The 105,973-nt window shown below is 26.4% G+C and overlaps 3 protein-coding genes across 4 annotated transcripts; 1 reads left to right on the top strand and 2 right to left on the bottom strand.

Annotated features, from left to right (window-relative positions):
• Positions 1–2,904: 2,904 nt before the first annotated feature.
• LOC145831238 (putative phospholipid-transporting ATPase IIA) lies at positions 2,905–57,644 on the bottom strand. 2 transcript variants are annotated; one of them, XM_082938393.1, is made up of 25 exons: positions 57,513–57,644; positions 46,924–47,052; positions 46,329–46,455; positions 40,622–40,735; positions 40,092–40,235; positions 37,839–37,917; positions 32,982–33,157; positions 27,542–27,706; positions 26,395–26,484; positions 25,897–26,051; positions 25,357–25,495; positions 24,467–24,668; positions 22,615–22,817; positions 22,062–22,202; positions 21,670–21,753; positions 19,738–19,908; positions 18,723–18,821; positions 17,846–18,018; positions 11,140–11,228; positions 10,689–10,909; positions 9,332–9,396; positions 8,743–8,851; positions 7,343–7,400; positions 4,208–4,411; positions 2,905–3,636 (listed from the first exon to the last, which is right to left on the bottom strand). In XM_082938393.1, exons 1-25 carry the CDS (start codon positions 57,572–57,574, stop codon positions 3,500–3,502), a joined length of 3,336 nt encoding a protein of 1,111 aa, XP_082794519.1. In that variant the 5' UTR covers positions 57,575–57,644; the 3' UTR covers positions 2,905–3,499. The 2 variants fall into 2 exon arrangements, with proteins under 2 accessions (XP_082794519.1, XP_082794520.1); XM_082938394.1 differs by having other exon boundaries at positions 57,509–57,638.
• A 394-nt stretch (positions 57,645–58,038) lies between these two features.
• LOC145831391 (regulation of nuclear pre-mRNA domain-containing protein 1B-like) lies at positions 58,039–60,255 on the bottom strand. The gene has a single exon (XM_082938643.1). It carries the CDS (start codon positions 60,243–60,245, stop codon positions 59,121–59,123), a length of 1,125 nt encoding a protein of 374 aa, XP_082794769.1. The 5' UTR covers positions 60,246–60,255; the 3' UTR covers positions 58,039–59,120.
• A 25,144-nt stretch (positions 60,256–85,399) lies between these two features.
• On the top strand, positions 85,400–94,195 carry LOC145831287 (polyglutamylase complex subunit TTLL1-like). The gene is made up of 9 exons (XM_082938478.1): positions 85,400–85,525; positions 88,348–88,430; positions 88,522–88,651; positions 89,261–89,392; positions 90,393–90,562; positions 90,915–91,106; positions 91,590–91,779; positions 92,574–92,939; positions 93,468–94,195. The coding sequence occupies exons 1-8, from the start codon at positions 85,442–85,444 to the stop codon at positions 92,898–92,900; spliced, it is 1,308 nt and encodes a 435-aa protein (XP_082794604.1). The 5' UTR covers positions 85,400–85,441; the 3' UTR covers positions 92,901–92,939; positions 93,468–94,195.
• Positions 94,196–105,973: the final 11,778 nt, after the last annotated feature.

Here is a 105,973-nt window from a genome sequence, read left to right as displayed (position 1 = left end):
AAAACTTTAAGGCTTAAAATTAGGCTTAAACTACATAATAAAACCAAGATGTTTTTTTTTTGATACAGTTATCTTTTATTCAAAATTTTTAAACTAGTTAGTTAGATTTCAAATAGGTCTTTTTTATAAAACAAGTTTCTAAACTTTTTTTTACAACTCAGCTTATAAAACTTCAGAGCCTAAACTAATTCATAACGTTTTTAATGCATATTAAATGTAGTTAATAAAACATGATAAAGAGTTATTTTTAAGTTCAAGTTTGTTTTTTGCTAATAATTTTGGTTTATAAATTACTAAATACCAATAAAAGTAAAATATTTATTTTTAAAATTACTATTTTTAAGTTGAAAATTAGATATTTAAAATTATTTAAACGTAAATCATCATTATTTAGTTGTTTTTTGATTATGTACTAAATGCTTAGAAACACTGTATAAAAGTTTAAACTACATTTTGTTTAGAAATTGTGCCTTAACAAATAAAATTTCAAATTTATTTTAAACAGAAACTTTATATCCGAGTTAAAGCATGAAGTTGTAGTAAGTTTTGATTACGAAAAATTAAAAGTAGAAGTTCTTAACTCAACATCATGTGAAAAATAGAAGCAAAGCAACTGAAATATACTTTTAGCTTTAAAACTAATAAATTTGTATAAAAATAAAATACAAATTTGTATAAAACATACTTTAATTTATTAAGTTTATAGTTTTTAAATATCAAACTTATTTTTAGAAGTTTTGGAATTAGATTAAGCTCGAAACAATTATAAAAACAAAAACAATATTAAATAAAAAATATTGATTAGTTAAACAAAAACTATTAACCAAATAAAAACTATATATAAAATACTAAAAGTTTTATACTAACGTGAAAAACCTTTTGCTCAGTTCTCTTTTCTTAATTACATGATAACGTAAAAGATAAACTCAATAAAATTTAATAAACACTTGATCACTGCTATTTTGTTCAAATTTCACTGATTATTCTTTAGTAGAATTTTTACACTGATTTTAGTTATAGCTGAACAGACCTTTAGGGCGAAATATTCTTTTTTAATTAGAATATGTTTTAATAAAAACACGATTATTTGTCTTCTAGTATTTATATAATTTGAGAATATTTTTTACTACTTAAAAAAAAAATCATTGTACCCCAAAGTTCGGACCAAAATGGAACTTATGCCACTAAGTGAAATTTTAAATAAATCTGTAAAATGATAACTAAACAAATTTTTTTTTGTCAATTGTATTTAACTTGGCTGAAAATAAAAAGTGTTAAATCATATGTATAACTTTAAACATTGGTCATTTATTTAAAACTCATGTAATGAAAATTATTTTTGAATAATATATGACTTAAAAGGTTTTTAAATTATTAACGTTAGAGCCCGCGAACTACAGGATAAAGGTTAAATCTAACATTAATTTCTCTTATGCAGCTATATATATTCAAAGTCTAGTTAATTTAGTTAAAACTATTTCATAAATTAATATTTTGCAATAACCAAAAACTATTTTTTCAATGTGTAAAATTCAATTTTAACTGTTAACAACTAAATAAAAGTGCTTTTTCAACTCAAGTAGTATTTTTATTTAACAAACTTCATTAACATATTATTAAACTAACTCCGTCTGTTTCACCACATATTAATTAAGGGCATAGAAGGGGCTGGATTTAGAAGAAATTTTTTTTACAAAATTTAGTATTGATTCTTACATTGTATAAAAAATAAGTCAGTTTTGTATAAGTAGTTTTTTTTAAAATAACTTTTGAGGTATAGACATTTAAAAAAAGGGTACAAATGGGTAAAGGTATAGACCGAGTATTTAGTAAAATTAAGGCTATAACAACCAATTTATTGATAACTTAAAAGAAAATCAATACTTAATTGTCCACTCAAAATAACAGATTCTCTATTTTTTTGAAATTTTCAAGCATTTGAACTATCAAAAACTGATATTTTGCCAATTAAAAAATAAACAAGTAATTAAGCCTGACGCGTATAAACCCCAATTTTATTATAAAGCATATTAAAATGGTCTTATAAAACGATTTTAGGAATAACAGTAAAACTAAATTATTTATCATATTTGAACTTCATTTATCAAATTATAATTTTTTTCAATATTAGTTAGATGACTACTTCGAACGGTATACTATCAAAATCCACCCGATTTTTTTTTATATTTTTGGGTTTTTTATTTTTCACTATAACTGTTACCCCTAACCCTCGATCGGTAGGCGGTTCTCGAATTTGACGTTCTATCAGTAACTGATAAAACGAGCGTGAAGAGTAAAATCTCACATTAAGCTGACAATGTCTAAGACGTTGGGATGTGAAGATTTGCCTGCATCAATTTTTCGGATTTTACCCACAAACGGTCGCTTAAGTGCTTCGTACTTAAGCCCGCTTGGTTAGATCACAACAGCGGTTTCTCGCGACTATTCCTGCCTGATGAGTCATAATAAGGACGAAACCGGTCGTAGGATTGTCTCGGATGCTGTTGTTGTTGATCGTACGGTGAAGTTCATTGTTTATATTCGATGGCATAAAACATCTTAACTTGTTGACGATGGCCGAAATAAATACTGGCTTATTTAAATAGAAAACTTATTTTGTTTTAATTTTTATGCAGCCATAATAATATGATACACAAAGTATTCTGACAAGCTGAGCTTTATTGCTTTGTACTTCTGTTCTTTATGTTCTCTAATAAACTATTGTCGAAAATACGCTGCGTATAGCTATTAAAAAACAAAAAGCATTCTTTGTTAGCTAAACTTTATAAATAGTAATGTGCATATAAAAAATCTTTTATATATTTATTATAGTATCTTTTCACTTAGCTTCAAAATTTTTTTTATTAAATTTACATACAACAAAATTTTGGCCAATATTTAACAACAGTATTAAACTTACAAAAAAATTGCAAATCAAGATTAATAAAAATGAAAATACTAAAACGGGCTTAACTCAAATATATTTTTAATATCTTTTTCGTTATAATAATGAACTATTACGAATTTTAAGGCTTAATTTCTAAACTAACAGCTATAGATTATGAAAATAAATGCTAATAGTATCATAAGCTGGTCTAAACTAAAATAACTCCAATTACAAAGTACTTTGTTAATATATAACAGAACAATAAGTACAGTGGAAAAAAAATTAAGTCTATAAACTATATTTAAATAATAAAAAACAAAAATAAAAGTTTGAAGAATCGTTTGTGAAAGAAAATACTAAAAAAACAGAAACAGTAAATTGCATAATTCTATAACTTTGTGTTGTTTTCTATATAAATTAAACGTGACGCTTTGTAAAATAAACAACTACTTTTGTATCATAATAGTATCAGAGAAATGGTTAATAAAAAAAGTTAACATAAAATAAAACTTTTTTGAGCTTTACAAAATTTAACTAGTTTGTGTAACTAAAAAAGCGTATAATAAATCATATATTAAAAACACACTATGTTGAAATGTTTACAGAAGAAATTTATTCGTCAAGTTTTGTGTAAATTGGAGGGGAAAATCTTTTTCTAGCGTATTTAAGAACAGCTAAGGGTAAACAACTTATAGCAGTGATGACAAGCGTTTTCCATAAAAACTGATATGACGCTAAAAACTCCAAATCTGTAAAAATATAGGTAAAGCTACCATTTACCTTGCAACATTATGAGTAAAAGTATTTGACTAATTTTATAAAAACAAAATTAATAATTTTTATACACTACAGTTAATTGCACATTTTCTTGTTATTATTTAGAAAAATTGCACAAAGTATTTTCGACTACTTTCAAAAACATGATTAAATTCATAACGTCAAAAAAGCAATTTATTAGCTGCAGCTACCAAAATTGTAGAGTTTCCCTTTCAAAATAAGTCGGAAAACAAAAAAGAAATTTTTATTGAGTAAAAAAGGTTTTTTTAAATAGTTCAAATCTACTTTTTGCAACTTAAAAATACTAGTTTTTATTTTATTTGTAAATAGATAACAGATAATAGCGAAAGCGGATAAGTGTCAAATATGCACGAAGGGACACTTTTGCACTAAGATAATTTTGCACGAAGGGTCACTTTTAATTTGAGCTATTATTATGGGTTTTTTTACTGACAAAAAGTACTTATTGTTATTACACTAAAATGTATACTTAAAGTTTTCAACAACTTTATAAAACAATATGATTATGAAAAATAGTCTTACCAAAATAATCATGTAGAAAAAAAATGCTCAGTATAAAAACCAATATGGACAGAGCCTCACTGATGTACATTAACCAGTGCCACGTTCTGATAGTCAGTGCCACCATCATAAGTTGTGTTATTATGAGAGACGTAAAACTTATTGAAACAATGTGCGTGAAATCACGGTCAAACAAAAGAAGAGCTCCGTACATAATTGCTCCACCTTAAAATTACAAAATAAATTAAGTTTACGTAGATAAAGGCTATAATTTTAAAATTTGCTACAAATTTACAATTATTCTAAATTTGTTAAAAAACTTAATAAAATAAAACTTTTGAAAATTCTTAGGTTTTATTGAAACTTAAAGTTTTTTTTAATGCGAAACTTTATTAAGACGGGTATTTAAAAAATATAAATACAAGCTTTTTAAATATCAGTATGTATTAGTTTAAAATGCTAATTACTTAAAGTTTTGATAGTCTTAAAAAAAAACGCTTGGTTATGAGATATTGTAGCTGTAATACTTTCATCAAAATAAAAGCTTAAATTTTTTGAAGATCAACAAATTTGTTGTGGCAACAAATACCTGATTACGATATATGCTCTTTAACATTCCCTAGATTAAAAAAATTAATTCCATTTGTAGATTAACAAAATTAAATAATCTTAAACAACAATTTAACAATTTCTAACTAGTTTAAACAATATTACTCATTAATTTAAACGAATTCTTTAGTAAAATAAAGAAACGTACTGCGATTGCATAAAACTTAAAAAAAGTATAGAAAGTGATTAGCTAATAATATCTACAAAGTTAAGTCACCAACAGTATGTACTAATTACCACGATATAAAAAAACTTAAACAAAAATTTATTGGATTTGATAGAATATAAATTTGATCAGCTTGATAATTGATTTAAATAAGGGTTCACCAAAGTGCGCGTATCACTTCCCTGGGGGTTGACATTTTGGTTATCAGGATGGAATAGCTAGTAAGGGGTAAAAAAATAATTGATTTTTGTCAAGTGGGTGATCATTCAAAAAGTTTGGGAAATCTTGGTTAAAATGGATATAAAACGGTCGGGAAATATTTTTATTGAAACAAATCGATCGGATGGGAAACAATTCAGACGAAAACTAACAGTAATGATTTACTATTTAGAAAATTAACCTTGTTTGTGAGTAAAAGTAAATTGCTATTTTAGCTAGATCAATGGATCATTTTTCTCCCTTAATAATAAAAACTGAGTTAAAATAAAATTATTGACCTAGCTATATTTATATGAAATGTAGAATTGGGCTAATTGATGCATAAACTTTTTTTTAATAACTTTTAAACATTTACTATTTTTGTAAACAAATTAAATGTATAAAAATCAGCTGCTTAAAATTAATACCTGATTTTTTATTCAAATTATAGTAGGGATATTGACAGGGTAAGCACATAAAGGGGTACACACACGCGTTAAGTACACATTGAATTTCAAATATAAGCTTTAAAAAATTTAAAACATTAAGGCCATAGGGGGGGGGGGGGGGGGGGTCCACTTTGTTTTTTACAACTTGATCTTATTTTGTAGAATTTAATCTGAGCTATCAGACACTTTTAACCGCTTAAAAAAACTCAAAGTAACTTTCGAGATATAAGCGATCAAATAAAGGGCGTTCAATAGGTTCCTTATGGAAGGCGAAAACTAAAAATGCGAAAAAAGACTATTTCACTAAAAATCTATCTCCTCCTTCATTTTTTGAGTAATCTTTCTCAAATTTTTACAGAATGTGTATCATTAAACTTTAAATTTTGAGTAAAAAAAAAATATTGACAAAAAATCACCCTTTTTTTTTTAGTTTTTTGTGGATAAAATTTTTATTTTTCAAAATTTCAAAAATTCCAACATTCAGATTCTTCAAAATATTAAAAGGAACATTTCCTGAAAATTTGAAGTCTCTAGGTCAAAAAATGAAGGAGGAGATAGGTTTTTAGTAAATTTTAAAATTTCCGAGAAAATTGACCCCGAAAAATTTGCGGTCCATACGTTTATATTGGAAAATTTTTACAAAAAGTTAAATATCTCAAAAGTTAAATGATATTTTTGAATTCTATAAAAACTGGCTTATAGTTTGTACTTTAAGCTTTCATATAAAATCCGAAGTTAATTTTAGTCAAAAAAAATGTTGGACCCCCCCCCCCCCTATGGCCTTAAACTACATGATATTTTATTATACAAAAAGTACAACAGAAGTACTAAAGAAATAGTAGCTATAAAACAAACTCGAACAAACAAGTATACAAAAGCTAATATTCAGTGTGAATAAGGCAAAATTTGACTCATCACTGTACTTGCACCTTTTTCATATAAGCTATTATTTTTTTGCCAGGTTGCCAAGACGCGTATTTTATCGATGTGTCTTTTTTATGTACATTGCTTGAGAAGTTTATTTTAAACTAGTTTTACTCAATTTTTTTATGGTGTTTATTACCTTAAATTAAAGATTGAGAAAAACTACTGTCACATCTTATTTAAAATGACTACTTAGCTACAATGACTACTTTCGATATTACAACTCTCTTTGCAACTGAAGATGCTGCTTGTTACAGATTTGTCAAATGTTTTTTTTAATTTCTTCAAGGTTTTTTAAAGTACAAGTTTATATGTCATGTCCATTTTTAGTATGAAGTTAAATTTAAGGTCAAAAATTGTCTAAAATAGTATCAAAATATTGTAAAGATACTGTAATGCGACTTTAAAAGTGTTTTATAACGAAAAATAAAAATGATAACAAAATAAATTATTGTATATGGTATATTTTTCGTACCTTATAAAAATTTCATTACTTGACAACTAAAAATTGTTTAAAATCTAAGGTTTTTTAGGTTTTTTTTTGCCTAATTTGTAAAATTGAAGAATTTAAGATTTTTTGGCAACCCTGTTAAATAAACGCAAATTAAATTTTTACAAAACCTCTGTACACTTTCATAATTTCAATATATGTGTGGTTTATTAACTTTTTAAAGTATTTTTTTATATTTTTTTTCTTAAATACAAAAATGTATAGTTGACATTATGTACAGCATGTGTAAAGTATAATAAAAAAATAAACGCAAATTGAAACAATTTTATCCAAGAAAATTAAATCTAAAACAGTCTTACCTTGGTAAATACTAATTAGGATCCACAAAAGAAAAGTTTTGAAAGAAAGTGATCGACCCTGCAACAAATATCAATTTAAAAAAAAAGGCTAATTTTAAACTGCGTATTCGTTTTTAAGATTTTTCCCTTTAAATTTTTTTTATAAACCATTAGTAATAGGTTTTATTAATTCAGTTTAATTGTAAAACGGCTAATTACTGACATATCTTAAAAGGTAAGGTTATCACAAACTACTGGTGTTTAAAGAGCTTTATGAATTTTAAAATTCAAATACAAACAATTAATATCTAAAGTTTCAGTAACTGTTTTTAATTAAATAATAAATTTATTTTATATTTTTATGTTGCAAAAAAAAACTTAAATCCCAATAAATTTATTTGATATTGACATTTTATTTTCATTAAATACTATACAAAAAATTCTTTACTTTAGTGAAGAGTCTATTACAAATAAAATGAAATTAAACATTTATTCTCAATATCTACAAATAAAGTTTAGAATACTCTTGTTTTTCTTACAAAAGTTATTTAAGTTATAGTGTAAGGTATTCCTATAGTAGTAAAACTAAAACTATTATAACTTAGAACATAACCATATATATATATATAATTTTTAATAATATTATAAATTTTATAAAAAACATTTTAATCGTTTATTTAACAAACTTAAACATTTAAACGTAATTGTTGACTATTATTAATACGTATCAATTTTTTTTTGATTAACTAGACAAGACATAGATAATTATTTAACATATTAATAAAAAAACACTAACTTGAATTAAATATTTAAACTGTCAAAACAACTATTTCTATAAAAAAAAATATGCAAGTAAGTTATAAAAGTTTTAACACTAGATTAGTATGCACTCAGTAAAAAAAGTTTATTCGTGTTATAACTATTTGATAATACGTATCAACATTTATGTTTTTAATAATCCTCTAAACCAGTGGTTCTAAACAATTTAGAAAATTTGCAAAGTAAATTATGGGAAAATAAATCATGTGTACATTAAGTTATAAAAGACACTTGTTATTACAAAACACTATTTTTTTTATGTTTTGGGTGTTATAATATATAAGTATTGTGTTGAGAACTGTTTATTTAGGTTATAATTAGCCAAAAAGACACAGTAAACATCATACATTTTTTACTTTACTAAGTTTTTTGAGCACAGTATAATAGTTTATATGCTCACGATCGCGCAAAAGGCACATGTGCAGTGTGCACATCATGAGAACAAACTACCAAAATAAAAGAATTTTAATTAAAATAAGATACTGTATGAATACTATTTCATAATCTTCTGTCACAACAATAATTTCAATGATTAATAAAGTGTCTATTATAAGCTCGTTTTAGGAAAGAACAACAAAACTAAAATGATTATAAACACTAACTTTTCTAAGGTCCCGGTATAGCTCAGGAAATCTAAGAGCGACATCACTTTTTACATCTTGATCCAAAACTAACGAAAATACAGGAAGCATTGTGTATATTGTAGTATAACTGAAAATTAATATTGTCTATGAAAATAAATAGTCCAAAGAATTTTTCAAGACTAGTAAACTTGTTGAACGTAAAAAAATATATAAAACATACAAATTGATCATAAAGTTACATAACAGTATAAAACTTGAGATAGTTGTGATACCAAATAAAGCAAAAGTAAATTAAAACTAAAACTACAAATGTTTATTCCAGCTAGTTTACACTATGGTGTTAGACTAAATTAGATTTAAAAATTAAAATTATTTTCAATAGTAAATTCAAAAAACTCGTTGCGTAATGTACTGCATAAAATTTAAACTAACAACGTAATAATTTAATTATTATAAAATTAAGAAGATACACTTCACAATACCAAAACTAAAAAAAAAAAAATTTGCAGCATTTATTAAATATCAAATTTAGCTCTTTTAGCAATTCTAAATTATTTTAATGCAAAGTTTCCTAACAAATTAATAAAAGAAAGTTTAAACCACTAACCCAATCATTAAAAAACCTTGGTATAAGGATACTGAAGAAAAATAAAACACAGAAGAAAATATTGCCTGTTGAAAAAATATTAGAATTGAAAAACAGCGTTTAGGATCTAATATAAAAAGATCTCTACAATTTGAGAGCTCTAAAAACCACGCTGTTATAAAGTATAATTGTGTTAAATCACAAAAACAAAATAAAAATTAAAAAATACTTCGTCTACTTTACTCATTTCATAGCACGGGTAGGTAGCTTAAATTGTGCTATACACATTAAAAAAAAAATTTTGCGGGCAACAGTACATTTGAAAATTTTTTAAATATATATATGATATAAAGAAAAAAAAAATGAAGAAATAAACATGAAATAGACAGCACAGTTTACCCAGGATCAAGAAAATCTTATTTGTAAATTACTATTAGAAAAAATCATAAACATACCTAATATTTGTCGTTTTTTAGATAAAAACAGGCCTGAACTTTTTGTCGACTCTTACTATATTGAATAATATTGTGTATAATAAAGCTAAAGCTTAGCTAAAAATAACTTTTAGGTATACAACAACAAAGAATAACTGAAGTCAAACTTTGATTTAAAAAGAACGGCTTAAAAGAAAATAAGATTTTTAGTAAAAGTAGCTTAGTTGGAAATAAAACAAACTTGACTTTTGCCAAGCTCCGTACTGGAAATCACAAGGTCCGTGCTGTCTATAGTTAAAAACTATTTAAAAAATTTGTGTACACTAAACAACTTTGTATATATTTGTTTTAATTTAAAAACAACCCTATTGTTATATTTTTATTTCCTTTGCAACTTGTTTAACTGTGCAACTTTAAAGCAATTTATGAACTATTAAATAATTATTTTAACTGTTCGACAAAATTTCTTTGCACATAAAACTGCATGAAACGACTATGCTTTTATTTCACGTTCGCACTTTTTAGAATAGCATTAGAATAGAGCTTGTTTACCATAAAAATTACCCACAACTAAGTTTAATAGTCACTCATTTATTGGTCTTATCATGTTTGTTAATTAATGTATTTAATTAATATTTAATAAGATGTTGTCTTCCATAAGCGGGAGAATATTTGATCAGATGAACACATACTTCAAAATATTAACTAATCAACTATTTTTAATTTCATCAAAAAAAGTTGTCAGCTTAATTTCGTTTGAAATAAGTTATTTTATAATTTGTTCATTCTGTTAATGTTATTTACTTTTCAAAACTGATTAGAAATTTTAGGTTCTCGTATTATATAGTACAACTAATTAAATTAATTTTATTAATACATAGCAATTTTAAAGCAGTCAATGAATAAAATATTTTTTTAGTATGTAGATGGATAAATTTGTAAACCTGTATGACTGAAATAATAAGGCCTCTGTGTATAATAAATTGACTGAGAGCAGCGGATCTTTTGTATGAATCTCTGCCGTGACACATAAGCAGACGTTGAATGTGTGAAAATTGTGTTATTGAAAAATCGGACGCGAGCGAGGCCTGCCTTCCCTCTTTACCTTCTATTCCGATGCCACAATGAGCCGCCTGAATCATGGAAACATCGTTTCCTCCATCACCTGTTGACGTGTCGTTGTAAGTTCATGTTTTCAAAATGTATTTAGTGGCTGAAACTTTACGAATAATAAAAATTCCTTAAGTCAAATAAAATCAATAGATTTTAATTAAAAAAAGGTAAATAATTAATCTGATTGATCTCAGACTTCTTTCAAAACTAATGATAAGCCATTGTTGTACAAAAGATACAATTTATTTACAACTAATCCTTCAACTTTTATAAAAAACTAACCTATAGCGCACACTCTTTGCATTCCTCCGGGTAGTTTCGTGCTGTTTCGCAATAGTCTAACAATATGAGCCTTTTGTGTTGGACTGCATCTACAAATGTATATATAAACTTTTTTGAAAACTGAATTCTGATTGACAGGGTTGCCAAAGGGTTTTTTGAAAAAAAATCTAGGTTTTCCGAGTTTCTTCCAGGTTTTTGAAAGTACAAGTTTTTTACTTTTATTTAAGTCTGAAATTAAATTTAAAGTAAAAAAACACTGTTTTAAATATAAAAAATTTTGATAAGATATTGTGATGCTTTAAATGTGTTTTTAAACAAAAATAAAATTCTAAATATACAATAAAATTGCATTTGATAGATTTTTTGTATCTAATCTAAATTTCATAGTTTCAAATTCAAAAATTGTTTAAAATTCAAGGTTTTTTTTTCTTTAATTTTCAGATTACAATTTTTTGTGCCTAAATTGTCAAATTCAAGGTATTTACAGGTTTCTTGGCAGGGAACGGGTCTAAATTGCGCGAAGACAAAATTGCACGAGTGTACAAAATTGCACGAAGATACTTTTGCACGAAGACTAGTTTGCACGCGGGCATAAAATTGCACGAGGGGACAAAACTGCACAAAGACTATTTTGCACGAGTTACAATTTTGCACGGAAGGTCAATTTTGCACGACAAACAGTTTTGCACGGAGGGTCAACTTTGCACAAAAACATTAATTAAAAATAAATAAATAAAGAATATATTAAAACCTTTATATTTTGTTTAAAAAAATAAGCATGTATTAGTGTAATTAATTTTAATTTAATTAAGTTTATATTAATTTTATTTATTTCCCTTGTTTTTAATTGAAACTAAATTATTATGTTTAAAAACTAATATAAATTTAAAAAGTTTTTAATAAAAATAAAACTCGAATTTTATTTTAATAAAAATATCCCTTATTTAAAAATAAACATGTATTGATGTAAACTAAAATTAAATTAAAATTATACTAAACTTTATTATGAAATAAAACAAGATTAAAAATTTTGACACGAAGATACTTATTGGGACAAAATTGCACGAAGATACTTTTGCACAGAAAAAAACGAACATGCAAGATAGTGAGACAATAAAATAAATTTAGATAGGAGAAAATCCGTCTGATGAAATTTTTATTGTGCATTGTACAGAAAGTTCTGTTATGGCTGTGTACTTCCATAAATTATACTTAAAATTGTTTTTTTTTTAATTATATACAATTTTAAACATAATTTATGTATCATTATTCTTTATTTGTCTAAACTTTATCTTAGTTGCATCATTATTTGCACGCATTTTACTCTAATTAGCTCTTAAGTTTCTCCTGCTCTGTTTTTTTTTTCTTTATCTAACCCACACTTGCGAAAAAGCACTCTCAGAAGCAATTTTCTTCTTACTTTTTTAGAAGAAAAAGGAGATACAAGCTTTTGAATTAAATAAAACAAACAAAATAATACAACAGCTACAATTAATTAAATTCTATTTTTAACAAAAAACAATTTATTAATATAAACAAAACTCTTTTTGGTAATTATATTTTAATAACGGTTAGAATCTAATTTTAGAATTTAGTTTTTATTTTTATTTATATAACTTTTTTTTGATTGATTTTGGTTTATTATTTATTTTGTTCATTTTGACTTTTTTAGGTATTATTATTTATTATGATATTGATAATTACTATTAAATTTATTTAATTATTTATTTCATTTATTTTGACTTTTTTTTAATTAATTTTATCAACTTTTGTTTTGGACTTTTATTTAATGTATTTATTATTTAATTTACTAATTACTTAATCTTTATAAACCTTATTTATTTTTTGATCTAAAAAAAAAAATATTTAGTTATTTGATTTTTTAAATTCTGACTTTTTTTATTATTTATTTTAATCTATTTAACATTTAATTTTTTTTATTTAGTTGTTATTATTATTTTTTCATTATTTGCTTTGTTATTTTACACTTAATATTTACTTTATTTATTTATTTTTTAAATTGATTTGTTATTTTTTACTTATAATTTTTTACTTAATTTTTTTTTTGTTATTTAGTTATTAAATTCATGATTCAGATTTTTTATTTTATTAAATATTATATAATTTTTTTTTGTATTTTCCTATTATTTTCTTATTAAATATTTCAAGTATGATTTTATTACTTTTTTGAATATTATATAAATTTTTCGTGCAAAAAGGTCTTCTCGTACAATTTTGTCTTCTCGTGCAAAAATGTCTACGCGCAATTTTGACTCGTCTCTGGGAAGGAAACAAAACTCCTGCAAAATTGACCCTCTGTGCTAAATTGTCACTCGTGCAAAAATGACCCTTTGTGCAAAAGTGTCTGCGTGCAAAATTGTCTGCGTGCAAAATTGTCTGCTCGTGCAAAAATATACCCTCGTGCAAAAGTGAACCTTCGTGCAATTTCGCCTACGTGCAATTTTGTGCTCTCGTGCAAATAAGTCTTCGTGGAATTTTGTGTTTTCGTGCATTTTTGTCCCCTCGTGCAATTTTGTACGCTCGCGCAATTTAGACAGCTACCCTTCTTGGCAACCCAGTAAAAACTTTGAGAACAATAAGTTAGGTGAAATAGGATAAATAGATTAATGAATATCTTATTTGAATTTCTTTAAGAATAAAACTTAAGTTATTCTAGGCAATTTCAAAAAAAAAAAATAATGAAACTGTTTTCAGCCAGAATAAATTAAAAAGGGTGTAAAAACATAAGGCTAATAATATGCTTTTAAATAAGTATTTTGTTAAAGGCATAGGGGGGAGGGGGTCCAACATTTTTTATATTAAGAATAACATTGAATTTTATATGAAAGCTTGAAGTACAAACTACAAGCCAGCTTTTATAGAACTAAAAAATCTTATTTAACTTTTGTAATATTGAAATTTTATAAAAAGTTTCAGATACAAACATATAAATCGCTAATTTTTTGGGGCCAATTTTCTTGGAAATTCTAAAAATCACTAAATATTTATCTTCTTCTTCATTTTTTGAGCTAGAGACCTCAAACTTTCAGGAAACTTTCCTTTTATAGTTTAAAAGACTTTGAATGTTGGAATTTTAAAAATATTAAAAAATAAAACTTTAGATTATGTTTAGATAAAAGTGTTTTTTTTTTATAAAAATTTTATTTTTCAAAATAAAAAAAAATCCTGCGTTCAATCTTTTCAAAATTTAATAATTCACTTTCTGTGAAAATTTGAAGAAAATTGCTTAAAAAATGAAGGATAGATTTTTAATAAAATGTTTTTCTTTTGCGTTTTTTGTTTGCGCCTTCCATTAGGAACCTATTGAGGTCACCGACTTCATATCTCAAAAATTACTTAGAATTTTTTCAAGCGAAAAAAATGTCTGATAGCTCAGATAAAACTCTATAAAATAATATCAACTTATAAAATTAAGGTGGACCCCCTATGCCCTTAACTTAAACTCTTAAAACCTACAGTAGTTGCTCTTATATCTTGTTACCAAGGCCATAGGGTAGGGGTAAGAAACGCACGGTCAACTACGCAAATTGTGGCCTGCAAGATTAATATTACTTTAAAAATACTTGTTCAAAACAAACAGAATTGGATTTTTTTTAACTTTTTTAAATATGCCTTAAATTTCATTTCAGTACACAGTAATAGGTGGTACACAAGGTTTATTAAATAAGGATTTTATCAGAATTCGCTTTTATTAATTTATTCATAATTTTTTCACAATTAAGCAACCTGCTGACTAGAAACGTAACTCATCTCTACTGTAATGTGTAATAACTGTTTTTTAAGTTGACCTTGTTTTGAAAATTTTTAACTAAACCAGGGGTCGGCAGGCATTTGGTGTTCAAAGGCCAAGTTTTGTAAATAAAAATACTCGCAGGTCGCAGTCGTAGCTTCATTTTTTGCTCTTTACTTCGAACTTCAGGATATCAAGTGTAAGTTTTGATTCTTTAGTAAATTTTACCTAAAACCTTTTTTGCTCTTCACCTCGAAACCCAGAATATCTAGTGAAGTATTTGTTCGCGGGCCACATTTACGTGCTTGTGGGCCGCGTGTAGTAATTTTCATTGACTGCATCCTTAAGTAAAAAAACACTCTTGGGTCGCACTTTTACACTTTATGGGCCGCATATTGCCGAACCCTGAACTAAACTATTAGTTGCTTTTAAACGTTTCTAAATTATAAATAATTACAAGATATAAGAGTAAAACGTTGGTGAGCTCAATAGGTTTATTGTAGAAGGAGATTATTTAAACATAAACAAATTTTTTGAAGAAGTTTTATTATAAAGCACAATTTAGAAAACTAATTACTACACACTCAAGCTGCTTTGATATTGCAGTCTAGTTGAAAGATTTTTTGATAAACTCAGGACAATTTTTTGTTAAAACTCAATTGTGACTGAGTTGATTTGATTCTTAATATTTGTAGTTTTTCAATTAACTTAGGCTTTGTCATCTATTTTTTGATTGTTTTATAGTGTTGAATTTAAGTAGTGGGTAAACTTTTTTTTTGCGCCTAGCTTTACTTTAATTCAGGGCTCGGCAGCCTTTAGTAACTCGCGGGCCAATTTTCATAGAACAAATTGCTCGCGGGACGCACTATTTAGAAAAAAGTCTTCGAGGGTCGCACTTATTTTGAAACAATTGTAATAATCACTACAAAAGTGTTGTTTTAAACAAAAAATATACAAAATAAACAATAGTAAAGCACTAGCAAAGAGTTTTTATTGAACTGAGAGCCTAATTTTAAGTTTTTATTACAAAAACTTTGATTTTATTGTTTTAAAAAAGTATGTTTTAAGCTAATAAGTACCTCGCGGGCCGCAGATTTTTGCTTTGAGGGCCGCATTTGGCCCACGGGCCGCAGTTTGCCGACCCCTGCTTTAATTTGACATTTGAGACTTATTTAATTAAAGCATTCAAGATTCATGATGATGAATTTAACATTTTTGATAAAAGAAATAGTGCTAGTGTTATTGTAGCATATCATTTTTATATTTAGTTTATTACACATAAGTTTAACTGTATTGTAGTTGTATTTAATAAATGGTTTTAGTTTGTACACTCAATTTTTTAAATTAAGTACTGTTGTATAATGATAACAAGTATATCTGTTTTATATTTAAAGACTTTAAAAGTTTTATAAAAAATATTTAATAACGTTTTGGCAATATAAGAGTAGAACATATATTTACAGTTATAAAATTGTTTTTCTTTTTATTCCACAATCAAATAGAACAATATAGAAGTATAATAAAAAAGCAAAGTACGCCGGCAAAATAACATACTTAAAGCTTTTATTTCAGGCTAGTTAGTATTTTTACAGAGTGGCAACCTTGTTACTATAGATAGAACAAAGTACTTTATATTTGTTTACGTGAAAGTTATTTTCAAACTGTTGCCAAAATTATTTTCAGTTCGGATATATGATAGCAAAATATTTTTTTTAAATATATCTGCCAGAATTTTTTTTCAATGAATTATAAAAGGCTGCTGTAATAACTTGCAAAATTCATATAATAATCATACAAAAGTTAATAATATTGTAACTATGCATTTGTAAGCTTGATGTTACGTCAGGTTAAAAGTTGCATTAGAAGTTTAATTTTCACGAATTTTAAAAATCCAAAAGTCGCTCGAGTCTTTATACTTGTACAACTTTGCAATCATAGAAATAAAATCTACGTTTACTGGACATAACTCCATGATTTTTGGGTGAAATGCTAAACTGTACTGATGAGACACTAGTAACTTCCAGAGTTTGAAAAGAAACAACAAAAAGATTGAACTTCTTATGAGTGAAGATACACCTAAACATAAAAAGTTAGTTTTGATGTTCACTCGACGTCCGATACTTGACTGTGCAAAGGTAAAAGAATAATTGAATGAGTTTGAGTGGAAGGTATTTATTCAAAAAACCACAGTCAAAGAAAGCAAAAACGAAGGTTCTAATAGAATTGGATCTGTTGATGTTGAAAGCTCGGTTACTATGGTTGATGTTTCTGCTCCGTGGTCTAAAATAAAAGAAGGAAAAATATGAAAGTGAAAGAGACGACTGAACCGAGCAAGACTTGTGCAAGCAAAACACAAAAGAAACGAGATGTAACTTTCTTGAAACCGAGTACAACTGAATTAGCAAACAGCAGTGTTTCTAAAAAAGAAGAAACCTTTATTTGTAGTGGGTCAAAAGACTTCTTCTTCGAAGAAACCAAAAAAAAGTTTTACAAGCTACAAGGCTGGTTTAAAAAAATTAAGAAGTGGCAGACGTACAAAACTAAATCAGACAAACAAAGACACACAAAAGGAAGCCGCTATTTGTAGTCGGTCAAAAAGTGCTCAATTATTAGAATATCTAAGAACCATTACTTTCTTAAAAATAATAAAATGTCTTAGCTTTTTTCAAGGTTTTCTAAATTTATTCCAGGTCTTTAAAAGTACATGTTTTTTTCAAACGATATGATACTGAGTTTGAAAAAAAAATATTGCATAAAATTCAAATTTTAATGAATAATTTACTCATCAACATTAATTTATGATTATTAACAAAGAACAAGCCTAAAAACAATCTAGACTAAGTAAATATTGTAGTATGAACTTAAAACAGACATTGAAAGAAAAAACTAGATGTTCCTAGATAAAAATTCAACCAACATTTTCATAAAGATTTTAGTTCAAACATTTTAAAATACCTGCATATAACTACTGCGGAAGCTTGGCATGCGAGCTCTACAAACTCGTTCGAGTAAAACTGAAGGACTTGGGTGAGCGACGAACCTTTTATAATGAGCGCCGCATCAATGTGAGCTGCTCGTTTCCGCCTGAACGCGTTCAACTCTAAATGGGCACTGTGGCGATCTGTGACCTGAACCAGTACAAAATTCAGTACAAAAATATTTTAGTTTTTTAAATTGATAAGCTGTACACGGAAAGAATACTTAAAGGTCAGTCTGATTTTCATACTTGCTGAATCAGTAATATTTTTAAGGCTTTTTTTTTTATTTATACAATTATTTCAAACCCATTTTACCTAAATATATTAAAAATTAGTCAAAGAAGAAAAGTTTTAATAATTAAAATCAAAAATAACATGAAAAAATACTTTTGATAACTCAACAAATTTGCAAACTAGACTGATCTTTAAATATACTAGCTAATGTAAACTATCAAAAGAGATCTTTGTAACAATAACTACGAAAAACAGAAGATTTTAAAAACTTATTTAAGAAATATGGTTATTAATATTTTTAAGTTTAAAAAACTACTACGAGAAAAACTATGAACACAAAAATAAAAACAGAAAAATAAATTTAACCTGGTTTAATCTATCGTTTTGTAGGTCGGTAAAAACTAAAATAGGACGAAAACTAACTAATTTTATAATATACATTTCGGGAGACAAAGTAGTACAGTAGCATATTAACAAGTACTTTTTATTAATTAACTACTTTCGAACTAGTTTAAAAACTATATATTCTCCCTGTATGTTAAGTTAAGAAATAATATTTTAATTCTTTATTAATTTTATACTAAATCAATAACAAAAAAAAACTATTTTAATAAACTAACATCAGCAAATATATGAATTTCTTGGTCTCTTTGAACAAGTTTTGCGCTTTTAGCAATACATATAGAAGTTTCTAATTTATCTCCAGTAAGCATCCAAATCTGTTTCATTTTACAACTTATAAGCTTTATTTTACTTAAGGCAATACAACTTTTAATTCTATAGTTAAGAACTAAATATTTCATGTGTAAACTAAATAATAATATCTCAGAGTATTTGTAATTCAATACTTAATTTTGGATCACTTTGATTATTTAACTAAACCATAACATTGATGAATCAGTTTAATAATGCTTTTAAACTTAAATATTTAATAAAATATGTTATAATGAGTATCAAAAACTTTAGTGTATCTAACTCACAAAGTTTTTAAAAATATTTCAAACTCTTTATCTTACAAAATTAAGCAAACCCATGATTCGTAAATTAATAATCTCTTTTTATCAACATGTAAATTGATGTAGATGTAACATTTTCTAAGTTCGGGTTAAAGAAAACATTAATTTTTAATTTACCACTTTTTTTTTACTATCTCTGCACTATATAGGGCAGCAGCGACCTAATTAATTGCATACTGTCTGTTACGTTTAATGTAAAATTAAATAGACTTACTCGTTAAAATGTTAATGTATAAATACTTTTAACTAAGAAATTTTCGTAAAACATATTGTTTGTTTTAAATATGCACGTATATAAGCCAAGTTTTCAGCGAGCGACCAGACAACTTATTTTGTATAGAACAAATTTTAAATATTCATATTGCAATAAGTCATGCAACATTCAGCTATCAAATTTAGCTTTCTGAAATTTAACAAAAGTTATTTAAAAAAAGTGTTTAGGTAAACTTTTTACAACATATTAACTTGTAACAGAATTAATAATAATAAAAAATTATAAAAAAAAAAATTGGAAAACCATTGAACAGTTATTATTTATTTTTAGATGAGAAAAATAAAAAATATGTACATAATTAGAATTAACTTTTCACCAACAACAAAATTAATAAAATGTATTAACTTTAATTCCAGCATTACTGAGCATTTCAAGTGTCGGTTTAACATGAGCTTGCAGTTTATCTTCAACACCTGTCAAACACAGAAGTTCCATATTATGCTCTAATGATTCTACTTCGACTTTTACTTTCGATTGTCTTGATATCATTTCACACTTAGCTTTGTTGTATCGCACCTATACAAAAACATTATGTTACTTAAGGTTAAAGTATTAATAAACAGACTTTTTACAATTCAGAAATTTTACTGCAATGTCCTAAACTCTCGTTATATCACCTTTATAACTTACTTAAACTTAATAAGAAGTAAAAAAGTAGTTATAACGTTATGTAGCTCGTTTTATCGTACTTTATTAACTACTATTATTATCTTAAGAGATCTTCAAGGTTCGTGCGCAATTTTTTTTCAAATTTAGTCTGACATTTATCAATTTAGACTGATTAGACTAACATTTTCCCAAAGTGGACAATATTTTTCTTTAGGGGCTTATTGGCTATCAGGTGGTGTTAATTAGTAAGGCCGAGAGAAGTAAATTGGTAATTAACTTGTAATAACTTGATGCCGACCAACAATATCTAGAAATATTGTTGGTCGGCATCAAGTTATTTTTAAAATCAGATGAAGCAACATAACTTTTTAGATAAATTGTAGCTGTGTAGCTTATAAATAATAGAAGTTTCAAGTACATTTTTTATTTTTAAATTTTAGATTTTAAAAAAAGATATGGCCCTGAAATTTTCACAAAAGTTTCAGTTTTTGAAACTTTAATTGTTGTGCAACTTCAACAGACTTATTTAAATATTTTACTATCAAAGTGCTAGCTCAATCGTTTTTAATTCTTTAAATAACTTTAACTATATCAACACTAATACACTCACTATATGATACTTCCCTCTTGCTAATAAATATACTCAGCTTTTTGAAAATAATCATTTTGCCTCAAAAATTAAAGGTTTATTTAGAAAGATATTCACATCTTAATATAGTGTACCAAGACAAAATAAAAACTACTTTCAAGTTTTATTTCAAATTCAGAAATTTCCAAGCATTTATACTGGCATTTTTTTCAACAAAAACCAAGTGTTTATTAAAAAATAGTTTCACACTTTAGTAATCTACTTAAAACAAGAGGAAAAATTTTTTAAAGTATCTTAAAGAAATTCAATAACTCTGAAATATTTGTTAAGACATTTTACCATCAAAGTTCAAATGCTTGTTTAGAAAGAAAGCCACGGTTAAACAATCTTCTCAAAAAAAAATAATAATTTTCAACATTTGAACTGACAAAAAGTGACAGTCAGAAATTTTTTTCTAAAAAAAAAAATAATTTAGCCTGACGCGCACCAACCCTGGATCTTTTATTAGTTAAAACTAAATAAGCAGTTATTCTTTAGGTAGCACTCAGTCTTCAAACATAACCAATAAATAAGTATGAAACTGCAGTATTTTGGCATAGTAGAAATATGCTATTCTACAGCTGTAAAACATTCAATAAATTGTACACAAAAGTAAGAGGCAGATCAACATAGTCAAAACAACACTTTTTTGAAAGTCTTCATAACTAAAATTAGGACTTGTATATTTACTAATAAGTAACTTAAAATATTATAGTTAGATCATCAAACCACAAAATCTCAGTCGACTGACGTCTACATGTAAATAGATAATAATAGACTTTTCGGTTACAAATGTTTAGTGAAATGCCATTATAATAACAACATGGACTGCTTATATAGGGTAAACAAGAATTATTCATCTCTTAAAAACATTCAAAATTGGAATTAAGACATCTAAGCATAGATAACGTATTTTTTCAAGAAAATTATGAAAACAAAAATGAAACTTAAATATTTGTTATAGAAGCGCTTACAAAGTACAAGTTTTTTCAAGATAATAAACACTTGCAACTACGAAACTAATCACATCTAATATTAACCTCAAAGTCTTCATACTGAGCTCTTGTTAATTCTTTTTGGGCAACAACTAAAGTTCTCAGTCCATCTCTTGCCATATTGTCACACTAACAAAGTATATCAATAACTGAATTTTAGTTATTTAATATATTTAAAATATCTATTAAAGATTTAACACTTATACTTAGCTAAATAAAAGCTTTAGTAATATATAAAAAAAGATTTAGTAAAGGTACTGTAATTTATAATTTAAATATGTTTAATAGAGTTTACTAGTACTTTTACTATCTTAAGCTAAAAACGATAATTTAAAAAAAAAAATTTAAGCTACTTAAAATTTTAAGTACCTATAAGATAAATTTAGTACAAATTTTATATTGGATTATTCTAGAAGCTATACACATCTAAAACTAACTTCTTCGTTTAGCCAATCATTGTACTGTACTATTGATTGCATCACTGAATCTGCGCCTTTCACGTAAAATGTAATCTTACCGGTCTCTATACTTTCAACAATTATTCCCATACGTTTGCTATCTGATGTAAAAGGAAACACCTGTTTAGATATTTATCTAAATATAATTGAAGGTATAGTTAGAAAAATACGGTGGACATTTAAAAATGAATATAAATTTTACCAGATTTACCAGAAAAAGTCTCTCTCACAGGTCGGAGTGGTAAGAATAATTTTTGAGATTTGTGAAACTTTTAAAATCTATAAAACTCTATTAAATCAAATTTGTAATGAAATAATTGTTTATACAAACTACCTTGTACTATAATTCATTTAATAAAACATTTAAAAGTACTAAAATAAAATAAAAAAGTCTTTTAGAGGTTGTTTTAAATTAAAAAACACGTCGCAGGCAAAATATTTCTGCATGGCGGGCCGGATCCGCAAATTTAATGTATACAAACATATAAAACATTTAATTAAAAGAAACTTAATAAGAAAAGGTTAGACTAACTTGCAAAATTTTGTAATTAAATTCATCACCAAAGCAATTAGTTAGAGTCATATAGTCAATTGTTCTTTTAGTTAAACAAAGTCCGACTTGTTCAGACCATTTAACTAAAGCAATTTCATCTGGACTACTTGCTTGATAAGACATCTTGCTTAAAGGTGTTTGATTATATGGAGAATTAGATTCAAATTTAGAAACACCGTCATCTGTAATTTGATTAGCTTAAGTTAATTTTCTACGCAACAAAAGTTTTGTTACAAATTTTTAAACAACAAACTATGATTGTTTTTGTCTCATTTTTTATAAAGTTGATCATTTTTTAAATGTTCAACAAAATCTCGCAGCCAAAACTGTTATACAAATAACAGTCTTTCAAACTTCAGTTAAAACTAATGAGAAGGATTGCCACAGATCAAGCTGAGAAAAATTTCTTGAGTTTTCCTGACTTTTTACTAAATTTTCCATACTTTTCTAATTCAAACTCTTAATTTTAACTCATTTTGAAATACATAATCAAACACTTAAAACTATATAAAGCGTTCAATCTTATTTTTATATAGTTTAAAACAACAGTTTTCTTTTTGCTGAATTCAATCATCCAATTTCCATTACATCACTTGAACCATCTGTGTACGATTGATGTATTTACAATAAACAGATCTTATCAGCAAAATACTTGTATTTTATAACTTATAAACACAACTTGTCTGAAAAAAGAAACGATGTTTTAGCATTTCCTAACATAAATGTATATAAATAAACAAAACGACATGTAAGGAACTTTTACAATTGAAATCGTAAAACAATAACGAACTTTTACAATTAAAACCTTACTTGAAAAAAATTATAAAGAGGTAAAGTATAAACATTAACGTGATACACAAAATACTAAACTTAGTGCTTAATTATAAAGAAATTAATTATCTACTTAAAGAAAAAATACTTTGATTCTAAAAATATGCTAGATAAACTTTTGTGTATACATCACAGTCTCACTATGGTAGTGTCCTTGCCACAGATCATCAATACTAAAAAGCATACAAAAACTGCTTGTTCAAGTAGGGTAGTTGTTTAATAAGTTCATAGAAAAGTTTTGCAATTTCTAAAGGATATTTTATTAAATTTTACCAGATGAAGGCATTGGAAATTAAGTAATGTTGTAAATTTTTAGGAAAATCTAGGAATTTTAGTCTGACTTTAAAGAATTTTTAATCAATTTCTTACCATTTGAAGGCTTTGGAAAATAAGGAATTTTGTAAATTGAAACTGACAAATCTGAAGTTTTTTCAAATTTTGTCAAATTTCCTGATTTTTTTTCAAAAACCCCCTTTTTTTTTTTTTGAATTTTTTTTGTTTTTTTTTTTAGTTTTTCCTGACTTTACCTGTCCTTGTGGCAGCCCTGAATAAGCGAAACTCGATACTTTGTTAAAAATTAAAAGTAAAAATTTCTACTGTTTCTCAATTAAATTTGTACATGATCTAAGGAACAATTTTTTATAACATGTGTGTAGAAACTTGGTTAAAGGCTTCTAATGTCACAGAAAACAAAACCAAGGAAATTAGTAAATACTTAAAAAATATGATGATTGAAAAGTATTATTAACTAAATAAATAAAACTAAAAGTTTTAGCTCATCTACAATGTACTTAAAAACGTATATCTATCAATGAACAACTTGAAACTTCCTTTAGGTATCTTGTTAAAGATAAGTTAAAATATTTAATCTTGATTTCAACTTATTTATAACATGTATTAACCTCGTAAATTTATTACAATAAGTAATTTCTTTTAAATTGGGATAAATTAATAATATAAACTTATTTTTAGTTTGTTTTTACAATTTCACAAAACAAACCTGTTGAAATAGTGACTCTGTCAAACTCATCGTCGGAAACATCGACCGGATCATCATCTAGAACGGGTGTTACATTGTGACATATCGCTATTGCCTTTACACTTTTTAATGTTCGTGCATAACGTTTATTTTTGTAATCAGAAGCTTTAAACGATGAATCCTTTTTTGATAACATAAATGCTTGCTTTAAAGATTCTTTTACCTGTATTTCATCTTTATGTTATATAACTTTTTTTATTTTATACTGATATAACTTTTTTTTGTTTTTGTTATAAGATTTATATTATTACATTTTTAAAACTTTGTTACGAAAGTATTTTCTAAATATTGCAAGGAACACTTCCTAAAAGTTTGAGGTAAATATCTCGAAAAACGTAGGAGGCGATAGATTTTTAGTAAAATAGTCTTTTTTTGGCCTTCCATAAGGAACTTATTGTAGTCTTCGAATTTGACCAGCTATATCTCAAAAATCATTTAGAATTTTCAAAAACAGTTATAAGCAACTTGTAGCTTAGTTAAAATTCAACAAAATAGGATCAAATTGTGAAAAAAAAAGATTTAACCCCTTATTCCCTTAAATGTTATAAAAGATAAGGAGTTTAGATATATTTTTAACTTAATAAAAAGATGTTTTTACAAGTTAATTTATTTATTATTATCATCTTTATATTATGTAATGGCTATAGTATACACAACTTATAGTCGCTCACAAATAAAACCAATCACTATTTTCTAAATAACTTCTTATCTCTTGAATAAACTTTATGATTTTGAAAATTTGTTAGTGCTAAAACTAATAAAATAAAATAGAACATTTGACTTTTTTTTTACACTTTTTAAAAATGACAAACTTAACAATACTATTTAAGATTAAAATAAAATATACCAACTTCAACCATGGAATCAGTAGAGTACGCAATATTTCCCATATGCAATCGTTTAAAAATCATAACATTTTGTGTCAGTGTACCAGTTTTATCACACAGCAAGTAATTAATACGTCCCAGTTCTTCAGCTAAAGTGCTTGTTCTGATGATTTAAGAAAAAAATTATGATGATACTTTAAAGGTTGCCGTTTTTAATAAAAATGATTTAATTTTAAAAATTTCTATAGAAATTTTGTAAAAAACATTAATTGTTTTTTTTTATAAAAATCTGGCTAATAATTTAAATAAGAATACATAATATACTTGAATCATCATAAACTTTAAAAAATAAACTTTACTTAACCAATTGCAAGTTAAGTTTATTAGCTGGAAGTTTTTTAATTCAATTCTAAAATTCGAAAATGTTAATTATGTTTGTGCGTAACATTAAATGTTTTACAGAAGTATCTACTTTTACTCAAGTTAAAACATCCTATTAAATAACATAAAAATTATCAGTTACAAACATACACATTAAGTCAATAATACAAAAAACTAAACAACCTCACAAGAGTACCAGGAACTTTTTTATCTCTTTGTATCATGTAAGTGAACACTGCTTTACCCATGTCTAAATTTACTCGCAAGCTTATTGGTATTATGTAAGAAAACAAAATTATAAACCTAAACATGTATCTGTACCATGGGCCGTCAAATCCCTAAAAGTTATAATTTGATGTACAAAAATAATCTAAGATTTAAACATTTTTTGTTTTTTTTTAATTAAAAAAAAACCTTTATTACATCAAGTAAACAAAACATATATTTTACTGTAAAACTTAATATTCTTAGAAGTATGAAACTAAGCAACATATTGATTACTATTGACTAAATTTAAAAGTGATGAAAAAGATCTATATAAATGTAAATTTATTGATTGGTTCCTATCTTTTATGTAAAATCTAAGAAACTTTAAAGTTAAAAAGTTCGAATTCAAAAGTTTTCGGTAACCTTTAATAACTATTAAACTACTTTGATATTGATTTTCATTATAAAACTCACTTTAACGGCAACCAAAATAAAAGACAACATTACAACTGCTACAAAAAGTATTTTTGTTAAAGTATTTATTTCATCATCTAGTAGACCTGTCTGAAAAAACATAAAAGTTAGTAAAAATAAACATAATAATTAATACATATTTTAGAATTAGATGCTTATAACAGGGTTCATACGCGTCAGGCTTTTTTTTTTGAAAATACTGGCAAAATTTCAGCTTTTGACAGTTTAAATGTTAGAAAAAAATTAATTTCTAAAAAAAAGGAAAATTGTTTTTTAAATATATAATTAATTTGTAAACTTTTTCTAAATTAAATATTGGTTTATATGAAACAAAGTAAATTTAGTACAAATAAGACTATAACGCAAAATATAAGGGTTATTAAGTAATAATGATTTAAAATTTTTGAGACTCAAAAATAATTTGAGAATCTAATTTTTTAATCTACATAAAAAAAAATTATTGGAACAAAAGTTATAAGACTTAACGCAGTACCTTTCTAAAGCTGTTTTGTTTCATGTTTTTTTAATATTAAAAATAAATTATTTTTAAATTTAAAATGTTGCTGGAGCTTAAGTTATTTCAAAAAATCAAGATTGAGTGAGCTACATTTCTGAAAGTAAAGTGTTAATCATGTCTGTAGCGGTTACATGACAATTTATATCGAATAACTCAAATTCTTATGATATTTCCAATGATATCTAACAAAATAATCAAAAATTGAGATTATAAAATATTACTAAAAAAATTCTTATATTAATAGGTTGTGCCGTTACAACTAAATTAATAAGCTATGTCTTTTCATCTGATTATAAGCCTAAGTGGGCGCCCATAAACAAAAGTTAAGAAAAATATCAGTCTAAAATTACAAAACTTTGCGTACGAACCCTATTATAACCTAACTTGAAAACACATTTTATTTGAAACTTTATACATCTGTAAAGATTAAAAAGAGTAAAAACAAACAGAGAAGTTAAATTGAGGAAGCACACAATACATTTTAAAACTATTCTGAATTTAAATTAGTTTTATTATTATTTTTTAATTGAAGTCCATAGTGTTACTAATTTATTTCGTTTTTAAAAGTCTAAATTTTAAAATTATAATCTTCTATGTATAAGATGGACAACAAAAAAACTTTTGGCAAACTTTAGTGGATGGAATGGACGTGTTCATTGAAGTTTTTGTATGAATTCCAGTATAAATAGTCACTCCAACAATTGAACCACTGGCTATAACAGTGTTGCACCAAATTGTATTCTCTATATTTAAAGATTCTTCGGTGAAACGCACATTTGACGAGTCATTTTCTTTCTGTCAGTCAAAATTTTTTTTATTAACTAAAATTTTATAAAATCAGTAATTAATTTTTGATGTATTTCATTTAAATGTTACATTTTTCGCATTTTTATAGATAACCGATAATACATAAATTTCAGCTGGATACTTACTATTTCGCGAATATTATTTTTTGATATTTAAATAATAATTTTTAAACATCATCAAAGTAGTTTGAAAAAAATGCGCTTTATTTGAAAAATTTGGCCTTGTAATGTGCGCAAGACCTTCAGTCAGTTTATTAACAAAACTGTAAGCATTGCGCCTGCTTCGCACTGCTTTTGTGAAGAGAAGAGAAACCTTTTTTCTTCGAGAAGCAGACTGCATAAAAATAGACGTCGCAAGAAGGGCGTGGGCTTTTGATTATACACTTAGTGAAGAGACATTCTTATTTCGCAGTCAGCGAAGGCTTTTAGTTTTGACTCACTTAACGAATACATTCGGCATAAGGCTTTTGATAATAACACTCAACGAAGAGACATTTTACTTACACAAATAAGCTTAGGCATTTTATGTTTACAGCCAACGAAGGTTTTTTCGTATTAGGCGTTTGTTATCACTTAGAGAGGGCTTTGTTTGATTACACTTTAAGCGTAGAGGCTTATTTTTCACGTAGCCAGTCCGCAAAAACGTTTGATCGAGAGATTGAGTTTCAACCCGAAACGAATACCGGCGTTAGAAACCAGCTCGAGACGTCTTGTAGTAGTCAGCCCAGTGATTTGTTGTGGTAATTTAGTTCCTGAGCTTTTGTCCTGCACGAGTGTGAGTGTCTTTTTTTGTATCGTAATATTAGTTTTCTGGTGTAAAATAAACTTTGTGTTAACAATTCTCTATCTAACAGTTTAATTTAACTAACTAATTTTACAATTATCTAAGTTAGAATATAGTAAGTTAACGGTAGATTACGAAAGTAGCATTTGTTAAGTATTTTTTTAATTTTTAATTGACTACGGTGAGTGGTCATTATTACACTAAGTCGAGCCTCGACTAGCTATTCCCCGTTTCCAGTTCGCATTACTGAGCTCATTCTCGGTTAAGTGCGGTGAAAAATCAACAGATCGCATTACTGAGTTCCAACTTGGTTAATTGCATAAGAATTCGCACCAATTCGCATTACTGAGTGTTGACTTGGTTAATTGCGGAGAATTCTTATCTGTTTGCATTTCTGAGTTCTATCTCGGCTAATTGCAATTGATTTCTTCACGGAAACTCTGCGGTTAGCTTTTTCCTGGAAGAATGAGTTCCAAAAATAAGAATCCCAAGGCCATGTCAACAACCCACATCACTGGCATGGTCAAGAAGCACACAAAGCGTGCACACTCGGCCGATAAAGCGTCAAGCTTTAAGAGGCGAGACCAACAAAGTAACTCCGAGCTGTTAGCAGATTCTCACTTTCCAACATCAATATCTAATACTGCTCAAACTGCAACTACAAATCAGGAAACATTCAAAGCAGAACCTAACAATATACAAAATACCCAAACAAACAAAGATGAAAACAGAGAATCAACAGCAGAGGGTTATAAAACTGATAATAACAAAAATAAGTGCTTTTCAAAAAAAAGAGTAAAATTACCAACTTAAAAAATTGTGTTGTTGTTAAAATATATATGAAATTACCTTTAAAACTTATGGAATTTTAATTATATTATGTATATTGTACTTGATATAAAATTAATTCAAAATTAATTATTGTAGAGTCTGCTAATCTTAGCTGGTTATATTGTTTTAAATAAACTAATGAAGGAAAAACTTAATTTTAGTTGTTGTTATTTACATTTTCTTAATAAACTCAATTTAAGAAACGAAGTTCAATAAATAAAATAAGAATAATCTATACAAACTTATTGCTAAATTTAAACAAAAGTTTTTGTAAGCATTTACTTTGTCTAACTAACATTGCTTAGTTACCTATGAAGTATACAAAAATCTATAGTCTGTAAAGTTTGTCCTAAACTGATATAACAAAATCGGGTGGGTGTCACTTTTGCACGAGCGTCACTTTTTCACGAGAGTCACTTTTGCACGAGGGGACACTTTTTCACGAGAGTCACTTTTGCACGAGGGGACACTTTTGCACGCAGGGTCACTTTAGCACGAAGGGGACACTTTTGCACGGTCGTCACTTTAGAACGAGGGGACACTTTTGTACCGCGACTCTTTTGCACGGAGAGTCACTTTTGCACGGCGACTCTTTTGCACGGGGGTCACTTTTGAACGAGGAGACACTTTTGCACGGTCGTAACTTTTATACGCAGGGTCATTTTTGCACGAGGAGACACTTTTGCACGGTGACATTTTTTCACTATGACAATTTTTTACTGCAGCATTGTTGCACAACGATACTTTTGCATAACGTATAGAATAAGTAGTACGTTTAATAAAATACAAAGGAATATTATCTGGTGTTCGTACTATTTTATTTTTCAATTTATTGATAGATTATTTATTTCATCATTGCTTATAAAAAAATTTGCACTTCTAGACTGCTTTTATCAATAAGTTTAAAAATTTAGTTTTGATTAATTTATCAAATTCGTTTGGAAAGGCCGTGTATAAAAATAACGCTTAATCATAATCAGATATTATTGTAAATTGTTTTCGTTATGCAATACTGAAAATGCTTTTGATACTTTTGATGAACATAAGTTCAAACTTCCAAATGTTACTTTCTCATTGGCTTATCATGATCATGCAACATTACAATATAGTTATGAAATAGTCAAATAAGTTTAAATCATGAAAAATGAGCTAATTTATTGCCCTTTTTATTCTCAAGATAAAATAAAAAAATAACATCATGTAATATCTGAAATATTTTTACACTTCATAAATTAAGTAATTTTTTTTTTCTTTAATTTGACAATTGTTTAAAATTAAAATAAATTTAAAATATTTTTTTAAAAACTATATAATGCTAATTTTAACATCAAGAGAATATCAGTAAAAAATAATACTAAAGATTCGTGTTTTAAAGCCTTACTAAATTAAGTTTAACTTTCTGCTTAAAAAATAACAAAACTCAGATTGATTTTATTTGAAGTATTCAAAATTGTTTATTTTAAAATTATTAAGTGTGTATTCATCTAGTTTATTTAAATTAAGATTATAAATACAAATTTATGAGTTGTGGTACGTTATTACATTGTTCTACGTAAAACTTCAAATAAAAACTTTACATTAAAATTTCATTAAAAAACTACCACATTTTATTCATTCAAAACAACTTGCGTCTAAAAGCTAATATTATTTAAGTTGACAAAAAAAAATATTTAAATTTTTATTTGAAAAAATAAAAACTAGAAGCGTGCAAAAGTGAAGCTCCGTTCAAAATTGACTGATTTTTAAAAATTTTCGCAGTTCATAAGTATACCCGTGAAAATATTACGCCGTGTTAAAAAGACGCTTTGCAAAAATGTTGCAATGTAAATGTAACGTCGTGCAAAAGTTTTGACGTATAAAAATGTCGCCGTGCAAAAGTGTCTCCTTGTGCATAAGTGTCCCCGGTGCAAAAAAGTCGCCGTGCAAAAGTGTTCTTTCGTGAAAAATAGTCACCGTGCAAAAGTGTCCCTTCGTGCAAAAGTGACTCTCGTGCAAAAGAGTCCCCTCGTGCAAAAGTGACGCTCGTGCAAAAGTGATCCGTGATCCCAACAAAATCATGCAAAGAAAAACTATGTGCAATGTTAATGGATATATCAATCTTTCAATATACTAGTGATCTACCGGATCCACTAATCAGGATCCGGACATTTTTTTAAATTTCAGATCCGGCAGGATTCGGATAATAAATATTTCAAGTTATATAGTGTCAACTTCATAATGAGCTTATTTTCTAGGAAAAGAACTATCAAAGTTGAAAAAATCAATAAATTTCTTACAGAAGAAGCGAACTAAATAAGCAAAAAAATACTTTTTAATCTAATTTAATCTTCTCCTACATTTTTCAAGCAATAATTTTTAAACATTAGCGTTTAGCTTTTGTTTAATAATAAATAGTTTAGCTGTTTAGCTTATATTTACTTTCTACAACCTCATTCTGACGATATGCTAAATGAAATTAATCAATAAACTTCCGAACTTTTTAAAAATAAGTGATTTATGTATAAACTTTTTAATAAGTTATATGTGTGTAGCTAATTTTTTAAGATCATTTTTATGATAAATATTCAATATTCAAAGCTAATCGTTTGTTGATAAAAATCCTAACGAAGCAAGTTCGCTAAAATATATAATAAAAATAATTTGCGCAGTACTCTTTCGTTATTGAATTGACATATTTTGCTGTGTGATAAGCGAGTTAATGAACGGAAAGATATTTCAGTTTAATAAAATAAGTACTGCGCAAATTGTTTTTTTATTATTTTTATGCTATAATTCTTTTTCACTGCTGCTACATAATCATTTACTTTTAATATTAAGTAAAACTATTAAATTCCTTAACTTGAGCTTTCACCGAGAAAAAAACACAATTTTAATAATTCGATATAATCTTATTAATATTTTTTGTACTGTTTATATAGATGAGGGTTTGCCAAACTGGGCCAAGTGACCCCCTTAAGGGTCATTACATAAATTTAGGGGGCCATGAGCAATAAGGGGCCAAAGGGGCTATGATATCATAAATTAAAACTTACACTAGATATCCTGGAGTTAATGATTAAAAGCAAAAAAAGGTCTTAGGCAGTTTTAATGGTAATTTTTTGAGAAATCTTGTTGGAGTGGGCCATAGCTTTTTTAATTATTTTAAAGGGGGACTTTTGAAATAAAGTTTGGGAAACTCTGTTATAGATTGGCTATCATTAGAGCGCTTCATGCAACTTCTTGCTGCAAAGTTAAATATAGATTCTACTTCAAAAAAATCAAAAACGAAAAAATTAAAATACTTATACATTTACACCTTTAAAAATGACAACTAAAACAGTTTTGTATAACACGTCATGATGAGTATATTTGAAAAATTGTATAATTTCACTCAATAAACTCTATTTTATTTTTCTTTGACAGATTGTGCAAGCTGCACTGAATCAATTTTAATCAAATTCAAAAAATATTTTCTGTTATTAATTCTTAAATACATATTTATTGGTTTCAAACACTAGCTAGCATGAGATGGTAATGACAAAAAAAAAAACTTTTCAAACCACTTAACTAATATGACATATAAAAAGTACGTTACTAAATACTTACATTAAAAACAAAATTTGTGTAGAAAAAATTTTAATATCAACTTTTGTGACAAATGATAACTCACTTTTACAAAGGTGCCAATAAACTGGTGAATATCATTGTGAGGCTTTTCAGCAAAAACTTTGCAGTTGCTCCTCATAATGTCAACGTTGTCTTGCATCTGTTGCATGCACGACACAGCAACTCGTAACTTCCAGTCAGTTTCCCCGTCCATCTGATCAGTTCGTATGAAACATGTACCTTAACACAACTTTTATCAGCATTTGCTAACAAATGTGTGCAATTAAAGTAAACAGAAAGTTAAAGTTTAAAACACTAGTGTTGCAACTATTTGAAGCGAAAAAACCTTGTCAGTATGAGTTTAATAATAAAGTTTCTTTTTAACTTATGTGAAATCTTACGTGCTTATTATATGTATATAAACCCTTAAAAAAACTAAATACAACTGTAATTCACTTTGTTTAGAATAAAAGTATGTGATTATATTTGCAAACCAATAAGAAAACTTAATTTACTTTTGTTGATTACTAATTTGTAGTATCAAAATAAAGTTTTGAAATTACATTGAAAAAATAAAATTATAGAGTTGTAACCGCCTTTATTTATCACCTTTTCAATAGTACAACTTCTTTTAACTATGTGTTAAATATTTTTTTTTACTAAGTTTAAAATACAGAGCACAGCATTACTTCGTGTAGCCAATAACTATTTGTTTGTGTTTAGTAAACTGTGTACAATTTTGACATATTTAATTAATTTACCATTTTACAGAAAAATTTTTTAATTACACCAAGTATTTAATTAAGGAGTGGGTATCTGTTCAAATAAAATTCTAGGCAGATAAAAACTACTTTATTTTTGTATGTTTGTACAAAAAAAAATGCTGCTACAACTGAATTGATATTCAAGAACCTATCATCAATAATTAATTACAATTAAGTTAAATCATATATGTGAACTTTTGTAAGGAATTCTTCTTAAACTTAGGTTGTTTTTTTAGTTCTTCTAACTTATAAGGTTAAGGGCGGGATCTGCCTGCGGGTCATATATTGCCTACCTCTAATTTCACTAACGGTGACTGCAAAGTAAATACATAGCATGCCTAAAAATATCACAAAGCTGCATAAGTTTTAGAAACATATACACTTATTGAAGTTTTCACCTCAAATAATCACAATAACTTCATAAATTTAAAAAATAATATTTAGGATTTTTTTTAATTCTATTAGTATCTTTAAGAATTTTTTTGTAAAATGGTAAAACAAATAAACCTGTCAAAATACACATACTGGGTACAATTATGATCTTATTAAATAATATTTATACTACATTTTCGCTTTTGAGAATCGTTTAAAAAACTTTATTTTGAAAACAATGGTAGCCTGCAAATATTTTTTCTAAGATATTCGGCTAGTATTTAAAAAAATAAACCTGGCCAGCTACTTATAAAAGGCTGTCAGCCCCTTATATATAAATGAAACTTTACCATATTTTTAATTTTTTACTAAAAAAATTACAGTAGTCAATTAAGAACATTGTAATCAATTTCTAAATTGAACACTAAAATGTTCTCAACTTATATACATATATACACATAAATTTTCATTAATAAATTCATCAGATTTCCGAAACAATACAATTTTTTACTCAAGTTCGTGATCACTCAAGTTCGTTAGAGATCGTCAGTTGTTAATTATATTTGAAAAAATATTTAAACAAACAAATGGAAAATATTGTAAATCAAAAAAATAAAACAAAAATCATTAATACTGCAAGTATAAACAAATCAAAAATTACTTTAATTAGTTTCTATCTAGTAAGTAATAACTAAAATTTATAATTATTGAAGCTATTACAAATTGAGTGTATAATAATAAATAGTTTAAACTATTTGTATATTCTTTATAGTATGTATAAATTTAGAATACACAAAAAGTTAAAAAACAAAAATTTAAAAGTAGGCTAAAAATCTTATGGGTTATAATCAAATATTTTAAATACGGAGCATATATAATCAAAATTTTAAATTATAATGAAAACGCCTAAAATTGTCGAATTGATGGTTACTATAAATTATATCATAAAATAAATTATAACTTTATTCGAAATTAAATTTTCAAAGCAACTTAGCTTAAGATTTCTAAACAAACTTCTAAGTTTATTTTTAGTTACATATTTTTAAAGCAGTTACATTGAAATGTTTAAACCGTAGATATGCTTGTTTAACAAAAACCAAAAATTTAGAGTCATATAACCCTTAACTTTTCGCTCATCTTTTCTTTTAATGATCTTATTTATTTTTACTAAATTAATTATTAAACTTTTACCTTTAAATAATAACTTGTTATAATTTATATTGTAGAGTTTTGTTTTTTTTTCTCTCAATAATTTAACTAATTTCGGTTTTTCCATACCTTTGAATATTCTTTTTGATAAACTTTTAGTTTGTTTTAAACACTGACGAGCTTTTTTGGCGAAAATTAGTTTGCCAAATAAACTTTTGACAAAATAAGAAGTATAAATTGTAACTTAAGTTAGGCTTTATAAAATCGAAAGCTTATAAAAACGAACTACTTGATTTTACAAACTTATATGAAAACTTAAATAAAATAAAACCAGTATAAATGCATTTTAAACTTTAATTGCACATGTTTTATTTGGTTTACCTAATAAATATTTATGCCTAAAGTTATTAAATTGAATCACATGTAAAAAATGCTCAATAAATTTTGCCTTATTAACGATTTTTGTAATGAAAAGTTAAGTACTTGGAAAATTATAACTTAGTTTTAATTAGTATGAGGTAATTGTTTTACGGTCTAAATTAGTATAATTTAGTATTAAATGAAGTCGTTTTAATTATGATTAAGTGTTGTTTTATATTAATAAGTTTTTGAAGTATTGAATTATTGTAAAAGTTTTCTTTATTCAAAGATGAAAGCTTATTTTTACTATAAAACGAGTTTTCAGAAGTAAATTTAACATTTACAATTCCAAATAAATTACCATACAAACTAACTATTATCATTCAAGTTTTGATTTTTTTTTGAAAGGAGTACAATTTAGTAATAATTCATACCTGTTGTTCAAGCTTTTTTGTATCTATATTTATGCATACTTTAAAGCAATGGTTGGCACGCTATTTCGAATCCGTAAACCCTATATCACAAAATTAAAATTCTGTGCACCACAATTTGCACGTTTTAGCGCCGCTAGTGTTTAAGAATATGTAAACACCTTTAATCGTTTTTTTTTTACTAATAATTCGGTAACACCCAGTTAACTTTTACACGCTAACTTTAAGTTTACCAGTTTACCCTATCCATTTCAATAAACTTTTAATATCGATGATCTAATTTTTACAACAATATTTTACTTGTATCACTCAGGTCTAATATAGTAACTAGATTAATTTATTACATTTAAGAGTTTTAGTATTAAAAATTTAACAAGTAAGTTTGACACTATTACATGTTAACCACTTTTTGAGTCAGAAAATAATCCTGAGTGACTAAAGACTAGACTTTGTACACAAGCTAGCCTTAAAGAGTGGTATATATAAGCAAAAAACTAATTTAAATTACAATGAAAATCTTGAATTGATCTAGAATTTTTTAGATATTTATAATTAATTATAAATTAAAAAATTTCAAGTAAAGCAACCATTGAAGATTTTTAAAAGATATCAAAATAAACCCAAGATTTTCAATAAATTTATAACTAGTCTCAGTCAAACTGAGTTTTTATAAATATATTAAAACTAGCCTCAGTTGGTCTAGGTTTTTCATGATTTAAAACTAGACTTAATCATTCTTAAATAGCTAAGTATGTGACAGCCCTGATGTTATTGACCCTTCCTATACTTTAATTTTATTATAAGTAAAACATAGTTGAACTTTTTTGGCCTAACTAATTTTTTGTCAAATATCAGTTGATTAAGCTGATTATTATAGTGATATTTAATGTAGCAAAACGCTTTTAAACAATAGAAGTTAATAAAACTAAACATTAATAGAATACTAACTGTTTTATTTTGTTTTAAGAACCTGTGAGATTTGCTCACTTCGGTTTTTCTTTGGGCGGCTAAGGGTGGAAGAATTTTTACATAATGTAACAGAATAGAACTAGGAGAGTACAAAAATGGTTGTTTTATTAACAACAATATGGTCAATTAGATATCAAGGTTGAATATGTCTTAAATGTAGAAAGATTTAAAAAAAATAATAATTTAGAGTCTGCGCGAAAAAAAAAAGTTCATGTACCCCAAAATAAGTTACATGTACCCAAAAAGTCTCGTGCACCCTAAAAAAATTTTTACGTACACTAGTGTGCACCAGTGTACACCGTGCCGACCACTGCTTTAAAGTATATAGAATTCGTGTGTACAATACTTTAGTATATACTCAGTTTATATCACCATCATAACTTATAAATTTTTGTTATTAGATACAAACCAATTCAAGTAATTTTTGATTTGTTTTTACCAAGTATATAATTTTTTTAGGTTTGTTATAACTTCTACTTATTTGTTTAAATACTTTATTTATCCAAAATTTAATCCGATTTAATTAATAACTGACGATCTCTAGAGAACTTAAATCGAAACACTATTTAGTTTTGAAAATCTGTTGAACAAAGTCTTGATAATTTGTTTGCATGTATGTATATAAGTTGAGATCTTATAATTTAGTTTACATAACAAAAGTTGTTTACAATTGTTATAAAATTGATAATTTAGAAAACAAGATCTTATTAATGATAATTAAAACTTTTAAAAATATTATTTTGATGCAAACTAAGCAGAGCAAACTAATCATTCAAAAAATTCAAAATTATTGAAAATATAAATTGTTTTGTTTTTGACTTTTTTTTAAAGCTTTATACTTGTAAGCTGGTTTAACAATTGAGTAAAAAAACAAACCATTTTTTTCACTAGTTCGTAACAGCACCAAATCAGCAGGGACCCGTTCATTTTTTTCTACTATTATAACATCACCTACCTGTTTTTACACAATTACATTCATTTAAATTACTACCAACACTAAATATACTTTTCTTAAAGTTTGTGTTTATAAATAAAGAAAACTTTCGTTAATGTTTTTAACTTATAAATAAAAATATACAAGCTATTTTCGTTTCTTTACGACTAGTTTCAGAAGTTAAATTGTTCGATTTAGATAGTTCAATCTTAAATCTGTGATAAATGTATGCGTTTGAGCAAAAATGAAAAACAGAAAAACTAAAAACAACTAAAAACTTTTTTTTTTCAAATGAACAAATAAATAGCTTTTATGTTGAACACAATTTTCTAACTTCCTTTTCAAAAATTATTAGTTTAAAAGTTATTCCTTGACTTTTTAAATGATTTTTTGATTTTTTAACTTACTATCCTTTGTAATAGTCAGAAAAAGAAGATAAATCAAGCAACTTAACTTTAAATACATGACATCAACAATCTTATCTTAAGTATAAACGTACCATGATTTAAGTGCTTTCATTCTTTACTTAACTTATTAAGTACTTAACACAGTAGGCTGAAAACGGGGTTCAAGCGGCCATTGACTATGAAAAAATAATTTTGCAGAATAGAAAATCAAACTAAGTGGTAACATGGGTAGGTGTCAAATATGCATGAAGTAACATTTTTTCACTGCGTCAATTTTTCACGAGGGGTCACTTTTGCACGAAGGGTCGCTTTTGTACCGGTTAATATACTTTTTAATTAATTTAATTCTTTACTATCATTTTATTTTTATACTATCACTGTTACCCCTAACCCTTAATCTCGGTTGGTAACATTTTTTCTTCTTTTTTGATTTTTTGCAAATTTTTTATTTTTACTTTTATCAACGATTCCTATAAGTTTTTTTTTTGTTATATCACTGGTACCCCTAACATTATTCCTCGGTCAGTAACTTTTCTTTTTCTTCTCTTTTAATTATTTTTTTTCTAGTCGTGTGCAAAAGTGTGTTCGTGCAAAATAGACCCCTCGTACAAAAGTGTCTTCGTGCAAAAGTATCTTTGTATATATTTGACCCGTCCCCATTAAACATAGTCAAATAGAACTTGTTTCAAATTTGTTTTGATACTTTTCTGCTTCAAGTATTTAAAAAGTTATGTAAGTTTAAATCCAACCAGTTTTTGCCTTTTACCAGTGTAAAAATTACTGAAAATTCTCAGTTTTTGTCAAAAAAATTTTTGCAGAAAATTACTTTTTTTATTATTCTAAATTGATAATTTTTTCAAAAAAAAAAGGTAAATATGCATCAAAATATTGTTTTTATAAACCTGAAAAATAGTTATATGCTTATCTTAAAACTTGTATTTAGAATCGTTGTCAAGTTTGCTATAACACTATTTAAAAAAAGATATTTCTGTGATAGTAAATTGAGATATTTATGTCGTAAAAATACCCTATATTGCCTTAAAAACACCAATGAATTTTCGGAGAGAATGGCAGTATTTTAAAAGAAAAATAATAAACCTTTCTTTTTAAGTATTCAAAGAATTTTGATTTTTTTAATTAACACTAAACTAAAAAATAAAATATACATAAAAAAATACTTGTATAAAGGCTTTTAAGGTATTTTTAGCTGTTACTGTAGGCCTTAGTTTTGACATAAATTTTAGGTTTTTTTTGACTGACTTTTCAACTTCAAAATAAAAAAACTAAGCTTAAATTTAAGCTTAAAAAACTAAGCTTACATAATAAATTTTAATATACTTAAAGCAGAATAGAACCAAACCTAGTTTATAAAAGAAGAGGCCAGCTCTAAAAAATTAAACTAAACTCTTGGTTAATTTTTTTAGTCACAAAAATGGTCAATGGCCACTTGCCAGCCCACTGTGCATAATCGCTTAAAACTACTAGTACATAAACCTAAAAGTTATGAATTAACAAAATGCATTATACTTATATACTAAACTTTATTTTTATTTTATATTAACAGTATTATTTCCTTATTATCAATTTTCTAATACAAATTTAATTACTTACAGATTACAATAAAATCAAAAGTACTACACATATATATGACAACTTAACACCTTAAAACTAAAACATTGAACTATAATATTGGTATAAAGCTGAAAAATAACTGAATTAAATTTGCAACTATATAAAAAAGATGTTTTTTATATTTTAATTAAGAATTACAAAATTCTTAAAAATTACTTTTATGTCAGAACTGGAAACAAGTTTTAAACTTCCATCGCTTTTTATTTTTTTGTATTTGCTCTGGTTAATTTCTTTATCCCGGTTATGGCATTTAAATTCGTCATAACCTTCCCTCAATAAAGTTATTGTTAGAACAAATGCCTGTACAATAAAAACTCATTTCAATTTAACAAATTATTTAGATATAAACAAATTAATAAAAACTTAGAAGAGATATTCTTCGTATCAAAATGAATATTTCAAGGATGTAACGTGTGATAAATTTCGTTATTTTTTAATTAACTTTAACTTTTACACTTTTTTGGATCAAATTAAAAATTATTTAATTATCATGGCAATGCAATTTTAAAATGCATTAAAACAAATATATAAAAATTTAAGAATAAAATAACAAAAAATACGAAAAAAGTGTCAAGGTTAACAAAAACTCATAAAAATATTATGTTATAAGTTCAAATAAAATTCGTAAAAGTTTATAGGACAAGTTAAAAAATTCATTTGAGCTATAAGTACAAAAATTAACTAACTAATGGAAACCAATAGGTGTACAAATAGCCTATTTTCAGAGACGGTACAAACTGTGAACAAGCCAAAATGAGAAAGTAAAGATTAAGAAAGAACTTGAACTGGTTGTATAGGACCTAAATATTTATTATTATTTTGAAATAATTATATTAATTAGTTAAACTATATATTGTAGGTATGAATATTTAAGAGTCTTATTTTTCATTTATATTAACTCGTTAATAAAAATTTTAAACAGAAATTCTAAATACCAAAAGAAGGATTAAAGAAAATTTTGGCAAAATTCAACATTGTAATTTGTTCTTTAATAATCAGGGTTGTCAAAGGTTTTTTTGTTAATTTCTTTCAGGCTTTAAAAAAAAAATTGATCAATTTTTTATATAAAATAGAATTTAAAGTAAAAAAAAAACTGTCTTAAATAGTATAACGACATTGAAAAGATAATGATGGAAATTTTTTAACCTTTAGGATAGATTTTTTATTTAATCGAAATTTTGATATTTTGAAATTTTAAAATAGTTTAAAATTTAAAATAGTTTAAAATTTAAAATAGTTTAAAATTTCAAGGTTTTTCCAGGTTTTTTAGTAATTTTTGTTCAAAATTTCATGTTTTTTTTTTTAATTTCTCAAAATCTAGGTTTTTTCGCAACCCTGTAGAATATTCTTTTAATACAACAACAATTATAACTAATTTCTATCATAATGTGTGTTATTCAAAAAGTCTTTTTTACTATTTATATGTTTTAACTATTATTTTTACCAATACTTTAAACTTTACTAAAAATATCTTTATTTATTTTTTCAAGCGAGGGACTTTAACCAAATTGGTTATTTTAATGGTGTTTATGTTTTATGTCTTAACTACGTGGTCTCCAGTAACTAACTGACTGCTATACTTACGAGAAGTAAATAATATACAAACAGTATAAGTTACAAAACTATTTCCTAAGTTATGAATAAAACACACTTTGAATAAATGCAATTTACTTTATTTTCAATAATAATTCTTAGTTCTGAAGAAAGAAACTATTAAATCACGACACAAATAAAATCTATAAAAAGTATCAACAAACGTAAAGTTACATAAATACTAACATCAACTCCGCGATGTAGACGTTTTCTTGTACTCGAAACTTGAAGTAAAACGTTTACTTTAATCGTAACTTGATCGTAACGCAGAGCGACTTTGCAGCTAACTTTAACGCGTATTTAAAAGACAAAACGCCGATATATACTCGTCGAAATGAAATTAACTCCTTGAAATAATAAAAATGTTTGTTTTTTTATAAAAATATGTTTGTTTTTTTAATACTAGAAGCACGTCACAAAGTCTGCGTAGACAGTTTACAACATCCGCTTTAAAATACGAAAATGAGATGTTAATATCATTACATTGTTTCTTTTTTAATTTTTAATTTTAACGTTTAAAGCATGGGTTTAAAATAATTTAAATCCTTAAAATCCTACTTAACTTTAAACTTTTTTATCGATATTAAAAGTTCGGAGTAAAAAAAGTAAGAAAAAGAAACTATTACTTATTATCTCAAAAACTACATAATTTACAAAAACTTAGATAAAACACAACATAAAGACAAAGTAAGTAACAATGATAGTCATTTAGTTGTCCTCAGGCTTCTTATCCTTGGGGTTCTTGTCATTGTGCCTGTTGTCCTCGGGCATCTTCTATTCCGGCGTTTCTCTTCCGATTTCTTCTTCTACGGTGGTTTATTTAGCAGGAACGAATTGTTTTAATTCGCTTGTTCTTCTCTAAACTTCAAATTCAAAAATTCGTCGAAGTCACTTGCTGACATAGGAAAAATTCATCTTTTCATTGTCCAACATTGTAGTATTCATTTCAAAAATACGCGGCTCAAAAAAAAAGTTGAGATATTCTTTCAAGAAAGTTTAGTAAAAACTTCTATGTTATTATGCCACAAGACAATAACGAAACTGTCAGTATTTACTTTCAAACCCATTATGTTATACAAAACAAAAAAAAATTAAGCATTTAAAGATGCATTGAATAGAAATTTAATATTTTAAAAATCATGAAAAATTTTAATTTTGTTTTTAACTTAGAAAAACATATGTTCTTAATATTCAACTCGCAAACTTTAATAAACTAAACAGAAAATATTTTCTTTAAAATATTTTACAAAACAATAAGCAGTATTTTCATGCACAAACTTTTATAGGATTCAAGTATAAAGTATTTCTTTTTAATGTGACACAAAACTTATGTATTGTAGAAATTAATAAAGAAAAAAATTTAGCGAGTGCTATTTTCGATCGTTAACAGTCAAAACTAAATGGGAGTTGAAAGTAATTTAAAATTTATAGGAAAAATTTATCACGAGTCGAATTGAAAGCTTTAAACTTGAACTTGATTATTTTACGAGCAAAAAATCTGATAAATCAGTTTTGTTTTAAAGTTAGAGTGAAATGTAGTTACTAAAATCTCAATATAAAAATAGGCTTATAAAACTTTTTTATAATATAATTGTTATGTCTTAGCTTTTAATTAATTAGTACCAAGCTGTAATTTATAATATAAAAAACTTCATAACACATCATTAAAAGTAAAAAAGCTATAAACTTTACAATTCAGAAATTTTATCAAAAAAGAATACAAAATTAATACACGTAATAGTTTCTTTCATTTTAACTTCTTAAAAAAATTACCTGAGTTTAGAAAATATTTAAATAGATTTTCATGTTAATAAAAAATTACAATTTTTTACCTTTATTAAAATCCGTTTCGTTAGTTTTGTGAAAATACTTATATTTTATCTTCAAAAGGCTTTATGATAAATGTTAAAAGTTTTAGACCTGCTATTAGTAATTCTGACTCTTTTTTATTCTGTGTTATAATTTCTTTTTTGTCAAAGGAATTAAGTACCGTCAAATTGTTTTTCTCTTTAGCTAATATGTTGCTTGATACGCTAGTTTGTGATTTTGTTTTTGAAGAATTGTAATAGCCTGAGTCTTGTTTATAACTTTTAAGCTGCACTGTTGGCACTTGATATTTTGGCTTGCTATCATACTTTTTATTGTAACTGCTATTTTTCTGATGTTGTTTCTGATGTTTTTCTTTGCTAAGTTTACCTTGTTTTGCTGTAAAAGCAACAGCTTGCTTATAAGCTCTATTAGCTTTTATTTTCTGCTGTTGGAGGTTACGAGAATGATGGTTTGCGTTAAATATATTTTGTTGAAGTTTTTGATTGTAGTTTGAATTTTTATCTACAGCATACTTAGACCCTTGAACTGTTTTACCATTAGGACCTGTCACGTTTGCGACTTCTGGCATGTTGTTTTTACCTACGACAATATCAAACTGGACTTTCTCTCCTTGTGCAAGAGACCTTAAGAATTTGTTCGGGTTGTTTTTTATGATAGCTGTATAATGAACAAAAATATCGCTGTTCTGATCATCACGATGAATAAAACCGTAACCTTTGCGAACATTAAACCATACTACTTGACCAGTTACTCTAATTGCTATAGTGTTTTTGGTTACTTGAGTTTTTTCTTCGGCTGGTTGTGACGCCTTAGTTATGTTAAATGTTTTTGTAGGTAAGTATTGATGACATGACAAACACTGTGCTATATTAACATTATTACTACTATTCCCATTGTATGATTTTCTTAGTTTAAAACTATCTCTATCTTGGTTATGTTGACGATAATTGTAATTATGATTAATACCATTATCTCTTAAATGAAAATTTTGTTGATTATTAGCACGAACTCGCTTATGGTAATTTATTTTAGACCTATGCTGACTTTGCTCATACTGCTGTAGTCTATTGTAATTAACTTGCTTAGGTATTAATGCGTTTTCTTTATAAGCATTCCATATGGCTTGTCCTTTTCTTTTAAAAACTTCTAAGCTTTCATCAAAATAATCCCTAATCTTATCTTTAATCGAAAAGGGCATTAAGTATGCAAGAAAAAACTTAATTCTGTCCTGCTCTGGACATTTGGCCCAACTCACGGCTGTAGCAAATATTTTATTAAAGTTCGTACAATCATTCCAAATTGGGATTTTATCTAAAATTTCAGCTAATTGATTGTCCCTATTAATAAAAAAGTTTCTTAAAGAACTGTAGTTTCTTTCACCTCGTTCTGTCATTTTATAATAGTCTGACAACTCTTCTCTTGGCCAAAACCCAGTTAAAAATTTATACTTTTCTGTATTACTAGAAATATTTTCATTTAACATTTCCTCCTCGAAAAAACTAATAATATCACGAGGGTTTCTTACAAAGTCTAACCTTTTAAACTTTTTACTTAGTCTTTGCGCCTTAAATGTGTCGCTAAAAATGTTTAGATTATTTTGATTACTTTGTTTGTAATCATCGTAAAAAGGTTCGCGTTTTTCTAGCATCGCACGTTCGTAATGTGGTGATCTAGACTGCTTTAATCTATTATTTAGTTTTTTTATTTGCATTTGCAAAACTCTTAACTCTTCTTCATTTGTTAGCTGCTTAACTTCGCTTGATTTTCTAAATTGTTGTTGAATGCTGTTTGACGGATAAAATTCAGCATTATCATTCATCATCTCTGCTTGATGAGAATTATTAAGATTGATATCATCATTGTTGTTTGTGTGCATTTATGTTGTTGACTGCTTAAAGATTCCTACCAGAAGAAACAAGGTTCTTAAAAGACACTGCGTGGTTTCCACTTTAACCAAATTGGTCTTTAATTTCGAGATAGTTTAATATAGTTACAAACTTATTCCTAAGTTATGAATAAAACACACTTTGAATAAATGCAATTTACTTTATTTTCAATAATAATTCTTAGTTCTGAAGAAAGAAACTATTAAATCACGACACAAATAAAATCTATAAAAAGTATCAACAAACGTAAAGTTACATAAATACTAACATCAACTCCGCGATGTAGACGTTTTCTTGTACTCGAAACTTGAAGTAAAACGTTTACTTTAATCGTAACTTGATCGTAACGCAGAGCGACTTTGCAGCTAACTTTAACGCGTATTTAAAAGACAAAACGCCGATATATACTCGTCGAAATGAAATTAACTCCTTGAAATAATAAAAATGTTTGTTTTTTTATAAAAATATGTTTGTTTTTTTAATACTAGAAGCACGTCACAAAGTCTGCGTAGACAGTTTACAACATCCGCTTTAAAATACGAAAATGAGATGTTAATATCATTACAGGACTATAACTTTTTTTGCATCACCCTTATATAAATAAAAAAAAAAACGATTAATAAAATAGAATAATATAAATTAAATTTAGTTTTTTTCAAAGCCTTTTGAAACACATAAACAATTTTAAACTTAGTGAAGAACGAACTGTCACAAATTTTCAAGAGGTTAAATTTATAAAGTCAATTAAACTCATTGATAATACCATTCTATTTTATAATATATAACACTTTGAGTTGTAGCCAGTAATAAATGCAATAAACAACACAAAATTGTTTATAGATTGATAATAATTTTTATTATTTGTAAAAACATATAAAATTGATTTCAGACCAATTAAACAATGTCACTATAAATCATGCAACTAGCAAAGTATGTATTTAATAAACACTGGTTTCATATTTTTATTGATAACCAATTATCGTGTACTTTTACGTAAACCTTGAGAGTTTTAATGTTAACAATATAAATACAACGATAGTAATTATTAATGAGCAATAAAAAATTTTAGCTCATCAAAACTTACACCAGGTACAAATGTAATAGTTGAGTACTTTTGATTATTAATTTTGTTTTGTGGATAACAACTATTGCTGTAACTTTTTCCAACCCATACTGTTCGTCGCTTTAATTCTTCGTTTCGACCAAAAAATCTATTATTTTTTTTTAATTTGTAGTTTGTATCAAAATAATTTTAATTTTTGTTTAATAAATTAGACATACACGATTAAAACTAAACACTTTGTACTTTTATATTGAATTAAATATGTTTAAAATTGTTTCGATGAATGACTAAAAATAATTTCGCAAATTATATTTTTTTCACCCATGTTTACATTTTAACAACTAAACGCTTTGACAGTATTTTTTATAAATTTGAGCTAAATCTAAAAAGAAAACGTCTAACATTAAGGCTTGGTTTATCTTAAAACACATTTATAAAAACTTATATACAAAACAAAATATTTTAACAAATAATTATGCAAGTTTTTTAGAATACGTATGACAGATAATTAAACTAATACACTTATTTAACAAACTAAATGCTTTATTACAATACAATATTTAACCTTAATCTTAAATTTGTTATAATTTTTAATTATACGTAAAACAGAAAAAACCTTAAAAAGTTTGAAAAACACCTGGCACAGGGACCTTTGTGTACTTTTTTTCTGGCAGTTTCAAAATTATCTTCTTCAACCATTTTCAGTTGACAATCACTCGATGAAGGCTGACTGTTGTTCTCGTTGCTAAGAATAATATTATTAATAATAACATATTAGTATCTACTAGGATTCGATCATTTTGTTGATATTTATGATAAATACAAAACTTCGAGTAGGTTGTGTTCTATATATTTTTACTTAAATTTCTAATCAAATTTATAATTTTATTGTGGTAGTTTTTAAGCTTAAGAAGGTTAATTGAAAAAATGGCGACCTCAGTTTGTTACGCTCCTACTTGCTTAGGAGTAGTGATCTTACTAAAAATATTAAACTTACTTAAAAGTTTTTATTAACATTTAATGTCTTTTTAACTTAAAGTAAAATAAGTTAACTAAATGAAACTGTACAACTACAAAAGAATTAAAAACCAATAAAACCTATATGCAATAAAATTAGACACAAACAATATAAAATTATAAAATAATAAACATTATAATAGTTATTGATTTTTCTAGATACTTTTAACTTGGTAATAAACCGAACTCTAGCTGAAAGTCTTCGAACTAAGTGTTTTAAGAACTGCCTATTAATCTTTTAAACTAAGTCGCTTACAAACTGAGCATGTGTCAAAAAACTAATGTCTGTTGTTTTTTAATCAGTGTCAAATTCTACCCTTAGCAATGATAAATGTTTTATGGGCAATAGAATTCTTAAGATAGAAATCAGAGAATATTACTCCTCTATTAGCTACGGACATACTTTTTTTCAATAACTTATTTACAAACATAAAAGAATGTTTATTTGGTACAATAAAGCTAAGTGTACACAAATTTTAAGATATTTTCTACACTTTTACATACTCTTTATATCATACATACTTTTTATACAATATAAATGATATATGAGTAGGAGTCTAATATGCACGAAGGACACTTTTGCACGATGACACTTTTGCATGGGTTAAAAAAAAATCTAATTTTTTATTTAATAACTTTAACTTTTTTTTTACTATCACTATTACCCCTAACCCTCAGCAACATTTTTTTTTATTAATTAGTTTATTTTTTATTATTTTTTTTAGTTTTTTTGATTAATAAATTTCATTAAGTATATATGTTTTTTTTCTATCACTGTTACCCTTAACCTAACCCTTACCCTCGATCAGTTTTTTTTTTCTTGTTTTTTGTGTGTCTATTAGTTTTTTTTTTCTAGTTCTTTTTTATGTTAAATTTTTTAACTATCAATGCAACCCTAACCCTTACCCTCGGTCAGTAACTTACTTTTGTTTCTTTTATTAATTAATCGCTTTTTTTTTAAATATATTTTTTTACTCTCGTGCAAAAATGTCTTTGTGCATATTAGACCCGTTCCCATGATATATATGATATACATGATATATAAAAATACTTATACGTACTTTTTATACAAAACCTTGTAGTTTTTAATAACACTCACTATAATTTTACATTAAAAAGTCTCTTTCAAAATAAGCATAACTAAACTTGCTTTTGCCAATAAGGTTTTTATTTATAAAATCTAAATAATATAAGCTCATTTACCAATTTTAAAAATTTGTTATGTTTTAAAAATCTTAGATGGAACAACATTATTGCAGTAACAAAACCTTATAGTTAAAATCAATAACCATAACTTAACTGATTATTATAGTTTTTTTTTTTTGCTTTTGTAACTTATCCAAGTGATAGAATTTTAACTTGTTAAAACATTAGTTTTTAATTTACTTCAATAAATATATATGTGTATATATTTGTTTTTGTTAAGTAAACTTAAAATAGAGAGGCTCTCCATTATGAATTGTTGGGGCCAGTATACATTATAACTTATGTATATCCTAGCACGGTCCAAAAATAGTAACAACTTTAAACAGGGCTGTACTTTTTGTATAATGGAAAAACATAATATTTCTTAATTAAACCAAAATTTGGCTTTAAACAAATAAAAAACTTGTGGGTAATTATTAAAATTTGTCTAACTGTTAATTTAAATAACTTTGAATGTTTATGCAAAATTAGTGTGTATACTTTAAAAAAAATTATTTAATAACTTAACATTCTTAAAGTTTTAGCTAAATTTATGAGGGGTTTTACTTATGATTCATTTTTAATCTATTTAATTAATTGACAGATGTACTAGCACATTCAGTAGCTTTAAAAAACAATTGTATCACAAAAACTGTAGTGTTTTATTGATATTATATACTGTCACCTACAAATCCTTGTTGAGATACACTCTATTTTCATACTAACTTTGCCAAAAAAAGTATATACTAAAACATTTATATATATCTATATATATATATTAAAGGTTTTATAAAAAGTTCTGATCGATAGTGCTTTACAAATTAAATTGGAGCTAAATATTTATTATTAGATTCTTTGTTATTAGATAGTTTTATTAGTCTTCTGTTTATTGTTTCGGGTAGTTGTTTTAGTATTTGTCGGGGGTGGTTGGAGTTGTAGTTTACGTATAAAATTGGTGAGTTTGGTTTGTTGTATGGTTGGTAACTTGAGTTTGATATGTTGAAGGATACATCTAAGAAGTCTGTTTGGAATAATCCGGATTCTATTGTTATTTTAAAGCCGTTTGGTTTGAATAGTTTAATTAAATAATTAGCAGTGTTTTCAGCTGATCTCGGTGATTTGCTTCTTATTATCCCTAGTCCATCATCTCTATGTAATCCGAATTCATTATCTATAAAAATCTTACTTTTTTTGATTTCATTTAGTAAAAATAACCCTATTAAATCGCAGATTTCTTCCTCGTTAAATGACCCCATACTTACATTAAATAATTGGTCTGAATTTGTTTTTTCCCAGGTTTGGTTTTTATGAGTTAAAATTGCTTTACAAGAGTGTATAATTAAATTCATTTCTTTGTCTGTTATTGGGTAAAATTTTTCTTTATAAATTTTTCTTAATTGGGTAAAAATGAAACAAAGATACAGAAATCACAAATCAGCATTCAACAATATTAACAAAAGACACACAACAGAACTAACGAATTACATATGGAACTTAAAAGATAACAATACAGACTACAAAATTAAATGGGAAATATTAAACAGGACAAAATCAAAATTCAATACTAAATTCGGCTGCAAACTTTGTAACTTAGAAAAAATAGAAATCGAAAAATCAGATAAGAACGTAACACTAAACAAGAAAAGCGAAAGACAAAACATATGCATCCATTATCAAAAATACTTTTTTAACAAAATTAAAACCAACTAAATATTAAAACAAAATAAAATCGAAGCGGCAAACACGAGTATTTTATACCATTTTTCCCAACAGTCTAAAAAAATTTTCTAATAGCTTAAAACATTTTTCCAAAATAACCTTTTTAAACTTTCCTAAAAAGCATAAATTAACATTCACAGCGTATTATTTCAGTTTCAGCTAATCGTACAATAAACTGTACCATTACTACGTCACAATTATTATAAAAATTTTAAAATCAAAATTTCTGTTCGCTATTATAAACTGTAACTTACTGACGATCACATGAAATTTTACATTTCATGTGTGAAACAGCTGTTTAAATTATAGTTTTTATATAATTAGATAAATATTCAGCTCCAATTTAATTTGTCGAGCACTATCGATCAGAACTTTTTATAAACCCTTTAATATATGTATAAAAGGTAATAGATATTTTATATATATATTAATTTAAGATAATTTGAGATAATATATTAATTTAATATATATACATACATACACACAGAAAAAATTAATAAATATATGTGACACATTTGTTTGACTTTTTTCTCAAAAATCAGGTTATCATAAAATTAATTATACACTAAGTTCAATTCATACATACGTGACATACTATTATTGTATGAACTATACATGGCAAGTTCAACATTATAAAGTAAATAATTTTAACTGGGTATATATGATTTAGTAAGGTGCTCCAAAGTCACTGTAAAAGTAAACTTATAGAACTAATAAAATATTCAGTGTATGTTGTAATTGCACTGTACAGTGAATGTGTCAGTAAGAATATCAGTGTCAATTTTCAGAAGAAAAATTATTGTTGATTTTTTGAGCTTTTATTTTACACTCACTATCAAAGTCTTACCTTTCTCACTACTATAACATAAATCAGGGCTGCTACTCCTTTTTTTCAAAATCTTTTCCAGGTTTTCCAAATTTCTTCAAAGTTTTTAAAAATACACATTTTTGGGTCTATTTTTAGTTTAAAGTTATGTTTAAGGTAAGAAACTGTGTTAAATAGTATAAAAACATTGAAAAGATACTGTAAAACTACTTTAAATATGTTTTTAAAAATAAAATTTGATGATGACAAAAGTTTTTTATTTATATGATAGATTTTTTGAGTCAAATCGAAATTTTACTACTAAACATGTGAAAATTGTTAAAATTCTAGGTTTTTCCAGGTTTTGTAGTGATTTTTGTTTAAAGTTCCAGGTTTTTCCAGTTTAATTTTTCAAATCCCAAGTTTTTCAAAGTTTTTTTGCATAAATTGTCAAATTCAAGGTTATTCCAGGTAAGTGGCAACCTTGATAAATACAATCTAATCACACATTTTTTTATCAATATCTGTTACTGCAAACCATAAATTCTATTCTAAATTTTGAATTATTATTTTTCTGAGCAAAATGTTAAATCAGTAAAAACTATCTACATTCACTAAAAGCTTAAATAAACAAAACTTAAAGAAATGAAAAATATTTTAACTTTTTTTGTATATATTTTTTTATTTTGAATTTATTTTGAGATCAATAAAAAAAAAGTACAAAAACATGAAGTTATTAATAAAAATCTTTTTTAACTACTTAAATACATTAAAACAATTATGTCTTACTTAGTAAAACTTACTCAAAAAAGTAAATTTTCCGTTAGAATACTAATAGAAAAGATCTTTAATATCCGTTAAAGGCCATAATTTTAATTCCAAGTCCATAACCAAACAAAAAGTTTACAATAATTTAAGTATTTATAAGTAAACAGGAAAAATCATAAAATTCAATAAGTGTTTTCTAATTAGAATTTTTACCAAAACATTTTTATTGACAACAAACTCTAGATTGCATAATTTGTTACATAAAATTGTATACCTGTTTACGCTTAAACTGGTAAATTATTTATTATTCTTTTTTTTTTTTTTCAAGACTATACAATAATGAAGTCAACCTTCTAATAAAACAAATTTATCTTTAAAAGTATCAAATGTTTACTAAAATAAATTTTAGTAAAAGGATATGGTGTTTAAAAAAGCCAAAGTAATAACTTAAAAATTAGAATTTTTAACAATAAACAAAAAAGTGTATTTTAATAACCTTTTTTACTTAATTTTTTAGTAAATTTATTTATATTCCATGATATTAGCTGTACTTTTTGGTAAATTTTATAAAGTTTTAGTTAATTTCCATAAGTCTTGAGTTCTTTTTTTAATAAGCTTAATTAAGGGCATATTGGGGTGTGACATTTTTTTTTTACAAAAACTATCATTGGTTCTTATATGAAAGCTTAAAGCATAAACTACAAGCCAGTTTATATAGAATATATAAATTTTTATTAGTTTTTGAGATATAGACGTTTTTTTTAGTTTCCAATACGAATGTATGTAACTGAAAATTTTTCAAGGTCAATTTTTTAAACATCAGTTATTTAAAAATTCTTTAAAAATCTATTATCTCCTTCCTTTTTTGAGCTAGAGACAGGGTTGACAAATGTTTTTGAAAAATTTCTCCAGGTTTTCAAAAGTACACATTTTTGGGTCTATTTTAATTTCAAAGTAAAGTTTTAGGTAAAAACTGTGTTAAATAGTATAAAAACTTTAAAAAGATACTGTAAAACTACTTGAAATGTGTTTTTAAATAAAAAAAAATTTGATGATGATAAAAATGATTTATCTATATGGTAAATTTTTTGTGTCAAATCAAAAATTTTATACTTAACATGTAAAAATTGTCAAATTCTAGGTTTTTCCAGGTTATTCCAGGTTTTTAAGTTTTTTGGCAACCCTGTAGAGACTTCAAATTTTCAGGTAACATTTCTTCTAAAGTTTAAAAGACTTTAAATATTGAGTTTTAAAGAATATTTAAAAAAAATTAAGGTAAAAAAAGTGTTAATTCTTTTTAAACGAAACTTTTATTTTTTTAAATAAAAAAAAACCTGCATTTAATCGATTTAAATATAAGTATTGGACTTACTGTGAAAATTTGAAGAAGATTGGTTAAAAAACGAGGAGATAGAATTTCAGTGAAATAGTTTTTTTCGCGTTTTTAGTTTGCGCCTTCTATAAAGAGTCTACTGAGGTCATCAACTTTGATCGCTTATATCTTGAAAGTTAAATTGAATTTTTTAAGCAGTTTAAAATTTCTGATAGCTCAGATTAAACTCTACAAAATAATATCAACTTGTAAAAACCAAGGTGGACCCCCATCCCCTATGCCCTTAAAAGAAAAATTTGTTATTCTTCAAGGCAACTTTTTTAGCTAAAATGTTATAAACTTTAACAAAAAAAACTGCAAGTATAAACAATTTGAATATTTATTTTAAAACAGAAGTTAACTAAATATCTCTAAGAAATTAAACTCATTTATAACGAAGATATGTTTTTTAAGATTTTATTAATAAACTAAAGTTGAAATTAAAAATATATTTATCTAAAGCATAAACAATGAATAAAACATACCACTTAAAAGAGAATTTAAAACTACAAACTCAACAAACATAATTGTCAATGTTATAATTCATAATGAAACTGAAATAAACGCAACAAATTATTTTGTTAACGGTTTCTTTTTATTTATATTAATGTTTTTATCTATCTTAAAAACTTCCTACGCCTTTTTTCATTCAAAAAACTAAAGCAAGATATTTTAAGCTGACTATTATTAACAAAACACTATAATATTATATATAACTTCTATTGATTTATATGTTAAACAAACTGTTAATGAAATAAACTTTGAAAACAGTACCTACACATAATATTATGCAATGCAACTAAGCTTTTAATACTTTAAATAATAAATTTTGAAAACTTGTACATTAATGTAAAACCATAAAAATTAAATATTTTGAGCAGACTAAAAAATTGATTAGCCTTCAGCTTGAACAAACTTTTAAAATAAAAAGATTCTCATAGCAAATCATAAAGTTTAAAATAGTTGTCTAGTAACCTTATAAAAACAATTTAAGCTAAAAAAAACTTTTTAGATTAATAAAATTAAACATTAAAACCTAATTAAAGACAACTGAATTTCGTAGTTGTACAAGTACAATAATTCAAAATAATTTTTATCAGTTTAAATTTAGTAAAATCCAACTAAATTTAAATAAACTTTTAAAACTTAAAAATATTATTTATAAGCTGTTTAACGACTTCTTTTTTTGTAACGGACTTCAATCACTTTTCTAGTCTACACTTTAAATAATATTATATACTACAGCTACCATTGCATTTAATTTATATAACTCGATTCTATTACTTAAAACAAGATAATTTCATTTCATATTACACAACGAAAAACAGCCGTCCGCGCGGTAGACTTAATTAATAATTAGTGTCCAGTTTTAGTTTTTGATGAAGACTGCATGACCCTTATAAGGAACAATTTTAATTAAAATCAAATCATGTATTTTTACTTTTTAGAATTTAAAACGCTTTAATAAGTTTATTTTTGTAATAGAACTAAAAATGTAAGTTTTATAAATATATAATACTTAAAAATATAATACTTAAAAATATAATAGTAAAAAAAAATTACTTATTGTAACAACAAGTATGTTAGAGATAATCTAAAACGTTTTCCTTATGGTTAGTACCTATGTTTTCAGTATTAAATTTGTCTCTGTACAACTTAAAAAAAAACAGTTTACAAAGAATAAAAATACATATACATTTACAATACGTTTACAATAAAAACTATACTTAATTCATTTTGAAATAGTAATTTAGTTTATGAAAAAATATTATTGCTGACTATATAAACTAAATAATTAGTTAGTCGTGTTATATAATTACAGATAGCTAATACTAGAAACTAGAAAGTATTTCTTTAAGTCAAACTAAGAGATCAGTTAAATCTATTAAATCTTGAAAATTGCATAAAACGTAGTAAAACACTGTTATAATGTTTAGTTTTAAAGAGTTTTTTATCCTGTTTGAGATTAATGAACACCAAGTAGTCAATTTCAAAAACACTTAAAGAGCAAGATATAAAACGCAAAATGTATCAAACATATAGTTTTTCTAAGTAATAGTAGACTCGCAACTGAAAAATCAAAATACTTATGTTATTAATGATGGATAGAAAGCTATTAATCTAATGCATTTAAAAGTTAAAATCAAAATTTTAAACACATTTTACAACCGAATTTATACCAGTTGGTGCAAGATAATTTTAAAGATTTTTACTTAGATTAAAATTTGATATTTTTAAAAACATAAAACTAATCATTGAAATAAAAATCCATTAAACTAATATTTTCACATACAAGTATTTATTACTTTTTTCATAATTTAAAAAATCTTAGTTTTGTTCATTAGGTTTCAATTAGTGGTTTTATTAACATGTTTTAAGTTTGTTTTTTTTTTGCAAAAACAAAAAATATAAATAATTTTAGTTTTTTTTTTTTTGCTGTTAACATAGTAAACTTTCAAATACTTTGGAAGGTAAAATAAACTATGTTAATAATTTCCTAAGATTTGGTTTGTTTTAATAAAACTATTAAATAATTCTGCAAATACATAAAATTAAGTTTTTTTTAATATTCTTAAACAGTTTTACCAAAAATAAAAATAAACCTTTAGACTTATTTTGTGACTTTCATTAAACAATTTCTGCAGAACGTGTTCTTCTTTAATATTATATTAAACATCTACTAAACATTTATAAGCTGATAAAACACAAACATAATTAAAATATTAGTTTAACTAACCTCACTTTAAAGTTTATATCAGGGTTTCCTAAACTTTTTTTCAAAAGGCCGCCTTTAAAGAGTATAAAAAGCTATGGCCCCCTCCTACAAGATTTCTAAAGAAACTACTATTAAAACCGCCTAGAATATTTTTTTTTTTATCATCAACCCCAGAATATCTAGTGTAAGTTTCAAATTATGGCCTTGTTGCTCTCCCTTTTACGGCTTGTGGCCCCCTTAATTTTTCCATTATATCTAGTATAAGTTTCAAAAAAAAAAAACTAAGACCTTTTTTTTTGCTCTTCATCATCAACTCTAATATTTAGTGTAAGTTTCAAATTTTGACCTCATGGCCCCCTGTGGCCCCTTTACTGCTCATGCCCCCCTTGCTGCTCATGGTCCCCTAAATGTCTGTAATGGCCCAGTTAGGGAAATTTGGTTTAAATCGACCAATTTTATATAAACTAACATAAAGAAAAATTGTAAGGGGGTTATTGGTTAAGTATAATAACTGTTGCTTTAATATTTTTTTAGTTTGAAAATTAAACTTGGTATAACCTAAGGCTACATTAAAAAATAGCCTTAAAAAAGTATCATAAATATTAATATTTAGTCAAAATCTAAAATGACAAGTCCCTATTCCTAGCTTAAGGTTTATGGAACCACTGTTAGTAACTATAAATGAAAAGCACAACTCAGGGTTGCCTAAGATTTTTTTATTCCAGGTTTTTGAAAGTACATGACATTTTGGGTATTTATAGAATATAAATTTAAGGTTAAAACTGTTTAAATAGCTTAAAAAAAATAAAAAATATATTGTAATGCCTTTTAATAAATGTTTTATAATTAAATTATAAAAAAATTATAATACCAAAAAAATTATTGTATATGATACCTAGATAAAGATTGTTCATACCTAGTAAAAATTTAACTGTTTTGTATGTAAAAATTGTTTAAAATTCCAGGCTTTTCAAGGTTTTTAAATAATTTTTGTTCAAAAATACAGATTTTTCTAGGTTTTTTTATCCAAATTATAAAATTCCAGGTTTTTACAGGATTCCAGTTTTTTTGGCAACTCTGAAAACTTTTATACGGATGAAAAAAAACTTTATTTACAAGTTAAAATTACTTCTCTTGGTTTTAAATATGAAAAAACATTAAGCTTTAAAAGTATTCAAATAACATTATCAAGTTACAATTCAACTAAGCAAAATTTTAAATATTGTTTTAAAATAAAATAATGAAAACTTAAGTTATCTCCAAGTTTATTATGAACAAACCAAAAAAAGCTTACACTTTAAACAAGATAAACAAGTTGCTATTTTTAATTGTACAAAACTAAAACATTTTATTTGAGCAAGATATTAAACTTTAAATTTTAAGTACCAAAATTCAATTGCTAAAGATTGTATGAATTAAAAATTAAGGATATGTATATTTCTAAAAATTTATTTTTTATCAATGTTTTTTTTTATGTTATTGAAGTAGTAAAATATTAGTTTTAATTCAGAATAAAAATTAGTTCTTTTTATAACCTTCAATTTAAATTTCAAAACAGTAATTTTTTAAATAAACAAACTAACAAGCAGAATGTAAAATAGATAATAAAACAAATAAACCTACTTCTTAAGAACAGAATATTGATATTTGTCATCAGATAAAAGAGGACGTCGCAATAGATCCATTTAACAAAAAAATTGTTTTTATAAATGAATCATTTACAACATATAACTTATTATCTAACCCTATCTAATTGGTTCATATTAAACACAATTTACTTATTTTCAAACAAAAAATACAAAATGAAAAACTTTAGTTAAAACTAAGTAAAAACGATTGAACATATTTATTTTAACTTAGTGGTTAAAAAATAAGAAAATGTCTAAAAAATATCTAATGAGAACTCAAAATAGTCCAACCATAAATAAAATATTACTAATACTTTTTGAAGATTATACGACGAAAATTATATCAATTGTTCAATTAAAATTTTAAACATATTTATTTATTCAAAAACAAGCTAACTATTTTAAATAAATATTGCAGAGAAAATTATGTTACATTTAAAGATAAACAACTTATTAAAAAAATTTAAACTTATCCTTAATTTCTATCTAATTATTAAATCTAAAATTAATTAAATTTTGACATGTAAAATGAATATAAGCTAGTATACATATTATTATTTAAACATATGTTGTTATATGTGAGGCTTTATCATGAAAGAACTTTTTTTGATACATTATGCAAACACTTGAACTCTGAACTTGTAAAAAATAATTAATGCCTATTAGGCAAGAATGTTTTTTATTTGTGTATACTTTTAACTTCTTAAAAAAAATTCAACTATGCAGCTTGTGTTTGAAGTTTTTAAATTAAGCCAAATTAAAATATGTTAGTCTTAAATACAAAATAGTAAAAATTTTATAAACTTTAATGAATTTTACAATTCATGAAAGTTTTTTTCTAACTAATTAACGAAAAATCTTGTCCTGTATGTTTTTTTTTTTACTTACTTTTTATTATACACTTAAAAAACAGTGATCATTTTCATGGCATTCAATAATAGCTTTTAATTTTCTTAGAATCTGTTGAGAAAAACATTTATAAAAATTTTCTTTAAAAAAAATATTTTTTTTGCCTTCTAACTTATTACATCTATAACTAGCAACAGTAAAAAAGTAACATATAAATTTAAGTGAAAGAATAATATCAAAAAGAAGGTATTTGAAATTGACTTTCTAAAAATAACCAACCATTTGTTCTGAATACTTTAATTTACCTAATTTTACTAAGCGTTTAATAAATTAGAATTTGGGTTGTTTTATTGAGGAGTGACATTCTATAGTTAATATAGAGTTGTTAGAAATTTTTTTTGTGATTGAAAATTTAATCTAACAAAATTTCTTAAGATAGACAAATAGAAATTTTACCAACTGTTAGTTTGAGGCCTAGTAAATTGAGAAACCGTTATTTGTGAAAAATTTGATAATTATAGCTGACCTTTATAATATTATTTTAAGTTATCAAAAAAAAAATTATATGGACAGCTTGGTAGTAAATTTTTTGGTTTCAAGAAATATAAAATTGTTACATTAGAATAAAAAATTAAATTCAAAAAAACTTTAACGATAAAAAAAATAACTTTTAAATTACTAACAAAAAAAACATTATATGCTACAAATGTAATAATCTAGTACAAAATTGACAAATATCAATTGTCTCATAAGTTCATATAAACATATCAACTGGATCAGGTAAAGGAATCTGATTAGCTTCACTTTTCAATTTAGACATATCTGGCAGACTTTTTATATGATCCTTAAGATGCTTTGAGCCTGTTTTGTAAGTTTCTAACAAGCCTTGCAGTTCAACAACGGTAGTCTCTATTTTCTTAATAACTGATTTTTGACTTGTTGTATAGTCAGCAAGCATTCTTGCTAGTTTCCTTCTAGTAGTCATTTCATTTGTAAGTTCAGCATTGTATTCAAATAACATTTTTACTGCAGTATTAGCTTGTTTTGAAAGTTTTGAAGCTTCTGATTTATCTGTTATCTTCTTTATATAATCAATTTGTTGAAGTGTAATTGGAAATGAAGATATTTGATGTCTTTTATCAGCTTTTGAACTAGGTGGGTTTTCTAAAGAACTTATTGTTTTGATTAGATCCTCAACACTAGGAGCAGATGTAGATTCAACTGAGAGATAATCATCATTATCAGTTTCTTCTATTAATTTATGAAGCTTGCTTTTTTTGAGGAGTGGTTCTTCAGCTGGTGTATTTACATTAGGAGTATTCACATTCGGAGTAGCAGGTGTAGCTGATGCATTAACTTGTTTCACCTTTTTTCTTTTCTCTGCTGTCATTTTAGAAGATGACTTAGGAGTAGAAGGTGTTTTAGGAGTATTTGGAGTTTTTGGAGTCAAGAGGTTATTTTCTACTTTATGCCTCATGTTTCTAATTGCCGTCTTGATATTTGTGATAAATTTTGCATCATAAATTTTTCTTTCAAGCCAGATGTTTAACATTCTGTTAACAGAATCAACTGTCTTTTTATCTGAAGATCTAGCTACATGTGTACAAGCTGTAATCATAACTGCTCCAAACGCTTTTATAAATTCAGAGCCATTTCTCCTACTGTTTTGCATAACATCATTTGCTAAATATAGAAAATTAAGCTTCTTTTTACTCTTAATGTTAATCAATTGAGTTTGCCATGCTTGAACAATTAATTTTACATGTTTTCTATGACCAATTAACCATTTTGAAAGTGATTGAATACTTTGTGCTGTAGGTGTCAAGTCAATTAGTCGTTTTTTGAAAGCTGCTTCTGAGAAGATATTAACATTTGTCATTTTAGTTTTTGTAAATATCTGAAATAGTATATGAAAGGTCTTTTAAACATTTACTTTCTAAATTTTAATAGAAACACCTTTTAATTAAAACAAACTGTAAAAAAAATAATTATGACTCTTTTGTTATTTTGCATTAATTATACTTTTAATTTAATTAAAATATTCTACAAGTTTTAGTCATGTGATTAGTTTAGAAGTTGACAAAATTTAAAACACAAACTCACAAGCTTCGAAAAGACAATTATCTCATCAGTTTAAACTTTTAAACGAAGGAAATAATAAATTACTTTTTAACTAGAATTTTGCCTATTTATTTTGTTAGCTTATGCTTAAACTGATTTAGATAGTAATATTTTATGATTTTAAAGTAGAAGTTTGATTGTTTTTGTAGTGTATACTTAAACTTAAGATATAAATGTGGTTTTATTAATTAGAAATTACTAAACAGATATGTATACATCCACTTTATTCTATGCTTCTATTCTTTCATTACAGTAATTATTTTTTACAGAACCCAGTTGAAATGTGTTGATTCGTTAACACACAGAAACATATGTTGGTGGAATAAAGGAAGATTACTTTATAACTTGTTTTTAATTATATTCCAGTGAAGTTACTTCACTAGAATCTTTTATTAGCAAACAATTAAACCTATATTTTGAACAGTTAAACAGATATGATCATTTTATAGTTTTTATTAACTTAAGATATAAACAGGGTTGCCACTTTTCGGGTCAAAAAATTGCCTTGAGTAGTGACCTTATACTGTCTTGCGTCATCAGAAGTTTTTCAAATTCTTAAAATTATCAAAAAAATAACAATGAACTTCAAATGTTACAAACATATTTTTAAGGTACATAAAGTAAAATGTCATTAGCCGTTTATATGCACAGTCTTGCATAGTCAGTTTATATGCACAGGAAATTTACAAAAGTTTGAGGGTTTTTGAGCTCTAAATTTAGTTAAATAAGCTAACTTTAGCTAAATTGTATTTAATATACAAAAATATTTGCTATGTGGCGCCATAGAGTCACGGTTTTGTACTGAGATTGCAAAGATTTTGATTAGAAAAACTAATTATTAAACTTAAAGCTTATTTTTATCTGTTTTTTCACCACGCTGTGTCTAATTTGGCTTTCAGATTTCAATCAGCAAGCAAAAAAACGTAATTTCAATAGATTTCTAGGGATTTTCACATATTTTTCAAATTTTTCTAGGGATTTATAGGGATTTTTCAAAATGTTCAGATTTATAGGGAAGTGGGAAACCTGTCAAAATCACTAAAAATAATTTTTTGAATAAAATTAGTTATACAATATGATAAAAGTGAAACTAGAAGAACTAAATCTCATGCAAGATTTAGAGAAAAAAATATATTTTTATAATAATTTTTATTAAAAAACTTAACTGGTCTGAGTCATCCTGAGATTTTCACAATTTCAAACTGTCCTGATTTATCATGAGTATACTGAGTATCCTGATTATGTGGCAAACCTGTATAAAGGGTAGTTTATATAATTTAGAATTGTTATTGTGTAACTCTACTTAACAGGTTGAACCAAAAGTCCCTGAGGTTTTTTTCAATACAAAAACAACTACTTATATTTTTTTAGCTAGAGTAACATTTAGTATAATTGATCAGGTTAATAACTTAAGATTTTTTTAACAAAAAAAAAGCAATAGTTGACATAGTTGCACAGAAAAGACAAATTCAGAGATTATTAAGCTCTTGAGGAATGTCAAAACTAAAGTTTACCATGAAGGAGCTTGGTACATCTGAAGATCTACTAATGGAAGACCACACATTATTTGATAGTAGAGGATGATTAAAGCTGACAAGAAAAGGGTAGGGAGGATCTAGTAAGATCTTTAAAGCAAATGGCTAAAGACAATTAAGAGCGTGACCAAAATAAAAATCACCACAAAATATCTCAAACTGTTTCCTTTCAAAATGAACAAGAGACAATAAATTCACAACTGCATAAAAATAAAAAATATTTTTGAGGCAATGATTTTCTTAAAGGTTTTAATGGTGGCACAGCAGAGCAATAAAGTTTTTTCTATATATTTTTTATAATTAAAGTTTATGTTAACGTTCAGAATGACTTAGTGTTGAGCAGTCATTGATGAGCACATAAAATGAGCCTACTGCCAACAAAAGCTGTTTTCACTAATGGCTTGGACTGCATACACAAAATCTTGAAAATCACCTTTGATTTTTGTTTAATAGACTCACAGAAAAACAATCTGGATTGTTACATGTCATTACTACTATTTTTGTTTTAGCTTTTGAAGAGATTAAAATTAGGTTGCCACTATCAGAGACTAAAATACCAGGCTGAGTGACCAAAAATAACCTGAGTTACATCAAAATACTTAAATTTCTAATAAACTTTTTATAAAAAAATTATTGAGCCAAAACTTAAAAGAAAAACTATATAGTATCAAGCTCAAATTACAAAAAATATCAAAGTAATAACATAAGGACTTAATAAATATATTTAAAAAATATAAAACCTGCACATAATTTAGAAAAAAATATAAACAAGCCTGTGTTAAAGAAAGATATTAATTAAGTTTTACTTGGTCTAAGTGGCTAAAAAATCTAATTAAACTGTCCTGAGTGACAAAAACTGTCCTGAGTGACCTTAAACTGCCCTTACTCATCCTGAGTTTGTTTCAAATCTATTAGTAAAATTTAAAAACTTTTCAAAATCATTAAAAATTCAACAAAATAGGCTATAAAATTGGTTATAAAATAACAAAATATTGAAACTAAATCAAATAAATCTCATCCAAAATCTAGAAAAAGATAGTCTGAGATTTCCAGAAATCTTAAAACTATCTTGAGCTTTTTTCAATAAAAAATAAAACTGTCCTAAATCAGTCTGAGTTACAAAAAAAAAAATTCTAAATATCCTGAGTTATATTGAGTTTGTGCCAACCCTGTGGTTGCCTGAGTGTTAAAAAACTCTGGTTAAAGATGTCTTTGTCTGAGTGTCTCTTAAATGTTTAAAAAAATATTTAGTTTCAGATGACAAAGAAAAGATTAAATGAACTCAGACATAAATGCTACAGAATAATTTTTTAAAGGAGTGCACTAGGTAAACAATTTAAAATTACAAATAGTTATAGATTACAAAGATTATCAAGAACGTAAAATATTTAATAGTTCAAAGTAACTTTTTTTTTGGTTAAAATGAAGCAATGTGTATCTTATCCAAAAACATAACTATTAAGTGAAGCAGGGGCGTGTTTTGACTAACTTCCTAAATCCTGTGCAACCCATGAAAAAAAAGGAATAAACGTAAAAAAGCAACTGAATATGATGTTATTTTTAACAAGATTACTTAAATTCATATTATCTGTATGTTAATATTTTTTTATCAAGTAAAGTTTAGTTCATATTCTTGAAAGAACTACGTTTGAAAAAATGACTTAGTTTTATAAGCTTTTTTGTAGAAAAAAAGTATAAGTTATAAAAAGATTGTATAACTATGAAAGTTTCATTTGGAAAAATAAACTTTTCATTAAAAATTAGCCAACAAAAAAGTTTAGAATATTATTTTTGAATGATTTTACAACTTGAAAAGTTTCATTTTTAACTTTGGAAACTTTAGACTTAATCACACACTGTTTTTATTTTAACAACTTTAGAAGAGCATAGTTTTACAATTTATTTATTTTTTCATCAAACTATAAAATGATTGTTCACCTCTGCTGATAGTTTACTTAAAAAAAATATAATTTGTGTATGATTTAAAATTGATTTTAGCTTAACTAATTTAACTGGAACTGTTTGAAAAAGTAAATTATTTACATATCATTGAATACGTATTTCTACTATTAAAAAGGTTAATTACTAATTTTGATTAGTACTTGTTTTTTTAGTTTATTATGTATAAAATATTTGAGTATTCATATTATCTTCACAGCGTCAGGCAAAATTTTTAAGTTGTCTATAAAACAGGACTTAGGTTTATAATTAAATTTTATTACTAAAATTTAAAGAACTGGCTTACTTATTAAGACTTAGCATTCAGTTTAAAGTGTAAACATTTATATGTATCCAAGAAATTTTAGACATTTATGTAGTAAACAATTATGTAATTTTCTTAAGTGAATTATTAAAATCTACTACACAAAACACTATATTATTGAACAAGAAACTTGTACAACCCACTAAAAAAAGTCTAGACACGTCCCTGCAATGAAGATATTTACTTTTTTCTTACTAATTTAAAACACTATACTATGTTTTTTTCTTCTTTTTGTAGTGTAGTTTAATTGTTTATTTTGGTTTTGATTATCTAAAATTGTAAAGTAAATAATGGACTTAACCACACAACCAACAACAACAGCATTCCAGAAAACCCACAAGAAGTTTTGTCTTTATTAGGACGTGTCAGGTTGGCATAGCCAGGAAAGACAACTGTTGAGATTTAACCAAGCGGGCTAAAGTACATAATCACTTAAGCAACCGTTTGTGGGTTTAAAAAATTGACACAGCTAAATTGTTCAGAGCTCTAGGTCTAATATATTGTAATTTTTTTTTTGAAAACAAACAAAGTTTATTTTAAACCTAATAAAAAACTGACTTAAGATTTTTTTTAAGTCTGTAACCTAGACGTAGTTTACTAAAAACAATCAAACTAAACTGAATTAGCCTGAATTTTTCGAAAATTCTCAAAAAAAATTCAAACTAACCAGAGTTAATCAGAGTTTGCCTAAGTTTTTAACTAACCTAAGTAATACAAAAAGATCTGAGTAGCATGAGTATGTGGCAACCCTGCCTTAAAAAGTTATATTGTTGAGTATAAAACTTGAAATTGAAAATTGTTAAAATGAATTAAAAATGTGATTAAATAATGTTTACCATAAACTACTAAACAAACACTTACAAACAAAACTAAAACTTTTAATTTGTTTTTTTTTTCTGTTAATAGCTTAGTTAGTAGAACTTTAAGGTGCACCAGTTGTTCAACAAAATTTTAAATATTTCACAGAAACTTTCTTTTATACTAGGACAGAAAAAAGATTTTTTTTTTGTTAATGATGTCTATTTAATTGATATTATTAATATCATTTCAACTTTTATCTAAAAAACACTATGTTATAAATACCGCTAAGTGTTACTATAATGTTATTGATTTATTTGCTTTATATTGTTTAATGTATGGCCATTCAAATCAATCACCTAAATAAATTATGAGAAACTATTTTATCTGAACAAATTAATTAATAACCTAATAAAGAAAAGCAAAAATATGAGGTAAATTAAACGAGTTTACTTGAATAAACAAATAAACAAAGGGTTACCGAATGTTTTTGAGAAATTTCTCCTAGGTTTTTGAATGTACAAGTTTTTAGGTATATATTTAGTTTTAAATTAAGTTTGAGGTATAAATTTGTCTTAAATAGTATAACAATATTGAAAAGATACTGTAAAGCTATATTGAGTGTGTTTTTTTATTGAGAAATAAATAATGATAACAAAAAAAATATTATGGGCGTAGGGGGGTTAAAACACTATTTTTCACAATTTGATCTTATCTTATAAAGTTTTTACTAAGCTAGAAGATGCTATTTACAGATTTTAAAATTCAAAATAATTTTTGAGATATAGCCGGTTAAAGTAGGAGGTTACAAAAGGCTCCTCATGGGAGGCAAAAACTAAAACAGCAAATAACTAGAAATCACTAAAATCTATCTCCTCCTAGGCTTTTTGATATAACTACCTCAAATTTTCAGGAAATGTTCCTTGCAATATTTAGAAAATTCTGTCAGAACAAAATTTAAAAATATTAAAACATAAAAACTTTACAATAATAAAAAATGTCCTTATCTACATGAAAAATTATTTGAGTTTAATTCAAACTGTACAGTTGTAAGTGTGGTAATTCTGTTAAAAAATAAGGTTTTAGTTTTTTGGCAAGAACTCTGCTCCATCAAAAAGTAGACACTTTTTCATACAAAAAACAGTTTCTTTTCTCATGTTAAACAAACATAAATCTCAAATTTTAGCCCTTGCAAAAATGAACATTTTCTGGGGAGTTCATAGCAGTCAAATATTTTTAGTTTAATTATCAATACTGTATTTTTTTAAAAACAATCAACTTCTTTTTCTTTGTTTTTATGTTTATGTGTTGACCTTAAGTTTTGATCTTGCAATGTTATACTCAGAGTTTTCCAAGCCATCATTAGGACTCCTATGCTTTCAGGCTACATTTCTATATAAATTTTGAATTAATTTTCTTTTATGATTAAAACTCACTGTGCTTATAGAATTTTTTGGTTTTTTTGTATGTTTCATATTTCCTTTTATTAAATTAGTTAATCATAAAAAGACATGAGAAAAACACTTCATTTCAAGTTTGTTGACAGAACACACACTTAATTGTAAGATAAAATAATTTTCACCTAAACTTACAGGGGCTTTTCCTAAACTTCATAAAAATTCAACACCAGGTCCAAAGCATTAATTGTGATTAACTATATTGAACACGTAAGCTACTTATCTCCGCCTGTTTTTATTATATAGAACTTGATATTCTAATTAACTTATAAAGTTTTATTTTTCAATTTTTTTTTTTAGTAAATCTTAAAATAAAATTTATCAAGCCTAAAACACAACAATAACCAAATTAATGTATCATACATCGGCGCAGAAATTTGTGATGTGACCTTATAATCGGACTCGAAAGGGATGACGATCTTGCCATTAAAAATAGGTTTAACAATTAAAAAATAAAATTATTAATAAAGTTTACGATAAATATTTTAAAGAACTTGAATTTGAAATAACGAATGATATAGGCGCAACTAAATGTAAACTTTTAGGTCCATTGATATATACTTCAAACAAAATCTTGAATTTTTTAAAATAACTTTAAAAATGTATCGTTTTAATTTTAATCTGTTTTTAAATATTTACTAACTTAATAATAATTTGTTTTACAGCTTTCAATTTATTTAGGCCTAAAGTTTTGCTTATATATATTGTATAGGTAGAGTTTTAAACAGAAACAACGCCTCTAGCGGTCAAAAGCTGTTTAGTATTTTATGATAATAAAATCCCGTGTATGAAAATAGAAGGCATTTTGTTACAAACAAACCTTGTATTATCATAATTTATGATTTTTTCATTCTTTTTAACAGTCAATGAGATTCGGGGTCTAAAACCAAAAAAGGCTAATAACGCTAATTAAATTGAATATTTCTTAAACACCACTTCGTACTTTAACATATTTTTAACAGATTACACAAGTGCATAAGTTTATCTGTTTCTATGTTTGTTGCCATATTTGTTAAATATTTTGATTAATTTTATTTTTTACGCTTTTTAAGTATACCAGCATAAGTTAAAATTTATTTTTATCATCTATCGGTTAAACTAAATGAATAAAGTATTACTTTAGATTAAAATATAAAGTTTGTCATGATATCTTTAGTATACTTTTTTATATTATTCTTTACAATTGTGTCAAAACATTTTTAAAAGTATTGTTTTTTTTTTTAACTAAAACATGCACATTGAATTATAATATATAGGAAACAAAAATATAAAATTATAAAAGTAATTTATGACAATTAAACTCTAAAACTATTAAGATGAATTTTTACTGTTTAATTCGCTTAATAAAACCTTTTTTATTTTCACCAAGAATTAACAGTTCAATTTTTAACACAATTAAGTTAGTTAATAACTATTATTGTTTGTTTTTATTTGTTAAGTAAAACTTGGAAAATATAATAAACTTATGTTCAATTTATTAAAGATAACTTAAAGTATGTAAAATATATTAAGAAAGTTGTTTTAAGACATTAAAACACTTCAATTATTACTTATTAGTATGAAGCTTTATAATATTTTAAAGAAACATGCAAAGCCAGCTGATAAAGTACATGTGTTTGATAATTAAGGACAACAATTTTAGATTTGCGTCAAATTTTTTAGAATGTTTATTTTGTTTCAATAGTATTTATATACAATATTTTCGGCTCAGACTTCATTTATAAATTCATATATATTTGAATAAACCCCTAGTTTAATGAAAAAAACTAAAATCAAGTTAACAATTTTATAACTATTTAAAAGATTTCCCTAGAGATATATTATTGATCAAATTGTTGTAAGGTGTTAAGAAAATAAAAGTAATAAAACTTTGTATTAACATACGCATATATGTTATAAGAGCAAGGGCGTGTCTAGACTTTTTTCAAAAGGGATTCACTTTTTTTTGTTCTTAATTTGCCGCTTAAGTACGCATTTCTTAGGTATGCACTGCCAGTTAAGTACGCTATATTTAGCCAAAAAACTTTGTGTTTAAAATGCTTTTTTCTGCTTAGAAATTAAAAAAAAACATATAAGTAGTAATAGAAAAGTTTTTTTTTTTATTATACTGTATTAAACAGTGTGGCAAAACGAAACGCAAACTTGAAAGCTTACAAAAAAAAACTTATCTCACAACGTAAAAAACCAGGTCTATTCTCAATGAAAAACAATCTGTTATACATATTCTGTGGTAATTTAAAAAGTACGTAAATAAAAACTATATTTAAAAATAAATTGATTAAAAAAAACAAAGATAATACTGAAAAAAATAACTTCATAGCTTTAAGTTAAAAAAAGGTACTAATTACGGAATATAACTTAATATGAAACTGTAACTTGAATATTTTTTTTAACTTATATACACTATCAACAAAATACCGTTAAAAAATCAAATTTTTAACTTCAACAAAGAAAAACTAAAATTAGTTTTAAAATAAATTTAATATAAGAATAACGGTTTGTATAGCTTATAATGGTTTACATATTGAACATAAAATCTTTTTTTTATAGTCTAGTCTAATATAATTTTTTATTGTTTTATATTTCTGATTAAAGTTATAACTTAAGTAGTTTTTTGGAAACTTTTGTATTTAAAACAATAGAACGTAATAGTTTTCTATCTAAAAAATGTAAAAACATTATTTTATCGATATTGTTGATTATTAAATAAAACAAATAACATAAAATTTACTTTTATGATTTAAATACATAAATAAAAGTTTTTTTTTTTAATCAGAGCTATAGTTTGAATTTCATGACTTAAATTAATGTGGTAAAACGTTAAACTCACTGTTTCAAATATCTTTTGGGCGCAATTTAACACAGTTATGAAGTTGTACTAAAAATACGAGTAAACTATTAGTACTGAGTTTTACTTTTCAGAATACAAACAAAAAAACTGGATCTTTAACCATTGACAAAAAGCTGCGTAAAGCAGTTCTAGAACTTTTTCATAGAATATGGTTTGAAAACATACGTTTTACTTTATACTAATTAGTATTTCACTTTTAATTAACCAAAAATAAAAAAAAGTTTTTATCAAATAAAAAAAAAAGTTTTTGTAATAAGTTTTATCAAATTCAGGAACTATTTATTGTTATAGACTTTCATTCATGATACACAATTTAAAGAGAGTTTAAAAACTACTCAAACATTAAATTAAGTTTTAAAACATAGAATTATTTATAAAGTTGTCTGATTCTTAACAAATTAGTCTGTATTAAAAGAAAATCTTGTTTTAATATAATTTCATGTAGTTCAAAACAGTGTTTTATGAAAAAACTCAACGTTTTAATAGTGTAAAGTTTTTCATACTCTATAACTTTTTTATAAAAACTTAAAATAATAGAAGTAACACAACATTTTATAATCAATTTTTATATAGTATTAGTATTTATTAGTATTTTTATTAGTATTTTTATATAAATGAAGATAAGTCTTATTTTCTTCTATTCATTTGTTTTCTTTTCATCTATCATGAATGTTAGGCATAACCTAAAAAGTATTAATCTACAATCAATTAAAATAACACAGCTTTAAACAGTTTCTAAACTTAAATCAATGTAATTTAAAATAGTATTTAATCACTTTAAACAAAACATAAAAGGTAATCTTCAAACAACAAGAAGTTAAGATTTTAAGTAATAAAAGACAAACACGTTAAAAGACTGCAATATAAGAAACAGATATCTAAAAGCTGAAACGCTTTTTCGTTAATGACATTAAAAAAACTAAACCTTTCTTTATAATATAACCTTAAAATGTTTAAATCAACTACTAGACTTAAATTTTTGCAAAAAAATTATTATATCTTTTATAGAAGATGTTGCTTTAGGTTCAGAACACTGAATAAAAACTATCAGGAATAACTACAAACAAACAAATTGTTATATAAACATTAATAGATCATATCATTACAAAATTTACAAGTTTTTTTTTTCTTTAACATTTAAAATATACATCACAATTTGTCCTGCGTTTCTTGAAATTTATAATATTTAAAAACAAAAAGACTTAACTTTTTTCAAAACTTTTTTTGAAGGCATTCAAGTACTTAAGTTTTGCTCAGTGCAATTTGTTTTAATATTTTCAACCCTACAGCTCAACTTCTCGTTTTCTTTTTTAGATGATTATTTTCTTTCAACTTATCTTCGTTATAATCCTCAATTTTTTGATTCACAACTTCAATTTTATTTTTGCTTTTTTAGTTTTTCAAGGTAAATCTTTTCGTTTTTAAGTCTTTTATTCTCTTACTTTAACTCTTTTTTTCACTTTCTGACCTTTTGTTTTTTATTTCTAACTCGTTTTTCATATTACTTACTTTTAATGTATTACTTTTTCATATAACATGTTAGCTTACTGTATTCGATTTTTAAGTTTTTTTTTATAATACTATTTTCTTTATTTTGCAGTTTAACATCATATTTTACCTTTTTTTTTATTTTCTTATTTTATCTTTTTTTTGATAGTATTCTTTTCTTTTTGTATCTTATTTATAGTGATTTCTTAACGGTAAATTTCTTTGTTTAAACTTTCCTCACTTACCTCATACTTCGTTTTGTTTTTACTCAATTCTTTCTTCAAACTCTCCTTCTCGTTTATCATAACTTTAATTTTTTCCTTCACATAAAATTTTTTTTTATCGTTTTGAAGTAGCATTTTTACACTTAACAGTTTTACTTTTGACATTATTCTTTTCCAGCTCCCTGACTTTTGTTACTAATCTCTTATTAACTTCCTTAAGCTGTTTATTGCTACTTTCTTCTTTTTTCTTTCTGTTACCATACTTTTTACCCTCTTTCTCATTTTTTTCTATCTTTGTGTAGCCAATTTATAATTGCCTCTTTTCTTTTGTTTTCATCTTTTGCTCTGATAGCATTCGCCTAAAAATATAAAAATAAAATATCGGCAAACTGAAGGATTGTTATAAAAACTTTATAAAATTTAAATTTCTTTCAGGCAGTGTTTCTTAAAGTATGCACCTCTGTGCACAGAAATGTGGTTTTGTGCATATCAACTTTTACGAGCGGTAAAAATATACTTTAAATGGTTTGATGTTATACTTGCTACATTTTGAAAGCTATTTTTAACAAGTTTTAATAATTTTACTTGACCATGTGTTTTTTTGTGTTCCGCAAACAACATTTTGATGTCAAAACAGTTTACAAAAATAGATTAAACAAAAAATGCATAATAAAACGAAGCCTTTTTTTTATTTTCAAAAATGTGTCATTTTCACCAAAATTACTATAGCGTTTTTGAAGTTTTTGAATCAAAAGAAGATTATATAAGGTTAAGATTAAATAAAAGCAAAATTATTTATAAAAAAATATTTATGAACAATGTACACCACTTTTTGAAGGAAAAAAGTATTTTAGAAACACATAATATAATTCTATATTTGATTCATGATATTGAACTTAATCAAGGAGTTTAGTTTTTTCTGCGGATAAATAAGTTAAACATCTGTGTTATTCTTACTGTAAAGGTTTATTAAAAATTAGCTGTTTAACTTATCTCAAAATTATTTATTCTTTTCTCGAGTTCAATTATCATACCAATAGTAGAGTCCATTTTTCCGCTAAAATTTATGTCAAATTATTTACTGAGGCACGCAGTAAAATAGATGGATAGGAAGTTTGTCGATACTTAACATTGCGATATTTTAATATACAAGGAAATGTTATATAACTTTACGGAATTGAAAAGGTAACTTCTAGTCCATTTGGAATCCTGAAACTTTACAGGATTCCTTTTCAGAGGTTCTATTTTTGTGATTTGTTTTTAATTTAAAGTTTTATTTAAAACTTTTTTAGATAATTATAATTTAAATATACATACTTGAACGCAATATTAACGCTAGCTAACCTAGTAAAAACTATTTTATGACGCTTTACGGAATTGAAAAGGTAATTTCTAGTCCATTTGGAATCCTAAAACTTTACAGGATTCATCTTTAGAGGTTCTATTTATGTGATTTGTTTTTATTTTAAAATTTTATCGAACTTTTTTTATATAATTATAATTTAAATATACTTACTTAAACGCAATATTAACGCTAGCTAGCCTAGTAAAAACTATTTTATGAAGCTTTACGGAATTGAAAAGGTAACTTCTAGTCCATTTGGAATCCTGAAACTTTACAGGATTCCTCTTCAGAGGTTTTATTTATGTGATTTGTTTTTATTTTAAAGTTTTATTGAAAATTTTTTCATATTATTATAATTTAAATATACTTACTTAAACGCAATATTAACGCTAGCTAGCCTAGTAAAAACTGTCTCACAAATTATTTTTTTAATTTAAAAATTATAACTCATTTTTATTTTAAACTTCTATTTTTAAATTATACAAAAAAATTATAGTTTAAAACTTGATTACTTATTAAATTTGATGGAATGTTTTGAGCTTGCATCATTGTTCATTATAGCTGAACAATGATGCATTAAAATTAAACAAGAGTTCAAGTACTAAAAAACTTTCAACTATACCTTTGTTTTTTTTTTTTTAATGTTTCGTTAAACAGTCGGTTAAACTTTTTCTTGTATAAAAAACCAAAAGTTAAGATGTTAAAACAATTGTTGATTAGTATTAATCTTGAATTACTGTAATAAAAACTCATTAAACTTCTACAAAATTTTTGTTATAATTTACTAGACTTTATGCTGCATTACATCAGTATTTTCTTGTGTACAATTAATTTTCTCCTTATTTTAATTGTGATCATCTTGCATCAGTAAACCATATGACTTTGAGAGCTTTCTCTTTGACGCTTGAATGAACAATGATGTTAGTTCAAAACTTTCCATAAAGTTTTATAAATAATCAAAATTTAAATTTTAATTTTTTGTATAATTAATTAATATCAGTTTTAAATAAAAATAAATCATAAAAATAGAACCTCTGAAGAGGAATCCTGTAAAGTTTCAGGATTCCAAATGGACTAGAAGTTACCTTTTCAATTCCGTAAAGTTATATAACATTTCTTTGTATATCCAAATATCGCAATGTTAAATATCTACGAAACTTCCTATCCATGTAAAATAGATATTTGTTTTAAAATATATCAAAAAAGTTTAAAGTAATAAAACTAGAAACGTCATATATGAATGCTTGTTGCGAAAGAATATTTCGTAAAAATAACTTTAATTAAATTAAAAACAGTTTGAGCAGTAATCAAATACTTAATGATTAATATGATAATTATAGTTTTGTATTACTCCAAGTTTAAATAGCTTTAATTATCTTAACTTACAATTAAATGATGATTATATAGCATTCCGTAGTACTTGAGTTTAAATCTATTTATTGATTTTGTAAATTCATTAATTAATGTTTGTCTTTTTACTCTTTTTTAATAATTTGTAACAGTAGGACTTAATAACATATATTGCACCTAATATTTACTATTGGTCTATAGTTTTGACTCGTTTAGTAAATAAACAAATTCATCTTTTTTATCTTATATTCTTCCCTTACAGTGGTTATTTTTTTACAGAACTTCGTTGAAGTGTATAACTCACTTGACACAAAGAAACATTTGATAGTTTAATATAGAAAGAAAACTGTGAAAAAGTTTTATTATTATAGTAATAATAATTAATATATAAATGTTCTACATTTAGGTTAGTTTAAAAGCTTTATTCATAAATTAAGCTGACATATCCACAAAACAATATATAAAGTTATACAAAAACCTTTGTTAAAACAGCTTCATTAATCAAGTTAAAAAACAAGATTAGAAAAAATTAAGAAACAAACTTTAGAAATAAAAATGATGTCCAAAAAGGCATAGTTTGAAAACATAATTTAAAACTATAGTGTGAATACATTCTAAATGTGAAGAGTGTATAGTAAATGGTATCAGTAATAAAAAATAAAGGCAGTACGTTTCCACACAAGCATATATAAGTTGAAATGTGTTTTTTAAAAACTGAATGGGTATGATTAATATGTCAGCTTACTATTGGAAAGTAGACATTAAAATTTTTTAAGCACACTAAATTTCTCTTATAATATCTAGAAAATAACAGCAACAGTTTTACTGGTTGGATGTGAGAAAATTTGAAATATATAACAATTGAAAAGCTTAGATTTTAAACACCTAGTGGTAAGACGAAATTTTAGCTAAAACTCTTAAAATAATAACAGTATTGTATCTTTCGGTATTTAATTAATTAATAAGGCATATTATGTAGGTAAGCATCCAAAATCCAAACAGCTTAGATTTAGCAAAAACAGTACTAATATTTATTTCAGAATCAATAAAAACCACCAAGAAACTTTAAGAAAGTTTCAATTTCATTTAATTTAAGTTAAAGAACTAGAAAACTACATATTATACCACCGTTTATGTAGTTTTTTCTAACTATGTATAACATCGTACGCTAATCACAAATTGGTTTCAGAGAGGACCATTCTACCTACCGACTTAGAGGACTTTTGTATACGCTTGATAAGCGTGAAGCGGTTAGTGCAATCTAACAAAATCTAGATAAAGTTTTTCATAGTGTGTATAGTGATATTATGATAAACATATTTAAGTGCTATGTTATAGCAGGAATAATACGTTTTTTTTTGGGTGTTATTAACTGAAAGAAAAGAGATTTTGAATTTTAGAAGGTATGCTCCAACCTCCTAAAACATTTATGTTGGTTTGCCACAAGGTTAAATATTAGGACCTTAACTTTTTAAATACGTATTAACAGTTTGCAGAACAATGCCAGCTTAAGAAATCTAAATTTTGCAGATGACTCATAATAATATACTTATAATATAATTCAACTTAAACAAGATTTTAAAACTTAAAAAAACACAAACCTGTTTATTATAAACAGACTTAAACTAACTTTTAATAAAACTAACTAGATGCATAAGGGTAGAAAAATATCTCTATTTAGTTAGTCAGGTATAATAGCTTTATGTACATAAGGTGCCGGATTTGTTCATTTTAAACTTTAGCTGTCAGATTTACGTTTGCAATATTTACTAAAGATTATTTTTCATTTTGTCCTAAAAACAACAATCTAAAATATAATAATCTATAAACGAAATTAGCTCAAGTATTTTACTCTAAAACTAATTTTTATCATACTTGTAAATTTTCCTTTTAATCCTGTTAAAGGGCGCTTTTGGCTCACCAAGTACAGTAATTAAGTTCTAGTAGTTGTTTTAATGATCGCCTTTTCAACCTTGCATATCTGAGAGCAAAGCGAAATCTTAAAAGTTATCACACTAAATTCTTGCTAATGATGCTGCACTCGTTGCTAACTCTGCCCTAGACTTGCAGTCCCTAATAATTCAATTTATTTTGGCATACTCAGATTTCGGCCATACATTTAGTCTTAAAAAACGAAAATCCTTAGCCAGAAAAAGATATTCTACCATCAATCAAGATCATTTGCAAGGATAAAAAAACTAAAAAAAAACTCGAACACTTTGGCTGAAATGTTGCGTCAAACGCACAGAAATTTTTAGTCGTATTGGTAAAGCCTCAGGCACTTTTGGTCGTTTGACCGAAATATTTTGGCATAACCAAAAGTTAAGCATTCGCACAAAGGCTAACGTTTATTTTTCCTGTGTATGCAGTACTCTGTAATAGGGTAGTAAAACATGGACATTGTCTAGCGTACAAGACAAGAAAATCAACACCATCCACCTGAATATCTTCGTCGCTTCCTTTCGCATGGCAATTGGCAACAAAAGTCTTGAGACCCACCAGTTTTACATGTACTTTGCTCTCAGTCAACGCAGGCTTTGTTAACTCGGTTATGTTTTAAGGATGGGTGAAGAGCGAATCCCAAAGTCTCTGTTGTACAGCGAGTTGGTCGTTGCAAACGCAACCATGGTCGTCCAAAACAACCTAGTAAGCTTGAACAAAATAACTGATAAATGGGAGTTGTTGCAAATGACTACGTCAAATAGCATTCAACTATACACAAAAAACTAAAAGAAAAACAATACTTTAATAAACTGAAGCAGACGGAGAAAAGAAAAGCAAAATTATTTTTGTTTATATTTTTTTACATGTTTACTTTATTTATTATTTATTTTGTCACTGTGTTTATAAAAATGTTTTTAATTGATATAACAGCAGTTTAAAGTGTTTAGATTATATTTTATATTTCAATGCACAGTACGGATTACTCCCATTATTATTATTATTATTATTATTATTATTATTATTATTATTATTATTACTATTAATATTATTATTATTATTATTATTATTATTATTATTATTATTATTATTATTATTATTATTATTATTATTATTATTATTATTATTATTATTATTATTATTATTATTATTATTATTATTATTATTATTATTATTATTATTATTATTATTATTATTATTATTATTATTATTATTATTATCATTATTATTATTATTATTATTATTATTATTATTATTATTATTATTATTATTATTATTATTATTATTATTATTGTTATTGTTATTGTTATTGTTATTGTTATTGTTATTGTTATTGTTATTGTTATTGTTATTGTTATTGCTATTATTATTATTATTATTATTATTATTATTATTATTATTATTATTATTATTATTATTATTATTATTATTATTATTATTATTATTATGATTATTATTATTATTATTATTATTATTATTATTATTATTATTATTATTATTATTATTATTTTTTTTTATTATTATTATCAATAAAAATATTGGCAAAAGTCAGCAAAGCAGAAGCCTGGACTTCCGAATGCCGTGAGACAAGCTCAAGTTTAACAAAAGGGTTGATCATACCAATTCGATCATCTAACCACAAGCTTTCGGTAGACTGAGACCGGTTTCGTCCTGATTAATACTTATTAGTTAGTCACAACCGAAATACTTGCAGTCTTTAATTTACAAACGGTTTATACATGCAAGCATGAAGCAACCATTTGCTAGCATTGACCATTGACGACAGCATTGTCTTTTGTCTTGCAACGTTCAATACATTGTCCACTAGGCAAGACAATTAGTACGCTCGTATTTAAAACAATAAAAAATTCATTATGATTATTATTAATATATTTTTGCAATATAAGTTAAACATAGTTTAATACATCTAATATAATATCTTAATAATTTTTATTATAAAACAAAGTTTTATATATGTAATCTTCTATTAGTGTATAGATTGCTGTGTGTGTGTCCTATTTATTTGTGTTAAACTCTATAGTTAAATAGTTTTATATAACCAGGTTAACTCCATAAGTGAGTTGTTTTTGAACTGTAAAAGTCCTCTTGTATATCTTCGATACGTAGATGACACTTTTGTCATTTTAGAAAAAAAACAAGAAAGTTCCAGTTTTCTAAATTACCTAAATAATCTTCACAAAAACCTTAATTTTACAAAAGAAGAAGAACAAAACAACTCATTAAACTTTTTAGATGTTTATCACCAACGATTATTTAATGGGGAACTTCTAAATAAAATCCATCGTAAATTAAATTTAGAAGCATTATATGTTCCATTGGCATCTTTTGGTCCAGTCAAGCAGAAGTTAGGAGTTTTAACGGGTATGGTGAAGCGTTTTAATAGACTTTGTTCTCCTTGCTATCTTGAAGGCGATTTGAAATTACTTCAAAATACTATCTTGCCCTTGGTTATCTAGTTAACTTAGTTTCAAAAGTTATAACAAAAGCAAGAAGTTCAACAGCTTTAAAAATGATTAGCCCTCAGAAATGTCCAGTATACTTAAAACTTCTTTACATTGGAAATATTTCTGAGAGGTTTATCCAGTATAATTTCTGAGGATTTAAGCCAGGTTTTCAGCTCTTTTAAGAACAATTTTGTATACTGATCGATATCTAAGTTGAATTTACAAAGACGTTTCTCCCACCAAATAAAAAAGTGACACCATCTATAAATTTAGTTGTCACTGTGGTAGTGAGTACGTCGGAAAAACATCTCAAAGATTCACGTAAGAATCAATCAGCATGTTCCGAAAATCTTGAAAAGCTGGTTTGATGGTCTTTCGGAGAAACCTATGAAAAAATACTTCTCGGCGATTGGGCAACATTTGTTCGACAATCATGACTGCGCAAAAAATTATAAAAAAGAGAACTTTTCATTTTTCTTAGAGCGGAGTACTCTTTTCAGCTACATATTCTAGAAGCCTTATGCATTCAATTTTTAAGGCCTAGTTTATGTAAGCAGAAAAAGTTCGTACACCAAAGTAGACTTTTTAAACCTTTATATTAAGTAATTTTTAAGTAACTAGTTTCTCGTAAAACTTTGTTTTTAAAATGTGTGTTTTTTTTTCATCACTGGTTTATCTTAGTTTGATTTTAATCTAACGAGTTTTATTAGTACAGCAAAATTCTTCAGTATTAGCAATTAGTTATTTTTTACATTCGATTATAACGTCATTTTACATTTTAAAACTTTAACTACATTTTAGTCTTATTTCAATTTCAACTCAGTTTTATTTAGTAAGATACAATTTTAAATAAGACTTATTATGAAAGATCTCAAATAAATTTAAGGAAAAAATTAAATGTTTTGTTATATTTTCAAAATAAGTTATGCACCGAAAAAAACCATTTGAATCTTTAATAAGGTTATTAACCTTAAATTACAGTTAAGTTGCTTAGCAACGAAGACTCAAGTTTCTTAATTATTAATATAGAAGAAAAGTTTTCAAGTAAGAGAATTTTACTATTTAGCTATTAACATATAACAGTCTCTGAATTAGGTTATACCAAAGAATAAAATTATCTACTGTTAACTAGCTAGTTTTAAAATAAACCTTTTAAAACTGTTATATGAAAAAAGTAAACTTTTTACTAACTATTCGAAAACAATTTTTTTGCTTTTCAGAGTAGGTTAAATAATACATGGTGTAACTTACTTGCTTTACCTTCACAAACAGTTTATGGTTTTAGAGCAGAGGTCAGGCAAATGTAAGGGGAAAATGCAGCCCGCAAGCATGTTTTTATTTTAAATGGTATGTGGCCTTGATAGTTACAAGGTTGCCACATATTAAACTTATATCTTTATATTGGTGTTTGTCTTAAACTTTTTTTTGGGCTGATTGCTGTTAGTCTTATAAACTGGGTAAAGGTAGAGCTGGATTGGTGTAGGTTGGTTTTATTATTTTTATTATTTTATTTATTATACATACTTTTTTAATATGTTTCTTGTACATAAAATTTAATAGTATTGTTTTGTCCTCATTTACAGTGTGATTAAACAAGTAGATGTATTATTTTTCTTTTTTAATTCTATTTTGTAGTTTTTTGTTTACTATATATTAATTGTCAATTTGTTTCAGAAGATAAAGATTCTAAATTTAGAAGTAAAAACTTGATATTTTTTAGACATTCTGGTTATTTAATTTTATTTGTTAAAAATTAGTTTTAGGTTTACAAACAGTTTATTTAACTCAATTAAATACTTTTATTTTTACTTTATTTTTTTCAGAATATTTGTTAAATTTTATTATTTTGATTTTTTTAAATTTAGCTGTTTATTGTTAGGAGTGATTTTATTTTAAGTAGTTTTAAAAAATTCTATCAATTATTAGTGCTAGATTTTATTGTTTAAAACTGAATTGTTTACAAATCTATAAAACAGTTAAACAATTTTTTTTGCTCTATTTTTATTTACCTACAAACACATATACAGTGCTTCCTCGCTAATCCGGCCAAGTTGGCCAAGATTTTTTTGAAAATACAGCCAGATTTGCCTTTGGCGGGATAAGAACAAAATATCGCTTTTTTTACAAATTATCTACCTTAGTTATATTATGAATGTATATAACAAAACGCAGTATAAAATTTCTGTTAATTTAATTTATTCAAAGAAAAAAGAATTAAAACAGACAAAACTAAACAAAACAAAATTTTATAAGTTCAAAATTAATGGAAAAAAACTACACTGTTAACACTTTAACTAAATTAAGATTTGTTTTTGAAAAAAGAAAATATGGAAGATTGTTTTACAGTGCTTTCTCGTTTCTTAGCAGAAAACTCACAAAATTGGATGAGTTTTGACACATCTTCAGGTGTGGCTTCTGGTTGGCAACAATAGTAAGCTAAGAATCGTCCATTTTCTGCATGGCTTCAGCATGAGAAAATGGACACTTAGAAGGCTGGGAAACACCAATTTCATCTTCAACAACTTCAAGAGCCTCTTTTTTGTTATCCCCAGTAACCAGTTCAACAATTCCTTGCTCGTCCATATGCTCATATCCAGGACCATTGCAACTCATCCATCTTTGAATATCATCTTCTGTAAATGTGTAAAAATCTTCAATTGTGAAAGTTGATTGTGATATAAGATCTCTAAGAATTGACTTTCTATAAACCCTTTTTATGGACTCGAGTACACCTTGATCCATTGGTTGTACGAGTGAAGTAACGTTTGGAGGCAGAAACTTTGCAGTGATTTTTCCATCAGCTGATACAAGTTCGTCCTCACTAGGATGAGCAGAACAATTGTCAAGGAACAAAATTGCCTTCTTTTCTTGCCCAAGTTCACTTAGTCTTTGTTTTGTTTCGGGAACAAAACAGTTAAAAAACCAATCGCAAAAAATGTCATGATCGACCCAAGCATTTTTTTGACTACAATAGACAACTGGCAGCGCTTCCTTGTTGAGGTTACGGAAACAACGCGGGTTTTTAGCCTTTCCAATTAACAATAAAGGTAGCTTTATTGTGCCACTTGCATTAGCACATGCGTTTATTGTTACCCTGTCCTTTGCTTTCTTCGTTCCATCTGGCCGGTCGTTAACTGAAGCTAATGTATGACCAGGCAACATTCTGAAGTATAACCCAGTTTCATCGCAGTTAAAAATTTGGTGTTCAAAATAGCCCTCAGTTATGACAGAAAACTCATTTATGAATTTATTAGCAGCTGAACTATCTGCACTTAATTTTTTGCCATTTATTTTATGATTACGCAAGCCAAATCTCCTGCAAAACCTCCATTGAAACCCCGTACTTGCTGAAAAGGGCCTTGAGTGTTCACTGTAACTTAAACGATGGAACTCGGAGGCTTTTTCTAATAGTATTGGGCCAGTTATTGGACAACCCTTTTCACGTTCCTGACGAAACCAAATTTAAAGGGCGCTGTCTAGCTTGTCAAAGACGCCTCCCTCTACTTTTTTTGCCGTTTTAGCAGCTCCAATTAGTCCCAGCTCCTCCTTTTCGGTTTTAAACTTTTTGAACTTTTCTTTGCCTCTCAAAATGTCATTTAAAGTTGACTTACCAATGTTAAACTGGCTCATTATAACAGCTTTAGGCACATTATTGTTTGCCATTTCGCAAACTTTTAACTTGTTTTCAATTGTTAGTTGAACGCGTTTTTGTTTCTTTGCTGTCTTATCCATTTTTTAACCAGATATGTTGATTGTAGTATATTAAAGTGTAACTTGCTTAGCAAAGACAGAAGAATTGCAAATGAATAATAAACAAGTTTGTTACAACTGAGCGGGAAAAGTATGAAAAAAAACTAAAGATTATACAAATGATACTTTATTATGACGTAACAATATATTGCTTGCATACTTATAAAACGTTAATTGAATACTTTTTTGAAGTAAAATGAAATTAAACGCTAAAAACGCTAAAGAAAATAAGTCAACTTCTTGACTAAAACCGGCCGGATTAGCGAGGAAGCACTGTACTAGAAACTTGAAGACACTATTTTAAAATACATGACGCTCTTACAGTTTTATGACATTACTAAATATTTTATGTATACTGACATTACTAACTCTCCCCATTTATTCAATTTTGAGATATTTCTTGCATTTTTTGTGGTTGCTCTTGTAGAAAGGGCAACAAGAAAAATGTGAATCTACATGATCATAAAAATAGAAATCTAGGGTAGGAGATGGTGTGGAGCCCATGGTAGACTATGGTTTCCATGGTCAATATTGGCAGTAATGGGTTATAAAAGGGTGCTTACCATTTTTAAACTTAAAAAAAAAAATTGTATATACAGTTACTTTCTAAGTTTTTGTTTTTATTTTTTCATTATTGTTTTAAAGTTAGCTCAAAGAATTAATTACAAATAAATGGTGTGCAGCTCGATGACCAAAAGGTCCTTCTCCACACCAATCCATTAACCTTAGTTGTGAGCATTCACATTTTTCTTTCTTTCTTTCACACACTCAGGATTCAAGATATTTTGTAACTTTTGAATTCTTATGAAAGAAAGAAAAATGTGAACGCTCACAACTATGGTCAATGGAATTGTGTGGAGAAAGACCTTTTGGTCATTGAGCCTTAATCATCACAAACCACTGAATGAGTTAACAAAAAAGACGTTAAATGCAAAATTGGTGGCAATAGCGCTAAACTACAAAGATAAGAACAAAAGTTCAACTCAATTGGACAACTTTTACAACGAATTCAGTAAAACTGCAAAACAGTTAGTCAATAATCCAAATTTGTTTATTTCTAAGCCCGACAAAGGCAGTGGAGTAGTGTTACTCCAAAAAGATAAGTACCTGGCAAAAATGAATGATATCCTACTGGACACCAATAAATTTGTAAAATTGGGTCCAGCGAATAATTGTGATAATACCCAAAAAATAGAAAGTGCAACTCAACGAAGATTACTATCTTTGAAAAATAATAATAAAATCACTGCAAGCGTTTATGACGCTATACGCCCATCCGGGTCATGCAGACCCAGACTGTATGGGTTGCCAAAAACACACAAAGCAAAAGTACCTCTGAGACCAGTCCTTTCAATGATTAATTCACCGCAACATAAGATTGCTAAATGGTGTGTGGAAATGTTGAAACCATTAGAATCAGTATACTCAATCCATTGTATTAAAGACTCATTCAGGTTTGCTGATGATATTAGACAGTTAAAAATCAGTCAGGAAAACATTAGTATGTGCTCCTTCGATATCAAGTCTCTTTTTACTAGCTTACCGATTAAGGAGTGCATCAATTTAGTTGTGAATGAACTATTTAAATACAGATTAGCTCCAAAATACCTAAAACCAGAAGTCTTCAAAGAATTATTAATATTAGCATGTTGTGGAGTAGAATTTAGCTTTAATAATCATATGTATAAGCAAATTGACGGTATATCAATGGGGTCGCCACTTGGTCCTATTCTCTCAAACATTTTTGTTGGTTTCCATGAACAACAACTCATAAAAGATATCTCTCCCATTTATTACAAACGTTATGTAGATGACACGTTTGCCATCTTTACAGACGATAAAGACAGAGATGAATTTCTATTAAAACTCAATAGCATGCATACAAACCTCGAATTTACTATGGAAACAGCAACTGAAAACAATTTAGCATTCTTAGATGTTATGGTCAATAGGGAGAATCAAATGTTCTATACGAACATTTTTAGAAAAAGTACCTTCAGTGGGGACTATGTCCCTTATAACTCATACAGTCCAATGAGACAAAAACTAAATCTAATCAGTTGCCTTACATATAGAGCAATGAAAATTTGTTCTGAAAAATATTTAGAAACAGAATTATCAAATGTGGAAAGAATCTTTGCGACTTTAGGTTACCCTCTAGACATAATAAAGAACACAATACAAAAAACAAAGACAAGGTTTGAGTCAATAAAATTTGGTCCAAAAAAGTGTCCGGTATACCTTAAGTTGCCATACAATCAGAATACAGTTTTGCATAATAATTTGAAGAAAATAGTAGAAAATGGCTATAGATCTGTTAATTTACGAATAGTATACTCAACCAATAAACTGTTTCAGATTAAAAACAAAGATAAATTACCCACCCTAAACACCAGCAATGTAATTTATAAATTTGTATGTTTATGTAAAAAAACATACGTGGGTAGAACGAGTAACAATTTGATTGCAAGAATTAACCAACACATTCCAAAAAACCTTTTAAACAAGATAAAGTCATGTAACGAGGAAAAGAAATTTGATGATTTGAAAAAACTAAATAGTAGTTCAGCGATTGGCCAACACCTGATTACTAATCCTAAGTGTGTCGAAAACTATAAAGTGGATAACTTCAAAATAATATCAGTTGCTCGTAATGAATTTCACCTAAAAACTTTAGAAGCTATATACATTTTATGCTTAAAGCCAGATCTCTGTAAACAAAAGAAATTTGTTTATTTGACCATTTTGTTTAATTCGTTGAACTTAAATTAGTTGATTAGTAAAGTTGTGTTACATTTATATTATTTCTGATTAAACGATTGCCTTAATTTGTTAATTATTACTATTGTGTTAAATTTAATCTGTTTTCTTAAATACTTAGTTTTATTAGTTTTTATCAGTAAATCATTATTTCAGCTTGTTTTGACACAAAAAAATATTGAAGAGCGTGTCCGAAAAGTACTTCTATTTTGTATTTTGTTTGCAATAAACTTTAATGTATAAAAATTGTGATTTTTATAATGGAAAAACCATTATTTCAACATTTGAGGTCTAAGTTGTTTGGACCAAAGGCAAATTATTTTTTTATGGTTTTTTATATAACTTAGGATAGTTAAAAGTCACTCAAGACTTTTTTGGTCACTCAGGATAGTTTTTATTACTCAAAGAAAGGCAAACTTGAGAATAAGTAAATGAGTGCAGTTTTGTTTAATGGATTATAAACTTATTAAAATTTATTTTAATTGCTTTCAAATTTATTCTAAACTCTTTTAACTTCGATTAAAATTCAGAAATAATTAGAATCAAATATATTAAAATACGATAGTTTTAATAACTATAGACAGTTTTTCAGTTTTTTTAATAAAACTTTATAATAATTTAAATTTTATTTGTTTTTTTTTAGATGACTAAAAATCCTGCTTGAAATTTATGTATCTTTTGATAGATTATTTATAATAAAATAAATTAAAGTAAACTTCCTGAGAAAATGAAAACAAACAAAACTAAATATGCAACTGATATGGAAAAGTCTGTTTTAATTGATAATTTTGAAAAAAGAGGTTGGGTACAAGTGAGTTGAATTACATAAAATTGTATATGGTTATTTTTTAATGGAAAATTTAACTAAAATTTTTAAATTATTGAAACAATGAAATTAGTATGCCAATTATTTAGTAAATTTGATACATAAATCAAATTAAAAAAGGTTAATATTAACATTGAGGGTCTGAATAAAAAAAGGTTTGTCTTATTTTTTACATAAATAACTAAGCTACTAGTTACTTTTTACTGTTTGTTAAAATTCCAAGTAAGTTTTGAGATATAAGTGATCAAAGTTAGAGAATAAATAGGTTATTTATGGGAGGCATAAACTAAAAAAAAACTATTTCAATAAATTTATTATATTAAATTATTCTCAGAATTTTTTTGAGATATTAACCTAAGACTTTCATGAAATTTTCTTTGCAAAATTCAGAAACTTATCTTGTTAAAAATTCAAAAGTTTTTGTTACCTAATTTTTTTCCAAAAAAGACAAAAAAAAACTGCTTTCTTGTGCAAACAAAATAAAAGATTATAAAATGTCTTTATTTATTTAAATTAAGGCCATAGGGGGGGTAGAAGCAATTTTTTGACCAAAAATAACATATAGACTTATAATATAGTAAATTTCATAATCTTTCAGATGCTTTTTTTAGATTTTAAAAATATTAAGTAACCTTTTTTTTTTATGACTGGTTATATAAAGGGTTGTCTTTATAAAGGGTATATAAAGGGTAACTTTATAGCCGTTTTTCTCAAGTTTTTAAAAACGGGCTTTAAAATCTATCTTCTCCTTCATTTTTCAAGCAATCTTCTTCAAATTTTCAGGAAATGTTTCTTACATTATGAGAAAAAAACGTTATTTGTGAATTTTAATAATTTAAAAAAATAAAACATTTATGACAAAAAAAAAAAAAAAAGTGATTTTTTATCAAAAATAATTTTTTTTTTTCAAAAAAAAGGTATTTTTACTTGAAATTTTTTAAAGTCACAAATAACGTTTTTTTGTTATTGTATAAAGAATAGACTGTGAAAGTTTGAAACGATTGCTTAAAAAATGAAGGAGGAGATAGATTTTGAATGAATTAGTCTTTTTTCGCCGTTTTAGTTTTTCCTTCCCATAAGGAACCTGTTATGCGGCCCGACTTTGGCCGGTCATATCTAAAAAACTAATTCGAATTTTTAAAAACAGTAAAAAGCAACTTGAATCGTAGTAAAAACTCTATAAAATAAGATCAACTTGTAAAAAACATGGCCTACCCCCCTATGGCTTTAACCTTTTTGTTTCCTTAAATTGTTTTTTAGTTTAATTAAAAGATTACTCTTATTGATCACTCTCAATCTTATTGATGACTCTTAATTTCAAATTTAGTTGTTTTCAGTGAAAAACTATTTATAATTTTATGTTAAGTTTCTACTGAGTTTCTGACAACAAGTAGTGAAATATATTTAACTGACACAAAAAATTTAAAGAGTAACATTTATTTGTACCTAATTGAAAGTAAAAACTTATTTTTGAAGTTTGAAAAAAAGATAGCTTTAAGGTTTCTAAGAATATCAATTTCAGTAAATTAGTCTTTTTTGCTTTTTTAATCTGCACCTTCAAACTACTTATAAACTTTCCAACTTTAACACAAAAAATTCCAAACTTCATTATTTGTTTTAAAGACTTATATTAAGAGTCTTGTAGCAAAAAAAAAAACATTGTTAAGTTTTAAATAACCAAGTAGGACTCTTTGTATGAAATTTGAGTAAAAATAATGGTTACAGTTTATTGGCATAGAGGGCATTATTTTTAGAAAAGTTAACATATGAAAGCTCAAAGTATATACTATAATACTTTTTTATAACATAATAAATTTAATTGACTTTGGAGCACGGTTTCCCAAAGTGGACTATATAGCACCCTTGGGGGCCATTTTAGAAATATAGAGAGCCTTAGCTGCAAAGGGGCGACCATGAGTAGTAAAGGGGCCATTAGGCCATAATTTCAAACTTGCACTAGATATTGTGGAGCTGATGATGAACAGCACAAAAAGGTCTTAGGCGTATTTTTGGGTAGCTTTTTGAGAAACCTTGTAAAAGAGTTCTATAGCTTTTTTTTATTTTTTTAAGAAAAAAAAAGAAAACCTGCTTCAGAAAAATAGTTATTTTTAAGAATCCTCTACATAAAAACTTTCTTACAAATTATAAAATTATAAGAAAACTATATTCTCCTTTATTTTTTGTGCAATTTTCTTCAAATTTTCTTGAAGTGCTACTCTCAGTATATAAAAATTACTCTTTCAGTGCAGTCCCGTTTACTATCAATACTGTAAATATGTTTTTGATAAAAATTATAGCACTTTCATACCTAGGCTTAAGTTTATCACAATGTTATTTAATTAAGCTAAATTAAGCAGGTGACTTTTTTTGTATGTAAAAACTTTAACAACTAACAACTTTTCTTATTTATACATATTCAATGAACAGAGAAAGTTATTTATTTCATGTAAATATTCCACCTGAATAGAGTTTATGTAAGCAAACAATTTTTATTTATTTTACAATAGACCTTGCTTGTCCTTATCTCATGAACTCAGAATTATTGTATGTTACTATTATATTAACTAGTGTTCTTACATTGATAACTTTTAAATAGTTATTGTCAACTTTAAAAACAGAACTAAAAATGTTAAATTTAAGCAGTAATACTACATGAGCATTAATTAATAAAAAAATACTGATAAATATATAAAACCTATATAATTGACAAGTTAAAAAAGATAAACTATTATAAATACTGATATTATAATCAAAAATAGTTTTATGAAACTGAAATAATAATAAAAAAAAAAGGTTTTTGTTCAAAGGTTTCATCAGATGAAGATTGGAATTTTTATTGGACTAATGTTATGACTACAAGAAATATTTTTAGCTTGGATACTGGATACAGGTTAGTATATTTTATTTTATTTGTTCTTTTAAAACATAGACTCTATAAAAATTTTGTGATTTTTTTCTGTTATTGTTTATATTGCTAACAGATTATCTGATGACCAAATAATTAATCATTTTCCAAACCATTATGAATTAACAAGAAAAGATTTAATGGTAAAGAATATAAAAAGATTCAGAAAAGATCTTGAAAAAGAAGGACATCCTTTAGCAGAAAAAGTTAGCACACCTTAATTTTGTTTTCTTACATGTCAAGGTGATTAAAAAATAGTTTACATTATGTTTTTGTTGCAATAAATTCTTTAAAAAAGTAATATTTCGATATATAAAAGTATATTTCCATTAAAGATAAACAGTTTTACATAATTTTTTTAAATCGTGAAATTTGCAGACAAAAAAGGCTATACTAGTTACTTAATTTTGATCAATATAGTTTACATTAAGTGCCTTTCTTTTTATAACTTAAATATCTAAAAGATAACTTTTTAAAAATGGAATTTAAAATACTAAAAATATATTACCACTGTATATTTTATTTGGTTTCTGACAGAAGTTTACAGGCTTGAGTTTTTTTTACTTTTGAAATTATTTTGCAATTCCTGGTTACGAAAATTATAGCGGATTTTATACATAAAAAAAGTTTTACGCATGTAAGCTATTTACCGTTATACTTTAATATTACACTACACAGATGATCTGTAACATTGACATGACGTTTAGTATTTTAAAGTAAAGAAACAATTATAATTATTATGTTTTCTAATTTTCCAATGAGTAACCATTTATTTTGTTATACCTAAACGATGTTTTAAACTCTAGTACCTTTAGGACGAATTTGGCAAATACATTCATTTAGATCATATTCCTACAACTTTTATTTTACCAGCGGATTACAATATGTTTGTAGAAGAGTTTCGTAAAAATCCATCAAGTACATGGATAATGAAACCCTGTGGAAAAGTAAAACTATGTTTATGTAACCTATGTTTAATGAAAAGTACAACACCTTATCAAATACTAACAAGTTTATCTCAAATATATAGCTAAATTTAAACAAAGCTTCATTCAATAATCAAAAAATTATAATAAATCTATTCATGAGCTATGTTACAGCCTTTTATTAGATTTAGTGTTTACAAGTCTGACAGTTGAAGAAAATAGTAACACCTTAAAATTAGCATGTGACTTTTTGTTAGGTTTTATATCATTTATATTAATAATCTAACAATTGTTTCAAAATACAATAAAAAGAAGTTAAAAAGGTAAATATGGTACAAAACTAAAAAACAAAGCATAAAGTTTTCACAATTTCCACAGCCTAGAAATAATTTTATCTAAAGATTTTACTGTATGACAAATTAAGATATTTTAACTGTAGTTTTAAAGATTTTAAATAAATATAATTTCATGTTCAAGATGGATTATTTCTAAGCTGTCTTACAAAATTAAATTTTAATCGGAACTTGTTTTCGTAAAATGTAATCTCAAAAAATTTATTATTGTTGAAGGTCATTTTTAATACATGTACATATTATTACTAGACTGCTTTTTATGTTTCAACCCTAAAATTAGATCTACTTATGGTTATTGGTTTTTAATTACAATATCATTATTATAAATTAAAGTTATGAAAATTTAAACAAAAATATAATCTTGATATTTTATTTAAAAGTCTGACTTTTTTAACATCAAGTTAGTAAAATAACTATGGCTCAATGTTAATAAAATATTTGTTATATCACGTTTATAATATATAAGCTACATATACATCTTCTTCAATTATGTTTAAATCGTAGTTTCTGTATTTAACTCTTCTTCAATAAGCTTTTTTAGTTTAAAAATGTTCTTTTTATTAAACAATTTTTTGACAACTAAGTTTTTGATTTTAAGTATATAAAATCTTAGTTATCTTTAAAAAAAAGTTAACTTAACATACTAATTTTAACTTTGTACTGTAAAGGCTAGAGGGATTGGAATTTTTCTTATAAATAAACTTTCCCAAATAAAAAAATGGTCACGTGACTCAAGAACTAATTCTTTCGTGCAACCAAGCAGTCGAGATTCGTACGTCATAAGCAGATACATCGATAATCCGTTACTAATAGGTGGAAAAAAGTTCGATTTGAGGATGTTAGACTCTTATAAGTTTTAAAACATTTAATTTAATCTAATTTAAAATACAATTTATTATTTAATATTAAAGTATTTAGTACTAACTACAAGCTAAAAGTATACTTGAATGAATTTTTATTTGTAAAAGAAACTGTATCAAGTTCTAATTATTTATATATTAAGAATACTTGAACTCAAGTTTAGCCAGTGTTTAGCAACTTTAAGGTGTTATTGAGGAAACTCTGTGCAAACAGTTCAGTATTTAATAGTTGCGCGTATTGTAGTTAAAATAGCACAATATCTTTCAAACAGTTTATAAGGTATGAAACTAGTTCGACTTGAAATAAAAACTTCATTAATTTTTTCACAGGTATGTGTTAGTAACATCCTACCGGCCGTTGAAATGCTACACGTACAGATTGGGCTTCTGCAGGTTTTGCACAGTGAAATATTCTCAGTCCACTAGCGAACTTGACAACATGTTTGTGCATTTGACTAATGTTTCAATTCAAAAACATGGTGATGAGTACAATTCTGTTCATGGTGGAAAGTGGACTATAAAGTTTGTGTAGTATATTATTTGACTTTTACAATGTATGTTGTGTTAAATTGTTTTATATAGCAATATAAAAAAAAAGTTACTGATGGTTCTATAACACTACTTTCGGATAGTTTTGTATGTTTATGTTTTTGTCGTTTAATTTGCTGTTTGATATATTAGAAATATCGTACTTTTAAATGAATGATAATTAGGTTTTTTTAAATACTTTACATCTACTTAATAGTTTTGTACTTACTCAAGCATATCAAGCAAGAAATTAGTTTTCTTAATAACATTTTCAAATATTCATAAAATAATGTTTTAGTTTTTTTACAACTCCTAACTCATGTTACTAATCTTTTTAAAGATTTTATGAAAGTCTATTGTATTACTTTTCGCTCTGTCTCAAAAATTTTTTATTAGATAATTTTAGTAATGATTTATGAAATATGATTTTGGTTTTTTATTTTCACGCTACGTTATTAAGTGTCAGATATTATTCAGGAACTTGAGACTGTATTTGGAAAGCACTCGTGGTAAAAAAGTTACCGATCGGTTGTTTGACGAAATAAACTGGCTAAATGTGATGTCGCTCAAATCAGTTTCGAGCCTGATTACTAACGATCGACATTGTTTTGAAATATACGGGTACGATATAATAATTGACGACACATTAAAACCCTGGCTAATAGAGGTTAGTTTCTATTTGTAACCATTTTAAGGAGTTTTAAATTTTTATAGTTTTCTAATTATGTTCAACTTAATATGCTTCTAAATATGTTTACTTAAAGTTGGATTTTAGGTAAGAGATATAGTATTATTTTCTTTAACAACAAAAAGTAGCTTTCAAAAAAATTCTTTAAACTTTTGTTGTTTTTTGTAATTTGTAAATATAAAAGCTAGTAGATCGAATGTTATTATAAATTTTAATACAGTTTACTCTGATTTTATTTTTTAACAAAAAATACTGACAATAATTAATAAAACGTATGTTTTTTAACTAAATGTTTTAAAATACACAATATGATTCAATCAAACTTTTAAAATTTCAAAAATTTAAAACTTGTAAAAATATATTAAAAACAATCAAAGTTTTCGAAAACTTGTTTATAGCGTTATAGTGTTTATATCGTTTACCTATCCAAAAATTTTCATACAATCAAATTAATTTTGAAAATTTATACATATTATATACTTTTTTGAAATTTCAAATATTTTCATACACTTTTACACTTTATTATATCTTGCAATAGTAATTCTAAAGCTTTTGTTTGTTTGGTTTATATTTGTAATAAATTTTAAATAGATATTTATTTGCAAGTATGTACATGTATTCAAGTTTGTAATTATTATTTCAACTAACCAAGTGTTTATTTAGAACCTTCGTTGGGTTTTAGAAGTATTTTCTAGCGTTATTATTACACTTGGGTTTAATTTCAAATCAATTACTTTTTGTAAATAAATTTTTTCAAAAACAAAATGCTAAAGGTCAACGCATCTCCTTCTATTTCTTCGACAACAGCCAACGATCGCATCATGAAGTACAACCTCATCAACGACTCGCTCAACATCATTGCGCCCAACGGTGAAGTGCCGGACTGCCGTTGGAACAAGCAACCCCCGGAAAGCGCGTTGGGCGAGTTTGATTTGCTCTACGACGAGGAACTGGCAAAGAACAATCAAGACTTGCCAGCCGCTCTCGGCACCAGTAAAGACGATGCAAGCTACCGATCGAGGAGTTTGCTTTCCAAGGTAGCAAACAATCGCAACTTGAAAGATTCTAATCGCAACAGAGGCCCGGCAACTTGGAAGTAGATATTATTTAAAGAAAAAGAAGGAAATATGTCGATATAGGTTTATTTTGAACTTTTATTGTTTATTGGTTTAGACAAAACACATTGATTGAACTTAAGACTAAATATAATGTCTAGTTAATATTAGAACAATGTAAGTACTGTTTAAGAAAGTGAAAAAAAAAATAATTCACAGTTGTTACAGTCTAAAACTGCCAAATAAATACAATATCTGTAGCAAAAAAATGTTTGTTTATTGAACAACAGTAAAGCGCCCAAAAAGTTTGGTCTAAGGACCTAGTGTACGAAAAAACTTTTCTGTTATCGAGTCACACTACTTTGATACACTTTAATATCTTGTCAAAGACAAAAAGTGGCACTTTTAATAAACATAAGTAAAAAAAAAATTGTGATAATTTGTTTTTGAGAAGTTTTAGATTTTAAAATGTAGCGAAAATATAATTAACTAAAACTTTAATTTTAAACTTTATTGCACAGTATTTTTTTATTACCATAATTTTATTTAATAGATCTACAAAAAAACTTTAATACTTTTAGAGATGTGGCTTATTAAAAACATTATTTTAAGAATTGGAGTTGTCGGAATTTGAATTGTCATGTAACCAACCAAATAGTTCACATTAGATTTATCTATCGACGATAAGACTTTGCAACCGATGTTAAAGATCCTGCGATTTCTGGTTACAAGCTGCATGCCAGATCATTCCAAGGAGGTTTTGTGATCGCAAAACCCTTAGTCTACTATATGTTTATTTTCGTTAACAATTTTTGCAGTTTACTTTTTTAAGCTGATTAAGTGAACTAAATCCTTCAGTTGTAGTCAGTATTTCACATCATATAAATTACGAATTAACTAGTGATATTGTTAGTAACTAAAGGTATCACTGTTAAATAAACGATGTGAAAGTTTTAAAGTTTATAATATACTTAAACTACACTACATCGAAAAACAAAAACTAAAGAAGCTTTTTCAATTATTTTTGTAGGCATCACTAATAATTATCCAAACATAGACTTTTTAGAAAGCAAATGGATTAATAAACTTCAAACAACAATAAATAAAAACAAAAAAATTTTACCCCCTTACAGATAATAAGTAAAGTGTATTTATATAGCATTTTTAAATGATTTTGATTATACATTTCTAAATATATTATTAAAGAAAAACTACAATTTGATTTTTTTAGTTCCTTAACTCTGTTTTTTTTATAAATTAGTTTTTTTTTTTCTTTTTTTAACTATAAATGACAGTAGCTCTACTATTGCTATTGATTTTCAAAGGTTTTGGTCCTATATTTTAACATGTTAAAATCTAAGTTTAAGTTTTGTTTAAATATCTTGTCTTTGATTTAATTCTATTTAAACTTTTCGATTTTAAACTATAGACAACAATAAGCTTTATTTTTACCAATGCTTTACAGATATTTAATTAAAACAAAGTTATGAAGATTTTAATGATTTAAAAAACTTTTGACTGTAAATTCTAAAGTATATAAATACGTTAAAGTCAAAATGTTACAACTTGAGTTTTTGTAGTTCGTTCTCTTTGTTTTTATTTGTAATTTTTATGGGTTTTAAACAATAACCTTTATAACTAATATAGTATAGTTTCTTTGAACAGATTCTATATGATTGATATCTTTTTTAAATTATGTAGACCAGATTGGTGTGTTATATTTTAACTTAAGACGAATTTAAATGAGAAACAACTTATTAAGGATGTTTATATCCGGAGACTGAAAGCTCTTTAAATCTTGAAAAGATGTAGTTGATGCAATTTGGTAAACGTAATTAATATGGTGATTCCATTTAAAAATTTTAGCAATAAAAATTGTAAAGAAAGTTAATTATGCAAATTTAAGAGAGTTATAAATAAGGTTAAAATTGTATAAACAAAACAATTTACTCAAGCACTCAACAATAACTAGTTAAAAACACAAATAATAAACTTATAAATTTAATGTGATATTCAATAAAAAACTGTACAGTGCTTAATTTATTATTAAAATTTTGTAAAAATTGTAATAAATTTTAACATAAAATTTTTTTTGTAAAACAAAATTTTAATAATAAACAATTCAAAAATATTAAATAAAACCAATAACAAAATTAAATACTAGTCAAGTAAAACTTTTTGATCCGAGCATATTTCAGCTAGGATCCGGTCGGTCTGGATCCATTTTTTAAATTAAGATCCAGTAGCTCTTTACTTTAAGGCATTCTAGTATGGACTCTAGACCGAAAGTTAGTGGCGTATTTGTTCGGATATGCTGAGATAGGGTTAGTTAAGAGAACACAATTAGATGGTGGCTTTTACCTAGAATTAGGTCATGCTGGTACAATCGTTTTTAACGAAGATGTCTGCAGAAGTTTTTGTGTAGTGGATTGGTTTTGACAAATAGTTGCTGACACAAAATTTTAATGCATGATTAGACTCTAGTTTTATTTTTTTTACAAAGACTAAATTGTCATCGAAGTAGATGCCAGGAGTCATGATCAGCTTCAACTCTCGCATTGAAGTCACCAAGAATTGTAAGTTGGTCAGGTTTGGGTAGCTTGTATATGCTTAGTAAGTATTTGTTTTAATTAATAATCTTAAGTTTTCAATCTTCCTTAATAATAAATCTCACAGTGTGCTGAAAAAGGAGTTTTTGCGACGATTGACAACAAAAAAAATATTCTTTTGTACAGAAAATTAAAACACGTTTTAAACATAGTTGGATAGAACTGGATTTCTTATCTACAAATCTGGTTTTGCATTTTTTTTCTTCAAACATATACTTATTATAACTAATATTTTTACTTTTTTTATAAGTACTGTACAATGTCTATTGAAAATCAAGATTATTTGTTCGGGAACTCAAAATTTAAAACTCTATTTTAATTTTAAAATATTCTTCAAATATTTGCTTACAAAAGCGTTTTAAAAATTTTGGGACTAATAATTCATTTTGTCTTATAAATAACTCCAAATCAGCAAAGTATAACTTAACTCTAATTTAAACCTTTTAAACAGACTTTTATAATTTATGACGTAGCTATTTTTAGCTATACATTTTAAAATCATTGTACATCAATAAATTTACACTATATTACTATCAGTTTTTACCAAGATTATTCTGATGACGCGCTAAATGAAACTAATTAATAAACCTTTCTTAAATGAGTGACTTATGTTTAAATTTTTTAGTTAAAACCAGTACCAAAACCAAGCTATTCCAATCTTAATAGTTAAAGTTTCTTTTTAATCTAGTTTCTCCATTAGATGTGCTCTATTTTGAAAAGAAACAAAAAGAGCTCTTTCATTAATTTCTTGAGCCTTTAAACACCTTTGAATTTTTGAGAATAAAAGTTGCAATTTTTAAAACCAAACATTTTTTTTGAGTTTTCAAAGAAACTTTATAGTTTTTAATTTTATGTGGTAATAAATCATAATATATCATTAGCAATGAAATTTGTTGAACTGTTTTGTAACCAAGATACGCGTAATATTTCTTAATTAACTAATTTCTTCAACAAAACAAAAATTAAGTTCAAAAAAGTTTATTCAAAGTATTTACTTTTCTTGTACTGAACATACTTTAAACTGTATCCTGGTGTATGACTCGATAACCGAAAGGTTTTTTCGTACACCAGGTCCTTGGACCTAATATTTGAGCGCTTTTTTTTGTTCAAAAAATAATTATATAACTTTAATGAATATAAAAATCAATTATATTTTTTGGCTTAGTTTATAAATATCCTTTTAAAATGTATTACAAATAATATACTAAGGTATAAAAAGTTACATATGGTTAGAACCACATAAACAACCGGCCATTATAAGAATATAAAAATATTCGTACAAAAAAACTAAAACAAACATTATTGTAACCAAGGTTAAACCAGGCAATCCAAAACTATCTAGTAGTTATAATTATGAGGTCTGTTTAAACAAGATGTTGAAAACAATTTTTAAATAAAAAATAAACTGAAAACATTTGCTTGTATTTTTATATCTGTATGAGCTGTATTCATACAAAGATGTTTGGTAATTACAGTTCAACTTGCTTTACAGATTAGACTCTAAAAATAATCGACAAAGCACCAGTTTTTGAAAAAATACTTAGAAAGCAAATGAAGCTTATTTTTAAGAATATCTGAAGTAACTTGTATAATTGTATGCGCAGTTCCTGTACCATTATGTTTTGAGAACGCAGAAGTCAATGTTAATAAGAACATTATTTTGGATAGTATTTTCAGTCCTTTGGCTCAGAAAAGAAAAAAAAAACTAGAAAATTAAACAAAAAGAAACTGACGAAATTCTGGGTTTGTGTAGGCCTTATAACCTTCTGCTGTTACACTCTCAACTATTTTATAAGGTTTGGTTGTTGTAGGGTTGTTTGTTAACATGTCAGAGGATGTATCCAGCTCAGGGTTACTTTGTTGGGCGCGTCTACTAGAACTTATCGGCTGAGTGTGCACGCTTCGCGTGCTTTTTGACCAGATTAGTGAGGTTGGTTGTCGAAAGGATTTTGGGTTTTTTACTAGTGGTACTCATTGTTCGAGATGTTGACCGAACGTAGAGGATCCGCAATGAAATAAACCGTAGCCAACCGAGGCTGGTCTCAGTGTTACGAACTGAAATTCACCGCAATTAACCGAGGCTGGTCTCAGTGACGCGGACTGGAAATGAGGCGTGATGAATCGAGGCTGGTCTTGGTGTTACGTTGACGACTTACCGTAGTCAATTTAAAGTAGTAAATATCTTAATTAAATTAAACGTTATATTTCGTAATTAAAAGGTTAACTTACAATATACTAATTTTTAATAATTTTATTTACTTAACTATCTTCTACTGTAATTTAGACAACAATTTAGCACTCAAAATTTATTCTACAATTTAAAAATACAACACGATATAAAAAAGAAACACTCACACACGTGCAGGTCAGAGCTCGAATGGTTAGTTTGTAAATACTTTTACTAGATGTAATTGTACTTGATTTTTCTTAAACTGAATCGAATGACTAGATCGAAACTGTCAAAATCCGAGGATAACTTCTAAATGGCCGCCTTCGTCTAATGCCTGCGCTGAATGTATACGCTGTATGTCAAATGCCTTCTCTAAAATGCCCACGCTGAATGCCTCTACGAATCTGATGATCAAAACAAAAGACTGCATTGAATGACCAAAACAAAAAATGACTACGCCCTTATCGCGGCGCTTGATTTTATACGGTTTGCTACACGCAAAAAAAAGACTTCTCTCGGAAAGCAGGCGCTATGCTTACATTACTACCTGTTCCATTTTTTTTTACGGTATCTAGTCTTTCCAACGGTTAGGGGGTTAATCTGAACGCAGCCGATCTTGCATTCCATCGAGCTCTGAGAAAAACTGTAAAACACAAAAACAGTGGAAAAAACTATGCATGCAAAAGGCTGTAAAAACAAGTAAATTATTTACAAAAAACATTTTTTTTCGAAAAAAATTTGTGGAGTTAGGTAGACTTTATAATATAATAGGTAATATTCTTTAACTTTCTGTTAAATGGTTAAAGCTTGAAAAATTTATTAAAGTTCTTTCAAAAGCAAGGGTCGTGGAATCTATTAAAAACATACATTATGACAGATGTTATAACACTTTAAAACTGTAAATGACTAATGTTCAAAAAAAAACTTTTTTTAAATCTTTTAAGAACATAGGTTGTGAAACCTAACAAAAAATACACATTATAAAGGGTAAAATTACGATAACGTACATTATTGATTAATATTCAGAAAAGTTTTTAATGTTCTCTGTTTAAAAAAAAAAAACGAAAAATTTCACATCTATCAAAAAATTATATACAAAGGTAGAATTACTTTAGAAACTTTACGTAACTGATAATTTTTGGCAAAAATACATTTAGAAGTCTTTTTGAGAACATGGGTAGTGAAATCTAACAAAAAATCATTATAAAGAGTAGAATTACTTTAAAAACTTTACATTAAGTGATTAATTTTCAGAAAATCTTTTAATATTGTTTTACAAAAAAACAAAGGTTGTCAAATTTAGCAAAACATTTTATTAAAGGTAGAAATATTTTAAAAGGCTTAGGTAAGAGTTTAATGTTCAGTAAGTTTTCAATAAGAAGTTTTTAATAAAACTTTTGTAAAACTTTGTTTTTTTTATTGGTGCTGAAAAGTTGTTTTTCCCAAATTTTTCATGCTTAAAGAATTTCAAATGTTCCGAGTTATGACTCCCCTTGTAATGTTTTTTAGTCGCTGTTTTTGTAAAAGAAATCAACGAGGCAGCTTAGTTGTAGCTGAATTTTTTTTTGTAAGAAAACTTTGAATTTGAATGTATAAACGGTAGCTTTCAACAATTCAATATGTTCAGCTGTCCTGTAAAAGTTATCTTCGGTCGAAAAACTTATTTTGTTATGAACTATCTTATCTTAAGAATTTTTATATCATGGGCTTAATAACATTTATTTAATCGCACTTCTTTAGAAGCAAAAACTTGTGATAACGGTTTGTTTTTAATCAATCATACATAAAAATGCATTTGCAAGTTAAACAACCCGTAAAACTCAACAGCGTAATTCTTCGGAAAAGCAAAACATACAAGAAATGTATTAAAACATAAACATTAACCTTTATATAGTCAGGTTCGTGCTTATCGTTTACACAAACACTTTGATGCAAGTATGACGCTCTTTTTACAAAAGCGTTATTAAAAACTTTTCATAGTCAGTACGAAAATTTTCTTCAGAATTTGCCTAGCAATTAGGCATTTTATTGCTCTTCCGATGGACATTTGAGTTAAAGTACGACGTTTGTTTCATAGAACCGTTATTATAAAAGATATCGTTTGCAGTTTTAACGCTGTATCGATAGCTTTTCGAGCAATCTAGCTCGTTTCTGTCTTTCCCAAAGACAACTGAATTCAAATTTGACGCTTGTTTCATAGAAGCGTTATCAGGAAAATTATGATTCTTAACCTGATAAATATCTCGATTCCTTCTTGTCTTCATCATGGACTTTTGAATTCAAAACCATTGTTTCTTTCGCAGAAACATCATCTTAAAAATTATCATTTGGAGTATCATATCTTTCCAAATTTTTTTTCGAGCAGTTCGTCTCGGTTATGTCTTCATCATGGACATTTGAATTCAAAATCGACGTTCCTTTCGTAGAAACATCATCATAAAAATATCATTTGGAGTATCATTGCTTTCAAATTTTTTCTTCGAGCAGTTCGGCTCGGTTATGTCTTCATCATGGACATTTGAATTCAGAATCGACGTTCCTTTCGCAGAAACATCATCATAAAAAATATCATTTGAAGTATCATTGCTTTCAGAATTTTTCTTCGAGCAGTTCGGCTCAGTTATGTCTTCATCATGGACATTTGAATTCAAAGTCGACGTTCCTTTTGCAGAAACATCATCATAAAAAATATCATTTGGAGTATCATTGCTTTCCAAATTTTTCTTCGAGCAGTTCGGCTCGGTTATGTCTTCATCATGGACATTTGAATTCAAAGTCGACGTTCCTTTCGAAGAAACATCATCATAAAAAATATCATTTGGAGTATCATTGCTTTCCAAATTTTTCCTCGAGCAGTTCAGCTCGGTTATTTCTTCATCATGGACATTTAAATTCAAAATCGACGTTTCTTTAGTAGAAACATCATGATAAAAAATATCATTTGGAGTATTATTACTTTCCAAATTTTCTTCGAGCAGTTCGGCTCGGTTATGTCTTCATCATGGACATTTAAATTCAAAATCGACGTTCCTTTCGCAGAAACATCATCATAAAAAATTTCATTTTGAGTTTTATTACTTTCCAAATTTTTCTTCGAGCAGTTCGGCTCGGTTATGTCTTCATCATGGACATTTGAATTAGAAATCGACGTTCCTTTCGAAGAAACATCATCATAAAAAATATCATTTGAAGTATAATTGCTTTTAAAAATTTTTTTCAAGCAGTTCGGCTCGGTTATGTCTTCATCATGGACATTTGACTTCAAAACTGATGTTCCTTTCGCAGAAACATCATCATAAAAATATCATTTGGAGTATCATTGCTTTCCAAATTTTTCTTCGAGCAGTTCGGCTCGGTTATGTCTTCATCATGGACATTTGAATTCAAAATCGACGTTCCTTTTGCAGAAACATCATCATAAAAAAAATCATTTGGAGTATCATTGCTTTCCAAATTTTTCTTCGAGCATTTCGGCTCGGTTATATCTTCATCATGGACATTTGAATTCAAAAGTGATGTTTCTTTTGTAGAAACATCATCATAAAAAATATCATTTGGAATATCATTACTTTCAAAGTTTTTCTTCGAGCAGTTCGGCCCGGTTATGTCTTCATTATGGACATTTGAATTCAAAATCGATGTTCCTTTCGCAGAAACATCATCTTAAAAAATATCATTTGGAGTATCATCTCTTTCCAAATTTTTCTTCGAGCAGTTCGGCTCAGTTATGTCTTCATCATGGACATTTAATTTCAAAATCGACGTTTCTTTAGTAGAAACATCATGATAAAAAATATCATTTGGAGTATTATTACTTTGCAAATTTTCTTCGAGCAGTTCGGCTCGGTTATGTCTTCATCATGGACATTTGAATTCAAAATCGACGTTCCATTCGCAGAAACATCATCATAAAAAATATCATTTTGAGTTTTATTACTTTCCAAATTTTTCTTCGAGCAGTTCGGCTCGGATATGTCTTCATCATGGACATTTGAATTAGAAATCGACGTTCCTTTCGAAGAAACATCATCATAAAAAATATCATTTGAAGTATAATTGCTTTAAAAATTTTTTTTCAAGCAGTTCGGCTCGGTTATGTCTTCATCATGGACATTTGACTTCAAAACTGACGTTCCTTTCGCAGAAACATCATCATAAAAATATCATTTGGAGTATCATTGCTTTCCAAATTTTTCTTCGAGCAGTTCGGCTCGGTTATGTCTTCATCATGGACATTTGAATTCAAAATCGACGTTCCTTTTGCAGAAACATCATCATAAAAAATATCATTTGGAGTATCATTGCTTTCCAAATTTTTCTTCGAGCAGTTCGGCTCGGTTATATCTTCATCATGGACATTTGAATTCAAACGTGATGTTTCTTTTGTAGAAACATCATCATAAAAAATATCATATGGAATATCATTACTTTCAAAATTTTTCTTGGAGCAGTTCGGCTCGGTTATGTCTTCATTATGGACATTTGAATTCAAAAGTGATGTTTCTTTCGCAGAAACATCATCTTAAAAATTATCATTTGGAGTATCATATCTTTCCAAATTTTTTTTCGAGCAGTTCGTCTCGGTTATGTCTTCATCATGGACATTTGAATTCAAAATCGACGTTCCTTTCGTAGAAACATCATCATAAAAATATCATTTGGAGTATCATTACTTTCAGAATTTTTCTTCGAGCAGTTCGGCTCGATTATGTCTTCATCATGGACATTTGAATTCAAAGTCGACGTTCCTTTCGCAGAAACATCATCATAAAAAATATCATTTGGAGTATCATTGCTTTCCAAATTTTTCTTCGAGCAGTTCGGCTCGGTTATGTCTTCATAATGGACATTTGAATTCAAAGTCGACGTTCCTTTCGCAGAAACATCATCATAAAAAATATCATTTGGAGTATCATTGCTTTCCAAATTTTTCCTCGAGCAGTTCAGCTCGGTTATTTCTTCATCATGGACATTTAAATTCAAAATCGACGTTTCTTTAGTAGAAACATCATGATAAAAAATATTATTTGGAGTATTATTACTTTCCAAATTTTCTTCGAGCAGTTCGGCTCGGTTATGTCTTCATCATGGACATTTGAATTCAAAATCGACGTTCCTTTTGCAGAAACATCATCATAAAAAATTTCATTTTGAGTTTTATTACTTTCCAAATTTTTCTTCGAGCAGTTCGGCTCGGATATGTCTTCATCATGGACATTTGAATTAGAAATCGACGTTCCTTTCGAAGAAACATCATCATAAAAAATATCATTTGGAGTATAATTGCTTTTAAAAATTTTTTTCAAGCAGTTCGGCTCGGTTATGTCTTCATCATGGACATTTGACTTCAAAACTGATGTTCCTTTCGCAGAAACATCATCATAAAAATATCATTTGGAGTATCATTGCTTTCCAAATTTTTCTTCGAGCATTTCGGCTCGGTTATGTCTTCATCATGGACATTTGAATTCAAAATCGACGTTCCTTTTGCAGAAACATCATCATAAAAAATATCATTTGGAGTATCATTGCTTTCCAAATTTTTCTTCGAGCATTTCGGCTCGGTTATATCTTCATCATGGACATTTGAATTCAAAAGTGATGTTTCTTTTGTAGAAACATCTACATAAAAAATATCATTTGGAATATAATTACTTTCAAAATTTTTCTTCGAGCATTTCGGCTCGGTTATGTCTTCATTATGGACATTTGAATTCAAAATCGATGTTCCTTTCGCAGAAACATCATCTTAAAAAATATCATTTGGAGTATCATCTCTTTCCAAATTTTTCTTCGATCAGTTCGGCTCGGTTATGTCTTCATCATGGACATTTGAATTCAAAGTCGACGTTCCTTTCGCAGAAACATCATCATAGAAAATATCATTTGGAGTATCATTGCTTTCCAAATTTTTCCTCGAGCAGTTCAGCTCGGTTATTTCTTCATCATGGACATTTAAATTCAAAATCGACGTTTTTTTAGTAGAAACATCATGATAAAAAATATCATTTGGTGTATTATTACTTTCCAAATTTTCTTCGAGCAGTTCGGCTCGGTTATGTCTTCATCATGGACATTTGAATTCAAAATCGACGTTCCTTTCGCAGAAACATCATCATAAAAAATATCATTTTGAGTTTTATTACTTTCCAAATTTTTCTTCGAGCAGTTCGGCTCGGTTATGTCTTCATCATGGACATTTGAATTAGAAATCGACGTTCCTTTCGAAGAAACATCATCATAAAAAATATCATTTGAAGTATAATTGCTTTTAAAAATTTTTTTCAAGCAGTTCGGCTCGGTTATGTCTTTATCATGGACATTTGACTTCAAAACTGACGTTCCTTTCGCAGAAACATCATTAAAAAAATATCATTTGGAGTATCATTGCTTTCCAAATTTTTCTTCGAGCAGTTCGGCTCGGTTATGTCTTCATCATGGACATTTGAATTCAAAATCGACGTTCCTGTTGCAGAAACATCATCATAAAAAATATCATTTGGAGTATAATTATTTAATAATTTTTCTTCGAGCAGTTCGGCTCGGTTATATCTTCATCATGGACATTTGAATTCAAAAGTGATGTTTCTTTTGTAAAAACATCATCATAAAAAATATCATTTGGAACATCATTACTTTCCAAATTTTTCTTCGAGCAGTTCGGCTCGGTTATGTCTTCATTATGGACATTTGAATTCAAAATCGATGTTCCTTTCGCAGAAACATCATCTTAAAAAATATTATTTGGAGTATCATTGCTTTCCAAATTTTTCTTCGAGCAGTTTTACTCGATTATGTCTTCATAATGAACATTTGAATTCAAAGTCGACGTTTCTTTCGCAGAAACATCATCATAAAAATATCATTTGGAGTATCATTGCTTTCCAAATATTTCTTCGAGCAGTTTGGCTCGGTTATGTCTTTATTATAGACATTTGAATTCAAAATCGACGTTCCTTTCGCAGCAACATCATCATAAAAAATATCAATTGGAGTATTATTACTTTCCAAATTTTTTTCCGAGCAGTTCGGCCCGGTTATGTCTTCATCATGGACATTTGAATTCAAAATCGACGTTCCTTTCGCAGAAACATCATCATAAAAAATATCATTTGGAGTATCATTGCTTTCAAAATTTTTCTTCAAGCAGTTCGGCTCGGTTATGTCTTCATCATGGACATTTGAATTCAAAATCGACGTTCCTTTCGCAGAAACATCATCATAAAAAATTTCATTTTGAGTTTTATTTCTTTTCAAATTTTTCTTCGAGCAGTTCGGCTCGGATATGTCTTCATTATGGACATTTCAATTCAAAATCGATGTTCCTTTCGCAGAAACATCATCTTAAAAAATATTATTTGGAGTATCATTGCTTTCCAAATTTTTCTTCGAGCAGTTCGGCTCGGATATGTCTTCATCATGGACATTTGAATTCAAAATCGACGTTTCTTTCGCAGAAACATCATCATAAAAAATATCATTTGGAGTATCAGTGCTTTAAAAATTTTTCTTCGAGCAGTTTTAATCGATTATGTCTTCATAATGAACATTTGAATTCAAAGTCGACGTTCCTTTCGCAGAAATATCATCATAAAAATAATCATTTGGAGTATCATTGCTTTCAGAATTTTTCTTCGAGCAGTTCGTCTCGGTTATGTCTTCATCATGGACATTTGAATTCAAAATTGACGTTTCTTTCGCAGAAACATCATCATAAAAATATCAATTGGAGTATTATTACTTTCCAAATTTTTCTCCGAGCAGTTCGGCTCGGATATGTCTTCATCATGGACATTTGAATTCAAAATCGACGTTCCTTTCGCAGCAACATCATCATATAAAATATCAATTGGAGTATCATTACTTTCCCAAATTTTTCTCCGAGCAGTTCGGCTCGGTTATGTCTTCATCATGGAAATTTGAATTCAAAATCGACGTTCCTTTCGCAGAAACATTATCATAAAAAATATCATTTGGAGTATCACTGCTTTCCAAATTTTTCTTCGAGCAGTTCGGCTCGGTTATGTCTTCATCATGGATATTTAAATTCAAAATCGATGTTCCTTTCGCAGAAACATCATCTTAAAAAATATTATTTGGAGTATCATTGCTTTCCAAATTTTTCTTCGAGCAGTTCGGCTCGGATATGTCTTCATCATGGACATTTGAATTCAAAATCGACGTTTCTTTCGCAGAAACATCATCATAAAAAATATCATTTGGAGTATCAGTGCTTTAAAAATTTTTCTTCGAGCAGTTTTAATCGATTATGTCTTCATAATGAACATTTGAATTCAAAGTCGACGTTCCTTTCGCAGAAATATCATCATAAAAATAAT

Source organism: Thalia democratica, chromosome 3, assembly GCF_965202585.1.
Source record: "Thalia democratica chromosome 3, ktThaDemo2.hap1.1, whole genome shotgun sequence".
Taxonomy (NCBI): domain Eukaryota; kingdom Metazoa; phylum Chordata; class Thaliacea; order Salpida; family Salpidae; genus Thalia; species Thalia democratica.
The sequence above is the reverse complement of the archived record's forward strand: the minus strand, read 5'-3'. Positions and strand labels throughout refer to the sequence as shown.

Coding starts and splice junctions, on each gene's coding strand:
- LOC145831391 (XM_082938643.1), bottom strand. CDS start 60,245: ATGACAAATGTTAATATCTTCTCAGAAGCAGCTTTCAAAAAACGACTA.
- LOC145831287 (XM_082938478.1), top strand. CDS start 85,442: ATGAAAACAAACAAAACTAAATATGCAACTGATATGGAAAAGTCTGTT. Junction 90,563..90,914: donor AAAAAGTTCGATTTGAGGAT/GTTAGACTCTTA, acceptor ATTTTTTCACAG/GTATGTGTTAGTAACATCCT. Junction 91,780..92,573: donor TAAAACCCTGGCTAATAGAG/GTTAGTTTCTAT, acceptor AAAATGCTAAAG/GTCAACGCATCTCCTTCTAT.
- LOC145831238 (XM_082938393.1), bottom strand. CDS start 57,574: ATGGATCTATTGCGACGTCCTCTTTTATCTGATGACAAATATCAATAT. Junction 47,053..57,512: donor CAATATTCTGTTCTTAAGAA/GTAGGTTTATTT, acceptor TATTATTCTTAG/CAACGAGAACAACAGTCAGC. Junction 18,822..19,737: donor TCAGTAATGCTGGAATTAAA/GTTAATACATTT, acceptor AAAATGAAACAG/ATTTGGATGCTTACTGGAGA.